The sequence below is a fragment of the Strix uralensis genome, chromosome 4, assembly GCF_047716275.1.
Source record: "Strix uralensis isolate ZFMK-TIS-50842 chromosome 4, bStrUra1, whole genome shotgun sequence".
Lineage (NCBI taxonomy): Eukaryota > Metazoa > Chordata > Aves > Strigiformes > Strigidae > Strix > Strix uralensis.
Window position 1 is genome coordinate 77,608,094 of NC_133975.1, and position 144,179 is coordinate 77,752,272.

Here is a 144,179-nt window from a genome sequence, read left to right on the forward strand (position 1 = left end):
TTTGCAAAAATCAAAAAGCATAATGCAACAGGCAACAATAATAGTCGATGTTTTTATAAACCAATGGTTTTTTTGGTGGTGTGGTATTATTTTTGAGGAAAACGCTTGGCTTTTTGCCACGGCAGCATGGTTAATAAATCTAGTCTCTCTCAAGAGCTCTACAAGTCCAAGTCTTCCTTGCCTTGCTCAGTGCAGAATAACCTATACCTCTGCCAAACGCTGCCACAGGGATGTAACAGAGAAATCACAGGCTTGGTGACCACTTACAGTGTCCCAGGGCACAGCAAGACATGAGGCAGGAGGAATTCAGCCCCTGGATCTCTGGTTAAGCCCCAAAAGAGGCACTTCTAACTACTGCAACTTTTAAAATGAAGCTATCCCACCCTCTGGCCTTAAGAACTAACCCTACAGTTTTCCCTTCTCTGCAGTCAGAGCACCCTCCTTCTTATCCCCTTAATGCCTTAAATGCTCCCCCAGCAAACAGCATATACCAAAAGATCCTTAATTTCCATGCCTGTACTACCAGTAATACCAGAACCAAGGATAATAGCATATGTACTTTGCTTCTGAGTCACACGCTGTTTCTTTCTCTGAGTTTTGACCTTCAAGCTCCCCATTAAAACTGTTGCTTTTGGCAGAAGCACAAGCTCTTGACCACAAAATAAGGAGGAGGGAAAGGAGGGAGCAGTGATGAAATGGAAAAAATCAGGCATCTGGCCAGAATTTAGACTGTTGGAAGAATAACATTTCCAAGTTATTTTTCCCACCAGAAATATGGGAGAGAAAGGCCATGATAGTTTTTGAAACTGTGAGCTGCAGGAATGGGGAGATTTATGTAAAAAAACCCAAACAAAACAGCGGTACTCATATTTCGTCCAACACTCTCTAAACTCTGTATAGAATGAAGTGTTATCATTCCCTCAGGGATACTGAGGGGACAAAGTGACATCATGAAACAAGTCTGCCAGTCCACTTTTCTTTATGCCTTCCCCTCCCCCTCCTTGTCGTGCCACCCAGCTCCAGCTCTTGTGGCAGCCAGGTGAGCCCTGCCAAACAGCACAGAGCCAGCCCAGGTCCCTTGCCCCTGCAAGGGCCCTCTTCTGCTCACCAAGGTTTCCCTCAGCAGGAGGGCTTTTGTCTGCAAGTAAAATACATAGCTGTAGGTAATGCTTTGTTTCAGCCTTGTCATTTCCTGACTGCGTCTGAGTCAATGACAAGAGTCTCAAGGATGATCTTGTAAAGATCGTGCTTTACCTACCAGGGCCCAAATCCAAAGGGGGACACCAGTTGTTATGGTCAGATGGGTTTGTATCTCTCAAAAGAGAAAGTCGGGAACGAGGAAGGGAGGGAGGGAGTAAAAGCATGATTTTAAAAGAGCGCTGGTTTACCGCAGCAGTCATTAGCCTGTTTAGCTAACCTCCTTCGACTGCTGCTGCCGTCTTCCAGCCAGTTCTCTGCTCGTGCCCTGCAGCGCACACCCACTGCTTGGGATGAGGTGTGTGCTGAGTGTGTGGTGCATACAACTTCGCCTTCTGCACCATCAGGGCAAGGCACCATGGCAGAAATCTGTTCTCTCATTTTCAAGTGGTGTGGGGCTGGTATACTTTGCAAAAAAATGAAAAAATAAAAAAATGCTACCAGCTAAGGAGGAGCATCAGAAAGAACAGCTTTGGAAAGGAACAGGCCACGCACTTCTTTGAGTCTGAAACTGCCTGAAGTTAACAGCTCACATAAGAAGAATAAACTGGCGGTGCTGTAATTGAATTTTTATGGAAATAAACAGGTGGCAGATTTACTATGGCTGCGGGGATAGCAGGGGGTGAAATGCTGCAGCCACATTAACCTGTTTAATTTAATAGCCTCTCTACTCCAAGAGAAAAAAAAAAAAAAAGATACTGTGCAGTTAGTTCAGTCAGCTGGATGCCAAATGTAAATAACTACAATTACCCTACTATGCCCATGTGCTGGATGGGAAAGGGGCTTTGTGCCAACTCTCACTTAGTTGTCATGTTTATTAATTAAGCTCCAGGAAATTTAAAAAACCCAAAAGTTTTCATGAAAAATCAAGACACGCAGGAGGAGCATGCATATGGCAGCAAGCACAGGGTTTACCTGGGTCCTCTCTGCAGTGTCTGCTACTTCAATCCAGCACCGCAGCCTTGCTGTCAGAGAGATGCGGCCGAGTTGGTAGCTTTGTGCCAGGCCATCGCCTACTGGGCTATTGAAAACTGGTGGGCATTTAATAGCAACCTTTAATGCTCACAGGGAACCTGCATCAAATTAGCACAGGGAATCCAAAACCATTATGTATTTATAATCAAAGTAATTGTATGGGGAGGGCTGGAAATATTAGATTTAGCTTCTTTCCCCTTAGCTGCTGATGCGAAACAAAAATAGGCTGAGGCATTAGTAGCGCTATATTTGCATCCTGGCCATGTTAGAGGTATATGAAGGAAATGCTGCAATAATATTCAAAGAGGGCTCCAGGGCAGCCCCATAAAATTACACATTAAGGGAATGGGCAAGCTGCACAGTCAGGCAGCCGCCAGCCAAAAATGGGTTCCAGGGCTCTGCCCCTTGTGCATACAGATGATGATACAGTCTATAAGTATATGATGAGTCTTTAATGGTGAAATATAATAACAACACACTTCCTGGTGCATTGCTCTCAGTAAGTTTGTGTAACCCCCCTACACCTGTGAGTAAGTAGCCATTAAAATATTTTATACATAGTAATTCTTTTAATTCTAGCAATGAATGTACTTCTTCAGAAAATTGCTCTGTTCAAGAAAGGGAATCACATTCTCTGTTAGTGTATACTGGCATTGGCTTTAATAAAGCTACAGCAATTTATATGCATTGAAGATCTGGTCCAAGTGATCATGTAATTAAAGACTGCAATGGAATTGCATCTCATTAGTATGGCTGAGATAAAGCTTTAATTTTGTCACTACCTGCCTTCTGAGCAAAATATCTGGGTTTTTAACGTACTGTCACTGTTAGTCTTTATGTAATTTCCTAGCTATCTTACGAAGAGTGTGACTGAAAACAAGAAGATCCCATAATCTGAAACAGTTCAGCAAGACATGACTGGAAAAATGCACATTGACCCATGCCTCATTCACTATGCTCTGGGCAATATACAGACTGCACACACAAGAATCCTTCCTCATTCCTCACTAATCTTCAGTAAATTATTGCCTTTTCTCCTTTATTCATAGACAAAAAAACCCTGCCTTTCCCTCTGAACATTTAACAGTTGCTGCTCAATTTACCAGACATCTTCAAAACCCTTCTCATCGCACTATTTTGCTATACCTGCCACTCAAAATGACTAAAAAGGTCGGGAGGACAGCAAAAATGGAAAGGAATTTTTAAAGAAAAATGTCTTTCAAAACACAACTGGTAATATTTAGCTTGGGAAACTTAAGTCCATTTTTCTATTATTCTAGGTATTCTCTAAATCCCAAGAAGAAAGGCAGGAGCTTGTACTTCTGGCTCCATTTTAAAACTGTATTTTCTGAAAGAATACTGCTTTTGAGTAGTTATGGTGATAAAAGTATAAAACAAATGCAGAACAAGCTCTAGGTTTTCTGTCCCCAATGATGCATCTAAGCCAACAGTAAATTTAAACACCAGTAAGGATTGCATGTTGCAAACTGTAACTGCTAAAATAGAGCTTCTCAGACATTGTTAATGACCTTCCTCTTAGCTGTGATCTGTCTTAAATATTGCAATACACAATTAGGGTATGTAAAAGATAAGGAATCTGTAAGCTGAGAGTAAAAAAATCTGTTGCAGAGATCATTCTTCTCTCCTTTATTTGTCTCAGCAGGCTTCAGCCTGATCTGCAGGGAGTCACCGTGGGGGCACCCCTAGTCCTGAGGGTCGGTTCACCCCCTAAAAACTGCTGGGCCCACCCTTCGTGGCGACAGCCCTCCCCAGAGCAGCACGAAGCACGGCAGAACAGACCGTCCCCTTCCACCAAAAGGCAAATCGCGACGGCAGCGACATTTTGAAGGCACACCCAGGAATGCCCACGGGAGCGCGACTTCGCAGCCGGGGTGCTGCTACCACCTAGTGGGTATTGAGGGGAGAACGGAACCACGCAGGGAGGAAAAAGCAGCTCCGGTGAGTCCTGCGGAGCAGCAAAGCATCGCAACTCTCTCACGAGCCCGCGATTTGACTGAAAGCACAGTAAAAAGGGAGAAAAAACGGGCTCCAGATTAGCAGTCGCCTGGTGTTTGCTCCTTCTCCGGGAGGTGCCCAGCCCAGCAGTAAGACTTGCTGGAAAATGTTTTCTCTGAGCAAAAAAGCAAGTCAGGCCTCTTTAAAAGCAGTCGGGATGCTGTCATCCACTGATGGCAAAGGATGAGCCATGCTCTGTGGTTTTTGGACTATCAGAAACAGCCGCAAGTCTGCAAACTGAAAACTCAGTATTTCTTAGTATTGAAGCTCCCACGAAAATTCTGGAACGTTACTGCTACAATTGCAAATGAAAACAATATAAACTCACTTTATTGGCATCGTCTGATTTTTTTTTTTTTTTTAATATAAATAAATAAAAGGAGTGTTTCTCTTTTTTTTTTCTCCTGAAGTTCTGTTAAACTTCAGGAGGGTTGCTGTTCTGCAAGAAATATCTTCAGGCTCCCTGGTCCCCCACAGCACTAGGATTTAGCACACAGGGAGGAGACATTTTAATGGGAAAAATATGCAAAATATTGCACTGGTGGGGACCTTCTTCCCTGGAAACCTGTGTCTAAACTGGCCACTACAAGCCATAAATGCAGGAAAATTATGTTGCTCCTCACAGTGGTATAGGATAATGAAAGTGTTGGAACTAGAAAAATGTGATACAGGTATATAAGTGTCTTGGGAGTCCGAAGATATCATAAACCACTCACACTTTTCTCTTTTTACTATCAGAACCCCATAATGCCTACACAGTGTTTTATCACCAGTTTTTCCTCTGTTGGTTCTTTATACATAATAGATACAAATAACTCTTATAGGCAGTGCTTTAGTATTCAGTTATGTAGTACTGGTAACCTACATACTCCAATTTTATTTCTTCTTCAGGGGAACCGTTTTTTTAATCCAGGTTACTCTTTGGCACACATGCATGAGAAGTTAATATTCCTTTGCACGAACAAAAAAATTTAAGTAAACCAAATAGCTACTAAAATAAATTTGGAAGGATTTCCCCCTGACAAGATGATAAATATTCCAAGGAACCCAATTCTACATATGTACAGGAATTTTACAGCTGTTCTGGTATGCATTCAACAATGTAAGTGTAAAAACCACTGCAAAAACAAAGGCCAAAGAATTTTTTGTGTACCTCTGCTTATCAAATTCCCCAAATCTTTTTGCACCTTTTGTGCTGTTGTCTCATCTTTTTTCTGGCTGTTTTTTTTTTGTTGTTGTTTCTGTATTTGGTTATTGTCACTCAAGCATCTCATGCTTATTTCCCAGAGCAGTATTTTCAGTCCAGAATAATGTATGCAACATATTTAGATCTTCTGGTACTGATTCTTGCTTGGGGGGGGTGGGGGTGGGTATTACTTCCACAGTGGCTTCTTTACAGCATTATACTTCAAAACATGCCACAATCTCACTTTTAGAATTATGTCATCTTGTTTACATTTTTATGGGTGCATGAGCTCCATAGAATATTCTTCATTCTTCTATTGCAGGAGTGCTAAAAATCCGGTGGTTTTGGTTTCAGAGTTTTGGTTTGGTTTCACAGAGTTTTATGTAAAATATTCCTTTAACTCTAATCTGAATTAGTGTGCTATCCTTGAACTTTACTGTTCCCAAGCACATAAGGGATCTGACCCTAGTGAAATTCTATCTGAACTTGAGTTTAATCTGAATTCACATCACCTCTATCCAAAGTATTTTTATTTTTTTTTTGCAGATATAGTAGTCCAAATTTTAAACCGAGTGAAACTCAACTCACATCCAAACTAACACCAATGCAGTCATCTGAAATGTTTGGGATGCTTTTATAATGGTGAAACAAGCACAACTTCACTTATACCTCTAAGCACTTGAATAGCAGGCCAGAGTAAGTCCCATGGCTTTGAAACTTATTTCACAGTCCAAGTCTGAACCATCACAACTGAAGCCCCACTGCAATTTACATGTTTCCATTTGTTTCCAAATATATGACATTGCTTTTCTATTAAACCAACCCAGGTGTATGAATACGGACATGTTAACTCTAAGGGCCCAGAATCCCTGCTTATGAAAATCAGTTGTCATCAGTGGAATTGATTGATTTACACCATTTAACCATCTGGCCCTCTGGCATTTTCTATTAAATACAGCTAGAATAACAGCCGAGTAGCTAAACATAAACTAACAGACAGTGAACGTATGCAAAACAGTTGTACATTTTGTAATTGGAGAGTAAGAAATAGATTTTCCAGATGAGACTGAGCTCTCCGTCTGGCACTGAAAGTGCCCTTCACCTGAAATTTAGATGCTGAAAATACTGAGCTGTAATCTGCCTGTTGGCAATACACAGAACTATTGCAGGCTGGACACACACAGACCCACCCAGCATCTGTGCCATGGTAAATCCCCTGGAGCATTCACCAGCAGGCATTTCCCTCACCACCTAGGGACACGCTGAATTTCTCCTGCTGAAATGGCTCCACTTGCAACAACTGATTCAATATTAAATCAGTGAGGAACCCCAGCCCTATGCTCAGGGAGTTAACATCTCTCTCATGGTAGTGGTGGAAGCCAAAATCCCCTCAAGCCCTCAGAGAGCTTGGAGTGACACTGGTGGCTTCCCCGATGTTCACTGGACTTTTCTGTTCATTTGCTTTTTTGGAGGCGGGAACCATTGACCAGCCTTCACCCATCCCTCCTAGCCAGCCTTCACAGCTGTGCACCCTGAAGATACACAGAGACCTTTCCCTCCCTCATTTCCGAGTAAGGCATCTAAACCCTTCTCTTCCTTTCTGCTAAACAGCTCCCTACTCAACATCCTGGCTTTTACAAATCATGGTCTCAGTCCTTTAAGGTATATCGACAAAGCCTGGCAGCAGTACTCAAGTCAGCATGGGGTATCAGAAAGGCCCTGGCTATGTTAGCACAGCACCCGTTGATAACCGGGCTGGGCTGTGTGTGCCCAGGAAGGCTGTTGATCTAAGACAACCATGCTTCCTCCGGTACTCCATCCAGCTACCTGAGCAATGCAAACTGCCCTGGGCCTGCAAGTTCCATATCGCAGCACTAAGCCCATTTGGGAATCTAATATTGGTTTTTCCACGGCTAGAACAGGCTTATTTGCCTGTTGACATGGCAGGAAGAAAACCGGAATTTTTGTTCTCTTTGGGGATCTGAATCCAGACCTATAAACTTTCCTTATACTGCTATCACCCCCTAAAATCCAGTCCACATGTCTGCCAAAGCTGTTTGTGTCTGCTTTAACAATCACACCAAAATAATACAGTCATTGCCCAAATGCCAGTCGCTGCCATCTTCTCAGTAGGAAAAAAAGGACCTTTGATCTGAGCTAGTTATTCATCCTGCCCCACACCTACTACTACTGTTAAAAAAACATAACACACTGGAGGGAGATTGTGCTATATTTCATGAACATTCATTGCTGGCACTAAGGGACATACCCATCTGTTATTTGCTCTCAGCTTTGCTTACTGATAAAACAGGAAAGACAGCTTGCTGATGGGCTCTTTGAAGCAAAAGGCTTCTATCTTTTTTACAATTAAAGTCTATAAATTATTTTTTCAATAGACGGTATGCAGCCTACCTCAAATCAAAATTACTTCTACTAAAATAAAATTAAGTATTCTGTACATTTTTTTGTATCACATGACTTTGAATGATGGAGCCTTACAGCAGCATGACTCTTTAACATATATTGAATTGGACTTTTTCCCAGCACAATCTGGCTTTCTGTTCTCTGGGTTTCAAACATACGTTTTAGTGTGTTTTTCAGCTATGCTCTCATAAAAAAACATGTGAGGGAGTTAGTGCGTCCTGGCTCAGGGACCTAAGAGGGAATTAGGGGCAGAGGGCGGGCAGGAGGACATAGCTGCCTGTAGGACAGATGCTATGACAGATACTGGCCTATGTCCTTTCAGGGGTTCTCTCTGTTCATTTTTATGGCCATCACAGATCCTGAGAACATTCCAGAACTGAAGACAGAGAGTCTGCTAACACACTGGGAGTGACCTTAGTCATCCAACACACCACACAAATCCCCTGCAGTGGTTACTCCATCCACCAGAACCATTGAAAGTCATCCTCTACTTTGGGCTCCCTCAAGACAGCTGGGGCACTGGGATCGAGAAGGTCCTGTCAGAGCAGGTCCATGCAGGGACTTGGGTCTTGCCATGATGAGCAGGCACTCCTATCAGTTCATTTCTAGGCATCTTGCTGACCTTTCCCATGCCAAGTTTCTGCTCAAGATCGTGTAGATCTCTACTATGCAAAGAACAAACATAAAGGCATAAAATTGATGCCAGGACCACACCTCCCAAAAAAACCCATAAAAAACACCTTTGTTTTTGTTGTGCTTCTACTCTGCATGTGCGCAGACACTTCAGTTACATCATGCTTTCTCAAAAAGGCAGTATCAGAAGATTTCAGCATCTAAACAGGAATGCTTTTCACCTCCAGGAACATGTAATCAGGGATAAAACACACCTTATGCACACAGGAATTGTGTTTTCAGAGTGAGAACCAGTCCCTCCTTTTTTGTTACTCAGAGTAGTCACCGCATTGCCAACCACCATCAATCAGCTCAGATTTAATACAAAAAAAATATTAAAAGTCCCCTAGAAAGTTTCCAGTTTTGCCAAACCCGTAACCTGGCAGCGACCCATCTAACACGTGGTACCTGTGCCACCCTTCAAGCCCCATGAGTGGACTGATCGCCAGGCACTGGGTTTCTCTTTGTTCCGCACAGGAACATTTGGCAGTAACAGTTCTGAGGAATGGGGACTTCTCAATGGAAAGAGGCACGAGCGACAAATGATATACAGTTTCTTTTGATATACAGTTCAAAGCAACATTTAAAGCTTTGTGATGGGAAGTTAATTTTCTGACATTGTAATGCCTGCTGGTATTATACAACCAGGAAGCATAGGAAGAGCGATCCCCTATGATTCACAGTCAACGAGTTCTGAGCTTTCCAGATATAGATGCACTATCTAATGAAGTGCAACAGTTAGCAGCATACCCTGTGCACTTTTCAAGATATCTGAGAACAACTCATTGTTCTGACAAGGTCGTTCCTACTGCTTGGACCAATTAAACCTCTTAAAGAGAAAAAAATAGATTGCCTGTTAGCACAGAAAATTCAGCTGTAGATTTCAAAGTGCCTGTGTATTTCAGAATAAATAACCTTATAATATTGGAACTAATTTGCTAACACAAACATCTCTGCACCACCTTATTCATTTTGCTAAATGTGATTGATATACAGAATATCTTTAATGGAGTCCTATGGGTGTGCAACCCCTACATACCCAAACAACTAGACCAGTAATCTTTCCCCATTCTTCTTCCCCACATATGTCCCCAGTGTTCACAGCAATTTGTAACATAGGAAAAATCTGTGGAGGATTGATGACTGGTGATTTGGGAGGCTGGAGGTCTGCATAAGCAGTCACCGTGCCACAGGTGTTGTCTTAAAATATCCTAGGAAAACATTCAGAGAACACCAATGCTCTCTGGCTTTATTGCTATTCTACCTTTCCTATACTGACAACCCCTCAGAGAAGGTTTATGAATACTATCTTACTAACACCAGTTTTGAGGTTCTCGGTGAAAAGTATGGCTGCAGCACAAGCCTCACAAGCAGCAAGAGGTTTGAGCCATGGAGGGCTGGCCACCAAGGCAGCTGAGCAAGCACAGCCCCCCAGCACTGCCTGGGCAGCTGGAGTCTGCTAAGGACCTTTGCTGGGCTCCATGAAGGAGCAGGCGTCACAGCTGCAGTGTGCAGGTTCACCTGGTTTACATTAAAAAGTGATTTAAGTTGGAAAGCCAATGCAGGCAAATGCCATGCCAAGTGCAGTCACCCCCATGTGTGCCTCTGACTACAGGAATTGGTTTGCCTGAAACACAACGTGTCGGTGGGTCACCAAGGCTCAGCTGGACTTTGGGGATATATCGGTGTGTACAAAGTCAGGGTAACCTCACAGTAGAAAAATCTCAACTGTGTTACTGTTTTGCCTGCAGCAATCATTGTTATCTCTTCTGTGAGTATATCTGTCATTGTTGCAGCTGTACATAATTACAATAGCAATTTGTCTACACTTTCAAAAAAAATGTGTAGTTTGAAATGGTGTGATCCTGCTGTCACGGACTGTCTTGGCTCCATTGTTCTCCTGCATACAGAATGTTTGCCACATGTTTCATATTTTTTTCCTCTCAGGTGGAATAAACAAAAAAGCACGTAACAAAACTTCCACCAGTCCCGAGGCCTTTAATCTTTACTCAGGCAAACAAGCCATTAAAGCTCAACTGATATTTGCCTCTGTTCAGAGGGAGCGGCCCCAAAAGGGCAGGTCTGGTTTCTCCCCGTAGACTTCCCCGTTCAGGCCAGGCCTGGGCACTGGCCTTCACCTGGGAGCACTGGAAGAACCGCATGGGTACACTCTCTCATTATTGAAGACTGTCACCATTGACCTGGAGGTCTCCCTTCCTGCTCCAGGCAATGGGGACCCTCCTCTGGAGATTTTTTGGGGCCATGGTACACAGTTCCTCTCCCTGGAGGGAGAAAGAGACACTTCTCTTTCACAGTCCCACAGTGTTTCTGAGGCACCAGAACAGAAAAAGGGCTTAGGTAGCATCAGGTCAAGAAACCTTGTGTCATGAGGAAAGGGCAATCTCCTATGTCCTTTCCTTGTTTAAGAAAATTAAAGAAGGGAAAGAAGAAAGATCGTGCACATGCACGATAGAAGTGAAAAAAAACTGTAGATAAAGAGTAGGCAGAAATACCTATGCTTGTGGATTATTTATGATATATTAACAAATGCTTTTCATCTCTGGCTATCTAATACATCCAATCCTTGAAATATACCTGTGTGTGCATATACATATATATATATTTCCTGGTATAATTAGTTCATTTGTTAGCCTGTTTTTATGCTGTCGAGACCCTTGTGGGAGAAATACTAGAGGTTTTTCATGGATAGTCTGAACTTTTCATTCCTTCCTTTCAAACAAGGTCTATGGATTATTTATCTGTTCCCTTCAAGTATGAACACGTTCTGTCATACATTATTACATGAACCTCCTCAGGGACTATATAATGCAATTAGATCCCCTTCTGTCACCTTCTTTCTAGGCCTGGAGATATTGTACGCTCCAAACCTCTTCTCATACATAACACATTCATTTAATTCCCCGCAGTACACTTTTTGCCCTTCTCTGCACTTCCTACAGTATTTAAGCACCATCTTCAAACTTTTGTTATGAGACTAGCCAACAAAACAGCACACAGGAATTAGTTCAATTTTTGGAGATGTTTTAGAGATGTTTTCTTTTCTTTGACTCATAACAGTGCTCTTCCTGGTCTTCTGGCAGCTCAATCCTTTGAGAAAAGGAGCCTCAAAAGCAAGCTGTTTCTAAAAGAGAGCTACAGCTTGTTGCTTTCTCTGGTGCACTTCAGTCATTTTCAGGGCTGTACTGAGTACCCTGGGTTATATGATTTCCTTTTGCTCAAGCGTGTCATCAACATCTCGATTCTGTTCTGGTAGTGTTACAGTCAGCATCCAAACAGTGCAAGCAATGAATTTCAAAATAGATATGCTGGGAGCTAAAGGGCATTTTCTTAGTTTTCAAAGTGTTGTCACAAAGTGCTAAAGCCTTGAATACCTATCAGAAAGAATGAAACATCTGCTTAGGAAAGGAAGGTTATAATTTGTAACAGCAAGAGTTTCTATTCTTAAAAAAATAAAATAAAACTGAGGGAACAAAATATCAATCCCTCATCAAGCAACCCTCTGGAGAAATCATCTATCTCCTTACAAGCAATACCACTTACGAGTGAAGCATTCTCCACTTTTCTTTCTCAAATGAATTTTGTGCTCAATAAAAGCATGAACGTGTGATTACATTATGCTTCTTACAGTTGCCAGCACCTAACTATATTTAGTCTGCTTCTAAACCTTGTCAAGTTTATATTTTCCCTGTTGTTAAATAGACTATTTTGTGCAGTTTGTTACTTCTGCACAATAATGAGCTGACTGGTTTGTGTCACTCTTGTACTGTCATTAACAGCAGACTGGAACAAGGCCATACCTTACTGGAGCAAAGCCAGGCCAGAGAATTGTCTTAATAAATGCCAAAGCTTGTCCGAGAGAAAACCCCAAACACAGACAGACAGAAAATTTCCAGCAAAGTAAATATTCATTGCAAAGCACCAGGTTCCTCAAACACAAAATACCAAATAGAAACATGCTGATTTTGGTGAGAGGGGCCCTGAGAATTATGACTGGTTTCCAGCCAGGTGGAGCAACTCTCAGGAACCCAGGGTCTGTCCTGGAAGCATCTTTGCTGTCAAGAGCCTGGCAACTATTCTGTGATTCATAGCCCAGGAGCAGATCGCACTTGCAGGCTGCCACAGGTAAGGGGCTCCATGAATTTCTCAAGGAGTTTTTTCCCCTAGTTTTTGCATTGGAAGTTTCACACACATACTTCTTTATTCCCTAAAAAAAAATAAAATCCAAAGCTCCAGGGCTTCTGAATATCTCAAGACTGTGAAAAGAAATCTCTACTTTCCATTTCCACTAGCTCTGTTCTCTAATATTGACTTCTTCAGAGAGCTCATAGTAAGTTTGAAACACAGGTCTATAGAATGCAACACTCAGGGTGAGCATAAGCTTTAAAATGTAATTGCTTTGGTTTCCCTACAGGTAGAGGAAAAACACACTAACAATGGTGCAGTGTTGCCTGCTCTTATGTGTTTCTCATTTCTTTCTCTTTTGGTGGAAAACACTATATTTCAATTTTTTCACTGGAGTCATCAGCAATATGGTATAGTGTTGTAGTCCGGGAAGTAGGCTCCTTGAAGAGTTAGCTTGGATTTAATGGTGGGTTTGATGGTCTAGCTAGTGAGTTTTTCTTAATTCTTAATATAATGTCATTACAAGTCGCCTGTGTGAAACGACATAAAGATCCAAACCAGATGAATTGGTACTACATCTGCAAAATGAGTATAACATTGAACTCTGGTCTTCTCACTAGTGTAGTGCAGCGCAACTGTAGAGATGACTTATGAAGCAATTCCTCGATATTAATTTAGATGACATGCTCTTCCCCTCAAAAATAACTTAGGCATTCTTCTGCCCATGCTGCAAGTACATTCTGCTGAGTCAGCCTTTAGCTAGCTCTTTATTTCAATGCCATAAATTTCAACAACTGGTGATAAAATACATACTTTTTCTTGCTTAGGAGTGCCAGAAGTTTAAGGTCTACATTTCTGTAACCCTGGAGTTGGGTTTGGTCCTTACAGTGATGCCTGGGGGTAAAAGTAATTAATTATTCCTGACCAATACTCTTCTGTAAAAACAATTCACCATTTGCATATATATACACATGTGTCTCTGTCAGAAAAAAGCTCTTAAACAAGCCAAAAATTCAAAAGATGTGAAAATTTGCCTTATAGTTGGGGACAGGGGTGGTGGTGCTGACAGACATATTAACAAATGAAATTATGCTCTCTTTTGGTTTTAAGATCCAAACTTGCCTTAATTATTCCATCAGCAGTAGCTCCTGCTTTTTTTCAGAAGATCACTTATACATGCCAAATCCTAAAAGTAAGATTTTATTTTATTATTACCCTGAGTCTGATAGGGGCCTGGGTTGCTATTTTTGCCATTTTAATCCTCTTATTTGCTGGCCACATTTGCCTGGCATGTGTGGTGTCATGCCACGCAGTGGGAGAGGTTTCCTTTCCCCTGGAGCACTGAAAACACTGTCTGAGGGTTCATAGACTCTTAGTGGTAATAATGTCTAATGTCCCCAGTTCCCTGTCCTACTCACACGCTCAGTATCAGCCTGTAAGCCAGATTTCATGTCTAGACAGATTTTATATCCTGTTGGCTTGGCAAGGACAAAAAGATGGGGGCTTTAGCTCTCTATTGTGTGGAGTACAAAGTGATCCCCAGGCTCAAATGTACGTTCTGTCTGGCAAAATGTTGTGCCATAGGGACATACGACACTGGTGTTTATGTACATACACATACATAGGATCTAATTTCAGTCTTTCTCTGTTTTTGTGTCTGGCCTCTCTCCAGTGCCACTTCCTGTGGTTCGTTATTATTTTTGCCTTTGATTCACTTACCACAGGTCTTATGTTGACTATCGGGTATCAGAGTGATTTGCGACCTGTGGAGGCTGGTGACAAGCGGAATAGATGTTTTATGGACCCTTCTAACCCAGACATCAATAGTACCGTTGTCTGTGATAATGATTAGATGATTCTCGCATTTTTAACATATTTGAGCAAGTGTTAAATGCATCCTTCCCCTTTCTTCCTTTTGGTTTTCTTCTCATTTGCAGAGTTAGACTTGTAAGACAGAAAAATATCTGAAAATATCTGATTTAAGGCTAAATTTACCTTTGCTCGTGGATATCTACCCTGCAGAGTAAAGGACTGTAGCACCTTGGAGGAAACACTGTAGTGCCTTGGAGGAAAGAGTGAGAATCAAAACACATATTTTGAAGAAAATACATACCCAGTTTCACATAAGATATCTGAGGGTGTGGATGGATATGTTGAATCTTACATTTAACTTCACAGGGAGAGGTTATCTTTGTTTTGTCTGCATATATAATGAAGGACTGAGCTCAAAGGCACTGATTCATCTCAAAGTTTGCAAATGCTCCTCTGTATTGTATCTCAGGCCATGCAGGTGGGATCGCTTGCTTGTTCTGAACCCCACCGCTGGAAACATCCCCTAAGTGTAGAACTCTGTAGTTAGTGTCTAAAGTTAATCTTGGTGACTATTCCAAGGTTTCAGCCTAAAGTAGAAGTTTCAAACAATTGCAGACAACTGAAATTAGGATGTTATACTGGAAAAAAATTCCTTCATTCAGCATTATATTTCTTCCTTTCTAGTAGTTCCAGTTCAATTTATCTCGAAAGTACTCACTTCTCTTCCAATGTGAGTTATCAGTATGCTCTTGTGATGAAGGCTGACCATAAACCGGGCTGTACTGGTAGGAGTTGAGGCAGCGACTCAAGGGAGTGATTATTCTTCTCTTTTTAGAACTTCCTGAGACCACATCTGGAGTAGTGTGCCGAGTTTTGGGCTCCCCAGTACCAGCAGGATATGGACATACTAGAGCAAGTCCAGCACAGGGCTATGAAGATGGCTGGGGGTCTGTGAGGAGAGGCCAAGGAAGCCACTCAATGTGGAGAAGGCAAGAAGTCCTCAGCTGTCCAGTGAGTGGTTTTACAAAAGAAAAAGCCAGATGCTTCCTGGAGGAAGAACAGTGAAAGGACAAGAGGCAAAAGACATCAGTTGAGCCAAGGAACAGAATTTCACCACAAGAGTGGTCAAATACTGGAGCAGGCTGACCAGAAAGGCTGTGCTGTCTCCATCCTTACAGGCATTCAAAACTCCACTAGGCATGGCCTTGAGCAGCCTAGTCCAGTGTAGAAGTTGCCCAGCTTAGATAAGGAAACTAGACCAAGCTGGAGGGGTCCCTTCCAACACAATTTTTTCTGTGATTCTGGTCTGCAAATCTAGAAGTCCTACAAAGAAATGGAGCAACATGCAAATCAACAGGCAGAGGTATAAAGAAGAGGACGAAACCAGCACAATTTTAATCCTGAGCTGAATTCCTCTGCCATTTGAGATAGTAAATTATTTCATAAACAAAACTAGGAAAATGTCCAGTTCCTGAGGCCCATTTATAAAATATACTGACATTGAAGGATGTCTTCCAGAACAACATCCTTCCCCCTCTCACAAAATGTGCTCGGATTTTTGATGACATTTCACAGAGGGACAGCCAGCCCTGAGAGAGCTGATTAATTCCACTCCCTATTCACCAGGGGTAGGTTAAAAGCTGGAATTCAGGCATCTAGCCTAGCAATACCAATTATAATAGTAAGATGACTAATGAGATGAGTAATGGAGGATATCATGGCTTAAAATTTCACCTTTCCCAGAGATGAAAGGTTGAGGGAGATAGTTGCATTTATACTCTAATTCCTCCCTTATAGGGACCAGATGGCTTCTAGAATTGATTCCATTGATTTTCATTTTTTTTTCTTTTTTATTTGACATTCCAGCAAGAGAGCTTGCTTTCATAGCAGCTGTGTGACTTATCTTTGCATAGTCCTACAACGGTTCTTTCTTTCCTTTCCTTTTCCTAATCTGTGATTTTTTTGATACCCAAAAAGCCAATTTTGCAAAGTTTAAATGTAGCAGCAGTGCAAGACAGAAACATTATTCTTTTCCTTGTTATTAACATGGTTTGTCACTTATGCTAAACAAAAATTCTGCCCTCAGAAAAAAAGGTTACACACGAGAGAGATAAATGGTGGCTTACTCTACAGCATGTTAAAATGTTTTGCCTTCTACTAGGCCCACACTCTGTCCAATATTGTGTGTCTAAGTCACACCTGGAAAAACACTTAAATACATACCTATTTATAGGTGACAGAATCAGTTTGCTAACTAGGAATGGCCTACTCAGCTGGGGACTGTATTTGCAAATTGCATATTTATCAGCAAATCTGAGTAAGTATTATAAGAGGAACTATCTGAATAGCATACATATGGTGCAGAAATTGCCGTACCACCAGAAAGGAAATATACAGAGTAGTAATGATAATCACTATTTTTAGTATTTTAATCAATGGAAATTATGAGTAACTGGTAATAATGTACCCCAGTGTTTTGATTTGAAGTTTTTTTTCTGAGATTAGGAGTTTCACAAAAGTTTGCACTAATGGGCAGTATTTTAAGAAGGAAGGTAGACTTAATGCCATGTTTTAAAGACCTCTGAATATCAGGATATTTCCACAGTTCAGGCTCATCCAAGCATGATTTTGCAGGGAGTCACGAGGTGGCACTGGTAGATCCCATGCCAGGAGGTGTCTTGCTCCCTATGAATCCGTGACTGGTCCTTGCAGCAGTACTGACTGCACTCAGGTCTGCTACTGAGGGTCTCTACAAGTGGAATGAGAGTGTTAGAAAAGCAAAGTGTTTCAAGCTCTGCTTCAGACTCTTTGTCTATTCACAGCTATTGAGGTAAATGAAGTTTCCAAAGAATTTAGCATCTGTGTCACTGTCAGGCTCTCCTGAAAAGAGAGGTTTCTGTATGCTGTTTTACAAGCTTTGTAGAGGAGATTGTAGCAATAAACAAGTTTGTTTCACAAGGAAACTCTGGCCTTTATATCCCCAACTTCCCTCTGATGAGAAGACAGATTGCAAGACTGTAACATCTGCTGCCTCTTAGAAATAGGATGATGATATTAGCTCAGCTGTATTGCACAGGCAGGATACTTAAATCCATGGAAATATTAAGATCTGACCATAGGGACAGCACTGGCCTCCCAAGTCACTTAGAAACTTTTGAAAGTCTTGAACATTGTGTCAGATCCACCATTCCCACCAGTCTTCTTTTGCTTCAGTGGAAATCATGACAAATGTGTTCACAGTTTTTACTTCACAAAACAAGACAGTGCCTGGAGAGTGACAGTTGTCTTTGCTAGGTCACTCAGAGTGTTCAGATGTGTGGTCAAGAGGACTATCTCTCAATTTGGAAGGGTTTTTTATGTTTTCAATGTATTACTCTGAGCTACTTTCAGTTGAATGGGAGATACTTAGTTTAATGACTTGAATTTATAGGCCTTCTGCTAATAACTTCATCTGACTATGGAGTGCGAACAACAACAGTAAAGACACAGAGTATTCTTACAGCAAAATACTTTCTGAAAAATTGAAGTTCAATTTATGCTAATATAGCTATAAATAAACGTAACTAGACTATGACATCTCTACAGAGAAAAATAACCCAGCAGGGGTACTTCTTACAGCCTTTCTCACTCCTCTTTTTGTGATTATTCAATGACTTCAACTTCATGCACTTCAGAGAAGAAATGCAATGATGTCTAGTTGCCATGGCAGTACTAAAAAACTTTTTCAAATTCACCATGAGTGTAGTCCTTTGACTGTACAATTATTTTTATCCTGGTATTGGCATCTCTGAGAGGCACGGTCCCGATTCATGCATTGCTGATGGGAAGTGCGGAGTATTTACCCCATATGAGTGCAAGACATGAACTCTCATGTGGGCCAAGATCTTATCTCTACTCCACACTGTCAGGAGCCATTTCTGTTTTCACTGGTATAAGGCAAACCAAAAACCACTGGCAGATACTTTGGAGAAAGGGGCTTTTCTCACAGCCCTTTCCTCCCTGTTCCCCTCCACTTTTGGGCATTGCCTAACATACCTCATAAAAATCATAGAATAGTTTGGGTTGGAAGGGACCTTTAGAGGTCACCTAGTCCAGCCCCGCTGTAATGAGCAGGGACATCTTCCATTAGATCAGGTTGCTCAGAGCCCTGTCCAACCTGGCTTTGAATGTTTCCATGAATGGGGCGCCTACCACCTCTCTGGGCAACCTGTTACGGTGTTTCACCACCCTCATCATAGAAAATTTCTACCTTATATCTAGTTTGAATCTACCGCCTTTTAGTTTAAAACCATTGCCCCTTTTCCTGTCACAACAGGCCCTACTAAAAAGTTTGTCCCCATCTTTCTTATAGGCCCCCTTTAAGTACTGGAAGGCCGCTATAAGGTCTCCCTGGAGCCTTCTCTTCTCCAGGCTGAACAACCCCAACTGTCTCAGCCTGTCCTCATAGGAGAGGTGCTCCATCCCTCTGATCATTTTTATATAGAAAAGAAGAAAGCATCCTCTTTCCTGACAGCAGTGACTTTATTCACAGTTGACATTTATCCAGGGTTTAGACATCACACCCATCTGTCGCCTTCTGCAGCCACCCTTCGCTTTCTATTGGAAACATGAAACCTTTCACTTGTACTGCCCTTTCTGACTTGCACATGGAGGCTTTGACTGCAGCTGAACTTAGAAAAGTCTCTGTTACCCATTAACTTATTCTTTCCATAGCTATATTGCAGTTCAGCCACCAAAGTCTGATCCAACTACAGTATCAGAAACTGAAGAACCAAGAGGGCAAATTGAAAACACCATACAGGCAGCTCTGCTACATAAATATGTATGTGTGTGTCTGTGTGCGCACGTGAGAGACTGCACGCATGCATGCACACACACTTCAATTGCTACATTATACTTTTTTCATAACTTCAGTCTGAGACAAATGAAATTGCCCCCCAAAAAATAATGAAAACCAAATTGATCTCCTAAGTGGATCAATAGAAGCTTAACCGAAATAGATAGGGGACTTTATCAGACCTGATGTAGTAAAACACTAATAAGATCACTTCCAATTCACACATATAGGACTAAATCTTCAGCACAAATTGATCTCATTGCCAAGGATGAATGGGAACCTTTAGTAATGGATTAGGGCTGTAAAGCATTCTTTTTCTATACAAACGGTAGATTTTCCTCGTAGCCTTACTGATTGTGTGTTTTTAATGCTGACTTTCTTCTGCACAAAACAGTAGATTTCTCTCTGAAGTGCTTATTTGTTTCAGAAAACAAACTATCGTTTCATCATCTGCACCATTTTGCCCTGAATGGTACTTGAGAGAAAGAATATGGGAGTAAAAACTACTTATGGCCATGAATGCAGAAGCATTCCTCTCAGAGCCCTTGTTGCTACCACTTCCTGCAGTGACCACGTGATGGGTTTGGATGAAGTGGAGCAGCCTCAGGAGAAGGGACGGAGAGAGTCCCCAGCAGCGCTGCAGAAGAGGGAAGATCTGAACTGAAGGCTTCCTTTGCTGGTGCTGACCACTGGATATTTGTCACCTTCTCCTTCGAATTTTTGGCTTTGAGTTTGCCTGCAAGAAAGAAAAAACCTACTTTTTCCCTAACTCCTTGACTATGAAATCTGCAAAAGGCAGGTCACTGCTTGTGCCCCAGTGAAAGGCACCAATACACCTTTTGGAGAGGGGCTGAAGCACCCCCTTCTCTCCATTCTCCCCAGCTAGCAAGATGCTTTCCTCCCTCATCACATAATCCTGGCTGCTTACCCAGGCATATGTACTGCTAGTTGGATGGATAATCTCGTTGGGTTTATCACTGCTACTTCAAAGAGCAGGATTTACCTCATCTATCTTCAGCTGCCCTGAAGTCCGATGTGTAGGTTATGTTTGTCTGTAGCCTAAGGCTATTCTCTGTGGTCAATGGGGAAAAGCAGACTCCTCCAGAGGGAGCAATGAGAAAACCCATCGTACTCAAATGGCTGTGAGCTGAGATGTGTCAAAGGATATCGGTATGAAAGGCAGCAAAGTCCAACAGTACTGGAGAGAAAGAAAGTACAGCTCCACTAAAAGAGGAAGGCAGGCAGATAGAAATTCATCCCGCATACACCAGAATAGCTCACATCACCTCCTGGAAAGACCAGTTTCTCTCCAGTGACTACAGAGACCTTCAACGTTTGCACTGACTAAATGCTTAGTTTTCCGATGGTTACAGGCAAGTGAAACAAATACAGCTTTGAAGATCCAGCATCCACAGCTGCAAAGTCAGCTCTTAATCTGATCCTATTTTTTTCTGGAAGGCTGTTCATGCATCTGGAATGTAACTTGTTTGCTGCAGGTTGATCCATTTAAAGGAGAAAAAATCGAGGTGGAAGAATAAGCACTCCCCTTCCCATTTTTAGTTATATACATGTAAATAAATGTATTCAAAAAGGAGATAACCTTTTTGCAGCTTTACCTTTCTCTGACTCCTAAAATATAAAGAGAGAAAATAAAAGGAATTGCCAAGAGAAATCTTCTTGTGCTATAGGACATGAAAAAAAAAGACACAATAAAGTATGTATATGAAAAAACAAACCTGAGTTTTAACTATGTAAAGTTTTGGTAATGTTAAGAGGTACTCTCTGTACCTGCCATTTCTGACCCATTGCGCATAGGATACAGAGCTTTGTTGTAACCCAGTCTGAAGCTAGCGTACTCTCTGTGAAGTGATACCAGTCATTTTGATACAGAGACATTCAGTAAGGAGTTTGGTATGCTCTGGGATCAGAGGATCCAGAAGACTTTCAGCACTGCAGAGGGAAGATGACTGAATATTTATATCCTGAGGTATCACATTTAGAACAACTTACAGGAAACATAGGGATGAAATTATAACACAGCATAACAGGCCTTTCCTAATGTTTTTTTTATAAAGCGATATTTAATAGGCTCATTTATATTTTTTTATTGCAGAACCAGCTATACATCATTAAGGAAATGGAATTCATAGATAAATACATTTATAAAAGTATTCTACCAAGGTGATAATCTCTTTGTAAGGAAACCCTGAAGCAGAGTACAAGAATGAACACTGTCTACCAAGGAAGGCAGAATGATACTGAAGATTTCTGACAGTAAGACAACTGGAAACTAAATGCAGGACTCTCAGCGTTACCAATTACTACAAATAAACTTAATGAAAACCAGACAGAACTGAAGAAAGATAGTATTTCCTGACCAGAACTTCTGAACATGAATTGTTGTCTGAAAGAAACATGTCGAATATGGCATATTATAATAGATGGGAAAAGCAACTGAAGTGGAGTTACAATCAATTTTTGAAATAACAGAAACATAAATAAAAGAGCAGCAGTGTCATGATACCCACCAGACCTGTATTTTGTTAATGAGGAGTAAAGGATTTCTGCAAAATAGGCTGTTAATGTAAAATCCATAACTGTGCCTAGACTTCAGATAGCTGTCTCTGGAATGATAGCTCCTGGTCTGCTCCTAGCATTGCCAAGAATACAAGAATATAAACTGTATCCAGGCCACAGACAATAAAAACAAAGCTTTTTTTTTTTTTAATGAACAAAATCTTTTAGTAATCGACTTGAATTGCAGGCTTTGCAGGCAAAAATTTGGAAGCACTTTTGGAAGCCAATGAGCAATACATGCACTGTTCAGAGGGAAAAAAAATGAATTTACTGCTCCAAATAGAGCCTACAACTTTTAAATTAAGGCTCTGGAAATTCCTCTTAAGTCTGAAAATCAAGCTCAAAATATATCAGATTAGGTGCTCCAAAAAACAGACAACCAAAACCTGTTGCTGTAAAAGACAGCAACAATATATTTTTTTATTACTTCAAAGGCATAATTGCAACTGAAGCACTTTGTGCATGCCCTTTCCATTATCATTTGAACTGAAATGTTTGGAATAGGTACCCTAGCAGAACAGGAACAATATTATGTGCCTGTCTTAACCAATCACAATTGTTTTATGGATATAATTCCTTGATTGTAGACTAAAGAATTCAAAACAGTATTTCCCAAATACACTTGAATATCAGATGACTCTCAGGGACCCACAATTTGTTAATTGATACAATATTAGCAGAAAAAGGAGATGCAACTGTAAAAACAATCATTAAAAAATTCATTCTCCATGTATTAGTAACAAACCACATCAATAAATTAATTTGTATTAGAAGCATGTGTACTGAGGGCAGGATGGGGAGCCACAAATGTTACCAGACTAAATTTCATGGTGGAGAAAGGCAGGACAGAAGCATCTTCAAAAAAGCAGTGCTTCAGGGAGTTTTCCCCTGCCAGGGAAGGCAGTGCACTTGTAAAAGTGGAGAGAGGTGATTTGTGTGCCTCTTCAGAAGCACCTGCAGAGGAATAGGGTGGGTGCGTGACTGGGAACAACCTATCTTGGGCCGTGTGTCACCTTTGTCATCTGAACTCAGCGGGATTTGCGTGAGTACCTGCTGAAGGCTCACATCCACCCGGTCCACCTGTGAGGGCGTTGTTTCTTTCTTCACCTCTTGCCTGAACATTTTATAAGATGAAGCGACCAACTCTGGTCACAGCTGTGGGCAGATGGACCTGCTGCAGATGGGCATTTTGTGAGATTTGGCTCAGCCATTTCAGAGTCTGAAGAGGAACATTTGGGTGGGAATGTTTCAGTGGAAACTCATTAATACTCGGTTATTTCTTTAAAGCACTTTGCATATGGCACAGCTATCTGTTAGGTGTCTCTCCCTTAACAAGGGCCAAAATAGCATCTGTTACTCAACTCGTTAAAAAGCATTGCTGCCTCTCATAAAACTTGGAAATATGTGGTTTGTCCTAAAGATTAGTTCTGACCTGGAAGAAAATTAAAGTAAAAGAAACCAGAATGGGAAAAAAAAAAAATCCACAACCCAAACCCCCAAACTACCCTTCTTTAAACTACACAGTAACAGTACAAACAAGAATGGCTAACTTTCTTCCTAGATAGGTTCAAAAAGGAGAGAACGCACATTTTTCGGGTCCGTCCACGTTCCCAACAGCTATTAAACGTTCTAGTCCAGATGCAGTCACTGGCTCAGGGACTCCTTTCCCCCCACCCCAGTCGCTGGGAAGCAAGTCAGGGAAGGTTTGTCTGTCCATCTTTCTAATACTTTTTTGTTCTCAGAAGAAAAGCCAATAGCAGGGACAAGACACTGCATGGACCTTTGCTCTTAGCCAATTCGGCAACTTTTATATTCATAGACCTGTATCAACCTTTTACATTATTAATAAGAAAAAATAAAATAATAAAAAAAAAGGTTAGATTGCAGAGAATACAAAGAAACTCCTGGGTCTCGATTTCCTGCTTGTTTTGGTCCCATCTGGTGGCTGGTGGCTCTTGGGACACACACATAGAGCCAGACCAGGCCTCATAGTGGAATTCACCTGAACTCAGACAAATTTGTTGCCTGAACATAAATAGGGGGAAAATACAGAAGGCAAACCAGAGAACTTGAAAGGCTTATATGAATGTTCATTCTGTATTTGTACAAAAAAATACCACAAGAACTTTGACCTCTTTTCAGCTCAGTCCTAGTCAATATAACTTGTCCCAGCCATTTCTTACCTGCCCTCAGGTTTCATCCATCAGCCATCAGTTTTCTCTGGCAAGGGGAGATAGGTCTGTCTCTCTGGCATCCTCCTTTAGGAGGACTTTAAGCCTGTAGTTGTCTCTTCAAGTCACCATGATTTGAAATTCACGTGGACAAAACTCTGCCCATTCTTTCTTACAGGCAATGACTCTGTCAGTGTATTGCCCTGATCCTCAATTTAGTCTGTCTCCCTACTGTTAACTTTCTTCTTTTCTCCAGCCTCCTAAAATAAGACAGCTTTTGCAACTGCCCTGAGGAAATGACGCTTTTTTTTTTTTTTTTTTGAGATGTGCTTGCCTCTCCAGGGAGTTGAATTAATTATCCCCCACAGAGACAGGAGCACAGAAATACACACAACACTGGCAGTACTGATATGTTCAGTTTTGGGGCCTATTTCTTCTATAGAGCCTATTGTAGCTCAGTATAACAGACTTTATGGTTTGCAAGCTTCCAGTAGCTTACATTTGTCACAGACACTGGTTTCTGGGTGGGCTCTCAAAAGCCACCTGTTTTTCCCCAGACTTTTCTCTCATTAAATTCAACAGTCCCCCTGGGTATGGTGAGAGCAGGAACCAAGTGTTGTAGCTCACGGGCTGCCTCTCCCCGGTGGCTGATGGCTTCTCCAGGCTCACTGCTTCTGCTCTGCAGCTCCTGCCTCCCATTTCCTCCACCCGGACAGGAAAAAAACACTCCAGCCAAATTTCTCCACGGTGTCAGCACCTGAAAGGCTGACACTGGAGGTGCTCGGAAGAAGAGACGTGAATATCTGAGTGACATCCCAAAATTGAGGCAGCATAACTCTGCCACTGCAGCACTCGTTCCTTCCCTGTGGCCGGTGGCCAACAGCTCAGCGTTACTACGCAGATCATTGCTCTTACTTGCTGCTTCCACCTGTAATGCTTTATTTCCTCTCTCTCACACACTCGTACACACACACCTATCCACTTTTATTAGAGTGAAAAGGTTTTATATAAGTCTGGAGGATTGGGTTTTATTTTTAAAATGTTTGCAGTAGTGCTTCTGAAGCATCCTTATCATCTGGCAAAAAAGGGAATTTAATGCAAAACCATATTTCAGTCGCTCTCCCACCACTGCTGCTTCCCCTACAGAAATTGTTTTATTGAATCTGATTTTTTTGAAATGAATTTGGTATTCATGAAAGAGCTCAGATTGATAGCTTGGAAAGCGATGGCCAGATTTCCGTGCAGAACCCAGGTAGCAAAACTGGTTTCAGAACTGCTGCAATGACTGCTTGAAGAAGCTCAGCTTTTAAAGGGGTTCAGCTGGGGTTTTGGTTCTAATCCACAGAGAAATATTTCACCCCTGTGCACAACGTCATGCAAGGCAGCATTCCCACTGACACCCAGACTTCTTCCCAGGCTCATTTTAAAGGCTTGTCACCTGGATTGGGCTCTTTCAGATAGCAGGCTCTGCATTCAGTGCCTTTGGAAGGCAGTGTAATGACAGACAGCAACCAATAACATGGTCAAACAGTGATTCAAACAACTGATCCAATATCAAAAAGCTGATTTATTACCTGACAGATTCAATCTTCTCTTTCATCAGTTTAGTCAGAAAGGAAGGAAATGGTTGTACTTTAAGAGCAATGTTGAAAAATACGGTACAGATGAAATACGAAATAGAAAACTTTTTCTTTCTTAGAGTATCAGAAAAGACTACCCAAAACCTTATATTAGTGGTTACATCCTCCAAAGGACTTCAAGGTTTGCAGCAGCATTTGTATCTATCCAAGAGCTATGTTCACATGACCCGATATGCACAGCCACTTTCATATGAGTAAACACAGGTGCAGATTTGCATCAATCAAAAAAAATTAATGTGTTATGTTTTTCCAATAGCTCCCTTTTATTACCTTTTCCATCTCTATCTAGCTTTGTTCCGAGTTCAAAATAACAAGCCTTCACTTCCTGCACAGTTGTTTGGCAAACCAGGGGCTGGTATGATACCTTACCAATAAGTATATTCCCATTAACTATGCATAAGGAAAAGAGGGTGCATCTTATTTTGTTTCACTTATATTGCGGAAAAACAGATTCTGAAGTACTGTAGATTTATTACAGAGAGCTGAAAAAACCTCCTAATTATTATTCACTGCTTTAGAGATCATTGTTAAAAGTGTTAATTTCAATTATCTAAATGTTTTTCTGGCTTGTATGTCATTTGCAATAAAACTACTAGGGCCAGATTTACTGGTGTACACCATTTGCTGTGTGCAATTCCAACCTCAGGTTTATGACTGCTTTGTGTTACTGGAGTGGTGCACTGAGCTTTCTAATGATTCTGGCTTATTGCCTTTTCCCCACACATTCTATATCAGTGTATTATTCCACGGTGGATGGTTATATGCTTTCTGCAATTTACTTTAGAAATAGTATTAAAAATGAAGTTGACATGCATTAAATAATACTTTATTGATTTTCTTAAACTTGCAACACAGGAATGCACCTCTGCATCACCAGCCCTAAACCATACATACATACATATATATGTATATACAGAAAACCACATGTATAATATAATAGAAAGCCAGATGAAAGCCATACAAGTTGAACATAAAAACAGCTCAAATGACATCTTGAAAAATTGTGAGAAAAAACCCCCCACATCGTACTGCACCAGTCTGTGTTTTGTATGCAGGCACATTCATAGCATGAATGAAATACAATTTCTCTGTGAGCACAGCTTCCAAATGAGCCACATTGTTGTGGCTACACAAACCGTTCACCAACAAGCCCTGGAAGGGGAGACGGCCACGTGCTGCTCCCCCTCACTCCCTCTGCCCAGAGAAGTTGTTGGGTTTCAGACTGTATTTCAAGCACAGAATTTTGGTGCAGACATCCATCGTCAAGAGCCAAACACCCACAAATCAAACCCGAATCTGTAGGACTAGATTGTTTCCAATACCTGATTAGACAGGTTTTTTCTAAAGCAGGAATAAGGGGAGTGTATGGGTGATCACCTAACCTTTTGACTAACATATAATGATTTCATTTCTAGAAGCAGCAACTCTAAGTAAGTGCAGAGATGAGGTATTTTATTACTCACATGTGTCTGCTTTAGATAAAGGCTTTACATATCCATTTTGGAAAGGATTTTGAAAATAACTTTTGTTTAAAATATGGGTAAAGGAATAAAAATGGGTCAAGGTGTATTCAATACAAGAGATAATTATTAGCATGAGCTACAGCCTGAAGCACTGTAGAATACACATGCCGCTAGATAAATATGACACTGGTGCAGCGCTGTATGCTATCTTCTAAGCTAGCGTGCTTTTCATCATCCAGATGCCTTTGTATGATCTAAAGTAGGGCTGCATGAGACTTGCAGTCAAATGCAGTCCTGTCAGAAAGGTATGATCAATCATCTCTGCCAAGCTGACAGTACAGGATCTGATTTATCCTGCCTCTGACTCATATATTTATTATAAAATCAAAGGTAGCTAGGGTTTAGCATCAGTACAAAGTGCTGGAGTTTTGTTCAATAGTGAGCTGTTGCATGTGGAACAAACATCAAATCTCCTGGCATTTAATGATTCATTTAAAATATATCTGGCACATGAATTAGCAAACAGAGCTGTGAAATACTAACAGCAGCCAAAAGTAATTTATGAATATTGAATTGCACTGTGCAGTATGTCAAGTAAAAATACATCACGAACTCCCTTAAAAGCTTCTTTGCCTGTCCCAGCTTTCTGGTAATCAGAACACCTGAGAGAGCTGCACTGAATGTAATGCTCCAAATTAAAAAAGAAAAGAAGAATAAGAGAAAGAAAGAAAAAAGAAAACAGCCCAGGAAAACTGAAATGTCCCCCTAGAAATGGATAACAGATATTTTTTAATGAAGTTGTTGCTGATTGAAAATATGCAAGTAATTAAGTATACATGGCTAATCATAACAGTCACTGCTGTGCACACAGTCTTTCAGTTTGTCCAAATCTGTCAATATCCCCACAGAGTTTTCATAACCTCTAGCAGGGTTTGTCATGTGTCCAAATTTGCTGACGCAAGTTGGCCATGTCAGGACCTCTAATGGGGTGTTGGAGTGCAAGTGCAAGGATTCTATTAAAACACTGCAGTACATCTGAGATACCCTAGAGGAGCTAAGTATTTGATGTGATAATCTTTAAGATCCTCCGGTTGCAATCTGCAAACAAAACTATATGAGCCTGTAAGGGAGGAGCTGCTTGCAAAGGCTTTAGTTTCTTATGTGACCATAACTCATGATCATGTTACTTTTAAAAAGTACTGTTACAGCCTAGAAAACTGGTTTTCTATGACATGACAGTTTTCAGATGAGGAAAAATATGAGGCTTAAAAAAATCGAAAGTGGATGGGTAAGAATAACACCCAGCTTAAAATTAAATACAGATGTCTCAAAAAGCTGGCTTGCAGAGGAGACACTGAAAGGAAATGCTTTCAGTGAAAAGTTATTTGTAACCTTCAGTTAGAGTGAATGTAGGAGAAAGCACTGGGGAAATGGTAAGACTCATCATCTGCCTAGGAGTTCATATTTATACCTCTAAGATTTTCCTCATTTTCTCCCAGAAATTTTGCCAGGTGCAGAATGCACACATATGCACTGTCTAAAACACCTCAGGCCTTGCACACACTGTGTCCTGGGCTGTGTCACAAGTCCTTTGGAAAACCCCCATCCACTTTAAGCCAGAGATCCTGCCTTGAGGCTTTTAAACAGCTTGATATGTAGGTACCATGAAAGCTCAAGTTCTCATGAAGACTTGCTCATTCATCTGTACAAGTCTGTCTTCTATGCTATGCATATTCATTGATTAGTATCCTTAGAAATCAGCTGGATGTCATAATTAAGACAAGCCAGCATTGCTAGCAGCAAATTATACATGTACTTTAGATCAAATTACGCTGTAATGACTGAGTGGCAAAGAAATATTGGCAGCTAAAACTGCATCAAATGGCTTTCTTGAGGCAGAGCCAACAGTAAGGGGTAAAATTAGAAAACTGTCCCATAACTTTTAAACTTCTCATAGCAAACGATTTTATAAAACAGAGTAAGTACAAGTGGTGATTGCAAAAGCTAGCTACTTCATAAAACCCAGGACAGAGGGGTTGAACAGAGCAAACTCTGGGCTCAGCAAGGTGCCTGTCTTCAGCTACGGTCACTTGTTTGCACCCAGAGCAATAACTCTAGGTGGTGAGGTGCACCCCAAAGGAAGGGATGGTATTTCCCTTTCAAAGGAGATCTAGCTGAATTCCTGGGAGCAGAAAAAGGCCTACAGAAAAGCTTAGCAGGGGGAAAGCTTTGTAGCTTATGTTGTGAGGACAGAATGAGCTACAGAAGCGTAAAGTGGACTGTAGCCACAGTGCTTTTATAACCATGTTGGATCATCATCAGTATGATATTTAGAAAATAACAAAGCTTTTTTTAGATCACAACACAGTACACATTCCTGTTACAGGGAGTGTAAAGAGGATCCAAACTCTCTCTTGATAAAGTCAAGCCTTTGTTGAAAAAGGTGTTTTATCTATTTGGGCCTTTGCACTTCAAGGAAAAAATTATTTCAAAAGTTCCTTTGAATAAAAAGGAAACAAGAAAGCAAATGTAAACAGAATTGGTGTGTCAATTGTACACGTGCTCCCCACCAGTTCCTTGGCAAAAAGACAATAACAGAAATCAAATTAAACGTGGACTAACATGCAAGAAAAATACATAGACTTCTGAAGGCAAGCAGGAAATTCAACATCAGTTTGCCAAGTCTCAACGAGTCACCAGTAGGTGTTTAAGGCAAGGAGACTTTCCTGAGTTACTCCAGACTCATCACCACAGAGAACTGGATAGAAGAGTGCAAGGGGGGGATGTCAAAACTGCAATCTTCTGCAGACAAAAGCTCTTATCTGGGCACAGGGATATTTCAACCCTGCCATCTCCCCCTTGGTAGCACAGCCTTCCCTGGGGACTGATCCTGCTGGGGGCGGGGGGAGGGGGGGGGGGGGGGGGCGGAGACCCAGGCTGAGAGGGAGTCCACAGCACCTTAGGTGGTCTACAAGCTGGCATGGGCACAAGCACACTTTCTTAGGATGGTTGTATTCACTACTGTTATGATGCCTGCACAAAAAACACCTTTACAGACTACATATAAAGAGTGTAAGCCATTTCAAAAGTCTGAAGGTCCAGTGATGTTCCTGAACTGACTTTTGTTACTGGCCTTGTCTGTGCCAGCAGCCATATGGACACTACAGTCGCTGCAGAAAAGACTCCAGTCTTAGGAAGCAGCCCTTCAGGGGTTATCACACATTGTCCTGCACATCCCCCTGACCACTTCTTCCCAAGTTCAAACTGCTGGACTTTGTCATTCGCATCCTTCCCAGACATAAATACATCTTTTGCACTGGATTTCAATGTCCTCCCTGGTACAGGCTCTGCTATACAAGCCATCTGTACTTTGGTGGTCATGAAATGAAATATCTACTTCCTCCTGAAGAAAGATCAACACCCATTTTTCTAAGACCTATATTGATTAAAATCTGTCTGGATATTGATATATGTCTAATGCTTGAACCAAAAATTCTGGAGGTACTGAATGTTATAGAAAGCCCTTTTCATCTCATGGCATCAACACAATTAGCTACCTATCTTGTGGATATAGGTAACTTCTATCTTTTCCTGCAAAATAATCTTTGAAAAGTATTCTTAAATTGAAGGCTGATCATCCTCTGAAAATCAAAAAGCAGGAACACACACAATCATCCAAAGACTTATATTTATATATACATAGTCAAAGGCAGATGAAAAGCAAAGCTTTTTGCTTTTAATTCAAATTGGAAAATCTGGAAAATGTAGTGTGTTCTAGTCAAAAGAAACCTCTATTGCAATTTGAATTGAAAGCACATAATTCTTACAGGGTAATTGTGGTCCTCAACATCAATCAGTTTAGAACATAAGGGCTTTTAGTAATTTTATTATACTGGCTACAGTAACTTAGTGTTTATTTCACTCCCACTCAGCTATCTAACACATTAAGCATGCCTAAACTAGTCATCCCGTCTCCTCCTTCAAGAAAAATAGAGCTATGAGCAATTCCAGAGATCAGCTCATCTCACCTACCTTAAATACCTGTCTTAGCATGGAATGCATCACATCCTGGGGCAGTTTAGTTTTCTCAGGCTTGTCCTTCTCTAAGCCAGCTTGTCATCAATCAGATGCATATTTATATCAAATCAGTTTAAATGCTTTTGCTACTGTACACTAGCATTAAAAGAAAACTTTTGAAATGCACAAGTGAGAGTAAAAATAAGCAACAGTTTCTGTATGAAGTGAAAAATGCACTAAAAATTAAAAAATATTGCATAAAAGTTAAGACCGACAGTTGCCTCATTTTGAGTAGCTTTTCCAAAAGTACTTAAAAGTTTTCTCATAAAAATATAACTTGAACACGTCTATACAAATATATACATACATACACACTGTCCTACAAGATATTAGATGTTCAACTGCTGAAGCAGCAGCTCTGAGCTACCTACCTCTCTCCACTGTGGAGAGGTCCCAGAGCCAGCTCCTAAAACACCATGATTGATGGCGCAGTATTTTAAGGCAGACCAAAATCAATGCAGGTTAACTTAAAACACCACACAGTGAACTGCTGCAGCCTGGGAGCTGATTGACAAGGTAAGGAGCTGGGGACAGGCATCGTGCTAAAGCATCTTTGCTCCTCACACACAGCCAGAGGCCACAGTGACCCTAGGAAAGTGCTGGCTGTTGGCAGCGTGTCAGCACTACTGCTTCACAAACCCCGTGCCATCGTGACAAAAAGCACCACTAAAACTTTGCAGCTGCCAGTCACATCAAAGACCTCAGTGTATTTTGTCTTGTACCAAAATTGTCCACGTACAAAGACACAAAAAGGGCACAATACCTATGAAAAGATCTATATAGGATGGATCTGGAAGTATTTCACACGACATACACAATTCAGATTTTATCAGATCACAGGAACCTCATTAAAAAAATTAGATTCTTTCTCATCTGCTTTGGTTCCTGTGTATAAAGATTATCTGGAGTAGCAGAAATGAATCATGAAAACTCCAGGTGCAGACAAGGAATGTACTGCTGATGCAATGTAGGGAAGGAAGAGAGGACCCTCTGGCTCCCATCTGATAGCCCCTCGAAAGCCACGGCAGAGCCCTGGTCTGCGAGGGACTGGCAGGGACAGACCTGCAGCACGTGGCACCAGAGAAGAGGTCAGCCATGCTGTGCCCATGCAGAGCTGGGAGCAGGCTTCAGAAATCAAAACATGCCCCGCCCCCCCCCCCCCAATAAAATTATGCCTTAGGCCACACAGCAGTACAGGCCAGGAGTTGCAAAGATAGGTCAGCATCTTTGGAGGTTTCAGGTGTTGAACTGTTTCTCTAAGAGCTAAACCTCATCAGTATTTGCTACTCACATAAAATGTTCATTTCTGTTGCCTTTGGTGACACTTCTGCCTATACCACAGAAGAGCAACAAATTCAAAGAAGAAAAACAGCAGCACCCAATTAAACAAAAACAAAGAAATGTTTTGACAGAGGTCAGTTGATAAAAAGGTGCAAAGGGTAATAAAAAAAAATAATTAAGGGTGACTAAAGTTCTCCACAGAAGTAGTCTCATTGGCCTAACCATCTCAGGCCTTAATAAGAAAAAAAATGTGTAAAGCTTATCCTTTATTCTAGAAGAATTTCCTTCATGACTCTGGAGAGAATACTTTTAAAAGTCTTTAAAAATTACTTGGTGCTTTAAAAAAGTTTTTTAACCTGTTTTTCCTCCATTTGTGAGGATATACTTCACTTCCAGGTGTAATGAAAGTCCTTAATACTGACTTTTATAACACAGTGGAAAACCAATTACAATATTTTGTATTGTGATTATACGTGTTAAAGAAACTAAACCTGAAATTAGAATCCCTGTGCGTTTTCCAAAAAATAGTTTTTTATTTTACAGGCAATTATTTTTTTCTTCCCAAAATATACAGCTTCACAATCAGTGAGTCATAGGATTGGTCTTGAGACAAATTAACCCCTTGCATGAAATAAACCTAGTAAAATGTGGTCATTGAATCAGGCTTCAGAAACGTTTCTAAACTTTAAAGTCCACGACAGGAAAATAAAGCAACATTCAGTTATATTTACAGAGCCCATTTATTTCTACAAGTTAACACTGCCTACATTTAAACTTTCAAGTAACGCGGCACAATAGGAGTGAACAATATGTGGAGTGAAACAGTTGGTGCTGAAAACCCAGCATTCACACTATCAATGTTCAGGAGGTTTTTGCTTTGGACTAGCTCTGGCAGGATCCCACGTGCTCAGCATCCATCCACGGAGGAGTGTGCTAGATGTGCCCCTGGAGGGAGTCAGGCAGTTTATTTTTATCAGAGAGAAATGCAGTTTGTGTACTCTGAAGATGTTCCACAATGACACAGGCCAAACCCTGGTGAACTGGGATGGCAGGAGGTGGCCTCAAAAGCAGAATTCTGACCCAAAGGTGAATACTAATTAAACACATGCACTGTCAACATCAAAATCTCTCTCAAAATGTTTGCCTAAAAAAGTTTCAAATAACACTTTAAGTTACTGTAAACAGAAAACATTTAAAATATTGTTTGCAAAGTGTTTTCTGTGTCTTAAATTACTGCTCTTCTCATAATCAGTTACTCCCATTTCCCTACTTCTATGAAATTCTACCATAGAAATACGAGAAAGAAAAACATGTATAAATTTAAGACATTTTACTGTACACCCTTAAAATGGTAGATATTCTGGATATATACAACACATACACAATACACAGTCTCCCTTTACTGTAGTGGTCTGGCTACTAGTTGTGCTTTTCTCCCAATTTAGGAAGTTTAATGTTGCTTAGTTCCATAAAAGTTTTCATGAAACATATGACTTCCTGATAGCAAACAGCTCAAAAAGTAGTGCATTCAATATTTAAGCATTATATTCTTAACAGAGCGATAGCAAACCTTAACCTTAAGGTTGAGTAGTCTTCAACTAACAATATAAAACTCAATTTCTAAGCATTAAAAAATTTATTTATCTACAACTATCTTGAAAAAAAGGGCAAAACTTCAGCTCATATTTGAGCCAAATCTCAGCTCAAACATCATTCTGAAAATGAATTTTGTTTGATTTTATCAGTTTTGATGGCCTTTCTCTGTTTTTGCCAAGATAAAACCCGAAAGAAGACATTAGCAGAGCACCTGTTCCTTGGTGTTTCAAATCCCAGTTAGCTGGAGTGTGCTTGAATGAAAAGCCCACAGATTAGGCACATATCCTACTCGAATCAACAAATCTGTTGTAGCTTGCCTTATACCTTATTCATAAATAGGTGTTGCATTTATTGCCATGTCTATACAGTATTCCCACCAGTGACTATTATTCATTTCTGTCCACTGACAATGATATAAAACTTTAAAATCAGGTTTGCCTGACTGGTAACTGCAGGTCCATATGCTTCCAGATAGAAAATTCAAACAGCAGCGGAGGTCACATTCAAATATTTTGACTTATTTGAAGGTGATTGCTCAGTTGCTGTATTTCCTATACATATGTACATGAAGAAACAGTGGTAAAAACAGTAATCATATCCGGACTTTAACACGTATGAAATTACTGCCTCCAGGCTAAAACCTCCCTGCCCACTGGAAGAAATATTAATTCTCAGAAGATGCTCCCATTGGTTATAGTATAACAATTCTGGAATGAAAAAACATTGTGCTTGCCACCACAAAGCTGTGGAATCTGCTGTGCTTCTGCCTTGGTGTGCTGGTGCTCCCAGCAAGCCAAAAGAAGTCAAATCAGGCTGCCAAATGGAATGATGGGAAGAACATTAGTAAGTGAATCTCAGTAGAGCTTTCTCTGGTAAGAGTTGGGCTCTTCAGGGACAGCAAGCAGGATACATTCTTCACAGTACACCTGATTATTACTTACACGTTGCTTAAACCTATTTTCAGTGACAACACAACAAAAATCCTAGTGTAATGAACCTATGGTTTGTTAAAATATGACACTGTAACAAAAGAAATAGCGAAGAGATGAGTTCCCTCATCGCACAAGTTCTTGCTTTCTGCATATAAACCAACCACAGTAAAAAAATCATAAAATCAACATCATAAAATACAGTTCTGGTAACTGACTCGCTCGGTATCCATCTCAGTTCCTCCAGTTTGCAGAACATTAGGTAGGGGGAGAAATCTCCCTCCCCTCTTCCTCAGGTTGAAATGAAACACCAAGCCAAAAGCTGTACATGAAGATCATGGTTTCTGGTCTTCCTCTGACGGGACGACTTCCAAGAGGATTTGCAACGTTACAGTTACCCTGTCTGGAAAGATAAAAAGCATACACATGGGAAGTTTTGGTTGGGATGGAGAAGGCAGAAGCAGTCAGGAGAATTATCTTAGCTGCCATACAGCCTACTTGCACATACAGTTCACAGCAGTCATATATACCAGGTGCACATATAATTTAAATGTCTGATTCAATTTTGTTTTTCTTTTTAACTATGTTTTCTCTGCCTCTGATCCAAGGCTATGATATACAATTATAATGGAAAGGTATGGAGGTATAAACTTGTTCAATAAAAGTCTGAATGCATTTAAAGGCTATCTTAAAGCATGACTGCACTGCACAACTGCTTAGTTTTAACAAAGTTGCAATGTTGAAATAAGTCTGAAAGAGTTCAAACAGCTGTGTCAAGATTTGCCTAGGCAAAAAAAGAAAACAAAAATTAAAATAAAGGAAACAAAGATTACAAAGCTTCACAGGTCTAAGAATGTCGCACATCCAAAGCAACTTCATGCTGTCTTTTTGTCACACTGGACATTGGTTTCCTTCTGGTGGTTTTGGTGGTTTTCTGTTTAAGGTACTGATTCATAAATGGCGTGGTTAATTTACACATAGAATAGTAAAAGAGCATTCTCTTACCACTCCTTTCACTTGTTACTTTTCTTTAGTAACCCATTTTAAACAAGCAGGAGTTGTTGTAAAGAGAAAGTTCTGATTTTCCTTGTCTAGCATGACATGTCTGCATTTACATGAGTGTAAAAGCAAGGAGGGTAAAACAGCACAACTCACAGAAGATATGAACTGATACTACTTTCCTGCTCTCCTAAGGCAGACTCTACCATCTTTTGCTCTTCTCTCTGGAAGTCACCAGTTCAGTGCAAAGCCAGGTTGCCCTTAGACTGTAAACTGATGGGGTCAAAGAGGCTGAGAATCAACAGGGACTGCATTTTGCTCTCGTCTCCCTCCCCTACCCACAGCAGGGACTTCAGAGCTGGGTTGAGCATGGCCAGGGTGAAGGGCAGGAGGAAAGCCAGCAGCAGGAAGCCAGCAGGGCTTTGCCCCTGCCATCCCACTCCTTCCAGAATTGAAACTGAGCAAAGGAAGAAGAAAAACAGACTTTCTGTCAAGCTGAGCTATGGTGTAACAGCTCTTGGAAAAGGATATGGTAGCAGAGGGAAAGCCTAAGCATCTCGAGAGCTGGCTGTGATTTTAAGATCTTGTTCGACAAACCAGACAGAGCCACCTGCAGCAAGACCGTGCCCTCACTGTGGCAGGAGGCAGCTGCCACTCTTCTGTCTCCATGCAGTAGTTTTGCTCTGTGCTGGGATGAAGCCATGGAGGAGCAATCAGACAAGTTGGGGGGGCTGGGGTACTTGCTTGGTTGCAATATAGTCAGGATAAGACAGTGTAAGGAGTATTTCCCCAAAAAAATGTTCTGTCTCCAGTCAGTATCTTTATATTTTTTGCTTTGAGCAGTACCTGCAGTTACAGGATGAATTTCACATTTGTAACAAGACAACTTAACGTACCATGACAGTAAAGACGTGTCCCCCAACTTGAAACCAAACCCTAATTTTCCCTTTCAAGAGGAAAATTCACTGTAAATAGGTCCCAGGGGACAACCTTTATAAAAAAGTCAGATCGGGCATCTACATAAGCACCACATAAAGCTTGGATGAGGAAAGAAAGCAGTAATTTACTCCATATGTATGAGACTGGATATGAAACCTGCGACAGCAAAATGTGAAGATGATTTCCTGCAGATCCCAATATCACAAACTTGACAAAGAGAAGCAAACTGAGCATATAACACTATGCCCTGAGTGAGGAAGTGTCATCCTCTGCTGTTTGTAAATAACCCTGAAAAAGACATTTTGTTATATATGCAGATCTCTTTTCCAGTATGGGCTCAGGCTATGAAGAAAGCAGGATTCAACTTTTAAGCTCCGTGTAATTCAATCCACTGTAAAGACATAGATGTTTTAAATAAGAGTCTAAGGTTGGGTTTTCAACTGAGGAAGTCCAAACAGAAGCGTTCTCATGCTGGTGCCACATCCTTTTACACACCGATCTGCTTTGTAGGATTTGCTAGGCTTGACTTTTTTCATTTTCACATTAGTTCTACAAACAGCCAGAAAGCTGAGGTCAAATGAAGCCTGTACTAGCTGAAAATGATTTGTCCCAGCACATCTGGTGTTACAGCAAAATTTCTTTGGAAGAGGAGAGAACAAAATGTTATTCTCACTGCAAAATACCACCCAGACTCTATTAACCCCACAAAGTGTGAAGTTACGTTTTGTTCAATACGGTAATTTGGTAAGGAGAATGGGCAATATAAATGCCATTAAGGACAGTTCAGACATACAGAACAAAGACGTTCTGCCTTGGAAAGGATTTCTTGGGTAACCCATTCTAGGACTTTGCTACTGTAACCAGCCTGAAACCCCTTTCGTAAATGTACTCATCTTTAGGCTGGATCTTTTATCCCACTACTCATCCTGATTGTTCAACATCCTTCTCTGATCCTTACCTATTCTGAATATCCAGTCTAACCTTATGTGGGTCTGGTCTGTACCCATGTGTTTTCGCATCAGTGCTGTCCTTTACTTCAATAGCACGTGTTCCATGTAGGGTTTATGAGCAGCAGTCATCTCTCATCTCCAAAGCATGTCTGGGTAGCTAAACAAGTCAAGTTCCCCAACAAGATGACTTTGGAAATGGGTCAAGAGAGCCCCACACCACCCTGGTCATGCGCTGAGCTGCACAGATGAAGCAGCCTGGGACTAATCTTGTTAGCACAATGTTCAGACTAACAGGCTTTAACTTCCCATGTGGTACTACATGAGATGTTATGTTGAAGTCTAAGTAGATTGGATCTATCATAACCTCTTTTGTCTAGAAAAATCAGTTTTCTTTTCAAAGGAAGTTACTCAGTTAATCTGGCAAAAATTCACCTCTTAAATGACAATCCCATTTTTTCATGCTGTCCTTTACCTCATCTGGAATTACTTTTTCATGCCTATGTACACCTAATGCATATTGTTTCAGGGTTAGAATATCAAGCTTGCAGCTGCCCAGTGACTTTTCTTTTGTATATCTCACAGAGGTACTTTAAGTGAATTTATCCTCATTCAATGCCTTTGAAAAATGCTCTCAGGCTATACAGCGGAACTCCCTTAACACTCACAAAATAATGCCAGTTTAAAGACTCCACACAGAAGGTTTATTGCTTCTTCTGAGGGAAAAACGTAATCTTTCTATTTAACAAGTAAATCTCTACTCTGCTCCACCCCAAAACTGTCAGCATCAGTTTTCTGTCATTACTGTTGTTATTTTGGGAATAATAATTGCAAAGAAAACAAGCTGTTTCATCCACTGACTGGCAACTGCTGCTTTCCCCTCTGAGACAGTACACTGCGTCCATCCGTAGGTATTACTCAGGCACCAGGCCTTCTTTCTAGGAGGAAAATTTTGTGTTATCTGAAAAGCTAAAAGATTCACCTTCATTGTCACAGCTGGCAGGAAAAGCTTCACATCTACCCAGTCTACCTTAAAGAGAATATTTTTTTCTCTCACCCAAGTAATGTAGTTCAACACTGGCATCCTGTGGCCAGAGTGTCAAGTAACTGTATTCCAAAACCTCTGAGACTTCACAGAAAATGCCAAAAATCTCCTGGGTTTGATAAGGGAAAATTTCCTAGCTCCTAAATGTCAAGGCTGAGAAATTATAAACAGACACAAAAACCAACTATTTAATAGAATGTCCTTTTGCATACAACTGTTTTCATTTGTACTGGAGCTTTCTACCCATTCCCAGGACATTGCAAGTAATTTATAACTTTATGGATATAAAATTAAGGTGACCAGAGTGTACTGGCCTTAAATGAACACCTTTTTCTGACTTTCTACCTTATTGTCTATGGACTTTCCAGCATGAATTGAGAGGGAAATTCATAGATCCTACAACATATAGGATATACCTATATAACCTATATTTATAGAGGCAAAATACATATAAAATGTTATAGTATAACAACATACATATAAAAAGCCCATTCTTTTATTGTGAGCAGCTCATTTTAAATCATCCCTTAAGACCGAAGCACAGAAGCCGGTATGTATCTGTGATTCAGCACCTATACAAATAAACTATTTATGGGTTGAGTTTTTCTTTTGCAGCAGAAGAGATTTTCTTTCAGTTTTTTTTAATAAATTATCTGTCATTCCTCAAATATTTTGCCTATTTTCTTGGTTCATGTTTTGAAAATTACCTCCATTTTGGAAACCTATCATGATGAGTAACAAAAAAAAGAATGGGTAGCTGTAATAAATGATACTGACTTCCTTCTGATTGAAATGCTCCAAATAACCCTTCTCCAACACATCAGAACTTCCACAAATGATATAAAAAACTTTCAGAAATGGTATAAAAATGATTCTCAGTGTATTTCAGGTGTGAAATACTACAGCTGAGTCACACAGAAGTCGTTTTTCATGAAGCACAGGAACAATTTCCACAGAGGTGTGTCAGGAACAGTATATTTTGCTATAATTTTGTCGGGAGCCACCGCTAAGGACAATATTCCCATACCAAGCCTGCCTGAGCCTGTCCCATTCCAAATACTCCTCAGTGGTCCACAGACACATGGTCTCAGCAGGGAGCACTAAGCCCACCCTGCCATCACAACTGTGATGTTTATCTTTTCAAACTGATTCTCCTAGGAGTGTAATTGTTAGTGGCCTCTATTAGTGTAGGCCAACGGCCAGGAGAGGGAGGTGGGTGATTTAAAAGGAATCAGATATCTGTAGGGGAGGGAGGGAGGGAAGGAGGGGAGAAGGGGACAGGAGGAGAAGCATCCACTCATTTGAAGTCAATCATTAGCTGAAGAGCAGGCTTGATGTAAACGTATCTCATTAGTTAGCAGACATTGATTGTAACCGGCAGAACAATGCTATAGCATGCACCGAAAAGGAACTTGCATTGTCATCCCCAGCTCAGAGCGGCTGAGAGGATCGATTGGAAGGATTTCACAACTGGGGAGCCCTGAGAAATTCCCAGAGTCAGCACAAAGGAGAGGAGTCCCACTGGGACTTACCTAGGAGCTTTCTGAACCACTTTGGCTTCTTGTCCCATACAATAAAGAGGTAGTAGGCAGGAACTCCAGTCAGGGTTATTGCAAATCCAATCCCTGTATTCACTGGATCAGAGTAAAGTGACAGTGCAACCATGAAGAGGCAGGTGAAGGAAAACAATGCTGGAATAAAGAGAGGCACCTGAAACATAACCACACAAAACCCCATTACTTTACATTGAGCTTGTTATTGAATGACTATGGCATTTAATGTTCCATGAAGCATAAATTGGATAAAACCCAGCAGTACGGTGTAGTTCTGGAGAAATATGGTTATCTAGAACCTGCACACAAAATGTCAGTGACTGTAGAAGCCAGGCTATGCAGAGTGCTATGCAGTGAGTACCACAGAATTCTTTTAATTACACACTAAAACAGTACAGTGTTTTACGTCTCTTAAAACGTAAGGGCTGTAAATAAGTTACACTACCTTTCTCTAATCCCCCAGTAGATAAGTAAGCAGCACTAACAGTAAAGATTTCCTCTTTGATAATTACCTATTAGGAAACATTTTAAAACACAACCAGGAGCTCAAGTCACCTTTTAAAACTATTAAGAACATATTGATTTTCTTCCTAAGGTAAAAATCAAAATCTAGCAGGAAGAGAGCAAATTAAACACCAATTTGACTAGTGATAAAGATATTTGAAAGCATTATGCAACTGATAGCTATGGAAAAAGCACTTTCTGACTGTATGACTGATAACGTTATCAGTGGCACTGTTGAAAGTACAAAAAATAACAATTTCAAATTAATTCTCTCAATTTTAAAGAACACCACTACAATCCCTATGTTAGCACCTCTCTGAAGGAAACGCCTACAGGCACGGCTTGCAAGATGTTTGGTGTAACGGAGAATTGAAGAATTCCTTGGAGATTATTCTCTTCCTTTCATGCCTTGAAGCATTACTGTTCCTCTTTTGTGCACTGTCAAAGCATTTTTTTTAAATCAAAGCAAAATAGGTTGTGCTGTTGACCTTCTTATTTACAGATATACCTACAAGAATGCAACAACACACATTCTTAGTTCTTCACAGAATAGGCTTCTTGGAAATATATAAATAGGGATAGATTCCTCCATTTTTTTCATGATGGACGTTATCTTTCCAGATACACAATGGAACAACTTACTTTGTAAGATGTTACTTAAAATAAGCAAGAAGAATGGCAAAACCAAGGCCAAAACAGCTACTGTTCAATGGGCCAGACTATTAGCATTTTCTTTCTGGGTTCAAAATAACTGTGTCTGCAAATCCATTGCAAGCCCCAAATATCATAATAATAGCACGAACAACTTATCTGCACATCAAATTAGCATATTTGATATTGGATAGGCAATGAAATAAATGTTTAATATTAATGCTTACGCTTGACATGAATTCTGGTGGCAAAATTATTCAGACCTTTATCAAAGGGGACATTAAATAGAGGACTGGCTGAAAAGCAGGTTGGCACATGTAACCCCAATATTTGCAGTCTGAACCCTCTGTGACTACACAGGACTAGAGGTATTTTCACACAGCTTGCATCACAGTGCCTCAACGCGACAGACAGGCAAAACTGAGCAAACACCTTCACTTTGGCACAGAACCTTCAGTCACTGTCCCCCAAGCACCAGAGAAGAGGCAAGAATTATCTTTCAGAAGGGAACACAGCTGGCATAGCTCTGGGGAGCTTGCAGAAAAACACTTGGACACCCTTCAGTGCAAAAGACTGTTTTCTATTAACTCTGTTTTTCTTGAAAAAGAGGTTAGCTTTCTACATCAGAAAATATTTCTTTACTGTCTGACTACACGATAGATAGGAGGGAGAAGGATTCATGTAAAACAGTAGAGAGCGGAGGTTACCTTGAAAGGACGAGGCATATCAGGACGTTTATATCTGAGATAAATCAACCCAGCAACTACTAGTCCAATAAAAAGCCACCTGGCAAAACTGAGGAAATTCAGGAGGCTGTAGAGATCCCCGTTGAATAACATTATCATTGTGAGAGGATGCTGCAAAAGAAATTCGGAGCATAAGAGGGATTTAGTGGATTGATCTCTATTATTGTACAGCAGTGATGTCAAATTTTTCCACAGGGACAAGCAGCAGAGCCTTTTGCAGAGACACCTGAGGGCCACAGACTTTGGGCCTGCCTTTGTCATGCAATCAGGTGTGTGATCAATACCTATCTGTCCCCTGAGATCATGTTTGATCAATATATATCTGTCCCAGGTGGCCACACGTGATCAATACATATCTGTCCTCTATGACCCAGACAAATACACAGGCACCACCAAAATGCTTGAGCATCCTGGGCACCGTTCTCTCAGGACCTGACAAATATACTAGCCCACTGCAGTTTTACTTGCTCATCACTGATGCAAATGATAAATCAAAATAAATTTTGGTCACATCTGATCATATGAAAATGGAGGTTTCTAGGTGTCTTGTGGAAGGATAAAGTCTTATACTCCCCCAGGCTGGAACAGGGGAGCTCAGCAGAGAGGGCATGGTAGGGGGTAGTTACACAGCATGGGATGCCACCTGGGCACACCCGGTTGCCACCAGCTTGTGTTTGCAGTATGCCTTTCAGGCTTGCAGGGTGTAGATTTATTGCACTTCAGAAATGCAAACGTTTCTAAGCAGAGAGAAGCATTGAGCTGTCACTCAGGTGGCTACTGAACAGCAAGGAGGAGAGGGGACACTAGAATAAATACATTTCCTCATTAAAAAGCTGTTTTGAGATACAACACTTCTGCGAGGCAGGCAAAAGCTTATGTACAAACTAGAGTGTTCCGCCTTGGGTTAGATGATTAGTGTAGGCTACAGGGATCTATTTCAGGATAATCTCTGGACAAAAGGAGAGTATTTGTAGCTTGGATCAACTCTGCAGGCAAGTCCACACTTCCCACATGAGACACCTTATGCCAGCAATGACACAGTCCTTGCATTTGGGGATGAAGGAACGAGTCAACTTCACTGTAACCCTTATTGTTCAGCAAGGGTGAAGACCCTGGCAGCGACAGCCTCTCTAGGTTTATAACAAGGCAACAGGTGAAGTCAACTGCAGATGCAGTAAAATGCTGGCCTATATTTTTATGTAAGGAAAACTAATTTGTATTAGTTATCTAAACTCACAGCCTCTCTCTCTTTTCTTTTTTTTTTTTTTTTTTTTAAACAGTGAAGACAGAATGGATTTGAACCAGAAGGATCGATATTTCAAATATGGGTCTCTGGCTTCCAACCTCTAATGCCTTACAAAGTGCTTGGTTCTCTACACACAGATATTAAGCAAACTCCTTCTCTGTAAAGGTCAAAGGAAATTTTACCACTGAATTATATTGGGCAAGATTTCTTCTATATAGACTCAGTCCCTAAACATTTAAAATCTCAGATACAACCATGGCAATGCCAACCATCCTTCCCCATGAACAGAGAAGGAAAGCTATCAAGAAAAAAAAAAGAAATATGGTTACAATCACATTGCATGATTTCTTGGAGCTGCTACACACACATCTATCAAATACCAAGACATATGTACATAAACAGATTTCTTAATTCCCAAAAATGCATTTTAATTTAACAAGCCTCAAACACTGAACACGGTCATATTCTCAGTTTCTCCTCAAGAGCTCTTTCCTTTCTTACAGTGTGTAGACCTTGGCAGAAGAAATAAAATACAAAAATGCTAAAATGCAGACTATTGATGCAGAATATATCCTGCAACTAATGTAGTTGCAGTAAGGGTGAAAAAAAAAAAAAACAAAACAGTCTCTGAAAGAAAGCCATCATCATATGAGAATCTGACTTTTTCAAAGGAAATCAATGCACTTGTGTAACAGGACCAGATGCAATAGCAGAAAATGTCTTTCAGGAAAAAAAAAAAAAAAACAAACCAACAAAAAACCACATTTTGTGCATTTCATTCCACAGAAAACAGTCAATGCAGTTTACCTGAAAGGTATGACTATTTTAGCCCGAAGAAGTAAAATGCAAAGGAAATGCTTATGTAAAAGGAATTCCATTAAAACTTTTCACCATAATCGCGTTGCCTAATTTTCAAAAGTTGAAAGCCTACAGTTGTATGTGCATATATAAAATTCAACACTTCAGCTGGCACTTCAGAAGTGAGCTTATAGGCATCTATAGCAAAAACTGATTTAAATTCCAGTACAAGCATCTGATCTTACTAGCATAGACTCATAGATGTACATGCATCTCCTGCTGTGGCCAGCACTCCCCACAGATGCAGAGGCCTGTCCAGATGCATTACAGTCATTGGTCCCAAAAGAGGGGCTGAACACCCACGGTTATGAAGACTACAAGTGGAAATCATCTTGGCACTATGCAACTGAGGTTTGAGGTCAGTATTTTGACATTTTGTCCTAACATTTTACCATACAAATTAGTCCAGAATGCAAACACATGGCCAACATTTAGTTCTGCTGCTATTTTAGAAGTCAGTAATAGGATTTCCACTATAATACTGGTGTTTTTCCTTAGACAATTCACAGACTATTGCCCAGGCACACGTTCTCTCATTTTTTAATCACTGCTACACTGCACTGCTGAGGGTTCCCCTTCCATTATCTTAGTACATAATTGTTTGCATTTTTCACTATAAGGTGGTATAATGAGCCTTTAGGGTGCTCCCAGATGCTGGTGTTTAGCTACACTTTCAGTTAAATGAATCCCTTTTTTGTTTGTTTGTTTAACTGGATTTTGTTTCTCTGAAAGGGAACTAGCTCATCACTAGCAGGTCCTTAGAAATAAAGGGCAATAAGACATGAATTAGGTTGCAGCAGTAGGCAGTCAAGTGCTACCGACAGGATAGCAAGGAGGAGATGATAGAATAAGAACAACTCCCAAATCTCATTCCTATCTTTACTGTCCTCTGCCCTGCCCAAAGTCCACATACACATTAATAAATGAGACTCAAGCAGTGCCCAAATTCTGTTTGAATCCTCCAGAGCAAGCCTGTAATATGAATTCTTCTGCAGGAACATTTGTTTGTATGATTTACCAAAACAATGACAGCTGGCAGAGGAGTGTGCTTGCGGACATGAATCATGGAGAGAATTTCCGGAAGGTGACCCTCGCGGGATGCAACGAAGAACATCCTGGTGGGAAATAAATGTGGACAGACTTTAAATGTGCTCATTACTGTGACTAGGCAAAGCGGCTCATGAAAGTCACAGAGCACAGCAGCACTTCTTAGGCTTGTTTGAGGTATTCTGAATGAAAAGACTAGCAGGAGAAGCCCATACACAGAAATCAAAGTAATCTCTGAAGGTGTTCTCTCCTCACCTTACACTATGATTGGTGTTTGGAATTAATTAATATTTTCCCTCCTATTTCCCTCCTTCACATGAAACAAAACAGCCATTAATTAAGTGCTATGCTCAGAGGGATCCATTTCCAAACCATTCAAAGGGTTTTAACAATAAGATGCTAAACTCAACAGGAACAAAGTGAGAAAAAGCCCCACACCTGGTAAACATTATAGTCATTTTTCATTTCCTGCTAAAGGAATGAATCCTACTCTCCCTTCCCCTTGCTTCCTTACTTTCAGCGTATACCCCACGTGCTTCACCCCGTATAATATTAGCAGTGCTCACCTGGAGACCGCAAAAATGCCACCATTCATAGATCCAAAGCAGGAGAGAGCAACAAATACTGGTACAGCTAAAGAGAAGTCTCCCATTAGTCGTTCAGCAAAGGTCTGTTAGAGGAGAGAGAAACATACAATGATTTTTCATAAAACTTTAAAGTAATTTTACACTATTAACAAATAACTAATAAGTATGGTAAGTTTTATTTATACCCCTTTTCTGCATCTCACTGAAAGTTGTGCTGTGCATTTGTTACCTCTTACTTCATAACACCAAGGCTACTGCGGGTGATGTCTCTCACCCTTACTCCTGACTACATGTGGAAGATTGCCTGTTGAGGCAATGCTATGAAGGTGGAATCAGGCCCTGATTTATGTCAGTTTAGACCAGTATGACTCCAAAAAAGAAGACCCATTCTGAGTGGATCAAGGTCTGATCTGCTTACCTAAACCTTTTTTTCTGCAGCCTTCATTTTACTTAGCTAACGCTACCCAGTGGTATAGTCCATCCATTCACACTTTATTGTTCTAGGTTACCAGAAGAGCCTTAATTTGGAGTTTGGGGCACCACAGGAGACTTGCACAGTTTTCTTCAGATTTGCAAAATGTTTTGTTTCTAAATCTCCCATGAGCTACAGAATTTGATCATTTTTTAAATGCCACGTCAATTGAAATAGCCACAGGCACTGTCACTACTGGAAAGTAAATGGAAATTTTTATTTCCTCATTTTGAGTCAGATACCATAAATATAAAAATCAGTGTCATCACCACAATTCAGCAAGAACAATCAAAGCACTATTTCCAAGCCAGGTTAACTCCTTCTCAAATGAACTCCAGTATTCACAGCAACCCCCTTCCTAAGTACTCTGGACGCACCTCGTGCAGACACAGTGTTACTGCTTCTTGCTACAAAAAATAGTTCAGAGCTCCTGCTTCCACAAATATCTGTGTTTCCTGCTTCCCAGGAGTCTGGCCTACAATTTAACACAATTTTTCAAGCATGTACTTGGCTATGAAATTTAAGTCCTATTGACTTTGTTATATCAGGTAAATAAATACAGTCTAACATTACATTACAAATGCCATTGATGGCCTTAAGTGCAATCCCACTCATCAGTCAAAAATGAGACTAATTTCACAGGGATGCTAGTATGTGGGGTAAAAGAGGAGCCATAGAAAAGCCTGACTGGACATGTCCCCTGATTTTTTTCCCCTGGAAATAAGAATATATCAACAAACACAACTGCAGCAGGGACATAGCTTTGTATTTTTCTTCTGTAACTTACCACTGCTACAGCTTTTGAAAGCAGCAATTCCCCAGCACTGATTGTAGTGAAATAAGCCACGTTTGTTAACACATAGCCAACTGTGACGATAATCATTGAAATGCATATTGCGAGGGGTATGTTTCTGAAATACACAAGGTAGCTCATTATTTTGCAATCTGGTTGCTATTCCCTGAACATGAAACAAATAACATGAGAAGAAGCCACTAATGATGGCGAATGCACATTTGGTGATCCCGCAATATCATAATTAGAAACTACCAGTAAAAAATAACACATCTAAACAAAGCCATCTACACAAAGCAAATAGGTTTATAATGAGGAGGTGAGAAACCATTAGAGAGAGGAGTCCTCTGGGGACACCACGAGGTTGTGGTCCCCATGCTTCCCATACAAGAAATATGGCCCATTTGAGCTGCCTACCCGTATCGACTTTCAAGATGAGCCCAATAGGAAGGCAGCAGGTATCAGTGCTTCAACCAGCAATAAGACAGATGACAGATGCAGGTGATCCAGCTCTGTCTAGCAGGAAAGCAATCACAGTGGCATCTCCAACATACCTACTGGCACTCAATGACTGCCGACCTGGAGGTGGTGTGACATCTTCCCCTGGATGCCAAAACGTCTAGCATATGAAATTCTGCCTTTTCTTTCTCTGTGCAATTATTCCCTTGCACACCTTAACATATCGCAATTATCTCTCTCACTATTCAGTGACACATGAGGGCAGATAATGACACAGAAATAGGAACAGCACAGATTTGTACTGTTAGCACAGCACAGATACCACTGAACAGTACAAAATCCCTGACATCTTCGCTAAAAGACAGAACAATAACACACCAATAAATAACACTGAACTTCTATAACATGTCCTCCCAGTCAGCAAAACAGAAAAGCAGAATTATTTCTATTTTAAAGAAGAGACACAGTGAATTTGCCTGAAGCCATGCTGCAGGCAAATGTTCAAGTTAGGAATGAAACCCAGATGCTTCAAGCATTACTCTAGTCTCTTTCCACTTGATATCATTGCTTGATATCATTGATATCTGCACCACACCAAGAGGAGGCTCAGATCTGAAACCAGTGTTTGGTCCTTTAATTCCAAGGCCAAGAGTTGCAGTTGGAAACATGCAGTACGTGCTCTCCCTCTGAGAGGTGAGAGCTCCTGCTTCATGGCCAGTTCCCTCCAGCTATCTATATTAAGATCACTTTTGAAGAGATGGAGAGGTTGCCATATTTAGAGAACTTCATTGTGAAGGTCACTCCCTCAGGTGGGAGAAAGGAGAGACGGAACGAGGAATTCTGGTGTCCCAGAAGAAACCACAAGCAGAGTCCTAAAGGACTATTGCAATTACCTCAAAGGAAAAGGTGCTTTGAAAACCAGCACAAAGATCCATTATTTTCTGATATTTTTCTCTAAAGAAACACAGTTGGTTTAGGATGTAAGAATCCTTTTCACTACCAGTCCTTATTTCTCAAAGATGTCCTTGACATCAGTATGCCTGTACAGAGCTGAAAAGAACCTCTACACTGAGACTAAATAAATAAATAAAGTGGGACAGTATCGCTGTTGCACATCTTGCCCACCTTAGAAACCACGGTGTCAAATACTGTCATTAACCCACACACAGGTAGGTAAGAGGATCGTGCCATATTGCAGCACCAGAGCTGGGTAGACATGATGATGCTGCCTTAATCCACTGCTACCTCACACACAAGGCCACAGGTGAAGAAGCTGGAAGGAGGGCAGTCAGTTTGTAGGATGTGCTTGTTGATGGAGAAGGCAATAGCAAGGACCAGAGCAAACAGCCCAGAATACAAGTGTTGTATTGCTGGGAAAAACATAAAGTTACTGATTTAAGTACTGCAGAACTGCGTGTTGATAATATATCTCTGCAAAACATGTTTTTGTAGCTCAGTTGCCTGATATTTTGCAACCAGCGTAGTTAAGCTTCTTACCTGACCTGTGTGTAAATTGAATTCAATCCACTTAGCATCTCATTCAAGGTAGGGATACATGGTTTCAAAGCATCTCAGAGCAGAGATTTTAATTATATCTTCTGCATCACAGATGAATGCTTCAACCATCAAACTATTGGATAAATCAACATTTACTCCAACCTTAAAAAAATGTTTCCAGCCAAAAATAGCAAATTTGAACTATTTTTACAAATACCATTTGAATGACCGAAACCACATTGTTAAACTTAACAAACTATCTTTGTCCGTTCTAACATCTGCTTGCTGTATTCTCTTCTAATTTAAATCCCAGTCTAATCTCCTCTAAAACAAAATGGCAGTTCAAAACCGAGGGGAAAAATAAATCATGCTTCCAAACATGACCATTTTCTTAACACTCCGGGTCCTGCTTTATTATGCTGAAGAGCATTAACCCCCTTGGATAGCAATACCAACAAAAACAAAACCAAAACCAAAAACTCAGGAGAAGAATAAAACCCAAAAAACAAGCCAGATCTAGTCAGCAAGCAGTATTCATTAAAAAGTCTGCAGATCATAACTCACGCCTGGAGCAGCACAAAGGGATGCCGTGACTTCTAAGCTCCTGAGTCCTCATCTTCTGAGCGAAGCAAGCACTCAGGTCGCATTTCCTTTTGTCTCCCGACAGGAGCAGGCCTTCAGAGGGCTGCCGTATGCTCACACACAGCCCCTCCGAGTGCTGCTTATTAGCCACTGCGTTCGGTGACAGATTTAGACAAAAATGAAAGGCCAGTTTCAAGATTTCAGGGATGAGTAATACGGTACAGTTCATTTCTCACTGACACCTCAGTTCGGATTTACACTTGGTCCTCGAATCATCTGAAAGCACAGACAGACAGGTACGAACCGTATGTAAAACCTCTAAGCGAGAGTTTTAATCATGTCTTTTCTATCCATCCAATTTAAGAGGCAGTTCCCAATTTGCAACAGGATCCCATTATCAAACTCTCTGCTATGAACTACAGTCACTGCACTGGCATAAAAACTGTAATGCCATTACTAATAAAGATTACCTCCTTTCCTTGGAGGATCACTGTACCAATTTTCTTGTATTTTAGGTATTCTCCTAGACTTCTAAATCTTCTCTCCAAATCAGGAAAAATCATACCTCAGTTCTGTTTTCTATTAAATTGCCTCTATCGATGCAGATTTCACCTTTTCATTTCTGTATACTATGAATCAAACACAACACAGGGTATTAGCACATCAATAATCCATGTTTCTGATATAATACAAATTCACCACTGTCACACACCTAGCTGCAAGTTTTCAAGTAGAGGGAGTCAGAAAATTCAAGAAAAAAATATTTTTCACTTTAAGATTTTGATTCATTGAAGCTAAAACTTCTGATGGGAAAACTGACCACGGGTATGATATTTCTTAGAAGAAAAAAATCTTAGAATCAGTGTTGTCCAAGAGGTAAAGACCTCAGAATGGCCAATGGCTTAAAAACCATAGCACTGTGTGTGTTGATACGGGAGGCTGCAATATTTCATTTACTTAAAGCAGGCCCAGGACTTGAACTTGCACTGAAGTGGCTACTGGTTACTGTAGGGCAGTGCTTTCCTTTGGCATTTCACCTCAGAGTGAAATCTCAACAGATTTCAAAATCAGGAAAAATTCTTTTCAAATCAGCTGTTTTCCTGAGTAGACCTTGAAGTGCTGACGTTAGCCTCAAGCCTATACAATGATTTGGAAGTGTCTCATGCATTACTGCCAAGACAATATTCAAGCAGGCTGCTCCTCAGGTAGAAGGGAAAGCTGCTGCTAGGAAAGTTCTTTGCAATATTCATCTCTTCTCCCAGAACTCTGAAGAAAATAAGTATCAAAAGGAAAAAAAAAAAAAAAACAAAAACCCACCTCTGAGGAAACCTGAATCAGGAAAATATTGGCAATATAATTAAAAAGTCTTTATAAAATCAGATGAAAGACAGTTAGGGTACCTTCTAAACATCTGAATGTTGATTAAAATTGAATTGAATCTCCACACATTTTAAGATTTACCCATCCCTAGCTACTATTCAAAGTCAAATCTTCCCATTCTGCCCTATATTCAAAGCAATTATAATGAAAAATCACAACAGCTTAAAAAAAGAGCACATCTACCTTGTGCTTCCCAGAAGAAGACTGAGGAGTCTGCCATCAGAGAAATTCAGCATTAAGAATACAGCTATAGCCCATCCTGTGGCTATACAGGACTGAAATGCGTTGCCAAGCTATACTACATATGGCTTGGAAGCAAATTTCCTCCTTCTAGAGCCTGTTAAGGAGCCTGGAGCTAGGGCACAGGGTTCAGTTAATCAGGATATCCACTGGGTTTTGGATTTGACCTTCAGTGCTGCAGAATCATAGATCTTCTGATAATCTGCTCTGGTACCTCCTACAAATATTTTTGAGGAGAAAAAAACCACAGAGCACACCAGGGGGGTAGAAAAAAGGGAAAGAAAGCCAGAGTGAGAACCTGGGGATAAGGACAACAATGTCAATAAATCAGCCAAGGAACATTCCCAGAAGTCTACAGCTCATATCCCAGCTTAATGACAACTTTTATAACAGCAAACTTTACGCGCTAAGAGCTGTGACCACTGCGGGCTGTTCTTTCTATGAAACAACAAGCACACAGTCAAATAGGCCCCACCAAGTCAGCTGAGTTCACAAGTATGAAACATTGTCACCACATCCTTTGTTGTTTAGAGGCCGTGCCAAAATCGTTTCCTTGTGTCCATTTCAAAGCCAGGTTTTACAAATGCTCAGTCTGAGTCAACTGTCCTGGAAAAAGCTGCACCAGTGGAACCCAGCCAGGAAACGTAAATAAGGTGGTCTATACAAATACATTAATTACTGGTAAAGTTAGGTGAGATAAGCCACATCTTTACTGTGCTATGGAAATTATGAAAGATACAATCTGTTACATTTAAATTAAAAAAAAAAAAAAAAAAAGAAAATTAAAAAAAAAAAAAAGGGAAAAAAGTAAAAAGGGGGGGAAGAGTCCTAAACATGGTTTCCAGGCAAGGATTTATTTGGTTTTCGTGAGCACGAGCCTGTATATGCTATATTTCTTGAGCTGAAAATTTACCACCATGGGAGTTTCAAGATCCTTTCAAAAGTTCCCTTGTGCAATAATTTATTCACCATTTGCAATCTGTTAAGCAATTTTCCAAATGAACTGTTTCTGGATTTTGGCACTGTTAAAAAAATCTAATCATTCATTGCACTGTCCATAGGGCCAAAGCTTGGCAGAAGAAGTCACAAGTGCAAATTTATCCAAATAACCTGACACTTGAACAAATAACCAAATACAATACAGAAAGAAACAAGAGAGCCCTGGTAATTTAATATTCTCAGGACTTCAGTGCAAGACCAGCAGATGTATAGGCTTGGCTTAGTAAGTGCTGTGTTCCAGAGCCTGATCTATATCTTTTGCCATTCCTGGTTGGTCATTCTGTGAGCTGAAGCAGTCCCGAACCCTGAACAGGAAAGCAGTATGTTTGAATAGAAAGCATGTTTTTTCATGTGAAAAGCAGCCTAAAGGCAGCCTGTTACACTGAAGGGATCAAATGGTTCTCACCATGTCAACGTGTGATACAATTACAATCTCACCCATCTGTTAGGAGAAAAGAAGGATGCAAAACTTAAAAGAAGGCCACCTCCCAGGACAGAATCAAAGCAAGGAATACAGAGGCAAGAGGGACGGGAATCATCACAGCACCCCTCGAATCCTCGGATTTGTAAATGCTAATATAGGTCTCGGCAATGACTAACTTTAGCAACAAGCTATTATTATTTTGTTTACTGTAGCAAAGGTGGTCCTCAGCAGATCACTGCTTCTCCCCCTTCACTGCCTCCCAATATGTTCCAGCCTTATGTTCCAGACTGGAGCTGCTGTTTGTAGGCTTGCAGCTCAGACGCTATTAAATTATGTGACTTCTCTTCATCTTCTTTTGATTGTGATTTTCCAGGGGAGAAATGAAAAAAAGGAAAGACTAGCTATTAATCTACACTCTCATTTATGCCACCACACACACCACGGATGTTGCTGCTGGAGCAAGCATTAAAGGGCTCCCTTCTCCATTTCGAAGCATTGGTTCTGTACCCCTGACATCTGCAGAGACACAGCAGCACAGCACTGGGATAATAGAGTACAGAATCAGGCTGCAGTCTAGATTTAAAATCCGACTATCACCTAGCAAGAGAAGAAAAAGGCTTCTGCTTCACCTAATTACTGGGTTTCTTCCCAGTGTTCAACTTCACTGGTTTGGATTATAATTGGTTACAGTTCATAAAAGGGGTCTTCTATGACCAACTGACTTTAAAGGGTCAAACTGTGTTACAAGTGTGAGGGGAAGTGCAGTTGATTTGATTAACTTCTCAAATGTTTTCAATATCCTTTCTAGTAGGCCTTCCTAAAAAGCAAATCATCATAAATACTCTCTTGGCTAAAACTTAAGACCTAGAAAGTTATCAATTGTACAGGGTAACACTGTTGTCCATGACATCTCCTTCTAGACAAACCCTCCCAGCTGAAGGCCCAAGCAGAAGCAGATCTGTCAACAACTCTTGACAGACTGAGGATAATTGTTACGCTCACAAGGTGTTTTGCTTCATTTTAATAGAAATTTCAACCTGGCTGTGGTCACATCATGTACCAACTCAGGCTGGCAAGCCAGATCTCACCAGAGCACCGTATTCATTTATGTTATGGCCTAATTTGTCAAGCTAATGCCTTTTATGAAACACCATTCTTTGAAGAGCAGAATGGATTCCTCTGAAACTTGGACTACCAGCTAGAGAGGGCTCTCACGTTCAAGCAGGATCCTGAATCTTTTTGCATGGAGAGGTTAACATTCCTGTCATTCACAAAGAAAACTAAGCCAACACAGCAGATATTAAAGATGACAGCTAAATCCACAAAGGACTTTTGAGGTTACAACGCTAAATATTAGTCACGTCTCTGCTTAACCATGCATCTTTCTTACATAGCAAGTGTGTGAGCACTGTTAGGAAGAGGAAAGTGAACACAAGAAGCAGTACACAGAGCTCCTGAAACAACATGAAAGGCAAGTAAAATGGAGGTTTAATCTTTAAAAAAATCTCTTAAAAAAATAAATGTAACACAGACTTGAAACATAAGATATAAATCATCCCCTGTGACTTCTCAGTCACTTCTTTAGTAAACCTTTTTCATATGTCCATCAAGTACCAGGATTCAACATCTTCACATTACCTTATTTGCAAATTTATTGTACGAAGCTTATGACTGTTTCCAAGAGACACAGGAATAATCAGACCTAGCTTTTATTTTGCACTGCAACTTGACCCCAAGTCACACCCCTCCAAGGACCTAAACTGGCTTTTCTTTTCCATTGTAATAGTCAGGCCTAGCCACCCCTGCACAGAGCTGGGCTTGCCCTGGGAACTCAGGCGTGCTTATTATCAGAGAGTCTGGGAGGCTTAACTGGAGACCAGTCAGGTGCCTGGAAATGTGGGCAGAAGCTGAGCAGATTCTCTAGCAAAGGATCTGCATTTGGCATTTCAGAACCTGAAATGTCAATGAAGATGCTTGGATGAAGATGCTCATTCATCTAAGGTATTGCAATAAGGGTGTGGTTTAGGTTGGACATGTAATTAAAACAGTGTCTGCCACGCTCTTTCACAAAAGCTTGCCTTTTAAGAAGCAGCATAGTCTAAATTCAGAGGATTCAAATACAAATATATTGTCACTCCTGGGTTTGATGAATGACTTCCATGCTTCTACCTAACATCAGTGTTTTGACATCCTCCCTTTATTTCATTTGTGGGAAATTTTCATGTACTCTAGGAAGTTTGTGACCTTTTTCACCAGAGACACAAAACTTCAGATTTGACTTTTATTGCCTAGCTCCCGTTCAACTAGGAGATGAAGGGAGCACCTCTGCTCTTTCACAAGCTCCAGCATTTTATTTTCTTCCGAAGCCTATTTGCTGGAAGTGCTTACAGCACTTCCAGGAGCTTAGATTATGGTGAGAAGCAATAGTAAATCATGGTGCTTGCTTGGAGGCAAGGAAGCCGTAACCACAAACCTGACATGAGGTTGTAAAAACAAAACCCCTGCCTGTACCTAGCTCCTGTATGGAAATGAAGGGGAGTGGGGCAGAGGCACAATTGAAAGCAGTTTCTCCAAGTTGCCTTATCTAGCACAGGATCACCAGTCTGACTTCCTGTCGTAACTGCTTCATACAGACACATACCTCACTGCCAGATTTAAATGTAAAAAGAAGGGTGTGATGTAATTGCATATGAAAAGTAGTTTTATATATTACAGGACACTCTCCTGGGAATCTGAAATTAGTAATTCCTTGAGCACCTGATTTATGCACACCATCTAATTTCCCTGAGCAGAACCACTTTTCATCGGAAAGACGAAGTCTCCTGAAGTTCCTTGCAGACTCACAAGCAGGCAAAGCTGCCATCCTGCACAGCCACTTTCCCGTGAAGCACAAAGACAGCAGTCCGCAGAGTGCAGGCAGTGGTTGGGTGGGAATATTTAGCAGTATAAACAAGGGAACCTGAGGTGGGAAATGAGTGGATCAGGCCTCATAGCTGGGAAACCTAAGCCAGCAGGCAGCAGCTACCACATAACAATAATGTCATGGCCAGGGAAAGAGATTACGATGTTTGTAAAAGGAATCCCACTAAAACCCATGCTGGCTGTCACAGCACCCTTCCCATGCTGCTGCAGGTACCTGAGCATTTGCAGGCAGCAGGGTTGGGGTAGAAGCAGAGCCCTGTCTTGATCTGTATGTATTTCTATTGTCTATAGTGAGGACATATGTTTCTGATTTATGGCACGGCAAATGGCAAAACGACACTTTGAGTAATGCAAGGGAGCAGGCTGGCGAGGCTGCTATCATTCCCAAAATGAGCCGCTCAGGTTCACAACCTGGGAACAAACAGTCTGAATACAAACCACCTCACTCAGCTCTGGCGGAGGGTACAGGAGGGAACGCCGCCCCCTCGGCCCTGCAGCTGAACTTTTTAGGAAGCATCAGTGGTAGCATATTAATGACTCCTTATGGTAACGGGGGAAGACAAATGCTTAGGTGCATAGAGGGATGGAGGGAGGAGTGTGTGTGTGTGCGTGTGTGTGTGTGTGTGCGCATAAAAGGAGTCAGATTTTTCATACTTGTTAAATTCCTTGACATTTAATTTTGATCAGGAGAGTTTCCACAGTGTCAAGGATCATAAAGGAACGATTTGCTGCTGTATGTTACCATTGATATTTCGGCATGAATGAAAATTATACCATTCGGTGATGAAAAGAGCAGCCACTTGTAATAAGGAGCACCATGGAAACGGAAATATCATTTACCAAGAAAGGCTTTTCTTCTGAAGGAATTAAAAATGAGAAAAATGGTAACTGCGGGTGCCTTGAAGCATTAGCATTTTAAAAGATATAAAAGGGTTTAAAATTAAATTAAAAGGAGATGTCTTAACAATACTGCACTGCCATGAAGGGGGTTGTCCAGCAGATAAAGTTTTCTCTGCAGAAAGCAAGGAAATGAGGCTCTTGCTAAGGACAGCCTAACAGACTGGCTACAGATGTGGGACAGCCCATATAGCACACAAACCATTCTGTAAGAAATTACTAAGTTCTGACACAGAAGAGAAATCCAAAAAACTCCAAGTGTGAGCTGAAATATGCCTTTGTAGCGTGCAGTAACTGGAGGCGCTTGAATGGTGTTCAAATGGGAATATCAACTTTTTCTATTTTATTACCTTCAGTGCTTTGAGAAAAGAAATATCAGCAAGCTGAAATCCTCTCTCGCTAAAACTTCATAATACTTGAACTACAATCACATGCATAGGAGAAGAGCATACCCTTTTTTTATTTTTTAAGGAGTGATGAAGTGATGTCATGAAGAGAAATACAAAAAAACCTTCAAAATCACCAGTAAGGCTAGATTTTTGTTTTTCTGTGTCCAAGACGAGAAATCTTAAACATAACCCTTAGAAATTTAGCACTGAAATCATTCTGCAAATGAAGTTCCTTCCAGTTTGGATAGTGACATGAAATAGCCAGAATTATTAATCTTTTTCCATAATCTTAGACAGTATGGTCAATGAGACGTAGGATTTTAAGGCTGACTCATCTTTGCAATCGTACACTGTTTGTTCAGTGTACCCTCTGTCAATGATGCGCTTACCCTTCTGTGCAAAAATCTTAAAATGAAAGTGATAATGATGGTTTATACAGAACTTACTGTACTGTCTCTTGTTCTGACTCAAAATAAAGCTATTAAAAACCATGTACTGGTGCCATCCAAAAGCTCTACATCCTGGCACTCCATAGCACCCTGTCCCATACCAGCCTCCCTGACATCTGCACCTGAAAGTAAGCCTAGAGAAAACAATGTCTCTGTGAAACAGGACAAATTTATGTGATAGTTTAGCAAAAGTGCTTGCAAGGCTTGTTTCAGTAACCAAAATAAGCACACAGCAGATGTCAGGATTTAGGCCACTGTGGGGGAAATTATTTTCTTCGGAGCAGAGAAAATATGTAATTCATTACACTCCAGGGTAGTTCCTCTAGGACAGCATCCTGACTCTGACAATAGTCAACACCATGCCTGTGTGGCCTATACTTGGGACCTATTTGTGCCTGGGATAGCCTACAGCTAAGAAAAAGACTCTTCTCATGGCCTTCACAAGCACCAAGCAAGAATCCTAAAGTGATTCTGTTTATTTTTCACATCTATAGAAATACTTTGTCCTTAGACCCACAAGAAGATCATCTTCTAATGAAGTTTTGCCCAAGGAAAAGGAATTTCATGGTCTTCTATGCTCTTTGTGGATAAATCTTTACTTTTATCTATTTTGGCTTAGCAGCTGCTTTTTTTCTGTAAAAAACAGATATGAAAAAAATAGAAGTGCCTGTCATTCCTCCACTGTAGGATGAAACTAATTCTTCTTTTCTCTAAAATAACTCTACAGAGAAGTTAAACCTCTTGTCATACTAGAGTGCTCTTATTCTCTATCCATTCTCACGATCTGTGGAGAAGGTCTCTCCACTGCTGTTAGATCTTTTCAAATGATGATATCAAAACTACTCTTCTAAGGGACATTTCATTCTGTCGTACTCCAAAGAATTAAATACTGTTATTATGTAGTCCATTTTTTTTTGCAATAAACAAAACATAATGACAAGGTGAAGATGCAAATAACAGTACTTGCTCAACAACAAGTGTTACAAGTGAATGAGGATTGACATAATAGACCACAGCAGTGCAACTTGTAAAATGCAGATTATTCACTTCGCAGCTCCTCTGAAGCCATTATAATCTTATATAAATCCTCTTAGTTTACAGTTCATGGATATAGGCTCTACTGTAATTTAAATGATTGAAAACCCTTATGGGTTGTTAGTTAACAATATTCTTTTAAGTTAAATATCACTGTCACCATGCTTTTAAAATTCCAATATAGTCACAGCCAAATATCAAAAAGTATAAGCTACACTGTAAGTGATCCGCTTCCAGAATATCAGCACACCCGTAAGCACACCCATAAAAGAGCTACCATGTAGGGAACGGGTGTGAAGGGTAACAGAAAGCTGAGCGCTCGCTGGGTAAGAAGAGCCTGCAGCCTCCTCTGATGGAAATTCTGTGATCACACAGAAAGGGATATGCTCATCTACAGGAAAGATGCACAAAGCCAATTTGTCTTGTTTCGCTACAACTACTACATAGCTTAAATACAAGTCAGCAATTTCACTACTCATTAAAGCTGAACAATCAAATAAGACAACCCCATTGAATGTCTCATCCAAAAAGACTGTGTCAAAGTTAAATAAGTTATTTTGCTAGCTGAACCAAGTGGTATATATTCCTTTTCTTGAGTATGATAATACCATTGCTATTGATATTTTGACCATGTTGTTCTAAAGGATAAGTACTCCTGATGATATTGCATGTGTTAATAACTGTTTGTGCAGTTATAAAACTCCAGTCTGATGCACATGAGTGCAATAAAGAACATACTATCCTTGCAATTTTATTAGCCCATCCCTTTATTTGTGTTTTATTCTCCCATTTTGTATTTTATACCAGTTAAAAATGCTATCTCACTTTCTCTGTCAGTTAGTTGCCGGCATCAGCCTAGAGTTTTAGATGATGCTCTAAGAAAAGGTCACTGTTAATGGCATGTAGGGTGCTGCTACTGCTTCTGGTATAACACCATGCTCATCTAACACTGGTTTAGCACTCTGCACTTTGTCATTTTTGAGGCTCAGCATTAAAGGGAACAAAAGGGGCACAAAGAAGCTCATCCTCTTCTGCAGCCAGAAAAGGATGCACCACTGTACAGAACAGAACATCACACTGGGAATTAAACAAGCAATCTCTGCCATGTATAACTACCTGTAGGTAGTGGGTGTTGGCTTGCTTTTAAAATAACAGGAAAAATGACTGTGAGACTCCCCTTTTTTCTATATGCAGGATGTAACTGACAGTACCCATGAGCAAAGACCGCTCTACATCTGTGCAATTTCATAAGGAATTTCTTGGCTTCTGCTGGGTTTTACAGTGAGATTTCAGTGCTCTTCGAAACCCAGATTTAAATCTTAGCTCAGAATCACCTCCCCTGTGGTTAATGCCATTGGTAAATAAGGAAATAAAAGCACCAGCGTCAGAGGAAACCAGGTTTCTGTTTTAAAATGAGAAGGGGAAAACCTGTGAGCGGTTTGCCCACACTGCAAAACAGCATCAACACCAAAAGTTGTACAAACCACCCGTGCTTTCTTTCACAAAGAGTACATCCCCCACAAGGGCCCAAGGTGATAAATGTGGAGGCTGTGGGGGAGCCACAGTGACTGTGCCCTGTATCAAAAGGCAGGCTCTGAACCACCTCACATGGACATGCACTTTGTCACCTTAACCAGGTGCTAGCCCAAAGCATGGTCTGATAGCGGTTATCAGGGTTTTCAGGCATTGCGTTAGCATACAAAGAGACAATACATCACAGTTAACTGAAAAAATGCTTCTCAAGTCAGTAATTTTTACATAAACAAAACGTTTGCTGATTTGGCCTAGTATGTTTGGTGTGAAGGACTCAGAGTCCTGGCTGACATTGTAAGTGCATAGATACAGCTTTATCTGAACCCTACTTGGACAATTTTTTTTTTCCCCCATCTGGTTATAACTCATCTGGTGAGTTTCCTCACTTTTCTATCTACCATTAATGCACTGCTGTCTCACCTATTTTCCAGTAAATTCAGTCAGGCCACCTGCTTACGTACCACCAAAAAAGAATGAAAATATCTAATAAGAGCCTGGGACCTTCACTGCAGCCAAGAGAAGAACTAGCTTAGCCCTGAGAGACCCATGGTCTCTCCAGTAAAATACTGTATGTTTTACAGCTCTGGACCTTTAGCAGTACATCAGTCTTGCAAGAGATTTTTATTCCTGCAATGAATATTCTGCTGAGCAGCTTGGGGTTCCCATAAAAAGATACTGTCACTCCTCTGTACAGGTACTGCTATGTCCCTCAGTGCAAGAGAAATAGATGTTAAAGTAGTCTCACATGTATTTCAGGTGGTGGAAATGAAGGAAAAGGCAAGGCAGTGGAAACTTCGAAGGTTACATTGTTTTGTTGTTACATTAGCCTGCTGGTAAAGCAGATTAAGGTTTTGCCAACCACCACGGGAGACTGTGAATAAACATTTGTTTTACTTCCTTAGCAAGGCCGATTCATAGTAACAATCATTCACATAAACAAACAGAAAAGAAGAAAAAAAAAAAAAAAGGAAAGCAAACACACCTTGCACTCAGCAGGTTATCACATCAGCAAGCGAACTGAGCCACAAGGTCTGGAAAGGAGTGACCCGCTCCGTCATGATGCGATGCTGTGCGACATAAACTAAAGAGCTACTGCAGAGGCAGCCAGGGCAGCCACCACCCAAAGCTGAAGCCAGCATGCTGGCTTATCACATCCTTACGCCTCAAAGCCACCAAAGCTCTGTGAAACTCTGAGCCAGAGGTGCTGCAAGACTCTCCGCAACAGCCAGCCAGCTCCCACAAACCTGCGGGGTGCTTGGCAGCCTGGGGAGACACCTCCACTGCCGTGAGGAAGGAGGGAGTGCAGGAAGCTCCAGCTGAGTCCCCTGAACTTTGCTTCCTCAAAAGAGGTACCACAGGCTTAGCAGAGGATGAGAAACCTGATTGAGTGTTTGCCTCTGAAGTGTCAACTTCCATGCAGATGTTTGCTTCTTCCTTGTACACTCCAGGCAATAACTTCACCTGTACCCATTGTGACACCTTACATCATCAGTGTTAAACAGACAAAGGCAGTCACTTGTAAAAATCAAAATGTTGAAATATTTTCATCCCCTGTAGAAGAGATGGGGAGAAAGACTCCCTTTTCTCCACTACTCTTGGATCAGAAAAAATAAAGCTATGCATCACAGCAGCCCACACACCTGCTTGTCTACTCATCCTACCGGTCAGCCCACAGGAACCTCTCCCCTCCTTCAATGGGAGCCTGCCCAGATGGTGCATGTTCAGAGCTACATGTAATCTTCAAAAAGTTTCAAATGTTTCCGGAATTCTGAGAGATTTCATTCAGTCATTTTCATTTCAAGTTGGGCCTTTTATCTTAAACCACAGAGTCTACGTAAACAGAAAGAAACATATCAAAGCAATGGCTTCTGAAGTATTGCCTTAATGTGGACACTGCCTTGATGGGAAGACCATCACACAGGAAGCCTGCTCTACCAACCTGCCTTACCCTCCTCCCTCCTACCAGCATGCACAGGAACAGAACCACTACTAACCCTGCATCCTGGCATATAGCAGTGTGGCATTATGGCGTCCGCATTTGCAATTTATATTTTCCCCTCTCTTTTCCCTTCCATCCTCCAGCTATGTTTGCTGAATATCTTGATTTTTCAGGTAGCTGACTACCTTCCTGATTTCTGTACTCACATCTTTGCAATATCTTATTACATTCTTGAGACATAAAAGGAATTGGAATCAGATTCTATGTCAGACAATTTGGAGAAAAAGAACAGTGATAGCACTATTCATTTCAATGCACATACCCACAGCTAAAACTCAGGCTCAGCAATAGTGATCTGGCCCTGCATCTACAGCATTCATTTTTGTTCTTTCATTTTTCCACTCACTCACTCTTAAACATCCATGCTAGGCATAGAAGCTAACTTTGACTCTGTATGAAATAATAAATCATACTACAAAAATCAAATAGAACAGATAGAAAAAGACAACTACCTTTTTTTTTTCTTTTTAGTATGCCCTCAAAGCTTAGGTATGAATGCATTTCCTAGTCCTGAATATTTCCACAGCTATCAGCTCGACTTTTGTGTGAGTAGGAGCATTTTATACAAGGAATATAAATGATAGAACAGGCAATTCTACAAGTGACCTTGCCTTTTCTTCATTCAATAGTGAATTATTAGTCTCCTCAACTCTAATTTTATAAGACATCCTTATTGTCTTAATTAATGTTTAAGGTACATCTTTGAAACCTTTACAAATGCTATAGATTACATCAGCCTCTTTTCTAATTTACACATATTGACTGGCATATTAGTTTAAACCCTGTCACAGTAGCTCTTCACTTCAGTCAATTTCTAAACAGAATATCACATTTCTTTTTTTTTTTTTTTACATTAAAATAGAAAGATAATGAAGTGGAAGTAGGTGATAGAAAGACTGGAAGTCAGCTGAACAAATTCAAATGCTAAATTGGTGTTTAGAAAGCAGCTGCCAATGACAAAGATATTGGTGCCCAAAAACTGCACCCAAGGATCATCTCTCCCTCTCGTGGTGTGGAATTGCACCACAGGACTCAGCACTGATATGAGCACCAAAAAACATGGGGTGGGGAAAAACAAAAAGAGACTGTGCAAGAGAAAAGGAAAAAGAAATAACAACGTAAATTGAATGTGTGTCACGTACACATTCCTGAACATTACAGATTGTGATAGAACCCATTAGATCAGTCCCTAACTAAACGCCTAAGGAAAACATGCAACCTCTGGAAAGCAGTACACACACACAGCAGCCACCTCCGACTGTCTGCAGAGGTAAGGAAGAGGAATAGTGCCCAGTGAAATCTGCAGTCTTTTTGTTATCCCTGCTGCTGAAGCCTTTCCTCTCTGTGATCCCTATTCCAGATGACAGGTGAATTCATCCAGTGAGTCATCTTCCCAGACCCTCTGCTGTCTGCATATATTGCTCTGGTGAATTCAAAGCACCACTCAGACACAAAGTGCACGTGTCAAAGACAAGGCAGGGGCTTCAGATTTGCAGAGTGTCTTTCTGCATACATCTGGATCACTCCAGACTCAAACTGCATGGCACACCATGTTTTCCATCTGTGCTCTCTGTTTCCTCCCTTATGACACAGCGTTGCTGTTGAGGAGGACCCACTGCACTGGTGGGGCAAGGAACACCCAGGTGTGATAAAAAGAATTTGCGTTCAGCAGCCTAAAAGAGGGGAAAATAAGATCTAAAGGACTGAATCTCCATCCTCAGTTAATTATGAGATATTAGATATGGTAGCTAGTGTGCTAGAACTCTCAAAAATTCCAGGGTCAAAGAAAAGTCTGTGCTACAAGAGTACAGGATAATCCAGATTATCAAACCCAAAAATCCAATTCAATGTAATTGAAGTTAAAAAAAAAACCCAAAACAAAACCCAAAGACACAGCTACTTGGATTTTAATTCGGGTTACCAATTTCAACTCCGTCCTGACCTTTCCCCTGTTTTAACTCAAACTGCTAACACAGTTAGTTACAGCCCTTGAAACATTTGCATGTCTCACATGTGGCTCACTTAACTGCATCCATCCTGGGCAGAATCAACAGATTGTCAAGGTTAAGGCATTTACAGCATGTCTTGCGGGGGGTGGGATGGAGAGGGGAGAGAGAAGGAAAAGCTGGAGCTAGAAATCAGCTGGACCTGCCACAGCATCTGTTGCTCCAGCATGGACTTTTCCTTCAAGATCCTTTTACTTTAGAGCCTAAAAGTTCCACTCATTGACGTGCAGGACAGTGCAGCAGCAAAAGCAATATGTCCTGAAGGAAGTCTGGTGGCTTTTTATAAAAGCTTCTTATTCCTTATTGATTTACCACATTCCACATTAGGAATTAGGAGGCATTGCAAGAAAATCTGACTGCGGTACTGCTATGTCTAAGCTGAGATCATAGCTGGCCAAAGAGCATTTTCAATACTTCTCCCCTCTGGCTTTGTAACTGGTTTTGAATCCAAGCTGCCTCAAACTATCACCAAAAATTAGCTGAGATTAGGTGAAAAATTAAGTAATAGTTACTCCTTCCTACCAACAAGTTGTATTTATGAAGCATATCATGTCACAGCTAATGCCTACATTGCCTCCTACATAATATTTTGTCAAGCAATTCTCAGCCTGATGTTGTACCCATGGTCTTTCAAGTGACACAGTTTGGGAAGCTCCTGTGTACCAAACTATAGAACAATTAAAGTCTCCCAAGCTAGGAGTTTTAGTGAAAAAAGATTATAAATAAGAGCAAAGCAACTCATAACATTTGAATAACCCTCATAAGAGAATTTCCAGCTTGCAGCAAGAGAAGTAGCATTCTTTAATTAAAAAAAAATAACTCGTGAAGTGCAAAATATTAGTTCCTATACTGAGATTTTAGAAATCTGAAACCAACAAAAAACATGCATCCAAGGCATCTTAGTTTCAGAAATGAATTGTCAGTCATTTATAAAAAACTATAATGAATGAGTTGACAATGTGATGCATGTGCAAAGTAAGTAGTTAGCAAGGTTAGTGAGAGAAAAAGTAAAATTCATTTTATCAAGAACAGTTTCACGCTGGTGAGCCAGCTCCCCAATGAGCTAGTATTTGTCTATTTCTCCCTCTCCGAAACACACAAATACTACAGTATCACATTCTTAATTAAATGCTTTTTCATAGAATTTACAAAGAGCAAAATCCATGCTCAGATTTGTTTAAGTATATTTGATCTAGTAAATTAATTTGTTTTCTTTATTTGGCAGATTCAGCTCCCCTTTAATGGATTTTATAGTTCCGAAGACATGATTGTGAATCTATCATTTTATCCCTCATACAGAGTGCAATTAAACTGTGGAAGGTGGTGTTGGATTCACCAGTGTTTGGACACCTCATCTTCAGAGTTGCTTAGCAGATAACTGAGGGAATTTAGGTAGCCTATTATGCTGTTATATACAGTAAAATTTAGAAAGAATAAGATTTCTATTGAAGTGACACAAAGATAGCTGAGGGGAGAGTAATTAGAACATCCTCATTCTATGATGGAAAATAAGTATTCAAATGAAAAATAACCCAAGACACAAATAATATATCAAACAAAAAATGCAAATGCTCACATACAGACCTGGCTTTCCCTTTAAGGTAATCATGAATTCACATGAGAAAATGGGCTTTGCAAAATATTTGAAAGATTAGCATTTGTCTCTTGATTATCTTCAGACAAAATACCACAATGTATTCCTATAACTTCTGCACTGAATATTTGGCACTGTAGCCTGATGTGATAAAAATTAATTGAAGTCAAATGTATCTTTTATGGGTAAGTGGATAAGAAAGATTTCAAACTCCAGGTATCAAAGCTATTCTGCTTATATCTAGGCAGGATACCTGCATCCAGTGTCAGACTTAAAAGGAAGGAACTATGTTTATAACCAGATACTTTGCAAGAAAGGCTTGTCCAAAGTTTATCTAGCAATAAGACTGCATCCCTATGGGGAACACTCCCGGGTGCTAGTTACTCATGTAGGGACCTACACACACTTTCTTGTTCCACTGATGCCATATGAGACTTTACAGGACCAGGGCCTACAGAAGCCACACCCAGGGCTTAATAAATCTGCTAGAGCCTTCAGTTCAAGGAGTAGCAGTGTAGATACTTAAATCCACATAAACTTTTTTTGGTTCCCCATAGCCCATGGTTTACCCCCGACCTTGAAAGGACGTAAATACTCCAAAAATGAAGCCAGGAGGTGATACCTCCCGTTCCATGAAGTGGATAGACAAAAGGTGGGGAGAAGAGAAAAGGAGAGAAACAGAAGAAGAAAAGATGAAGTAACCCACCCTCCATTTTCACAGCAAGTTTGTGCCTGAGTCAGTTCTCTTGAGTCTCAGTTCAGTGCTTCAACTACATCATCTGTCCTTCCTGAATAAAGAGCAGTGATGAGGTGTGTTTGAAATTCTAGACAGCATAGCTGCAAGGAGATAAACTTCTGACTTTATTCCTTTTCTGGTGCCTAAGATAATCAATATTAATATTAATATTCCTCTTCAGAGTAGAGCTTGACATTAAATTATAACATAAAATTGCACAAAGAAACAGAGGCAGAAATGGCACAGGCTTGCATGCTCTCAATTAACATTAAAAATATTTTTCCTTCTTATGATTACTAGGAATAAGTAGTCAGGATCTAGATTGGTAGTGAGTAACAGAGCAATTCAAGATTCTGACTGATTTTGGAAGGGCAGTACGCATCCTAATGTGAAGTACCAAAAATCAGATGGCTACAAACAGCTAGGGAGCTGGAAGAGTTTTAGTGTCTTACCACCATTCCCCTTCCATCCATCTGCATCTCTATAATGCTTAGACACCCTGAAAAAACCTCTGATACCACATCTCGCTCACTCAGTCCTCACAGATGCAAAGTATGACTTTAAACTTTAATTAATACGAATGGGTGGTACACATTAGATTAATTAGACATGACACTCACATTATTTAAACCCAATATAAAACCCGATTATATCAAACATTTTGATATCCTGGTTTTACAAAATGTCTGATGCCATCAAGCCTTGGTGACTTGCTATACATCTATTGCTTCTTGGTTTCTTAGAAAAGAAGGAATAAATGAAGTGAGAAGAGCACTGGAAAAATCTAATAGACAAACTGACTAATCTCAGACCCCAAGGTCATAGCAAAGCAATTCATTTCTTGGCTTTTCAACAGCACAAGACATGATTTATCAATCTGAGACCAGGCTTATAAACACTATACATCTCAATAATATGTTCTTTGCACTGTGTAACTTTTTAAACAATGATAGATTGCCTGGGCTGGATCAAAGTTATTTTACAAACAGAAACAGAATATTTGCAAATGAAATGGCCAAATGGGGGTGGGGCGGGGGGGGGGGGGAAGAAGCAAGGGTTATGTCAAATAGCAGCCATACTTAACTGCAACTGCAAAGGAATCTAACTTTTGCTGTAAAATATTTTCAGAATTCACATCCTTTAAAAATCTCCTATTTATCATTTTATACAACTGAAATTGAAGACCTCTAAAGGAAAAATATTTTTTAAATTCAACAACACTAACAAAAATTTACACTGCCAAATAAATAATATGATTTTGAATTAAAGGAGGACTGTGAATCAATGCCTCTAGTTGCTCACTTGATCACAGACTTCCTCGAAGTCATTAAGGAATTCAAGTCTTAGCTTCCCTTCCCTTAAAACGAAATAGTAATTTCTTTCTCTTCCAACAAGAGCCTAATCTTTATAACCTGCAGCCTTTGGGTTCATCATCTGCTCATACTGAACATGCAGAACATAATTTTTAAAAGCAGGATTCTTTTTGGCCAGCATCTGACACTATCTGGCCCGACTTTGACGAGGCTCTGAAGACATTACTGCAATGTAAAAACACTCCTATGTTACTTTCTCATCTGGAGTCCGTCAAAATTCCTGACAAACTAGAGTGCTGATCTTGGACTCTGCTCTGCCTGGGAAGGGAGGAGGGAAGCACTGTTTGGGCATGAGTTGCTTTTAGGGTCTTGATTCAAAAAACTTGGTCTGTTTCTTGAGAGTACAGAGTGGATGTTCAAGAATACAGATGAGCTCAAAGACTATGTATAAGAAATGAGTTTGAAAGTTCAACATGCTTGATTTCCAGTCCTCTAAATTTACTGCTCCAGGCAACACGGCTCCTGTCAATTTTCAGGTGACAAATTCTCTCTCAGAGACCCGGCTGTTCCTCCATTCACTTATTATTTAGACAATACAATACGACCTCAGTTTGAGTAGGGCTGATCCTTATAATGTAAGAAAATAAAAAAGATCAAAGCTGCATGTGACGTGGCCGCATGAGGTTATTTTGGTGAAGCTCTGCTTCAAGGATTATTCAGATATTTCATTTCAAAGAGCAATCACTATTGACGCAGCACACACATGCAAAGCATAATTTTCAAAAGTAAAAGAAATTTGTTATTATACTTCAATGTTGTTCCACATATTCTCGATAATAAAACTATTTCAGGCTCTTTAAAAAAATTGTACATTAAAGCAACTGAACACTGCAACTAGAGCTTCTTGTAAAACAAACATCAACTTCATGTTGCTTCAGGTCCTACTAATGCTGCATGAGGGAAACACTTCAACAAAGAGGAATAAAGAAATGAGTCCAGGCTTACAAATGAGACATCAAAAGGGGGTTTAGCAGGAGACAGAAACAGCTACTTTTACATCTTATGGTAATTGGGGTTATAATAATGCCCTTTTTCTTATACAAAAGAAGAGACTGGAACATTTCCAAAGTAAGAATTCAGCACTACTTCCAAAAATCTGTTCAAAAAGTAATGGCATTCACTTTCAGATTTTTTTTTCCTTTTTCTGTTCTCCCTTCTATAATTTAAAGGGTGCTTCCCTCTCCACTTGGCTCATTTCGACTGCCTCTGTGTCAGCTCTCTCTATCTAGTATTTCAATATCACCTAGGTATCTCAGTGCCTCAGGCCCATAGTATTTATCCTATTTATAGACCTAAATCTGCAATTTATTGTGCCTGAGCAGACTGCTGCACCTACACAGACTCCCACAGCCTTCAGGAGCCCTTTCTGCTGGTACAAACAGCCACTCCACTGGAGCACAAAGGCAGCTTTCAGCTGGGCAAGGTCACGAGCATCCCCCCTTCCCCTGCCTCTCCTACATTTCCCATGGCACTTGCTGTACTCCGGCAAGCTTTCCTGGTGCCGCACACACCACAGCAAACAAAGCAATCCCTATCTGGAAAACTTTAATGTCTAAAAATAGATGTTTCCAGCTTCCTGTGCATTTCAGGATATATTCTAGGGCCCTGACCCATCTGTCTCTCTCACCCTCCACAATACCACAAGAGGAGAGAGGAAGTCGGGACTCACCACATAAAAAGGGGCTTAAAGGCAGGTCTCCACAAACTTGGGCCCTTGGCAGCTCCACTGCACCTCCTCTCTCTGCTAGAGCATTTCTGCATTCCCTTTGCTGTAACTGTCCTGTGCTCCCCACAAGTCTTTTGGCACACTTCACTGCGGGCTTGAGGCAGGCTGGTTAATGTGGGGACGGTGCTGATCATTCATCTCAGCACCAGCTGTCAGTTACTTCAAAAACTGCTGCACACCTGGAAATACGCAACTGTGACGGCTTCTCAGGCAAACATTTACCTTGGCACACACAGTGCAGAAGGCATCACTGTGCCCACCTCTGTCACTGTAAGTAATTTGCATCCCTAACCATTGACAAAAATTACAAATTGCACACCCGGAGCTCTTACAGACTCTAGGTGGTTCAAGCCTATACTTCCCTCTTCCCCTTTAAAAATAGCTACAGAATACCTCCACACCTTTAACATAAGGCATACAACAAGAATGAAAGACAGCATTTTAGTTAAAAATAAAAAAGCAGTTGAGTTCTAATGAATGCCTACAACAGCAACACGATTAGTGGCTCACCTAATGCCTGCACTGAGTTTGGTGGGAGCCGAGACGGTTGCCCCTGGGATTAGTCCACACTATTCCCTTGCCCTGTATCTTTGGGAACGGTGGCGGAGCAGGCCCCTGTTCAGCAGGACATCTTTCCAACAGAGCCATTCACAGGCGGCAACTGGATAAAAAAAATATATTCCAACTGTTTCGTTTATTTGCTTGTTTCAGGTTAACAGAGTCCAGAATCCCCGTTTTACAGTTGGTACAGAGGTCTCCATCAGCACAGCCAGTAACAATCCACTTGCCCTGCCATCACCTGCCACTTATTTAGCAATGTTTAAAATCCCAGTCTCTTCTACTGTATATTTGTACCTTTGCATGGAGAATGATCCCAGGCACCCTGCTGTAAACACTGGGGATCTTCCCTTCTTGTCCTCTCAAAGCGCAACCCCAAGAAGAGTGATGAAGAAAAGCTTTAACAGCTTTGCGACAACATTGCACATGTAACTTTGAGCTGCTTTTTCAAGAGCCATCCTGGAAAACACCGAACCAGCCAGACTATGTAGCTTGTCCCCTGGTCCTGCATCCCCACTAGCAGCACAATTAACTTCAGCAGCTCTTCAAGGGTAACCTGGAGAACAAAGAAGCTCTCCCAAGATTGAGGCAGAAAAGATAATGTCTCCCTCCCTCACATCACAGCTGCAATAAAGGAAATCCCAAAATCTAACCCACAGCACTTTTCTTAGTTGTGATACAACATGCTTCAATGGGTGCTTAGTTAAAAAAAGAAAAATAAAAAAGGAACTATGCCTTTCTGTCCCACGCAGCAGAGGGCAACATGTTTAAAAATATATGCTCATCTGACTCAAACCACAAGGAAAAAAAGTCAACATAAATCAAAAAAGCTGTAATGAAAATTATCAATAATTCCAGTTAATCACCATACAGTTAAGAGGACTGCAGAGACAGATAAGGATATGGAAAGTCTCAAAGGGTAGTAGCCATGTCCATGTTTAAAAACATCACACAGTATTGATGGTAACCACAAGATAATTTACAAATTGTACTGCTTCTAGCAAATGCTTTTGATCGCATCACCAAGACTCCAGCTCCTAACCCGTCTCCTCAGAATTTCCTGAAACAGTAGAAGTCTTGAAGCAGAATAACTTCACTCCTTTATTTAGTTTCACATTTCTTTTCAAGTCAGTCTGCCATACAACGATTTTTCAAAAGTAAAAATAAAAAAAAAGTGTTGTTTTTTTTTTTTTAAATGTCTACCTCCCCTGACTTTATAAAGCACACAGATCCTTGGTAGTTAAACCCAGATTTTCTACTAGATCATCTAGTCTGAGTTCCTGTGTGTCTGTCCCAGGCCTGGGAAGCATTAGCCAGCTGCTCTCCACTGAGCCAAAAGACTTGTATTTTACTAAAGAACAGCTTCTAAAAAGGTGTTCTGTCTGAACTTAAGGCTACCAGTGAAAAACCTGATTGTACACAGATATCTGTGCTAATGATTAATCAACCACCTTGCTAAATATCAATGCTGTATTTTCTACGTGCATTTGTCTGGTTTCATCTTGCAGTCTTACATTCCTTGGTATACATATCCTGATCACATTAAAGAGCCCATTAACACCCAAGATCTCTCAAAGACACTGAAACAATGGAAATCTGCCAGTCTTTCTGCCATCCTTATATTTCATCATCAATTTCTTTATAATTATTTTCAGGTCTCTGGAAAAAATACTGAACAGCACCAGACTTGGTCCAGACTTTGAAGAAACCAAATAAAAACCTTCTGTATGCTCTCCATTGATGGCTGTTTGGGGTATTTTGTTTCTTGACGTGTCTCAGATATGTAGCTTCATAATCTCCGAGTGTACAGTGTTGGGAGTCTTTTCAAACAGTAAGTTATTTAGTACCCATCCAGGTATGATATTTTAAAAACCTTAGGAAATTATATCTATCCATTAATTTTTAGTCAACTAAATTGTTAATTTCCTCAAAGAACACAATTTGACTTGACAAGGCATATTTTCTTTAATTTTTAGAAAAGGTTAATATTATTACTAGCCACATATACCAAAACATATCTACCAAAATAGACCTGCCAAATCAAACTCTCCCTAACGGCCATCTTTTCTTTCCATATTTTACAGACAGGCACTGCGAGAGTTATTCATCTCTAGTTTGAAACAGACTCCCACCAATATCCTCTGTTCGGCTTAATTGGATCGGATGCTGTGCTATGTGTATTCAAGATCCTGCAACTCTGAGACACCTAAAACAAGTAGAACTAAGTATTTGATTAATATTTAAACATAGCAAAACTGCCAAATATTGCAGCAGATAAGTTTCTTGGGCAAGATTTCCCTGACAGGATACCAGTAACTTCCACTAAAAGAAGCCACTGGTAGTTACTTGTTATCCTGAGGGGGAGAATCAGAGCCCTGGAGATCTACTTAGTTTTTTGCTTTCTGTGCACATAAAAGCAGAATACATAACAAGGTCATGACAGGCCAAAAATACCAAATCTTCAAGCAGTTGCAATTCAAATTGATACCAGATCTGCTGGAAAGCAAGAAACTTGACCAGCATGCAGAATTTCTGAAGATCACTACTTTTATAGCATTTTAAATTTTGCAACCATTTTTCAAAAGTCAAGAAAAACATTGGGTACGTACTTTTCAGGGTTTTCCACTTCTTCAGTAACAAAATTGAGGTAAAACCTAGAAAAGAGTTATAAAAATGTATTATAAGGCCTTGCTAGATTTTGATTGTGTATTTCTTTCCCAAAGAATCAAGAACATGCTTTTAGTTAAGCTCTGCTGTTAATTATAGTAGACTTTGCACACTGATGTTTGGATTAAGGAGAGTGTGAGATTTAACCTTCCCTCATCTCCACACTCAGGAAGGGAACTCTCAAGAAAAGACAGCAAAGCAGAGAAAAGACAAAAACTATGTGATGTCGGTGTGGAATTAAATTAAATCTTTTTCCCCAGCATGCCAGGCAAATTATGGTTTACCCTAATCCTATACACAAATGCACACACACACTCAAGTTCCATATTCCATTTGTGGCTGTAGCCTTTTAAAATTTCAGGTTATATTGGCAAAAATTCTCATCAGGGTACTCGGCAAGGACTTCTTAACAATAAAAATAAATGAAGCCTCAGAAAACCCTCCTAAACCCAGGATTTTGACACTAGTGTGTCATATAGAATCACAAACCCAGAGTGCTTATCCTGTGTGCTCTTACACAACCTCCAGCACAGGTTGCACTCTGGTTGTATTCCAGCGGCTTGCAAGAGACAGCTACATGTGGGAATTCATAGGAACTACTCACCAGGCACAGCACTGCATACAAAGCAACTGTAAGCCTCAAGGTCATTGAACCCTCTGTTCTGCATTTATTAGCACTAGGTCTGTGCATTGCTGCATAGCACAGATGCACCTGGCTCAGACACGGGCACAAAGTCACATCCTGGTTAATTAAACAGCAGTCAATACAGTGCTTATGCTGACTTTCTACTTTTATACAGGAAAACAAATTATATCTGACCCAACAGTGCTACAGTGAATAAAAAACTGGTACCTGATCTGGCAGAAAGTCTGGGAACTTTTCTCCATCACAAGGCTTGGACCAAATCTGGGTTAGCAGAACAAGCTAGCGCTGGCTCACGGTTTTAAAAAATGTGATTTTGTGACTGAGCATGAAATTATGTAAAAATAGATTTGCCAATTTGTCATCTTATACAACAACCTCAGTACTTGTTTCTAAACTTGGTAGTGCACAGAGCACAACAGAAGAGGTTGGGAGAGTTCAAAGGAGAGATGGCTTCTGACAAGATGTTCAGCTACCTCTTTCTGGTCTTAGTCCTGCTTCTAGACAAAAATAATTTGACAACCTTGCATCAGTCCTTTTACTGCTTCCTTGCATTCCTTTCTCTACTTGTCCCTTTTCACCCAGTTTGTTATATACCAAATAGTCTACATGTGCTCTTTGCAGGATGAACCCACACATATAAGAGATACTACTTTTGTTTTGTTCTTTAAAGCTGTATTGTTAAAACTTAATAGTCTCATAGGCTATGCATAAAATTCTGCCTGCATCCTGGGACACAACACCAACACTTCCAACACTCCTTCACATTCAGCTTATTGGGTTGATTTAGCCCCATGAAACTGATAGTGCGAGGGTATTGACACTCCACTTAATGGTCAGCTCTTCTGTGCTCTGAGGCAATCAATGTGAGCTGGTGACAAAGACAAATAGGCAGCTGGGAAGAACCACTAGCCAAATTAGGTCTTTTCCTACTAATTTCTTTTATCAGTGCCAAATAAGAACCTTGGAATAAAAGTCAGAAGGTGTAAAGGAAAAAACAGAGAAGATTGTTATTGTAGGGGTTTGGAATGTTAGGTGGAAAATGGAGAGAAATGGCAAAGAAGCAACAAAAAACCCGTATTTTTGATGTAGAATTATACAAGCTCTGCCTCAGTGATGAATAATATTAAAAGAGCTTTTAAAATTGCCTTTATACAAAAACATACAGTTAGGTTAATACTTTAAAAGGGAGAAACCATCACATGTATGGATATGAGAGACAGAGGTGGTTATATGAGAGGGAGAGGGAAGAAGGTAGAGACTATCCGCATAATGAGTTCAATTTCTTTGAGGCTTCAGAATGCCAGGCTCTTTTCTTATATATCTATCACAGATAAAGGCTTTGGACTCTCTTGGGTTTCCCCCCCCACCATTTAATATAAAAGTTCTTCAGTACTTCAGTGTGCATGTTTATAATGCTTCTGCAGCTGGGGAGTTACAGACAGGCAGAGAACTCAAATGCTCTGCCCATTGTCCCTCCAAATTAAATAAATAAAGCCCTTATCTCTCAGCCCTTGCCTTTTGTGCGAGGCAAAGAACTTGGCTGCCTATGAGGCTATGGAAAGGAAAGACCTGCAGACAAAGTTATCTTAAAATAAGCCCACTCTGTGCACTGTAGTCTTTTTTTTTTTTCCACCCACACTGCTGCTGCAAAAGCACATTGGCACGGTGCGATGTGAAGCCCTCACTAAGCATGAATAAATTGTAAGGCAGATTCGAAGACTGGCGGCACCTTTCAAACTGGCTGCTGCATACTTTGGTGGGGGAGAGGAGAAGAACTTGAAAGAAAGTTCTGAGCAGGGTACTTGAAGGCAGATTCTCATACCTTTGCTCCCAGTCAATAGCACTTGACTTCTATGGAAGCCAGTTGCACTTCTTGTTAAGTGAGGTCAGTCCTCCCAGAGCAAGAGGCATAAGAATCTAGGTTTTTACCTAGTTTTGCCATCTATACTCGTATTATCATGGTTCACTTCTCATTCTTCAAATACTGCTTTTACAAAGCAAAGGCGGAGGTCCACACAACTTTGTAACAGTTCATAGATTTGTTTTCCATGTAATTACTGACTCGTTCAACAAAAATTAAAAGTTTCGTTATGACTTTAATTCTTTTATCAAAATCCCTGATGAAAATTTAAGAACATTCCTTTCTTTTGCCTTTATTTCTAGTCTTAAGAACAGAAATAAGAGTCTGATTCTTGAGTGTTCAGTGCATGATTACCTATTGTACACTGGAGAAGAAAAATCTTTCCTTTGTAGAGCTGCTTGCAGAATACTGAGCATACGGAACAGTGGTGAGATCTACTCTTACTACATGATGTAGTTTGGCAAAAGATGTAGAACATGCTACTCATTTCTTCATATAAATAAAGGTCTTTGTTAGAGCATATTACTGTTTGGTTGTAGAACAAATACTTACAGGTTTCAACAACTTACCAGCCTGAATAGGCATACATTCCTGAATAGAAAGCAAGTGGTAATCCCATAACACTGGCATCATTCCCCGCAAAGGCATTTTTAAAGTGCTGTGTTTCTCCTGCAACATCAACAAAAACAATATTGAAAAATATGCTCTTTGGTCACCTACTACTTTAAAACAAATAAATATATCACACCATGGAACATTTAATCACCCAACAGTTCACTGACCTCAAGTTCTGCCCTTGACCTTAATTTCTGACCCCACCCTTGCAGCTGTAATCTGCCAGCAACTGTAAAAGGTTTTGTGGTGTCCCTAGTCATGCAATAGCAGAAGTTGACCTATTCGTTTTTTTCAAAGCATTCTGAGCTTGATGACACTCACTGCACTGTCATCTCCAGCAGTGATTTACATCAGTATGAAAGAGCAGAATGAGCTCCATATTTTTTGCTGTGGAAAATTTCACTTGTTTAACATTTTAATCAGAAGGAACATTACTAGCGTTTCACTCACAAGCAACAATTTTAAGGTAAACAAACCCAATGTTTTAAACATTTCTACCACGGAAAAAATTAGTAACTCCCTACCACGTTAGGGAACTACATACTTATAAGTTATCTAAGTAAGAATTACATATCTATAAATGTAAACATGTAAGAGTTGTATTACACTCTTATCCATTTACAAGGTTTTCTATGTTTTGCAAGACGTCCCTACAATATCTCAGATTTCCCAAGAAGCAACAATCCCTCCACAGAAAAGGAGCAGGAAGAAGGAGAATTCATTCAGACTTAGAATTAGCAATGAGTCAAATCCTCTACCATTTACTCGTTTTTTACAGAGCCCTCAAACAATATTCCCACTGAAGTAGAGGCTTTTTTGGGTAAGAGTAGAGCTGTGGATAAAGGAAGGTCCCAGTGGGGCATCAGGGACACTATCTAAGCTACTTAGGGGCACCAAACCCCACCAAAACCTGGGTCTGATCTGCTCCAAAGGTCTAAGAAAAATGGGGCAGATGGGAACAGAGAGAAATTTTGCACAAGAAAGGAGGTGAGGGAAGAGGCATTACAACTTCCAGAAAGGAAGTGAAAAACATGAAAACAGAAAGAGTGAATCAGCAGAGCACTACACAGGAAAACTTTTATTTCAGAGTTTATTGCTAACCACAGAGAGTTGCCTGTCGCTGAGAAATTGAGCTCACTGCAGAGCCTAGCTGTGCTGTTGACTCAGATGGGAGGCTTTGTGAAACATCATAAAAGAGCATCCCCAGGGACAGAACCAACAACTGTGATAATTTTTGTTAGATAAAAATCTGCCACTGATTCATTAAAACGTGCTCCCCATTCTGACCCTCTGTGCTGAATGGCTCCTTGTGCTTTGCGTAGTTATTGTCTAGCGTTATTGTAACGAGAGTGAGCTGGGGCTTGTCACCATCTAATACCCGCTGCTGATAGGGTTGTAATGGAAAAGCCTCCTCAGGTAGCTGAGCATATGTCAGTGAAAAGAGCTTCTCTGCCAGCATGGCTTTACCCAAATGACTTCCAGAGAGCCAAGGAAAGGCCTGATCAGTTGTGTCCATGCTGGGTGCTGCCGGGGGGAGCAAAGGTGTGTTTTCACACTCCTTGCTTATGCAGCAACATTGATAGAGTCTGTAGAGTAATTCTGGCCCTTCAAACACTTCTGCTTTCCTTTCCTATGCTTGGGTTAGCCCCAGACTATTACCTTTAGCTGTATGCTTTAGTTTTTCACTTGGAAGAAGTAAAGCACGCATGCAGCATGAGCATCCAGTACTTGCAGGCAGGAAGCACATGAAAGCTACAGTTTCTCTTGCCAGTACAGCACCTTTAACTTCACAATTCACATCATCAAAGTGGTAGAACAGCATCCATGATACTGTTTCTTTCATATATTCTCCAATTCTGAGCCCCCTCCACCGCCACATACCCAGTACTGAGCAGGCCTAGGCACTAGCCCAGTTAAAGGGGACATATTCTGCTCAGACTAGGCACATGCTTTCGGTGGGGGGGTGTTCCCATCTGTCATTAAAACCCATCCTTCCCCTTTCACAAAGTTCATGCCAAAGGCAAATTACAGAGAAGAGCAATCCTGTCGCTCATTTGAAAAAACGAGTCTGATACGAATAGACTCATTGACATGCTGAAGAAAATACCAGTTCATCCCAGTGTAGTTCCACTTCTAATCAATTACATGACAGTACAGAGGTTCAGTTAAACAAGCACAGACTAATTAAGAGATTTTGCTGCTATAAGCATTATTCGGTGGAGGCAGGTGGGGAAAGACTGGGGAGGGTAAAGATAAAAGCACTTTAAAAGCATTTACTTTTCATTTCATACCTTTAATTAGCTGGATAACTCCAGGGACTATAATTATCAGAATTGCTACAAGCTTGCAAAAGGTAAGGAAAATCTGAATGCGGGCACTCCAGCTGACACTTGTGCTATTCAGGACCATCACTAGTGCTGCAAGGAGAAAAAGAGAAGTCAGAAAGAAACACTCGTGCCACTGAACTCGCCACAAACACAATAGATCCTGACACATTAAAGGAAATACACTCCAATAACCTTCTCCATCTGCTGCCCTCCCACATCTCGCACTCCCCTTCCAGACGCTGCACGAAACGCTTGAGCTGAGCCCCTCTATCTGACCCACTGTGTGGCCCATCCATCTCTCCGTTCTCTGCCTGGCTCCCTCCGCACCACATTACAGCTTCGTGTACCCATAGTCATTAGCTGTTGGTAGACGATGGGCTGGCAGGACCCTGCCTTGGATGAAAGATATTGATTGCCCAACCCTTGTCACTCCAGATTTCTGTATCAGTGCCTGTTCAGGTAGAGATTTGCATTTTCAGAAAATAATAACAATTAATAATAATATTAAACTTTCTCACCTCCGTTTAGGCCTCACATAAATTTGTCACTCACTACCTTATTTACCCATGCTCCTCTTTTCCCCTCTTTCTCCTCCCTTATTGCCATACCACCAGAGAGGCAGGAGGGCCAGAATGCAAAGTAACATGCCCATCCTTGTTGGGAATTGGTGAAGAAACAGAGAGCTTTTACTTCCTGAAAGCAAAGCCAAGGTCTGCGCCTCACCGACATGCAGAGAGGTAAGTGAGAAGGGCTTTTACATCCTGCCTGCTTGGCTCGCATCTCCTTCTGGGTCAGGGAGGGCATCTTTTGGCCTTTACTACAGCGCTGACTGACAGGAGCATGGTAGGTCTTATCATTTGAGTGCCAGTTATTCTAGTTTATTTAAACAATTAACCTGGCAAAACAGAATCAATAAATGAGTTTACATCTTAAAAAAATTAAATAAATACCTAAAGAATGGAAAATGGGAGTCATTTCACTAGATAAAGACTCCCTTTCCCCCTCTGCTGCAGAGAAAGGCGAACGTAGTCAAACAAGACTGCTCACTCATCTTCTCTTTTTAGCCACTGTACAGAGCTAATGAATTAGCTCCTCATCACAGTCCTCCCATACTTCAAACTCTCTCAAGAGCACCAGTTTGTCTGTATCATCAGCCATATCACACATCTTGGAACACACAAAAACACAAGTTGCAATCTCCTGCCACAGTTTGCATGAGCTGGCATTGTAAATCTGGCATGGTACAAGCTTTCTGGCAGCAAAACCCACTGATCTGTTCATCGACAAGACCAAAGGCAAATATCACAAAAAAATATTTTTATTTAAACCAAAAGTAGTCTTGGTTTAATGGAAAAAGGAGAAAATTTCAAGTAATCTGGATTCCAATGTATTTTTTAGATATTTTTAATGAAAGTTCCAGGAAAAAAAAAAAAAAGAAGTATTTTCTGGAATTTTTGTTTGGGAAAGAGAGGGCCCCACTCTCAAATGTACAATGTATCAAAGTCAACATAAACTTGCAACATCACTTAATGTGAGGTTTTCACCAGAAAAAGATCTTAAAGGTCAAAATATTTTTCCAGCTCTGTATTTCACCATATTTCAGAACTGAGGCATTCTTTTCTAAGTCACAAAGAAATCACTTGGACTTCTGCAAAGAATCACTTAAGATCCAAATACTTATTTTTTGCTTTATTACTTCCATGTATATGCATACTTGGCAGGAAACAGAAAATCCCAGGGGCCTGATTTATTACTCTATTGTCCCAATACTACCCTGACATACCTTCACTCATTTAAATGTTGAAAGATCCCTTTAGGCTGCTACTGAACATTAGTGCTGATTGTGCCTCCCCTTCTTTTCCTAGGGCTTGATTACCAGGAAGGTTAACAACTGCCATTTAAGCAAAATATATTTAAAATATTTATTTGACCAACAGTGTTTAAGTTATAAAGAAACTCCAGTGCCATAAACAAACATTGGTTTATTTCAAATTTCCTAGGAAGTTCAGGATATCATACTTTTCTTTCCAAGAAGACAAAGCCCAGGCAGGGACCAGGCCACAAGAAAATGTCAAGGAAGGGTTTTATGTGTAAGAAAGTATCTGCAATTTGGCATCCAGCTTATTCAGAGTTCAAGTGACTGCAGCAATGAGTCTGTTACCTTACACAGGTCAGAAGAGCTAACATGAGCATCCTCCCTGCAGAGAGCCCTCCTCAAGGTTTTCTAATGTATCAGTTTCACCTTCCGGATACACATATGAAAATGTCACTGGATGGCAGACTAGTAAGAACATCAACTCACACAGAAACTCATAACCTTCTTTGCTGGCCAAGCACACACAAATCACAAGCACCAAATCTGTGTAAGAGCTACACTGGCTTGAAAGAAAAAAATGCAGGCTGGTATTTTCATGAAGACAGCCTGCTTGTGAGCAGGCTGTGTTAAAACCTTCTCCATCCCTAACTGTGAGTTCAAGACAGCCAAATGTTTCATCTGAGGCCTTCTAATCAAATAGCGAAAGCAAAACAAACACTGCAAGGACCTTCATGTAATCAGGAAACTGAAGGGTCACTATATGTGCACGTGCTGTTAGTTTTGGTGGTCCTCCATAAGAGTAAGTCCCTTGCAGAGTTGGATGATTGCACAAATAGAGTAGTTCAGGTTGCAGAACTGAGACTTAAGTCCTTAGAAGATTTGAGACCAATTGTGTACTTTTTTGAATTTCATTTTATTGCACTTAATAGGCTATAATAATTTACAGTTGGCTTAAAATATTTAGTCTTAGCAGTTCTATGTGCATAACAGACATACAGGGATGTGGGGCTTATACTGCTATCACTTATCAGCACCATACTGGTTGTGTTAGCAACTGGGTAGTGAAAGGCAAGGAGAAGAGGAGTCATGGAGAAAGCTGCCAAAGAGCAGGAAAGGAATGTGGCAACTGTGCCAGGTTTCAGGAAGGAAATTATATCTTGGGACTACGGTAATTATTCAACACCTCTCTTTTATGAGTAGGGCCTTATGGAGATACTTCAAGAAACTGATTGCAGATGCTTTGATACAGGATCACAGCAAAGATCAGAAGAAAGCAGCAACTCCCCAGACAAAAGGGCAGTGAAAGGAGGACTCATCTCTAGCTTTCCTAACTAAAAGTCAGACATCTAGTGTGGCTGCATCCTCAATGAAGAGAGAGTTACCTCCAGAGGATGAATAACAACACCTTTTTCAGATGCTTATCTCAGATGAGATGAGTTGCCTTCAGGAAGTGTCTCCCTCTTTCTCCACTAACTCTATGGGGAGCTCAGACAATTACCTTAAACTAAACGCCTAACTAAATGTGAGATGAATCCTAACTGAGGGGATTATGAAGGGAGAACAAAATGGTGTTCATGACCAATCAAACACAATGGTAACACCGACCATGTTGCTTTTCACAATCTCTCCTTCATACAACTATAGCTATAGATGGATAATGAAATCTAATGGGCAAAGCAGCAGTAAACATCACATCCTGGCCTACTTTTCGAAAATGTATGTACCATTGCCTCAGCGGGAAACTAAGGAATCTGTCCTCCCCTAACTTGACCTTTTAAGGTCAAAGCATTCGCACAAGCCAAAATATACCCTCAATTTCCAGATCCTAATGTGTGAATTAAAATAAAGTCACAGGAGGCACAAAAGCACCCATCGGAGTAGCTTTTGCTATCCCTACAAGCCCAGAGATGTCTTAATTTAAACTGCTTGTCTGAAAACTATCAGCAGTAGAAAGCAACATCTGTAACATCTGCCATGATAAAAAAACCCACAACTAACTATAGACTCACATACACACCAAATTTATGACAATAAAGCTTTGGGATAGAGTATTTGCCAGCAAGCACTGATAGATCTGTACAGCTGACCTTGGTTTTCAAGCATAATATTGCCTCTAACAACCATAGTTTGGGGTATTTGAGGTTTTTTGGCAGACCTCCAAAAAAGGGGGGAAATTATATATTATTGCAGTGTAAAACACCCAAAATACACACAAATGAGTAAAAAATTTAAAAACATATGCAAGTTGGTAACATGCTTTCACAGTCACACAATTTTTAATAGCTGAAACCTGTTTATCTGCTTTCTGATATGGAGGCCAAGTGAGAAGATTAGAACAGGCTCAGTTAAGATTGTGTATCTATTCAGGTTACACATTGATAGTAGAGTTCAATACCTTTGCAGAATATAACTTATCCCTTCCTGCTACCGGTATACTTAGGCTTACCATTAGGAGTAGAATTAAAAGATCCAAATAAAGCAATATATGAATATAGGTCTTTTTGCACTATCACCATGCTTTGCAATGCTGATAGGCACAGTGATAGGATGTTCTTCATTGGAAGAAACAATAAATATGGAGGATTCTACCAGCTTTCACTTAGAGAGATAAATGAATTTTTAACTCTTTCTACTAAAAAGACCGTCTTCAGCATCAGACCAAAGGCAGATGGCATCCCTTCTGCTTTGTGTCCTACTCAAGCAAAGTTGGGCATTTAGAAGGTTTCATCTCCTGTTTACATTTTCTTCAGCTTCCTTCCCTATGCTGGGGCACATCCAGCTTTTCTCTCCTCTACCTGGCCATTTATTTTCATTAAAATTGTAACAATTAGATATCTTTGCAACGTCTGCTCTTCTCTCATGTACAGTTACATTGACTGAGTTTAGAAAAAGTTTATGGCAGAATGATAGACTGAGATATGCATATCCCATATTTGCCTAGGTTTTTCTCCTCACGAAGATGTGCTTCAGAAATATCAGTTGAATTAAAGTGATTTCTAAGTTTGAAAAGAAGAGTCAGGCTTTGCTTTGGAGGGTCAGATATCTGGGATATCTCAAGAGAACCTCCACACAAGCATCCTTCTCTCTACCAAGCCACTGAAATGTTCGGACTTTTGGGTTGCTTGCTTTTATTTTAAAAGAAATAAAAATAAAATTAAAAAAAAATGAAAGCACCATATTGTGGAACAGATTTGCTTCTACAGATTGTTCAAAATTGCTCAGAATGGATGGGATTTCAAGGGGAATTTCGTGTCCAGCACGTTTTTTTCCTATAAACAATAAACCAAGAATGACGTTTTTTTAAAAAGCCACCATCTCCAGTAGTTCCATTTTAAGTCTCATCTGATCTACACCTTCTCTGCAGTTCCATCATTCCTTTTTCACTGCAGAGGCACTGTGGTGGAATGGTGGGGAGCAGAATGGGCTGTAGCCCCTCTACAAGTAGTACTCGTTTGCAGCTGGTAGAGGACCAACAGTATTTGATACCACCCATCATAATCCTGGTCACATTCATCTCAGGCAACCTTTTAATAATGGGTTTAAATTGCAGAAAAGGAGGTTTAGGTGGAAAAAAATAAATGAGAAGAGCTGTCTTGTGACAAGGATAGAAAAAAAACTGGGCTACAGCATTAGGTGAGGTTTAGAAACTCCCTCACTGGAGGTTTTAAGACTGGTTTAGACAAACATCTGCCAGAAGTTGTTTAGTTATGGTGATTGTGTTTGGGGGCAGGGGATCAACTGGAGATTTTTCAAAATCTCTTCCTGCCCTTTCTAATATGATCAGAAATGACAAGGTAAAACTACAGAATGAAGTCTCACCCAAGGATAGAGTTTAATGGTGCTTCCCACTACCTTTCCCCCCACACAATAAAGCCATATACACAGCGAGCACTCTGTCATCAGGCACAGGAGGGAGAAGGGACCAGGAGTGGCTAAGAAGACAAAAAGCATATCAGTTCACTTTCTGATTAACCTCAAATCTTCAGTGGAAGCAAACATTACCTTTGGCACCATTAAATTGGATTATAAGATCTTCAGGGCTCCACTGTGTCTGTTCGGCTCAACAGTACCTTAATCTTACCTATCACTGCCTACACGCGCAATACAAAACATTCATAACAATTACCACCACAACAGCTAATTCTTACCATGCAAGAATAACAGTCACACACTCTGGGATCCCTGAGCTTAAGTGTAGCATGTGATCAAAACCTACTACAAATGAAATTCCACTATAGAGTATACTGCAAAGAATAAAGGTAAAGCCTCAGTCTGACATGTCACTATTTTCCTCAGCACAGCCCCATTCACCATTACAGGCTTTCTACAAGAATTCCTTCTTTCAGTGAAGCGACAGCTCATCCTACCTGCGCTGTACAGGCCCGCGCTCACCATAGGAGCAGTCTGCTGTGAACTCCTCTCTCCCTTTGGGCTGTAATTATTTCAGCATAACTCCACCCCCCCTGCAATGCTACTTCTTTGTTTAATTACTCTGCAAAGCCCCAGCTTATCACACAGATTTTCAATTAAATTAAAAGCAATAAAAACCTATTTCAAATTGTTCACTTATTGTGCTTGAATCACATGCACTTAACAAAATGCTTTGATGGAGCCCTCACTTAACATTCCTTCTGTCTCAGTGACCTTGAAGTTACTGAACATCTGTTTCACCTTTATCTTGCACTGAAATATTTCAGACAGATGTAGCTATAAAAAGTCATTGACCTCAAAATTCAAGCCCTTAATTCAATTATTCCTATGAAACCTATAGTTTGTGCATAATTAAGTTAGAAAGAAATGTGGTCACATACTGATTTTTTTAACACTCCTGGCAGAAGGGGACTCTTATCAAGAGAGCTCCTACAAAAAGCCACAGTAATCTGGAGACTGGAAATTTCAATGTCAATTGAACTCCCTACCTCAAAGAAACAAAAAGTCATCTGAACCTATTATTGTGCAAAACCGAAGGGGTCTCCTGTGTGCCTTTGATCATTTTGCATGTCTTAATTCCTTTTTCCGGTCCTTTTGTTTCCGATAATGTGCTGACCAAATTGAAAGGAACAATCTGTTACTAATTACTCAGGTCTACCCTGCACTCTCCTCCCAGCACAGCTGAATGTGAATGTGTGTGCACATGTGCAAGGACAGTCATCACCAGTGACCAGAGAGAACTGGAAACAAGCCTCTAGCACTACAGGCACACGGCATCGCATCATGATTTGTGCTTTCCTCCCACACCAGCACAGGTACACTGTAAAGCTCATGGTTTTAGGGTAGCCTCCCTTCTTCCGCTGGCAATTATCAGTTCTCTGTAGCCCTAAATGGTCCCTTTTACACTAACTGCAAAGTTAGCAAGAACAGGACAAGCTGCTGGTAACAGACGTATATTTTCATAAGCTGTACACCCTGCTTCCAGTCATCAGCTGAGTTCCTGCTTCCTGAACCACAAGTGCCTCAAAGTTTTATTGCTGTGAAGGACAGAGTGGAACTATGGAAGATGATCTCATGTTGCCTGTGCTCCACTCAAGAGAACTACATTTCTTCATGGCATCATACTTGGCACTCAATTGCCTCCTAAAACAGAGGCAGAGCAAAGCACTTAAAATCAGGTAATCATTCTTCCATATCTCTGGCACTGGCTCACCGTCTCTAAGGGACTGAAATTGCTTTCACAAAAGTAATGAGAGTTCTGCCATTAATTCAAGTGGCAACAGAATCAGCCTTGGCAATAGATTCTCCCTGCCATTAATAAAGTCTGCTATTCTTTTTACTACTGTGTATGTTCACAAACACACATACCCAGGCAAAAAGTCACGCTGATGCCCTTGGCATTGGATGCACAGTCATTTTGTAATGATTCACATCAAATGACTACCTGTTCAGTGTGCAACTGCTTATTTTTTTTCCAATTTACATCATCTTTACCCTTCCCTGAATCCTAAAATTGGATACTTACTGATGCCAACAGCTGTAATAAGTTTAATTGCAAGTTCTGGGATTTCACACTGCATAAAGAAAGGTTCCAAAATGTAACGTCCAAATGCCAACGATATCACTGCTGTGGCAGCAGGGCTGGAGTAAAAACAACAACAACAACAAAAAAAAAAAATCACAAAATTAATCTGCAATAGTACATAGATAATATTCTTATGGGATCATGCTGTAACTTTACTATCACAAAACTGTGAACCATACTTAATTTTGGTGACTGCTTGTAACTATGCTCCCATGTGCCATGATTTCTGGATGTAGCAGGAAACCAGGAGCACTTTCGCTTTGCTCAGCAGTTCTGATTTTAACAGCAACACTTCTTACCAGGATCACTCTTCCAACTTCCATGTTGTGAAGCAGCCAGAAACAGAAAAGTATCAACTGAAATCTTCATTCACTCACTTGAAGTGAACATGGCCAGAATTAGATTACATGGGCAAAACCCTGAGTAAAAGTCATTGAGGACTGAATTTTAGTGACCAGGTATATCTCACCCCTCAGACACACAAGCAAATTAACTTCAATCAAGCTGAGAATTCTGCTTTACTGAAATAAGCATCCAAAACCTACCCAAGTCTGTTATTAAAATCTGAGAAAATGCAAAAAATGAATTAAAATGGGATTTCCTACAATGCAAACAGAATTTACGCCTTTTATTGACTAACAGCTTCCTAGCACTGCAAGTGAGAGCAAAAATTGTCAAAGTACAGAAAGCACCTACCATGAAACAGAAACGTGAAGGCATGCAGTTGTTGCATTTACAAATTTGAAATACTCATAATATTCATACAGCCTTTCTCTTTGAAACAAGCTAAATGTTTGCCAGAAGCCTCAGCACTGACACATATTAACAGCAAATTACCCTGTGCCTCAGATGAGACACAGTCTGCATAATACAGTTCCAGTGGTCTGTTCACGTTTGGTTTGGGAGGTCACTTTCATCCTTCTTAGGACAGCTGGTGGTATCTGTGCTTCATCACCCACTCACACACAATAAGGACAAAAGGTCATATGATTCTGCCTCAAAGGATTTTTGAGTTAAACAAGAGTCCATGCAAATTTCTTGTGAAATCGAGAGCATTTAAAAAATAATGCCTCACCTTACAGAATTTTAATAAAAATATAGTTGCTAAAAATTCAATGGAAGAGTGTAAAAATTCTGCAGATATGTTATTATTCTCCATCGAATGATAAAGGAATTTTCCACAAGAGAGTTTTGCCCTTGAAACAAAACCCACTTTCTTCGCATTATGACTCAACCAAAATGTCATACATTGCGTTGGACCAAACTGCAGGGCAGCAAAGAACAGAAGTATCTTCCTCGAAAAGTTTGTGAGTGGACAAGTGAGGGCTGCTCTTTGTGCGTCCCCCACGCATGAGCACTGTTACTCTCACTGGCCAACAATTCGCTTTGCAACTTTTGCCTTCACTCAGGACCAAATGGCCTCTGCGCTGGATTTACACAGACATTTACTGACTTTACCTCGGTGCAATAATTCTAGTTTACATAAGATCACCAGGCTTCTGGCTTTTAAATACTGCAGCCTGCCAAAAGTAGTTTGAAGTGTCCTAGATCAGATGAAAGATCAGATCTTTGGAGCTTTCCCAGACTTTTTTCCTCAGTCCCAGCTCCTCTTTCCAGAACTTGGATTTTTCCCTCTCATTTTAAGAAAGGCCTTATTAAAGAGGTAGTCACTGCTATCCACACCACTATGTTTTTAAAACAAAGCTCCTAAACTGTAGCTCTAATAAATAGCTGTGTCTCCCATATTCCCATGGTTGGGGGGAGATGTTGCTGGCAGTGTAGTCGACCAGCAGAGGTGGAAGTTGAAGGAATGGGGGATTATCCTTTTGACTGCAAACCTGAAGACAGGCCGGCAGCCTCCTTACAGCTGCGTGTTCAGGAGCAGATGGAAAGTACATTAGCAGTTTTCACTGAGGGGTGAGGAGCACAAAAAGTCACCAGGAAGGAGCAGGTCTAGTGCCCCAGCTCGTACCACAGGTGAGTGAGCCACTTGGCAGCGCACTCTCACACAGCCTGTGTTTAGCAACCACCATAGTTAAGAACTGCAGACAATGCATTCACACAGTCACCTCCACTTGTTTGAAAATTAGCTTTTAAAAAAAAAAAAAAGTATGTAATATGCCCGCAACCTGACTTTTGGGGAGAAAAAGGTTCCTACTTGTACTGAATGAGAAGTGCAACATAAGGCACATCTACGCAGCAGGTGATGTTGGCACAGTTTAATCAGCATGTGGGCAGAGTTTAAGTGTGTCCTAGACCGTAAAATAGTGACTGAAAAGATATAAAGAGCAGGAAATGTTTATTTTGGTTGTGGCTGCTCCACCAGCCTGTGGGTGTGATAATCCTGCAATCTTTCAGAGGAAAAAAAGGCTTAACTGAGAAGTGTGTCTGCAACTTCATCTACTGAAAAAAAAAAAAAAAAAACTAGCTATGTATTAGGTCTCAACTTCTTTGATAGCTGCAGCCAATTAGTTTACCGATGCAGGAATCAGATATAAAACTCTACACAGAGTTTCAGCAGCGCTGCTCTGATCATTGCAAGTTATAACAAGCACACCTCCCTTGCTGCCTCTCAGATTTGATGATTAAAGAATCCATTGATGTTCCTTCCCATGCAAGATGATTATTTTCTGGGTGTGGGGCAGATCACGATGACTAAGACTGTTTTCATGACACTCCTGGGACACTGTCATACATAAAAAAAAGTAATTCTGCAAGGAGAGGAATTTATAAAGCCTGGTTTCTTGTGGGTATTTGTGCCTAGGTTAATAAGATTCCCCTGTCCAGTAAGGTACAGGTTAAAAGGGGGTTTTTCTAACACTACTCTCTTTTGTTGATTCTGTGATGTGCAATGTTATAGCTATGTTCACAGCACTGTGCTTCTCACGGTGAAAACATGGGTCTGTTTCTTCTGTCTGGTTTTCCTTTTTGGCATAAAGTAAATATGGTTAAGACATCTGCTCTTTCATCACATTTGATGGAAATTATGCAGTTAATTCAAAGGTTACATATGGGTGGGGAGGATGTAAGGGACCATCTGACATACACAATGATTTCCTCCGGAAACAAGATAAAGCTTCATGGATTCATAATGACTCAGCACTGTCAGTGCTTTTAAACTCAACAGTCTATGCTAGAACTTGTCAATATTATGTAAACATGGTTGTGATTTGAAATGAGGCTTGTGTTTTTGTGACTAATTGCTGCTTGCAGAAGAGAGGGAAAAGGCGTGCTAACTAGCCTGAGGCAGGAATGGAGCATTCCCAAAGTCATTGTGTTTAAGTGAGTTGTCCTGTTCTACATGTAACAAGCTCTCCAGTCTCAGCAATACTGTAAAAAAAAAAAAAAAAAAAAAAATTCCAAGGGACATATTTGAGTTTGATGCAATGATTCATTTACATTATGAAAATTTATTTGATAGGACTCGACGATCCAGCATCTTCATACTCTAATTGACCTATACAATGTCAAGGGCTGCATGAGTCACAGGCTTACACACCAAAACAGTACTTTGGACATTTTAGATATGTAAGGACTTAATGTTGCTTTATTTGGCCAGTTAGTGTTTTTCATAGTAATCAAGAGTTAAGTTCTCCAACACTGCAAAAAAACAAAAATTGGGGACGTGAATTGACACATAAAGAATACATGGTGCCCCCAAATCTGAGAACTACTGGGCAATAGCTTCACCAGGAGTTATTCCTGTATCCACACACAACAGCAACCACTCCAAAAGCTAGTTGCAAGACTGAGAAAATGTAAAGGTGACTTCCCTCTTCCAATATACTGCATATAGGTATGGGTATTAGCATTATAAATGACATTAATGAATACAGTAAGCTTGGCAAAATTAAAGTAAGTAGTTGAACTGGTGTGGCAGGCAGTTTTCTTAAAATTGAGTTTTCACCCTCCCATGCATGTACATATGTCTTCTTGAATGTTTCAATGCTGATGAGCAAAATAGCATTGTGAAATTCACTGAAGCAATCATACTAAAGGAACACAGCTCATTGATCAAGATATATTTGATTTGTTTTGCCCATCATATATTGGGGATTTTTCGCTATGACTGAAAAGTGTGTTGCTATCAGAAAAGAAACACAGAAAAGCCACAATACACTTACCGAATGATGAGTAATTCAACCCAGACTCTCACAAAAGCAGGTAATGGGCCAAAGGCCTCCAGGATATAGGTGTAGTGACCACCAGATTTCTTAATGCATGTTCCTAGTTCAGCATAGCAGAGGGCACCTGTGAGAATTAAACTGTGGCATCACGAGAGATATCCAGAAATAGCTTTCAAAATATTTATAAGCTAAACAATGGAGCTGTCATGGTGTTACAACTATTTCTGATATATTTTAATCTTTTTTTCCAAACATTTTTATAAGTTTTAATTCATCCAGCTAGACTTGCAGTTAACCAAACTGTACATATATCCAGTTACATTTACATGCAAAGCCACTGAACAAACTATTTGCTATCAACACATTTCATTACTCATCTGTATCTCGTGAAGAGGGACAACAAAACACCGTGTCACACCAGCTACCCCAGCTCCCCAGCCAGCCTGACTGCACTGCTAAGTGAAAGCTTTCTGACACATTTGCTTGTTACCAAATGATGATCAGCTCCTTTCAGCCTTAGAGATGCCTGGCTCAGCCTCTGAAGAAAAGCCTGAAAACTGTATCAACTCTCCTCAGTCACAGGCAAAGCAATCGACTGGCCAAAATTTGGAAGCAGGAATTGCAGATTAAGAATTTTCCTCAATAGTACTCCCAACATTTTATATACAAAATTCGGGAGATGGCTTAGCCCTGGCTTTTCAACGCTGGTGCAGTGCTGTTGTGTACTGCTAACACAATGAAAGCTCAGTTCATTTCTGCATTGCCTTAAATACAGACCATGTTTTCATAGCAGGAGGCTCATTTCATCCTTTGGTGCTCTTACACTGACTAAAATAAAACGCAAATCATCATCACATTGCTGCAGTAGTTCATGCAGAAGTGGTTCAGACCCCTTTGGAGCAAGTGCTAGCAGTATTCCCAGCAAGAAGCAGCTCCCAGAGAGCTCCCTCAGGCTGCTGCCAGCACAACGCATGGTCTCTGCCATTACAGAGGAGGCAACAGCATGCTGCAACTACGAGGACCTGCACGAAGCCTTCTTCACCCATCAGCTATCTGCTACTGTTGCTTAATAATCACCCAGTCACAAAGCCAGTGGATTTTCAGGCCACGGGTGTACCGCATCAACAGAGAACTGCACCACGTATGATGAATGTAGACAGCCCTTTTAGAAGAGTCTGAGAAGCCAGATGAAAACAGTAATAAACTTTGTAAACACTGCATCACAGAGTTAAGATCAGAAACATATCTGAACTGATTTCAGCTCTGTTCCCTGCATGCTTTTATGCTGCAGCACTTAAGATGAAAACTACAGTTGTCAAAACCACATAACATGTACAAGCCCATTAAAGCTGTACCGCGTTATGACAAATTCCGTCCTTGTTCATTTGCTTTGTTTGGGGCTTTGCAAAAATGTGGCAGTTTTTATCTGCTATTCTTCAGCTTACCTGAAAATGTAAAGGAATTCTTACAGCCACATTAAAAAAAAAGCTATTGATGGGTTTTCTCTTGCCAGACTCTTCCACTAAGGTTCATGATGAAATGCAATTGTGTTTCGATACACACAGCTTCAGCAAGACCTCAAGTGATCTTTACATGTGATTTTACTATAATTAAGTCATGCAGGGAATTAAAAACACCCATGGCATAGAAGATATGAAAAAATAACTGTAACAGGTCCATTCAGAGAAAGAGATAGTATCTTTTGCTGGGCCAAATTACACAGTTCTTCGTATCTTGAGATCTGGAAAATGACCTAGAAAATCCATCTATAAAAGAGCTCTTTTTTTTTGTACACACTTTACTTCACAGCCAGAAAATTACTACTATTAAAGCCAAAAAAGCAATGCTTAGGAAAATTCTGGTTTGACTCAATCTAAAGACCAAGGTCTTCTGACAGGGTTACAAATTGTATCCGAGGTCTGTCTTTATAGGGGAATTTTGGATACAGGCAGGATTTCCACATTTGTACAACAGATTACGCTGTACATTGTACCAATACATTTAACATTTGACCAAAACAGGTCCTAACTTGCTTGCACTGTCCGTTTGGCTTGGGTGGGCTTAGCCTGTAAACAGTCCATGTTTCTTCTAAGCTCTGAGCCAATTTACACAGGGTGTCATTTGCATGTTCCACCTATTAAGCAGACACGTGTTAGTCCGTGTTTGTTCTCTTTACCTCCTGCCAGAAAACAAGTCGTTTCTGTTTTAAATAAAGCCAATATTCATGTTAGTTCTTCAGCTTCTTTGAGATTAACTCATTAAGTAGGTCAATGGACCCCTCTGTCCCACAGAGGCCAGGGTGGGGTTTTCCACTCTGAATGGGGGCTTTGTGTACAGAACAAATAAACTGGCATTCCTCAGAATTTAACACTCTTCAAAAATACACAAAATTAGTAAAAACTGTCATGATAGGCAGGCCACCAATAAAATTCACATTACAAATTTGTTCCCATCATACTGTTTTTTGCAGTTCAATCTTTCAAAGCAACATCATGAGTGAGGAACAGAGAGCAGTAACACAAGACTGGGGAGAGAGGTTATTAGTGTTATTATTTTGCTCCCTTTCATGCCAATACAGCTTATGTCCAGTGGGAATTACTCCTCTTGGACCTTGCTCTAGCCTCCAGGGAACTAAGTCGAGCTGTCTAAACATTTCGCCAGTGTTCGAGCGGCGTGACCCGCATCCCCAGCTGCCGGGGGCCTTACAAGCAAACCGTAAACTACCTTTTACAGCCAGAAGAAAAACATTATACGTACAGCACATTGTATGGCATAAAATAGACATTTACTTTTCCTGTTCCTCTAGGGACCCATAAGAAACAATAATTTATGCTTCCAATCTTTACAGATCAGGCACGGGGCGGACAGGGGTTGCATACCTCTGCGCCCTCCACGCAACCTATCAGACAGCAAAAACATTCTGTAGCCCTATTGGTCCTCAAGCTCCACACTGTGCCTTGTTATCCAATGGCAAAATCAGACAAATAATAGCAATAAATCCACCGGCCGCCCCTCTGGACCAATTAGAAACTTTTAAGGGACTTACCAAAGAGCGAGAGGATACCACACACTGTCCAGACAGTCAAGGACATGCCCACGCTGCCTGTGTTCTTCAGGATGCCTTTGGGAGAGATGAAGATGCCAGCTCCAATGATAGTGCCAATTATGATGGATATCCCCCTCAAAAGTGTCACTTTCTTCTTCAGCACAACTTTTCCCTCCTGGGCTGGCTGTCCGCTGTCCATAGAGGGCAACCTACCATTAGTTTGCCCCTGCAAGTAGTTTCCATTAGAGACCGTGGTTACAGCAGCTTTCCTAAACATGTTACAGTGCCACCAGCACACTGACGGCAAGCACAGGCAAAAAAAGTTTGCAGCAGAAACTCAAGGTTTTTTTTCCTCTCTGTGTAGCCAACTACTTAAGTCTTTTCCTCTGCCCTCTCCTATCTTTCCAGCTGATCCTACACACAGGTAGCAAGCTCCTAAAGTGTGCTTGAGCCTTTACTGCGATCTGAGCACTGCTCAGGAACACCTGCACTTTCACACTGTGAGCTGGTACTGCCCTATCATTGGAAACCAGCTCAGCTTCCGCGTGGACTTGTATTTAAGCTCTTGTCATACCAAGTTACTCCAGCTGAATGATGATGCAAATTCTCCAGGTTTGCATCAGCCATTTGAGAAACCTCTGGCATTACTCAGCATTTCTCTTTTTTTTTTTTTTCTTTTTAAACAGTAGGGGCATGTTGCACAACCGACCTGAGAGTGGTGGGAAGAACAAAGCACTCACAAGTAAACCGAGCCAATCAAGCTAAGCACATCACCCGAGACACCCCGAGACACACTCCCAAATTTTTTCAAAGCGACTCAGAGCCAGAAACAAAAGCCTGCCTAACACAAAGCTCGTCAGAGCGCAAGGGGAAAAGAAATCATACAGGATACGTCATCTCTGGGTCTAATCCAATTTCTTTCTTGAAAAACTCCGCTTAACGAAAGTTAAGTTTGCAGGGCTTAACTTCTTGTGTCACAGTTGATCAGCCTCTCTGACATCTATGTTACTTACCTGGAAATCTCTACAGGGACCTGTTCCTACCTAAATAATACATACAACCCCCTTGTTACCCCTAGTTGCCTAGCAACACACCCAAATCAACCTAATGAAAACCCAGGGTTATTTCCACAGTACAGTAATTTTCATACATGCAGTGTGTTTCTGGGATGTCAGCAACCAACACCGCAACAGCACTTCCCCTTAAGAAATACTGTTAACGTTTACAGTCACCTCGCATGTGTGATCTGACAGGAGGACGACAACAGCCCAGAGCACGGGATCTCCAGCAGCTCAGGAATCAGAAAGGGGGTTTTGTGCTGTAGAGCTTCCCTGACCACATAAACAAGTAATCAGATGCATAAATACTTTTGTTTCATGACCTGATCATTCAAATTCAAACCTGAGAAATTAAACTGTTAAAAAGAGAAGCATTCTCATAAAACAGAGCAAAAATCAATAGCCTTCAAGCACTTGTAATCTAATTGAGGGACAGCCTGTACAATATATGCCAAAGGGGAAAAATCCTTCATAGCATAACTATTGCAGCTGCTCGTGGCTTCAGATTAGATCAGTGCATAGAGAAATGATTCCTTCAGTTACTGCTCTTACAGTTACTGCTTAATTAGGACCTAGGATTGAGGGGGGGGGAAAGATAGCAGTTAAAACACTTTATCATTTGAAAAACAGGCACTGAGCTCAGAGCACTACTGTGCTTTCAAATTTATGTGAGAAAGAGGAGATCCTGGAGTATCAACACATTGCAGCTGTAAAACTTCAGTATTTTTAAAGCCTCATATTTTCAGTTATAACTCATCTATAATAATTTGTACTGAGATAAAAGAAGGCATTAAAAAAGCTTATCTGGTTTAAATGCACACAGGTAAAAACCAAAGGGATTGTAGCTTTTGACTACATACTGGTAGTGCTTGCCTATTTTCTGGACACATCCTACTTCTCTCTCCATCTGCTGCTGTGTGCAGCAGCTGATCCCTCACTTCTCTGTACAGCTCACACTCCCATTGTCACTGCACCATGTGCCCAACCTGTGGGGGAAGCGATTGCCCCTCCAAGCACGTGCCATGGGCGACTGGACGGCCCAGCTGTGGGCAGGACCTCCTCTGGTCACCGCACAGTCCAAAGCAAGCCGATTTTCACAGCACCAGTTACATGCAGAGCCACAAGTAGGTGGTGTGCTCTGTAGAATTATTTTCCCCAGATGTACATTTTTTAGGCTGTCCCCCAATAAGATTATAAATGCCTGAAGTAACTAATTAGATCAAATCAAACCAGGAAAAAGCATTAACCACAGAACTGGGTTGGGCTGATGACCTTTATTTTAATTTTCAAAGGCTGTTTAATGAAGAAACACATGACATCTTAAAACATCTAATACTTTAAGATAATCATTCTTAACTAATACTTACCCTTTATTTACACATGAAGATGGCTCCAAGATCAAACCAAAAGCTCAGTAACCTCCCAGACGATCCCGAGGCAGCTCCCAACAATCCTTGTCTGCATCAGCTATTCAGTAAAACACTGGACAGTATAAAGGCTTTCAAATTTCATTTGACCACTAGCCAGCCTGTTTGCCCGTTGGACATAGCTATTAATGCTCCCCCACGCAGGCAAAAGGGTGCTTGCTTCTTCTGCGGTATAGAGATAACACACATGCAAAGCTTAGGACCATATGAAATTCCCAGAGAAATTTCTAAGGTGGGAACTGAGGAAGACTGGATGCAGAAAACTCTTTTTCCTAACTACTGGCAGCTTGCTAGTGATCACGCTTTTTGGAGCCTTCCCAGTGAGCACTGTTATGTACACTGCTTCTCAATGCTATCCACTGAAAATAAACAAAAAAATAGGAGCACTTTTTCTCCTTTAAGTTCAAGCCTTACTTCCAATTATCAGTTCCACCCAGGATAGGGGATACTTATTTGATGCTGGGGGATTATTTGTTATATTCTGGAAATTTCATGAGAATTTTTCATCACCCAAGCCCAGCTCCAAGGAGGGCATGAAACTGGAAAGGGCCCATTACTCTCTGGGACCCCCCATTATACAGTATACTCACAAAATCTGTGCTGATTATTTGCAGCCCACCAGCTACTTTCATTTGAACTATTCATCTCAGAGCAAGAACCATGGTCTCACTATGCAACCACAACACACAATACTCAATGTCTTTTCCGAGAGCTCTTCTGAAAGCGCAGGGCTTAACCTGTCCAACACTCAGAACAGCCCTGTTCTTCCATAAAAATCCACTCTGAAAACAGAACAAAAAGGTATAAGGTGCAATTTTCCATAGACCGATGAAATTATTTGAAGCAATGTTTCTAAAACGGATGGTCTGAAAATAAACCTTCAACCTCTAATGGCAGCTGGCATTGTGCACAGCCTTTTATTGTTCCTCTCTGGTGGTTTTTTTTTTTTTCCCAATTTATAGACATTTCCTCCTAAACAAACATTTTAAAGCATAACCAAGATCATCACTGTGAAATGTTTTCCTTTTGAATCTCACCGTCAGCCCTGAACTACCTATCCACTGTCTGTTTCTGCCCGTGAGTCCTCCTACGCCTACACCCTGCAAAGAGGTAAACCACTGGCCGAAGGAGTCACCTCCCTATGCCAGTCACCTCCTGTAATCAGTGGGCTCTGGTGACCAGGACCGGCTGTGCTGCTGGGATCTTGCACGGTGTGTGTAACACAACCTTTCTGTCAGCTGCACCACACCGCTCCAGCAAATGAAATACCTGAGCATCACAAGGAATAATGTTACTACAGTGTTCCACAGGCTGAACATGCCCAATAGGGGGGGCACCCCCATTTTTCACGCTAGTAGAGCTTGTGCCAAATACCTGGACACAACTGTATCTCTGATTCCAAAGAAGCTATAATTTTGATATTCCCATGGAGAATGCTATGAAACGCACACAAAAAGCATTGCCCTTATGGGAACACTACAACACACACAGAACAAAGTGAAGGACCTAAATTTCAAGCCTGGACTTGAGTTTCCACTTCTCAAGCCCACAAAACCTCCTTAGTTTTTAGGTGTAGCAAGCATACCTTGACAATCCTTCCGGGCATTTGTATATCAGATTATTGCATCGAGCAAATCCAAAGAGTCACAAGCCAAGCCTCCAGGCCACACATTGCCACACTGACTGGAGCCATGGGAATAAAAAAGGAAATGTGTCAAGACTGAAGAGGCGAGGAAAGCCCCAAACTCTTTTATGTGGGTGGCATGGCATGAAAAAGTTGTTTAGAAAAACTGAGCTTGGTCCTGTCTGTATAATGCCAAGCTGTTTGTGAGCCTCAGAAAGTGGCCCTGTAGGAAGGCAGTAGTCTGGTTTCAAATGTCAAAGGAGGGCAAAATACCTAAAAGTATTTGTTTCATGTAGATAATCTAGCATTGAAAAGTTTTGACTGGGGATTTTCTACTCATTTTCTAGTGTTGAAAAATACTTTAACTAGCATTAGGGGAAAAAAAAAATCTGTAAGAAATTTAAGAACTAAGGTGTCTTTGGGAATTAAGTGAGAATAGTATCATGAAGTATACAAAAATCTCAGTAGACTGGGACAGGTTTTTAAGTTATAATGCAAACCTAGAACTGTGAGAGGACTAAACCAATCTGTTATTGTCTCTACTACAGGTCAAAGCTTTAGTTAAAAGCAAAATTACTGAGAATGCGGGGGGGGGAGTGTATTTTGTAGTCAGACACTCACAGATTACTTGCTTAATTATTTTGCATTCCACTTTGTGCCGAATACAAAGAAGATATTTAGAAGAAAAACAAAAAGTGAGAAGGAATGGAATACACATCCAGCCCAGAGGCTTTAAAAATAAGACAAAATCCTATAAGAAATCCAAAAGCGATTCAAATGTTATTTCTTGTATTTTCAGTAAAAAGCTTCCAACAAAATGTCTATGCAGTCAGCAAATAGAAATCTGGTTCCAAGAAGACTGCAGACAATGACAGCAGTTTAGAAGACAAATACTTCTGAAAGTTTCCCTGTCTCCAATTTGCTGATTGCTGACAGTCAATTTTCAGTCAGAAAAGAAAAAAAAAAAAAAAAAAAAAAGGTATTTCAGAAATCCCTCCTATTTTTCTCACTATTAAAGGTTTTTCTCAAAAGGCATGGTGATTTTGGCTGAACGGTTTGACATTAATGATTTTTAGTTTTTTTTAAGCGGACAAGAATCATTAGTGCCCAGTACCAAGCAAGAAATCTCCATATGAGAGAAAGCCAGTTCTTACTGAAGTCCTGTATATGTGAAAGCATGATTGTGCATTATACCATCTAATTTTTCATAATCAGGATATATTCAATTGTAACCTAAGCAATGCTGTACATAAATATTATTCTTGAGTTTTCTGTTTGCACTTCTCATCAGCAGAATGAGACAACAATTTTCAGAGTCACTATGTTACTGTTCCTCAGCTTTTGGATGCAAACATTGAGATACCCCACAGCTTTCAAGAAATCAAGACCTCAGGGTAAATTTCAGTGAAAACTGCATGTGCCAGATACCTGGCACAATGGCAAGATTGCTGTTGGCTTCAGAGAGTCAGGATTTTACTTGAGTTGTCTCAGGCTAGGCTGAGCATGTGAACAGAATTAATCAGCACTTCTGAAAAAAAAAAATTAGAATTTCTTAAAAAAATTCAAGATAGATAGAATTAACACCAAGAATGTTTTCTTTCCTAGTTCATTTCTCCATTTTCCTGATGAGAATTCTTCACATAAATCATATAACAGCTGCCTAGATTATAAAATTTAGGCTTGGCTATTTAATTACTCTCTATTCCCTTTTACTGTATTTTTCATACAATTTATACAGTATCATGTATACAAGAAAGAGGATCCTGGGCATTTGCCTTACTCCTCCATTTGGCCAGGTGCTGCACTTTATGTGAATCATGTTTTTCCACTGTGAATCAAATTTTTGTTTTTTTAAAAAGGTTAATGATACTTATCCCAATTCACAGACATGACAGATTCAGCCATATATGAATTATAGATGAATTCTATTACCAAAATAATCTATCCAGAATCTTGGAAAGGGAATTTCAAGAACTTAAGCAAAGTTTTAATTTACTGACCACTCTATGGGGAAATCTTTCAGATCACTTGTCTTAACCTGAGCTCCAGTTCCTTATTCTCACCCTTAACAGAAGGTCACCCTTCTTTCCTGTTAGGTTTAGCAAGCTCATTCCCGTCCTGTTGCATACAACTTCGACTAAATGGAGCATACATTCAAAGTTATTTGATTTTTCTGAAACAGAAAACTACCCTCTTGCCCAAGAATAATTGCAATGGGATTTTTAGTTCCCTTCTCATTCCTCTCTCAATTGCCAGATGCAGCAATAGCTGCATCTATGGATTTCTCTTTCGGTTCATTTAATGTAGCTTTTTGTCTGGAGACCAAACAAGTCTTGGCTGTGGCCTCTTGCAGGTCATGAACGCAATAAGGTCAGGCTCCAGTCAATAAACTGCCAGGTAGTTAGGGCTGCTTTAGAGTCAGCAGCAATGGCACAACATGTGCATTGAGACAGACGGACAGAAGCATCTCAATTAAGGGTTGGAGCAGTGACAGAGTTTACCACAAGAAGGGATTAAACTGCAGAAAGCAAAAGCACGTCTGTGCAGAAATGCTTCACTGGTGATTGGTGGTCCATCATTCACACTGTCATCATAATTTAGCATTGAAATGCAGCCTATGGATCCTACTGGGAATCATTTTATTGGCATCTAAATGCACATACTATGTCTTCTTGAAGTATTAAAAACTCCATCAGAAAGGGCACTCGTTTGGAGCACCGCCAAGGCGCTTCAGCAGTTTGTACTAGTGCGGCTCCATATATTATTCCCACATTTCAATAGAGAGGAGCATCTTAGTGCTGAGGTCAGCCTCTGTTTCTTCTTTGAAAGCGAAGTTCCTCTTTTCCACATTCACAATATATTCTTCAGAGACACTGTCTATTCAATTGTAGTAATTTTCTCATGCTTTGTGACATTTAGTAAGGACATTATGAAGCCAACGTACAGCAGACACGTGCAGTGCGTGGGCATGATGAGGGCATCTCTGTCTTGTCTACTATAGATTTTAAAATTTTGTGCAAAACAGCTACCATGTCAGAAATCTGCCCTCTTCCCCCTCACCGCATTTGAGGAGGTACAGGTTATCCAGAGCCTCAGGAGTCAAGTCTCCAGGACAACAAAAAGTAGCGACATGGATTTCCAAGTACATTTCAAATTCATGCTTCACATATAAGCTTACAAACAACCAACAGCTCAACCCCCTCTGTGTATAATGCACCAATGCTAGCCTTTTTCCATCCCTCCTACATTCAATCTAGTCCAAAGATTAAGAAAGAAAGCTCTTCTACCAAATGCCTCCACTTTTATCATAGGCTCTTTTACAACAAAACTGACACTAACTACAGTGTTTTATTCTTCTTTGTTAGTATCTTGCCTGCACTTCAAGGAAGAGAGTTGAGAGGCCTCTAAGAGCACACTTTGAGGACTCCTGCCTTAAAATAAACTGATATAAACAGTATTCCTCACACTTTTCCAGGGGGTCCAGGCCCCTCACTGTAAGGAGGGAGGCAGAGAGGGACTGAATGGGATGAAAGATTCCCACTGCGCTCTCTCACACACGCTGCTGAAATTTGGAGCCATTACATGGATTAGAAAACATCTGTAGTCAGCCACCTCTATAGCAAAAGCAAATCCCGCCCACTGCGTAACCTGTCACACACAGAAGGGACCTTCCCCTTAAGTATACAGTCCTGAGTATATCGATATCTCTATTATCTCATCAGCTTTATGAGTCAAAGTACAAATTGTACTTGAATAAAACCAGTACATGAAGCTAACTATGGTCATTTTCAAGTAGCACAATACCTCCCTGTAAAAGGTACTCCTCCTGCATACAGAAGGCTTGAAGAGGGAGTACAGAAAGATGCTGCACTGTAAATCATGTGAACACTTAGCGGAGAATAGGTCAAAGTACCCCAGAAATTTAAATCAGGGGAAACTACCTGCTCCTGTATCAATTTCTATTCAGGTTACATAATGCAGGCTTTTATTTATTCTTAATTTAAACAAAAAATTTGAATAAATTTTTTTTGGACAGGAGTATATTCTAAGCAGAGTGATAATGCTAATCATCTGAGTATATTTTTTTATTAATAATTAATCAACTTCAATTTATTAAACCTTTTCAGAAAAACTAGGGAAAATATCCCAGTTCAATTTTCTGAAAACAACATAGATTTAGAGGCACCTCCTCAGACATGACATTAATGAGTTCGGTACCTGAGGGATATCTTGCCATTAGTTGTTTCTTTATTTTCATTTTTCATCTTTATTTCTCACCTTTTCTCCCATTTAAAAGCACACTGTCTAAATTCTGAGCTAAAGCAGGAGCTATTCAGAATTTCCTCTTTATTTTTCCATGCCCCTTTCCAGGGGGCTATGAATGCCCAAGTCTCAGTAAATCTCCATGAATAATGTAGAATCCACTTTTGATCCAGGTACCCATCATTATCCAGATGGCTCAGGTAAACCTGCACCAAGCAAAGCAGCTTAATCCAGAACTTCTTCTTGTCCTGCCTGCCCCTCGGGCTATGCCAGCCTTGCACATTGGAGGAGGACTTGACTGGCCAGCTGAGCCAGCCTGTTGTGTCCACACTAGTGTGCAACCAAGCGGAAACCTCAGTGAGGAAACAGCAGTTACCAGATTGCCTTTTGGCATTGGTGCCGTTTCTTAAGCTAGTCTGAGGGCTGCCACATCTGTTTCCCTCCAGTGCAGAGTCAACTCAACTCACAGTACAAAGGCAGAAATTTCTGTTTTTCTTTAGACAACACAGCATGAATAAGCAGTATCATTGAAATAGGAACTACTTTATTACAGGAAATTTGGAAGTAATTCCGCTGATTCTCCCCTTCCACCAGCGCTCCCCTCCCAAATGGGAAAGTCTTCATTGCTCCTTTATCATCAAGGAAGAACAGAAGAGGCACTGACTCTCAAAATACCAAAAACTGCCAGAGTAGAGAGTTTTTTGATGGGCTCTCCTCTTCATACGGATAGCCTTGCTAATCTTCACAGAGTGTAGGATATCACCATGAAGCACAGTGCAAAGGACTAAAAGGTCAAAGTAGTAAAGAATTTTACTTTTTAGAATGTATTTCGCATTATATTTCTAATATCGCTTCTCCTGACAAAAGCTATTCTGAACACGCTGGGCGACAAAATAGAAATTCAACTTCCTGACAATTACTCTGTCAGAGAACTGGAAATGAGAAACGATGCTCTGAGCCACTGCCCATCTTCCTAACTCTCCCTTCATCTCCCCATGAAGGGTACAAAGTCCAGTTTTCTCCATGGCATGCACATGCAGCCACATATTCCGGAACCTATGCACCAACACAGTGGCTCCACAGTGATAGACGAATCTCTCCAAGATTTGGGAGAGCTTTTTACATACCCTGTTTTAATTTTATCTTACGAGCTTATCCTACCCCAACCTTATCTATCCAGACATACAAAATCCACCTCTATAAGCTGCAGGATCTCCTAATAAGTTAATTCATCTTGTTCAATCTGAAAATGAAGTAAACTTCCCATTCCAAACAGTCCAATGTATCATCTGCTTAATCAGTACATTTTCTTTTGATTTAAACAAACAGCACAAACTCAATTTTCAATCACTTAGGCTAAAGACTGAAGCTAAAACTCTATCTCACATACACCTGGGGCAGAACTTCTTCCATCACCTCTTACACTACACTGAGCATAATAAGCTCAAATGACATGAAATCACAGTATGTCTCATCAGAAAGCAAGCTGTAACTCCTTGGGGTAAAAGGCCCGTACATTTTTATTTCCCCTCACATGGCCTTACATTTACTACTTCTTCTCCACTTCTGTTAATTACAGACTTGGGAGGGCAGAGAGCAGAAAGAAAGGTGGGGAGAAAAGGCAGGAATTATGCCAACCTCTGGTTTGAAAAAGTTGTTTTCTTCTCTACTTTGGCAGTAAAATTTTGCATTAGTCGTCTTTCATTCCATAACTGCAGCTATCACTGACTCAGATTATAAGGGGAAATTGTCAGAGTATGCAAAAATAATTCCAAAGCTAAAAAGCAGGAATGCTTCAGCCTCCATACTCTGGATTTTCATATGTCTGCTGGCAGTTTCTGTAATTGAAGAAGCAGATTCAAAACTCAGCACCACAAAATATAAAATGACGTGTAACAGTACAAAAGTTTACTGGGTTAAAAGGAAACCCGCAACTATTTTTTCAGCAAATAAAGGCTGAAAGTAAAAAAAAAAAAAATCTGGGAACAACACCAAATATGCATTGGTTTGTTTTTTCTTGAAAATAAATGTCCAGGTGCTTTGCTATCACCCAGAGAGTGAACATTTCGGCACACCAGGGAGTACACAAGTGTGAATGAAGGGACTTTTGGCTCCTTTCTCTGCAACCAGTTGACAGGCTTCTCAGTGTGTATTTTAACAGAGCCTAGGGATTATATGCCCTTGTCCCTGTTCAGATATGAAAAGAGACAGCCATACTTGAGGCACTGCTATAAGGACTGCAAGACAGAAACAGCAGGCAAAATGGCAGGCAGGCAGTCACCAGCACCACTCCAGCATGATCAGTGCAGAAGTAAAAAAAATCCCTGTAATTCAGTGATCACCTCATGGCATAGCCTATCAACCTCAGGTTCAGAATCTCCCCCTGCATAAACATTGACATATTAGCAATATCTATCACATTGAAAAAGGGACGTTTCTTTCCTCCAGACAAGATAGAGGTGCAGTTTAAAGCTCTCTGTTACCAAATTCTCCTTCCTACCTAACTGCCAGCTAAACTAGTCAGCTTTGCACAATCACCTGATAACATGAAGTACATACAGTACATCTCTGGTATTTAAAATTAAGATGCTGCTTACAGTTATTCACAATACTTAACTTTATCTGCATGGCTTTTCTGCTTCCATACTCCTAATTTGAAATTATGTAAATTCATGTGCATTCAGGGCTCTTCAATATATTCTTTTTGGTTCTTTTTCTGTTCATCAGAAGGATATTTTCATCTTCTAAAGTCTGACACCGTCCTGAAGAGCAAAACATTATAAACAGATTACAAGCAGTGTGCATTCAAATAAATTACATGTTTAAATGTGTCAGTTAAATTATAATGCTCAATTAGACACCTAATTATGTTGAAAATGCAGTTGTGTGCATAAAGCGATGGCCACTCCCCCAGCCTGCCTGGCTGCTTCCATTCATATATTGTTCCCTTTATAAGTTTTATCTTTCAAATATCACCTGGTGGAAGGTTTATCTAAGTACAGTCATACACTGCTTTACCATTACTTTATTTAAAAAAAATAATTTGAAATACAATTCAACATTCACGCTGAGTTTTACAACCTGCCATCAGAATTTTAGTGGCAGAAGGATTTGTGGACCAGGTTCCCAGACTTCTCGGGGTCACATTCCTAAAGGGCTTTCCCTCTGTTTATAATGTCTCACTCCAGGACACTTTTTAATCACTCTCACTGCATCATTTTACAAGGAAAAAATATATTTCTTTTAAATTTACATGCACATGTAAATTTTACAGATGATCTTTTGAGTTAACAAAGAAACTGTGCATGAAACCATGATTGACACACATATTTATAAAACACAGTATTAAAATTGCCGTTGCACTCATTAATACTAGCTAGGATCTGGAAATCAAGTAGGAAGAGTCTGTCAGCATCAATTAATCAAAATCTGATTTAAGGATAATACCTTGGTATGACAAAATACATCCTCATATGTATTAATGAATTTCATCCTACAATCATCATGCAAAATAGATCTTCTCAGATATATTCTCCATGTTTCACCCTTCATTCAGTTTCTATAGGTTTACAGTGTTTATTGGTAACCTGTCTAACTGAAGCATTTATACACAGCAAAATCCAGGCTCTCATAATCAGTGAGATCTATGAGGAGCTAAAGGACTTGTTTGGTGTTTCCAGACAGTTACGTATCACATTTCTTACAATATGAAAGGACTCATCAGTAAAGTTCATCAGTATCACTGCGTTAAAAATTTAGGCAAAATAAAGACAGTATGATACCACCAAAGAGATACAAACAAACTCGAGCTCAGCATACAGTAGCATTTCAGGCAGTCAGCTGTTCTTTTCAGTTCTTAAGCTCAGATAATACAGAATAATTAATGGTGGGGAAAAAACCCCAAGCCTGATCATTTTCTTTCTTTTCTAGCTTTTTGGTATTTCTTCTGAATTGTCAAAGGTATAAGCTTTATTTTAAGGTCTAAAACCATTGTCATACAATTTTCTCCACACTGTCAGGCCATAAGAACCATAATTATTTGTGAAAGTGTTCTCAGTCAGCCCATATTTCCTGATAATCCATTTAAGATACCTCCCAGGAAAGAAAAAACAACAGAAATAACCCCGTATCTGTAGCTCTGGACATATATGGTAGTATAATCCAGCTCCTCAAGACATCTAAAATTAATCTGGATAAGTACTGCAAATGACAATGTATAAACCTACTCCAACTTTGACAATGCAAGAGACAAAATGATCTATTGTACTACATCTTTTTTTAAAAACTTTTATTACCTCTGTAATTCAAGAGGGAAAGCCTTCATAATTATGCTCTGCTTTGTCTTTTCAGGACTTGTAATTACTCTGAAATATCTCAACAACTGAAATCAGGGAATTCCAAGGTATGTTTTGTATGGCACATGCTACAAATGATTAAACTCCACTTTGAAACTAAAGATTCTGTTTAAGTCTCTTTTCAAAAACAGCATTAAAATCCACACATCAATTTCTGACATGTCATTTTGAACCACTAATTGTGGTACAACAGACTATTTGAAATATATAGAAACAGGGTTAGCATTTATCATTTGGTCCTAGGTCTCTGAGCAGTGCCAGTCTGCCAGCCTACAGAGTCAGAGAGTGACACTGAGAGGGGCTAGAAACTGCTTAGAGATTTTTAAAGGTTCTTATGACTGCCACTAAGCTCGCTTCTTCACAACAGATTGAAAAATGTGAGAGGTTTTCCAGCTGAAGTCACGTGTGTGTTAAAGAGGATTAACATGAACAGCCAACTAGTAAATGCCAGTTCTTTCCATTTTTTTAATCCTCCTTTCTTTCTGTCCTGCAATAACACCTTTTTTTTTTTTTTTTTGCCTCCTATTTTATATATTTTCCCCCTTTTGGAATAACATATAAAGGAAGCTGGAAATCATTTAACAGATGCATCTAGCACAACAAAATTCTGTGCTACAGACTGTGAGGATGCAGACCGCGTAGTAAATCTCACTCGAAGCAGAGAGTATTAAATCACAGAACCACTGGAACAACTCAGGGTCACAACTGTTCATTTACACAATTCAGTTGTTGCATGCTTATCTCTGCATTCTCTCCTGTCCCCAGTGTGTATATCAACAAAACCTGTTCAGTTAGAAAAACACCTTTGGGTTAGCATCCAAAGCCATTGCAGACAGAAATAAAATAGAAATGCCTTGGGTGAATCACATTAAAAGGCACTCTTCGGAGTGACACCTCCACCAAGGCAGAACGCAGCACCGCTGCTTTTGAACATTGTGCCACCTCATCCCATCAGCTGGCCAGCTTTCACCCTCATCTACATCTCCAAAACATTAATGACATCACAGTTTGGCCCACTTCTAGAATTACAATTCACACACAGTAGGTAGGCTGAGTATGGCAAGAAAATTGGAGAAACAAACATTGTAACTAACAGATCTCACCATTTTTCCAGGTTTGAATAGTTAAGTCAATTACTTGTACACTACTTCATGTTGAAGCCTTTCCATGATAACCTGACGTGTTCCCTTGGTGCACTCTCAAAGTTAAGGGAAAGAAAAAATACAAAGGGTTTTTTTCTAGTGGAAAAAAGTGAGGCCAGAGGTCTGTGGGTAATACTGAGCCAGTATTATCCAGCTTTCTTTTCTAGAAACATTTCTTTTCACAACAAAGAAGTCATCTCTGGTTACCTCATTAACTGCTGTATACCAGCTCAATGCCACCACCACAGCAGTTCTTCGAGGCCTGGCAAATTGGGTTCCCCAACAAAGGCCACAAAGAGTTGACTACAGCTGCAGTTTTAAGATTTCTCAACAGAAAAGTTGTATCTGAATTATCACTATTTTAATTGCCAGAACACATCTCCACCATGAATTTGCATAAGCCCTTTTCAGACATACTTCAACTCTGAAGAAAAAAAAGATATTTTATTTATTTTTGTTTGAAATTATTTCTTTTGTTTTAGACCACTCATATTAAAAAAAAAAAAAAAAAAACAAAACCAAAAACAAACCAGGCCATGCTCTTTAAATTTCTTGCTTTCAGTTTACAGGGAAGATTTCTAAGGTGTGTTTTTCAACAACTTTAGGGAAACATATAGAAAAAACCAACAAATCTTGATCTTCACTAATTTCTATCACAGGATTATTTTTTTTCCATTAACATTGTTGAATATCATTCACAAAGCAATTTGACATCTGTACGCACTTAAACTATGAACATCTCAACATTTCCCTTTTAAATTCCTCAGGAAGTAGTGGTCAGATTTAAATGCCAAAAATGAGGAAGATAAATTTCAGAATGGGACCTCCGAGAAACAGATTATAGCACATTGTAACTATTACATTAAGTTTTCTCCAGGTGGAAAAAAAGCCAAAGGTAAAAGAGACCCTTGGGTCTCTTACACTGTTCATTTAGGTCAGAAACCTTTGTAGTGTTTAAATATTTCAAACTAATTCCCCCAGAAAAACTTCAAACAAGTAGTATTTCACATTTTTAAGCAAAATTCTCTCAAAGTACAAAGTTGGCTGAGCTAATCTGAGCTGTAGATAGGAAGAAGTGGTACGTTAGTCCAGTGAGAGGCTGATCTCACTATACTTATAAACAAACAGACTAATGCTTTAGTGCAGTATCTTTCTCTCATACCCTTTTGCAAGCGCACTTGATTTAGGCCAACTCTGCTCTCACACATGGCTCCAAAAATGGGGTAATTTGGATGTCAGAATAAAATAAGCAGGATTTTTTCCACTGTAGTTATTTCATTTCTTATAATTTGTGTATTCTTCATTCAATTACCTTACACCAGAGAGTTGATCTATGTTTCAGACCTTTCATTACCCTTGAAGAGAAAACTGTTTGCTGTGTTTAAGATATTAACTATTTGAATGCTATTCAGTTCTCACAGAGATCTTAAGCTCCTGCTTATTCAGGTAAAGTTTTCTAGACATAAATCAGCCATGAACATTTTTAGTAGAGATCCAATAACAAATTTACCAAAAAAAAAAAAAAAAAAAAGAGGCATTGAGACAGATTTCATGGATCGAAGTAGGTTTGGCAGATCCTCATTTTGAAGCAAATAACATTTGTGCATGGAAATTGGTAATTCTATTGTTACTCCCGGTACGTAGGTTACACATGAAAAAGAGAGAAACGAAATTAAAAGGAAGAAAAAAATCAACTTCATGTTCTCTTGGAAGGAGACAGGGATGAAGGCCCATAAGCAACTTCTTGCATCTAGCTGTTCAAAGAAAAGTGCGTTGGCTGCACGACAACCTCTTGTCATGAACTATCAAGAAAATATTGAACTTTATAATATAAACCACCTCCACTGCAAAAGTAACTCTACCAGCTGGCAGTAGTAATCAGGAATGCAGTATATTTATTTATCATACCACACAAGCTGCATGAAAGAAAAAGGGAGACAGTTGTTACATTTACTTTCTGCACAGCAATGCAGAAAGAAAAGCATGGCCGAGTGTGTGATTTAACTACGCTTATTCCAGAATCTCGTCCAATGAAATAATCACTGACTAATCTCAGCATGTAACTGCAGAGACGCTAATGGTACTGATCATTTTATTTTTACATGGCTATCAAGCAATTTGTTTTGTTTTAAATAGAAAGCAGGCCACTCTCCTTTGTCTGTTGTGTTCAGTATACCCATTACTAATACATAATTTGCTTCTATAGCTTTTTTCATAACTTTCATCATAATCTTGTGCTTGTGGCATCACTGTTTGCTGTGCAAATCATTACAGATTAGTGAGTTACAAATGGCAAAATTGGCTCATTTCAGAGTACATGTCAGGTTTTCTAATGTAAAATTTGGGGAATTTTCTCAAAACTTCCCCCATGCGAGTAACAAATAAGAGGGAATTTTTCACTCTGTTTTTAAAATGAGGAAAACAACTGATAGCCTCTAAATAACTGTGGACCATAGGAGGATACTGGGACTTCTGTTTTCACCACTTTCTACTTCCCCTTTCTTGTATTCACAGCTAACATCACGAGTCCCACTGCCTACCCAGTGACTCCTATACCTTAATCTGCTAAGTAGTCCTGTATATTTCAGTAGGATTTAGGCTGCAAACCCTTCAAGGCAGGGATTGGGTCTTTAATTTACAAATGTAAACCAACCTACACAACAGAAATTCCTCAGACCACTCTGTACATGGGCACACGCAGGCATCTTCTCACCCTGGGTATTCATGCTGCTGTGGCTACTCCAGTGCCCCTGTCCATCCACACAGGTTCATTGATGCGGCAGGCATCTCTCCCATCTGTAGTATAAACACATCAACAATACTCGGTCAGTTCTCAAAACCCAGCTGGACCCAATGTCATGGAAAATAAAGCCACATGGTACAACATGCTTCCTTGTCCAGTTCTACCAATGGACTAGAACCAAAGACTTTATCATAACATGGGAAGCTGGGCAAGATCATCACCGCTTCACTAAAATTGTTACAATCAGCTACATAAAGATGGGTGACTACTAAAAGCCCATGCAAGCCTCTGTCTCTCCCCGCAAACATTGTTAGATGTGCAAAAGTGGATCTTTAGACTGCTGTAATTCCTATACTTTTGAGAGGAATTCCTCTTCTTTTGAGAGGACACTGTACAGCAAGGTTTGCCATTACAACTACACTCATTGGCAGGGGAGGGGAGACTAAATCACTTTGTCAAGCCAAATAAAGATAGCAAAATCCCTGGTGTAGAAAGAGATTCACTGATAGCTGAGTACTTTTGCAGGCTTAGGTTATGTCATTTGTCATTTTTTTGTACTATGCAAATACTCTGTGCCTCTGCTAGACAGCATCTCCACCTTCACCGTGTTAACATCGTGGCATATGCTAACATATGTTACCATAGCCATTCTAGTGCTGGCAAGGTCAGCATGAATGCTCAGCAACTCTTTTTTTTTTTTTTCATTTGCATCTTTTCTATGAGGAATAGAAATCCTGCCTGGAGAGGGTGGATTCATTACAATACTTCTCCTTTTCTTCCTTCAGGTATGGGTCAGAGGCAGACAGAGGTTAGACTAGGCTCATAAAAAGACACAGAACACGCAGAGCGTGCTGCAAGAACTGTCTCGTTATCACCCCTTGCCCTGTTCTAAGTTAATATGAAAACTATGCGTGATTAATTTTTTAAAAATTGGAAAAGATGATGCCTAAAGCATATCTAATCAACTTGCTGGTGAGGTACGTACAATTCTGCTGTAGTCCTGCACAGCAAATAAGCTACATAGAATTTTAATACAGCAATTACTGCCTACCACTTCAAGATAATGATTACCTACCAACCTATTTAGGACTTGTGTGTATGTGCATCAACAAGAAGGATAAATTGCAAGCTCCTTCAGAAGAGGAGGCAGCAGAATGAGGTTTTTACCAGATGAACTACCCCATAGCATTGAAGGAGGGTAAAAGGAGTCATCTAGGTGAGGTAAACTTACAGCAGAGCATATCTGGTACAAGGTCCCTTTACAAAGCTCCAGGGTCAGCATAACAAAAGCAAGAAACAGGACCACCCATCAACATAACGACACCTAGTGTTAAAGTAAAGCCAGTAGTCTGCCAAATACACTGGCATGGACATATCTTTGGCCAGGGAAAATGTTGATAACTGAGGAAACAACACTGGGAAAAGTGGAAAAGAGGGTTTGGAGGGCACACTTATTACAGGGAAAAGAGGAACTTGAAAAAATTGAATTTCCCCCTCCTGTGTTTGTCTTTGTGACCTGTTCCTGAGCTCCTCTGCTTTTCAGACACATCCATATAATCCTTCTGGGCCATAAAAGGCTCTCGCAACAAAAGGTGGTGTCGTTCCTCTGCTTATCTAGCATTACACAGCCCAGCTTTAAACCAAGTGCAGCCAGATGGAGAGTCAGAGGTCACTGGTTATTTTTAAGCTCCATCTCTCTAGGAAAAGCTTTTCCCATGGATGTTAACTATCAGTTGAAGTAATTGTGTGTACTCTACTGTATGTCAAGGCATTATTATGTTAGATCAAATCTACAACAAGCTGCTCTCTAGCTACACAAAAGTAACACTATGTATTATTATGACATAGTGATGGACAAAATTTGGCAGAAAATCTTGTTTAAGGGATAAAAATGCAAGAAGCTGCCCTTAGATGGCAAAAAAATATATCATTACCCATATAAGCATGGCTAGGCACAGTTTGCTCTTACTTGGGATCCTGCAGATCCTGAGAACATAAAAGGAATCACAGAAGAAACAACATACTGCTGCATGCTTCTGCCCCAGTCAAGCAAGAGCAGCTAGCTTTGAAAAACAGCCCAGCTTTCTAATGAGTTTCACAATAGTGCATCAATGTATTCAGAAAAACAAGAGGTGACAGTGAAAAACATTGCAACGTATCAGAAAACTGCAGGGTTTTTACCCCTGTGCATAGATGCCAAGATAATAAATTTCTTGCAGTTAGTCTCCTCTGTGTTTTGTTTATAGAGTATGAATCCAACATGTGCATAAAATTCTACCAAAACGCTCAATTCTTAGTACTTTATGTAGGATATTATACATATATATAAACATACAACTCTACACTAAAGATTAGTAGGATGACAACCATTTGCTGTAGACAGCATGAAAATGCCTACATGAGAATTTTCACTAGAAATTTCTGAGCAGGAGATTTGTCCTCCTCCTCTACACAACTGCAAGAAATTACTAAAAGAGAAACAGAAGGTGGAAGCTAGATTCAGAGTTTCAAAAATGTTTTTACAGATTTTTTACATTCAGTGCAATAAAGTTCAGTAATTAAGAAAAATAAAAGTTCTGTTATGAATTAAAAACTGAAAAATAGTGCTTTTTAAGGTAAAAGATCATCAAGTTAATACACTCAATAGAATTTTAATAACACTAATGTGCTTTGCTGTGTTTATTGGCAAAGAGAGAAATGGGGTAAAATAGACAAATTGCTGATGGCACAGAAGTAGTAAGAATTATGAGAAATAAAATTCTGAAGTCATAGTAATACTAAAGTATGGGTCTAGGCGATACTGTCTAAGCAAAGGTCATCCATGAACATAGATGTCTTACGAATTACTACAGTTGCAACATCTCAGGACAAAATGAATGAGAAAAAAATATGCACTTACTGAAGAAGACCAATAGTGGGGACTTCTACACAATGCATAAAAGTGGTCAGAGGAAGATTATTCAATGACATGCTTTAGAATATCCTTCCTGAACATCTCCAAACCCACAATTTTTATTACCATTTGCAGCTTTATGAAGACCTGGAACTCCATTTCTACTCTACATCTAATGTTTTGATCTCCTATCTGCAATCACACATGGCCCAGCTCCCAGCTTTGCAGAGTCCTTGGCTCCGTTTCTTTCAACAGTTCTGCTCCTCTGCTGAAAACTCTCTATGTGAATAAGCATGGGAGATGGACATTTCATAAGGTTGGAGCATAACACAATACATGCCTGCATTCCTCACTGTCCCAACAGCTGCCTCAAACGCAGGTGGTCTTTCTGGAAATTGCATATCACTGCATGTCATAAATGTCAGGTCAAAAAGATTTGATATGCATGAGGAAGCATTTCTACCTGTTCCAATTTTGCTGTTAGCACTTCTTTGTCCATCACACACTCAAGCATACTTAAAATCAAAATTAAGATGTTATGGAATTATTCATCATCTTTATAGGTAATTAAAGAATACTGTACATGGGTTTTTTAGTTTTACCTCCACTTCATGTTAAGATTAGTATTTTCACAGAAACTTCTTCACTAATTTATAGCATAGCAGGAGGAAATCTTAAGAACATTTAATTGTCACAGTCACAATCCCAGCTCTGAATCTTTTGGTACTTAAAATTGTCTTCCCAAACCTAGTAGTATGCTAGGAGGAAAATAATATCAGAATAGAATGCAAAGAAAAAGGATAAGCTTAGGCTGCAACTGAGGTCAAAACATTCAGCAAATCTAAAATTGTAATAACTACAGTAAGAAAAGATACGGAAAAATCCATCACGCAAACAAATCTTTAGCCACATATGAATGACCAGAGCAAAAGGCTAAGCTGCGTGGTCACCTTACAGCTATGGCAGGGGATGTCAATGCTAGGTTTTTGCTGAATAGGAAACTGCTAAAGCACAGCCTTTGTGACGAGGACATGGCAGTAAGTACTTCTAATCTTGTGTCCTGTGGATAGCTTTTGACAATGGAGTCTCTAATACGCTTGGCTGTGCACTTTTTTTTTTTCAATTATTATTATTTTTACTATGGCAGGCGGTGATTTTTTGTGTTAACAGCGATATCATGCAATACTGGCACTAGTACTTCTAGCTGTAGGACAATGGAAGACTGTAAAGCCATCTGCATTCTGCTGCAATATAATGTTGAGATTAGTGCTAGACAGTTGACACCAGCAGCAACTTCATCACAGCCAAATAATTATACAGTTAGCTTTCCTTTAAAATAAATTCCATAGATGCTATAACCAGTTAATAATGCTCTGCAACGTGTGAAGTATCTCTGAAAGTCACACACTAGCCAAAATATGCCTGGTGTCCCTTTAATCCCACTGATAAGTTTCCAGAATGATGTTATAGTTCAATTACATTATTCTTCTGGTAATATAACAGGAGATGAAGGTGGGTATTAAGTCATTACTCAAGTCTGCAGTTGCACCTCAGTTATAACATGCTTTGTCAGCACTGATGCAAGGGAAAGATGGTGTCACTTTTAAAATCCAACAAAGAAAGATGGAAAAAAATCCAATTATTCCTAAATGCACAAAAATAGAAGTGGCTGTACAGGTCTGAAGTTTTTATTAGCAGGCTTATAGTAGAAGACAAAAATTAAAAAAGCATAAAACTAAATATAGCTTTGTAAGAGTAAAAATTACTGAATAACTGTAACAATATCCCTGTGGAGAATAAGAATTTTCCTAAAACAAAAGTATCTCACTGGTCTGAATGGATGTGCTAGTCTCATACCTGCAAAAAAAGCAACCTCCATGTATATTCATTGAAGGCTTAACAGGTGAATCCCCTAGAGTTTTCATGGTGCACAGAGACAGTAATTTTGGTCCCAGCAAGACTGCTGTTCTTACTGCAAAAATGAAAGCCTGTGGAAGATGAACAAGTATGTATGCCTTCTTTCATTCCGCAAGGTCACAAAGATGCTGATTGCAGCACAGGAGCAATTTTTGAAAAAATACTGCCCGCATACCTTCAGGATGTGGTGAGCCAAGAGACAACCTTCCTGTGTTCCACCAACCTGTTGCAGAGACACCAACATCTCTTCACTATCACAAAGGCAGTTTTTTACCATGAAAATAAGAGAAAGGACAGTGTCTCAAGAGAGAACACTGAAGCTGTCTATTGTCTACACAAATGATCCAAGGTCATCATATGCTTCAGGAGCACTTCCCCATCCCAACACCAGCACCTAGGATTATTCCAAAAAGCACATCATGGGCATTACATAAAATAGATGGCTGTCCTGGTTTCAGCTGGGACAGAGTTGTCTTCCTAGTAGCTGGTACAGTGCTGTGTTTTGGATTTAATATGAGAATAATGTTGATAACACACTTATGTTTTAGTTGTTGCTAAGCAATGCCCTGCCAGTGAAAGGGCTGGAGGGGAAGAAGAAGTTGGGAGGGGACACAGCTAGGGCAGCTGACCCAAACTGGCCAAAGGGATATTCCATACCATATGATGTCATGTTCAGTATATAATCTGGGGGGAAAGCTGGCCGGGGGCCACTGCTTGGGAACTGACTGGGCATTGGTCAGCGGGTGGTGAACAACTGCATTGTGCATCACTTGTTTTGCATATTCTAATTCTTTTATCATTATTATTTTCCCTTCCTTCAACGCACTTTTTTTCCGATTCTCTCCCCCATCCCACTGAGAAGCGGCTGTGTGGTGTTTAGCTGCCTGCCAGGTTCCTTTCAAAGGAACAATAAATTCCAAGTCCAGTTAGGATCAATAAAGATTGGGTAGCGACTTTATAAAATCAGCTGTATCAGTGATAGCGCCCTAATTAAATTTCTACTCAGGTAATTGCGGTTCAATGACCAGCAGCTCCTGCGGTCACCCTGCTCCCCCTCCTTTCCTACCTCCTCCATTTCCTCCATGAAACTTGTCAATGCAGTCGTGCACTCTCTTAAGAGACTACTGCGTTTCAGGAGTGGCCACAGTTACCTTTGTATATCTCAGCCTTTCCATATGCCGTGGAGACTCAGTAAGTTAAAACGAGCACACCAGCGTGAGGTTATTCTCTCAGAAGACACCATAAAAACTTGAAGGAATGGCTTTATTATAGTTAGACTGTCCTAGGAACAACTTTTCTCTTTTTAAATTCAGAACTTCTCAATAAGAAAAGAAAAATTGAATAACTTGCATCAAATTTTACTGTATGTTTTTCTTAATATTGCCTATATTATTTTACAAATAGCCCTTCTTGGGCTCCAGGCAGAAGAGCTTGTGAGTTCCTAGCACATCCCAGTTCCAGTGGGCTTCACAGATTATTCATGTCTACACATCCCCTGCTATCTAGCAACTAAACATCACCATAGACACACTAAAGGAAGGTACATAAAGTGAAAAAGTTTAATTGTAGCACCTAAAATCCAGGCTCACTGATACTCTGTTGTTCTGCATCTGCTGTCTTTCAACTGCTGCTTTCTTTGTATTGTATTTGTTTTGGTCTACACAAGAGGCAAAAGACCTTTCTTACATCAAAGTTATTCTGATGTAAATCCACGGAAACCTGTGTGGGCACAGCACCTCCCAACCTGAAATCAGACTTAGGCTCAAAATCAGGATTTATAAACCTGGTTGTAAAATTTATGGCAGCACTTAAAAATGACACAGTTTAATTAAAATGAGAAATGCTAGGGTGGATTTTTTTTTTTTCTCCTTTTTATAGTTTCATGGCCAGACTGCTGTGGTAATTCAGGACTCATCTTCTTATGATGATCTTCATCATAATTATTTTTCTTTGTTTAATGTTCAAACAAAGTTTCGTTTCCATCTTCCATTTCATTTTACAGATTTTGATCTTACTAGCAGCCTGGAGAGCCTTGTTTAATTCTCCTACATGTTAGGACCAAAGAAGAGAACTAATTAAAAAGAAAATCTGGGAAGTACAAAGAAGGTTGGGGGCAGGGGGAGGGGAAGGAGCACAACAACAATTGCCAATAAATGCACACCAAATCAGCAAGCAGAATTATTGAGGTATTATTCCAAGTACTATTCTCTTACCCAAGTAGTCCTGCCTTTCCTTACTAGGTCTGGAAGTGATTTTCTAACTGTATTTTCCTGAGGCCCTCACACATCTAAATTTCCTGCATGATGACTTTAGGCCACATTGTGCCTTACAGGAGTGCTCACAATAAGAGCTTGTCCAAAACCAGGAATTATTTATGTCACAGATTTCCCCCTTCTTTCCCCCATTTTCACTGAAAAATTTCACCCAGCTTTACAGGCTTGCAAGTCTAAATCCTTATCATTTAAGGCACTGCTGGAAATTAAGTGATGCATTAGCAGTTCACATCTCCCATTCACTTCTATACATTCATCTTGTCCTAAGGGGGAAAATGATGTTGTATCTAAGAAAGCAATATGTTTGCTGCTTTTATTTGAATATAAAAGAATTCATTTGAAAATAGGCATAAATTTATACGTGCTTTCTCTGAAAATAAAATGGAATGGTTTGCTTTGACTACACAAAGGCATAAATGATTGTGTTGGCCATGCACTTAAAACGTACCACCCCTCTGTGGCAGACAGTGGCTCTTCACCAGTAGTTAACAACTGTATAGGTACTAAGGTAACTTATGACCTTTTTTCTGTACCACAGCTTTTACATTTTTATCAGGTGCAGCAGCTGTCATTTTATAAGGCAGAGTTGATATACCATGGAACCAGACAGACACTTATTTGAACTTCTGGAAACCTTGCTGTGATGATTTCCTATTTATTCACTTACACATATCTTGAGAAAAGCCACAGAACAATTTAAAGAGTGTATAGCTCCTCTTTGTGAGCTGAAGAACAATACAACCTGAAAATCTTCTATTTATTACAGAAATTATTAGTTAGGAGGATGAATTATGCAACGGTTAGAATGTGTCAACCCAGCTATCCTTCCCTTATAATGGTGATAGTCAAAATGTTATCCCCAAATTTGCTGACTTTTAAAACAAGTGTTAGAAGACAAAGTATTACTCTGCCAGTAAGGGAAGAGGAGAGCAGAACCTGTCATACTAAGGAGCTTAATAAAGCAGAAGCAGGGCCAGGAGGTCACTGTTAAATTCTTGCCACTTTGAGAGGAATTTACGTGCCTAGACACTGGTCTGTTGTCCATTTGTAATGCTGTCAGGTATCTTCCTGCCTCAGCTGATGTTCCAGCTGGTCATGGGTATCCCATAGATCCTGTATCACATCTGTAAGCCACACAGAGGTTATATCAGCAGGTATAGGTGTCTACTAGAGTTAAGTAACTGAATCACTTCTCTTTTATCTGTCTTTCACTGCCTGCAAACTGTAAGTTTATAAAAACATTCCTCGTAGCAGTACTACTCCTGATACTGCATCGTCCATCACAGTCCACTGGCACTGGGACACTCAATATTTTATCTTAGAAAAAAGTCAGATTTCCTCTTCTTGCACTTGTATAATACAATATACCAAAAGGCATGCAGCATTTAAACAGATGGAAGTTATACTGCCCTTGAGATAGAGTATGTTTAATTCTCAAATTTAAGTATCAAATGGACAAGACTAGGACAGATCACATTGCAAGGTGCTTCAGAACAAGGCATAATTTAAAGAATCAAATTGCAGCTTCCATGCCCATAGTCCAGCTGCATCTCAACTCCACCAAAAAGAAATCCAGGAACCTGGACTAGCCAGAACTGTGGCACTTTCCCCCAGCCATCTCGAAAGGGGATCCATGACTCCAAGGCACACTGCAGAGTTCCTCTGCAAGTTACCTAGATGCCACTGTTTATAACATTCAAATTGCATTTCCTCTCTAAAATTAACCCTGACTCCCGTGTTCAGAAGGAATAAGAAGAAAGATAGATCAGAATTTAGAAAACAAACAGAATTATTCTCCCTAACTATTGGGGTTTCAGGAGACTCTGGCAGAAATTACCAGCAAAGACACTCGCTTTGAATTACAAAGAGCAACAGGGAGACAGACTTGTTAAGCTTTCAAAATTGGTTTCATTCCATTTACAGCAAAGAAATCACACAGTGCTCAACACTTCTAATTTTCAATCACAGCTAGCCAACCTTGATCCCATGGTCTCTTATTAATTTTTCCTTCTTGCAGTCCCAAGCAGCTATATTAGTTCAGCATTTTAACGTGTTTCATCTTGTGTGATTTAGATTCCAATGACCAAACTGAGCACTTCTATTACAGGTATCACTTAAATTGGATGAAGGGCTTCAGACTGCCTCTGTTAACAGAGAACAGTTGATCGTTTACTAGTGATATGCTTTTAGCTTCTATTTGAGACACTGCTGCTGTTTTGCATCTAAGAGGCAATTCAGCATTTTTAACATTGCCCAGAGCCAAAAGGTCAACACATAAGAGCTGCATTATAATGTAAGTATCACACAGATGCAAATCTTATTCCACAGACACATCCTGAAACAGAGTACCTCTCAGTCTTTCACTTTAGGTGAAGCTATTTACGATCAACTCCATACACACACTTTCAAAGGAAGTGAAAGGAAAGAAGTACTAAATATTTTTTTAATAGAATAAGGGTACATTCAGAAATAGCTATTGCGGTAATGAATATCCTATTGTCCTATACGTATAGACAGTAACACACATGCAAATCAGGATTAATATATCAGGTTTTGTATCAAGTTATCTTTAATGGCCAGTGCAAAGAGATTAAGACTTGCCATACCTTGATGGTCTATTTCTTATATGACTGTAGGCCTGGTTTACTTTATGGAGAGCACAAAATCATCTGCAATTAAAAAGCAGTATTATTATACTTTTAAAGGTGGTAAACTGACAAAGGCCAACATTTGCAAGCAAGTCTTGATCTCAAGTAAGTGAATATTCATATTCACAGCTTTCTGGTCCTCAGGCTGCTACTACTCCTGGGTTTATGACCATTCTGAATTTCCCCAAAATGTATATTTAACTGCCAACATTTAGGTTTAGATGACTGAGCTTTGACAGGTCATGTAGCGTAGTCTACATAACATTCAGCTATAGATTATACCATAGGCTCTGTTAATAAAGAGCAGAGAGAAGGACATTTTTAGGGCCAGGGTCATCTGATCTGTTTCACATATCTACCTTCAGAATGAGATCAGACATGCCCCAGACATTCATCCTTTTTCCTAAAAGGAGTTCAACATTTTCCTCAGATGGAGACACACCACAGAGGTCTACATTTGAGCAAATTAATCCTAGCCAAAGAGGCAAAGGGCAAACTCCCACTGTCCAGTGGAGGGCTGGGTGGAGATCCCTGAGCCAGTGGTGAAAGAGCTGGTATACGGACACACCGCAGCAGAGAGTTACACAGCAAAATTAGTCTGGGACCCAGGAGCTGCAGAGTGCTGCACTCAGGACAGTAAGTTCTGCTTTCCAGACAGCTCTGCTTGCAAAGCCACCTTCACAAGGAATGCTCCTCTATATCAGGAAATACTATCTTATTCCTTTTTGTTGAATATAAACAATTCGATACTATTCGGCTTCAAGTGAGGCCCACTAATGCATAATTTGTAATGACTACTTGCCGTCAGAATGTTTTCAGTCATATATTCTAGGTTCAATTATATTTTACATCTCTAGAAAAAAGATATTTTTCATAATACTCAAAATTATGAGACAAGAAACTGTAAATAAATGCCCCTTGTACTGCAGAATTGGACTTTTTAAAAACTGGTGCAGAGCCTGTATTTCAGAATCTCTGGATAGCTAAGGGTAAACAACAGTTTCATTTTTTTAAATGCCTAATGCTTGACAGCTTATTAACTTCACAGCTATACATCATTATACCTCACTTCTAAAACAGAGGTCTACAATCCTACATATCACTTTATGAAAATACAGGTTAGCTTACAAAGACCTCAAATTTAAAGTTTTCTGGAAGTGAATAAAAAAAAATCATTACAAAACCCCACAAACTACAAAGAAATAACAGCTAAAAACTTCCCAGGAATAAAAGTCCCTGTAAACAAATACTGGAAGACAACACATCACCCTCCAAGAGTACACAATTAAATGAAGTCTGTCGAATGAAAAGATTACTTAACCTATTGAGAAAGAGACTGCTGTTATGCTTGGATGTGCTTTAAAAGGGAAACATTTTGTAATTGGTGACTTCAACAGAAAAAGTTTGCTGATCTCTCTCTGGCACTTACAAGCTTCATTTCTATCTGCTTTAGATGCTAATGGGGATAGGAACAATAGTTATTAAGAAGGACTTACTTGAGGATCTTTATTGGAGCAGCATGTGTTTTTCTTTTTTAAGATGTACTTGAGTTTTGATGTTAAAGTTATTAATAGCTGGCAAACAAAAAGTCCATTCTCTGTATTTTTTCCTCTAGTTCGACTGTGTCCATTTTCCAAGAATATGTTTTGGATGTGACATCATGTAAAATCTACATGGCATTTGCTTTAGAATGTCTCCAAACTGTAACCAATTTATTGCAAGTTAAAATCTCTTTGGAAGTTACTTCATGGCTCTAGAAGTTATGACTTTACTCAGAAAATTAACTTCAGAAACTGTTGAGCTAGAGATCCATGTCAGCAGTTTCCAGAACAAGCCTGATCACTCCACAAACAGCACTACATCTATAGCAACTGTCAGTCCTATAAATTTAGCCTTGGGCTTTAGAACTCAAACATAGAAGTCATGTATTTTATTCCCAGCAGAACACAAAAGAAAGATTGCATGTGCCTGTTGTCTCCTGAGGAAGGACGGATTCAGACTCCCATTTTATACCCTCAAGGTCTGACACCACACATTGGCATATAATGCTTCACCCTTCGGATGTCCGTTAGAATTAACTACTTGTATGTGTAAGGATTAAATTTCAAGAAGAGATGAGAAATAAGACTGAGAATAATGGGATGAAATGGAGAACAGGAAAACACATTAAACTTCCTGCCCACAGCCCACATGCTCAAGGGGTCTAAATTGACTTCTCCTTCATTTTGGTGAGTTTATTCTACTCTCACAGAGAAGCTGGGAGTGACCACAGTTACAGACTCACATGCTCTTCTGGAAGCTTGACCTTTAACATATTAAATACCATAACAAAGTGTAACATCTGCTCTGGAAAACAATCCTCACCTGGCAGGAGGAGTAACTTTACTGCTATATAGACCTCTTGCACATAAAATTACCAGAGAAGTTACCCAACACAGCAGTGCTCAACAAAACACTTTGGGCTAGGAACATTATAAACAAATAAATACATAGTCCTATAGCAGCTTTATCTCAGCTACTTTAGAATTAATCAGACATTAGTCATTGGTTTTTCTGACTACTCAGTTCTGGACCTCTCAGACAGAATCATTCAGTTTTGCCTACATTTCTATGAGCATCACAAGGAGAGGAATTGGAAGAATATCTTCTATAGAAAAATTAAGCTCATTTAAAACCTGAGATTTTATTTAGATAAGAAACATCACTGTATCGCAACTGTTTCACACTTGGAGTTTTTTCTTACATGAACATTGTACAATAGAATAGTTTCCCTAAAAATTCCCTAAAAATCAGTCAGTCTTGCCCACATTTCTATGCTATTTCTTTGAAATATGGATGATCAGCCTAGGATGTAGTTCAAAATGTGCAACATATTGACCATATTTTATAACAGGATCCATTCAAACCAAGTAAAACTTTCTTTAAAAAAGATAGCAAATATTGATCTCTCTTTGTTGCTTCTATCTTAATTTCCTGAACTCACCCTTGAAGATTTATGTATATAAAAGGTGAATAGCTAGAAAATAGAGCAAGTGACAGTTGGAATTTTTTATTATTATAATAGGAAATATACCACAGCAAGTCAAGCATAAAACACTTCCTGGATTTTCTTTTTCCCTGGGGAATGCCTTGCACTGGAGTACACGGAGGATTTTGGTTTGCTTTTATTTAAAAAGATCAATGAATTCTTCTGTTTGAATCACTGATGATATATTATCAAATTTGATGATTCTGTTATTATTTATGTCTGCTATTTGTACATCAGTATCTTCAAGAAAACAGAGTTTAAATAATTTAACATTTTATCTTAATAGAGGGGGAAAAGCGGTGGTTGCCCAGTCAGGACTACATAGGTACAAACATCTCCAGTGAAAAATTTCCAAGCTTCCAAAAAGGGTTAGCTTAGCTTGAAGGGTGATCAGAGTTTTGACATACTTCTCCTTTTACCAATCTGACCATAATAAGACACATATCAAGACTGCCACTTGAATGACACATTTTTGAGCTGGGCATGATATCTGCATGCAGAGAAAGCGCTCAGTCACTGAGTGACAGCAGCTATTGCAGTCACTCATCCTTAAAGAAAACATATTTTCTGTTAATACCTGCAAGTGCTCTGCTAACAGGAATTTCCAAAATCTGGATTATAATGGCTTCAACATGCTTTATTGATCTATTTTATTTCTTTATTGGAGTGTGGCTAGAAGCAAGATGATCTGTTTTATATGATGTCCTGACCTTCCCCTAAGCTTGGCAAAATCTCAGGCATAGCTGAAAGTATGGATGTCATGTAAAAAATAGATTTTGAAAAGGCTTTTGAAAAATCATTCTCCAGCTAAAGGTCACTGAACACTAGTTAAATTATATAAGGGGACTGGGAATTAAGATTATGCACCTTTGGCTGTTTTCCTGCTTCACAGAATGTGAGAACAATTAATAATGCAAAGATCTTACTGTATTTAATGATGCAGAGAGCTTAGCAGAAATACCCATGTTATTTCCAAGACACCACAACAAAGACAACCATCTGAAGGAGGTATGCTTTTCTGCCTGCACAGGATATCATCTCATTCCTTCACAATTTTTGAAAGATCACAACTTCTTTCCTGCAGAAGAAAAGACAAACACAATCCAGATTCATCCTGCTTAATTAACTTAGAATCATAGAATAGTTTGAGTTGGAAGGGACACTTATAAAGGTCATCTACTCCAACAGCCCCCCACCACCCCAATAAGCAGGGGCATCTTCCACTAGATCAGGTTGCTCAAAGCCCCATCCAACCTGACCTTGAATGTTTCCAAGAATGGGGCATCTACCACCTCTCTGGGCAACACATTGCAGTGTTTCACCACCCTCATCATAAAATATTTCTTCCTTATATCTAGTCTGAATCTACCCTCTTTTAATTTAAAAAATTTACTTCTTGTCTTATCACAACAGGTCCTACTAAAAAGTTTTTCCCCATCTTTCTTATAAGCCCCCTTTAAGTACTGGAAGGCTGCTATAAGGTCTCTGTGGAGCCTTCTGTTCTCCAACCCCAACTGTCTCAGCCTGTCCTCATAGGAGAGGTGCTCCATCCCTCTGATCATTTTTATATAGAAAAGAAGAAAGCATCCTCTTTCCTGACAGGTGACTTTATTTGCAGTTGACATTTATCCAGAGTTTACATCACACCCATCTGTTGCCTTCTGCAGCCACCCTCTGCTGATCATTTTTGTGGCCCCCCTCTGAACCCAGAGGTTTACAGTCCGTCCTCAATTACACAAGAACTTTCAGTTAATTTCAAAGGAAGTACCCAAGAGAGAAGGGAAGATCCCTTCCTGAATTAATAACAAGGTAAAAGATATGAAAAGAAAGGGCCAGTTTTTGCAGCAGAGGGAAGCTATCAGTGGGGTCTGTGCTACACCCCATTCTGCATCCCCAGTGTCTGTATAAATCAATAATCTGAGAAGAGAGAAGACAGCAAAGTGCCAAACTCTGTCCATGACACACAGGTCTGATTCCCCTGAATGATTAAGCTGGCTACAAAGAATGGCAAAAAAATGCATGTGAACATACTCTAACCCTCTCACTTGATAAATACTACACTGGCAAGTGCCTCATGGTACACGTGGAAACAGTAATCCTCAACACGCCTGCACAGTTGTGGCTCTAAACTAGGTAGTACCACTCAGATGCCCTGAAGTCACTGTAGAAAATGCTGGCTTACTATCATAAGATAGAGAAAAATGTTTGAAACCAGGAATTATTAGGAAGGAAATTGAGAACATGATGGAAAAGGCTGCCCAAGATCGGAGGTGAAGCAGAGGTGTGCGGGCAGCCAGCAAGGCAGACTTCAAGAGCAGGCTCTAGCAGACATGCTTAAAAGTCAAAGAGGGGAACCTAGCTTAACAACCATCCGTGCACCCTGTGTGGGTCTCAAACTCCTGTACATGCTTGTTAGAGAAAGGGTAGAGGCAGGAGCTGCAGAGGTCCATACATTATTTTAATGCTTCCCCAAGGCACTTGCTCAGAATAACAGATCTGAATGAGAAAAATGATGGAGCATAAGAAATAGCAAATCTTCAAAGGTGAAAATGAAAACATTTGGTTGACAACTTCACTTACATCCCCTCAGTAACAGTTCTTACAGTGGAAGTGGAAAAAATATAAAGCTGAACATATGAAAACAGGAGTTGGGGAAGACTGGCTAGGAAGAAACAAGACAGAAACACAGGGCACTTTGGAATATGGCACTTGCAACACCTTCCCTCTTCCCCACTGTCCTTCTGAGGCAGGCCGTAGTTGGGGATTTTAATCCCTCATTACAGTGCAATTAGACATGTTGGGATGCACTGTGTAGCAAGGGCTGCATGGAAAAGAGGTTGGGGGAGTCTGCTAGGGGTCTAGCGAAAGTCTGTCTGTGGCTGTGGTGCCTTTTCCACCCTAAACCATATGCAATCCCGTGGGAGATGCCATCTGTTCTAGTTATCTTCATACATTAATCTGAGGCAGAAGACTGACCCTGATTGGAAGGAAAGAAGGAAAGCAATGTAAAGAGTGAGAACACACCCAACACTATACCTGACTAATGCAACGCTAGCACTCACTTCAGAGAGATAGAAACAGATTAAATATCTGATGACCTTTTTTTATTTGTAAAAAAAAATCTAAAATAAAATTTGGCACAAACCCATGCCAATTCCCACATTAAATGGATACTTTCCCAAGCTATACATATTTATGTGATCAAATCTTTCTTACTCACTCTAGAAGCAGAATGATTCAATAAACTTGAGATAATGAAATAATCTAGTCAATAGTTTTAATTAACTGAAAATAAACAATCCCTCATTCATTTAAGGGGTCTGCAAAAGGAAAAAGAGAAAGTAAGCAGAGGTATATATAGAAGGGGAATGTTTTATTTCAGAGAAGTAGCAACTTCTTTTGGGGGTTCTGAACAGATTTTTTCCTAACTATCATGCAAGTGTATTTAGTGTATAACTAATCTGAATCTACTTCTGTACTTCTACAGAGCCAAGTCAATCTTGGCTCATTATCAGCAGACTAAAAATGAGTGAAGAGATGCATCTGGCCTAATATTTTCCTATTCTAAGGTATATATCTGATTTGGCATCTTAGAAGAATAGTAATCTCATAACTGTAAAATAATGGGATGTGAACTGGCTATAGGAAAAGCATGAGGATTTAGGCAGAACAAACTTTTGGAGAGTATAAAGATGTGTTTCACTGGGACTACTGATTTTTATTTTTTTTTTTTTAAGCCTGTTCTGGGCATCTGTATTTTTATTTTTCCAGTGCTCAGAAGTGAATCGGAGTTGAGAGGAGCTCCACTCCAGCTTTTACACTTTGGCAGGGGCTGAGCACCAGCAGTACTACTCCTGTGTTTCTCACTAACTAATACATATAAATAAGAGGCAATGGCTGGAAAATATTTTTTCTTTTTTAAATTATGAAGAGAACCAAGGAGAAAACTTTCAGTTTCTGATTAAACCTTTCATGACATGGCTTGTTTCACTCACCCATATATCCTCTGCTTTCTGATGTTCTCCCTCCTTATTTGTCTCTGCTGAGTAAGTACTGCCAGAACATCCCACAGTGAGGTTCATTCTTTCTGCACTGTTTCCAATGCAACTAATTTCTTCAGTATAAAAGATGAGAACAAGTGTCTTTCTTTTCTTTTGAATGGATTTCATGCCAGGAAGAAAGGCAGTACTATTTAGGAATGCTATTTTTGTCATCATAAGCAGAAACAGAAGAGGTCTGAGCTACATCTGTATTACCAGTCTTGGCATGCACTCCACTCCAAGGTAGGAGTGCATACCATCTCCCAGTTCCACATGTGTCCCAAGCCATATTTTACTCTTGAAATCTAGCTTCTATACAGAGGACACCTGGATACACCATATATGACCTTAGTATATAGTCTAGGTGTAGCTTAGGTAAAGTCCCAGAGTACGCCACCAGACCAATTTCATCAGGCAAACCAACTCCCTCCATCTTACTTGAATGTGAAAGGTTGGTCAAGAAAATACAAGCATAAATGACAACTTTCAGCAACTTCAGCTTTACTAATGAAGACTTTGGCTGTGACTGAAATTTCTCAGAGGCTGGCAAAACTTTTCACATGATCAGCATTCCTCAGCCTATGTTCTGTAAGACATCAGGAAATCATAAATGACAGTTATCATTTTTAATAAAACCACATAAAGACTCCTACAGATAAAAGCCACACACAAAAAAAAAAAAGCAGAAAAAAATTAAAATTACACCTAAATTTTTAAAGTTAACTATTTTGACCACAGCGTCCAGGACTGACCACGTATTTTTGTCTGTGATAGCTGGTCCTTAGATTGAGAACAACTGGGACACACTAAAAAAGAGTGTGCTGTTGACCAGGCTAACCCTGTGATATTTGGATAGCTAACTGCTGCCTGCAGCTGAATGAGCACTGCCTTTAAAGTCTGAACAGGGAAAAGGTTTCCTGAAACATGTTAGAAAACCATAGTGCAACGTAAGCAAAGAAAATGACCAAGCTTTGTAAAATTAAGTACAAGTATCATCAAATCCAGTAAGGTGGAGAAAATATCAGAAAAACTGAAAATGCAGGAGGAAAAGGAAGCTCTTGGAATTTCAAACTGCAGTCCTCCTTCTTCCTATGCTGAGGGCTGGAGAAAGCGTCGCACAGCTCAGGCTCATCTAGTAGGAAGAGTTCGCTTTTGCAATAGGCCTGTGGCCATATGTCGAGCAAAGCCAGAACCTTTGATCCTGTAAACCTCAATCCCATTGAGAACAACGAGCGGCAACTCTCAGCCTGGGAAGGACATTTTAATCAAGGGCAACCTGTGACCGCAGGGCTCTGATAGACATGCAGCAGCAGAGGAAAATTGTACAGCTGAAGTTGCTACCACTCCCTGCCTTCCTCCCCACCTGCCTAACAGATGTTGCTGCCCCCAAGGCATGGATGTCTGATCCACTCATGAATCAACTCCCAACTCACCCCGCTTTTCAGCCCGGCATTTTAAGGTAACCTGACATCAAAGTTGGTTTACCACCGGTGGGGTGGAGCAGACAGCTACGGGCAGGAACAGCTTTAGATGTCTGATGCTAATTCACTGCTGCATTCCTGACAAAGCCACCGGCCCTGCTGAGCAGCCAGCCATGCCGGAGGACCAGGATGGTGGTGGGTCCCTCCTGGAAGTTAGCCCCAGTGGAGAAGGGTGGTTCAGCAGTCTCTGCCCAAAGACCAACTTGTGCTTTATTAGCAAATCTACTTCAGGCTTCAAAAAGGACAGTGATTTGGGGAAGAATTCACAGGGGCAGGGAGATTTAAGCTCTACACAGATGCTCAGCCCTTGCTTTAAGCACAAACTCAACCCTAAACACGTGTCCTTTTATGCTGTAATTCAGTGTTTTGGTGGGTTTCTAAGACTAACCAGAAATAATAAATTTAACGTTTACTGATCTGTATGCACACATCCACTGAGGTCCAATAAGCATCTTCTTGAGATGCATAATTCTGTATAATATTTCTACTATAACTTTACAGGTTATTTAAATTATTATTAGGCTATTTAAAATAACTACTTCAGTGGGGGCGTTTTTTTCAATTTGCATTTATGTGTATCTACCTATGAGGTCTTCTCTAGATGTGTGAGAGCTTGAGCAAATTTTGCATGGTAATATGCCTTGGGAAAAAATGGAAACAAAAGTAAGAGAAAAACATCATACTCCTTTGCTCTGTGTATATTGACCACTATCTCCTTCACCAGCACAGACCCTTCATTCAGAGTCTTTCCTCTCTAAACCTTTCCCTTGGAGCTATGTTTCAAACTAGCTCCCTTCAGAGGCCAGCCTGGACAGTTAGATACAGGATACTGCCAAAAAAATAGTCAGTAATAAAATATAATTAAATTAATAGTCAGGGCACATTACATTTAAATCTAATTAACAAACCAAAACCACAAAGACAAAGGTTTGGGGGTGTGGATCCAACAGTGTCCATATAAATCCCAAATAGATCCCTACATCAATGTGAAAATATACCAGACAGACAATAACATATAGAATACACCTAATGAGAAGCTGTGCTTCGTCTTTGAAAAGTTATCCAGGGTGGTTTTTGCTACTTTTTCTCTGAGTCCTTTGACACTGATAGCTCTTGGGACACCACCCTGGGTTAGGCTGACCACAGCCTGGTGAAACATTTCAACACCTGAAACAGGGTTTATGTGGGAACAAATAACAACTACTTCACTCTGTCCTGCCTGAAAACTGCCCGTTAAGCAGGCAGTCTGGTACCATTTGCCCAGAATTTCTGATCCTGGGTCCGAGGAGATGGTAAGACCTATGGGCTCTTCACCACTCACTGGCCAGAAGAAAAATACTGGTCATGGTGGCTATAAAAACACTCAGGACCCATCTCTGCCTTGGTACAAATCCTGTACTGAGCTACAGAGTGTGCTGGTACACAAACATGCTTTCAAATTGTATGTGAGCAGTACAGAAGCTACAACCTACTCATTCATTTCAACAGCTGTGTGCTTAGCAGGAAAAGACCTGACTTCCATGTAACTTCACTCACAAAATAATGTCATTTACACATAAAATTAGAAAAGTTACTTTACACTTTGTTCTTCCACCAAAAAACTGAAAAATTCCAGCTTAGTAGATATCCCAGGCACTGTACCCCTGCTTAGCTCCTAAACGAATAATCTGAACCCAATGTTATGTTCTTTAGCTGTATCTGTCCGAACAAGAAGTAACCCTGGAACTGACAGCCATTCCTAAAAAAGCAGGCAAACTTTTTAATCGAAAAAAACGAACAAGTATATGGAAGTATGTGGAGTTTAGACACAGGCAGCAAAAACCTGAGCACACTGAACTCAAATTCTGCTCCTTAAAGAGTTCCTGATCTGTTTGCCTGAGGACACAATACTAAGGACAACATTATTTATAACATACAATAAAAGCACAACTTTAGGTCCTTTTAAAAAGTTAGTGATATTGATCTTAGGTTCTTTATACAAGACAGTATCCTAACTTTCCTAAACATTTACTGGATTGCAGATAAATTTATTTTTCATGTAAAATGAAAGTGTGTCTCACACAATCTACTTTTTATTTTTTTTATAATGCAATATTAAATCAGTCCAGAGACATTGACAACAGAGTGGTAAATATTTAAGATTACATCTTCTTTCCTACAACATTATTCTTTTCCTTCTCTATCAGATCTACTGTCAAATAACTCAGTTCCTCCTTTTATTCTCACTCTTCAAACACTCTCAGCATCTCACAGTAAGTTCATCAGATTTCATTGGAAAGACAAGCAGACATCGAAAGACTGAGAGAGCACTTAGGGCATGATCCAAAGTTACTGGAGTCAACAAGAAACACTGTCTTCCATTAGACTGGCTCAACATTAAGCTCCAAATATTTATTGCCACTTCTAGTGATCATATGCCAGAGCCCTCAATAATATTCATTACAATGAAGTGTTTATTGGAAAATGGCAACAGTAAATGAGTGAAAATATTTCCAGATATAAAATTTAATATTCATAACCCTTCTCCTATCTAGGGATTGCTAGAAAAGCAAAATAAGTATTTCATTCCATTTCCCATCTAGAAAAAAACTCACAAAAGACTTTAGACAAAGCTCGGGGGAAGTGTTAGGAAAGTAACATCGTCCAGCAGAGCTAGGATAATCCTGCAATTATTATTCTGATCTGGAATTCCCAGCAGGTTGACAGCTAACTTGCAAGAAACACTGATGAACATCAGGCAGTCATACACTTTCTATGGAAAAAAAGCAAACCTCAATCAAGCAGTCATGCTTAGATATGACAGCACAAGACAAATGCTAGCTGCCATCCACAAACATTTCTCCAGAGAAAGCTTTTGTGTTTGCACTTTTCTGATCACATGTTGGGTCAAGCTGTGTTAGTCAGATGGTTAGTTGGTTATGGGCTCCTGCTGCTGTTTTGTTTCTCCTAGATCATGGACTTGCCTTGTCTGAAATTCTGATGCAAACCACAGCACTAAAGCAAAGCTCAACATTTCAGGGATCTGCCTTTAGCCATAATTATAGACTCACCTTTGTGCTCTGCACTTTCAAGGGTGGCAGTTGCTATAAATTACCACAGGTAGAAAAAAACCCACAAAACAAGAGCAGCTTTCTTGAAGGGGCACCAAACAAGCTACAAGTTTGTCCACTGACATTTTCCTCCTGGATAACTCAGGCCAAGAGGTCAAAACAATGGCTGACTAACAAGACAGCATGCAGGGAAAAGGTTGCCATTAATAATGCAACAGAATAGCACTGTATGGACAAGTAATGTAGGAAAAACATACCAAGACGACCAATATAATACAGGGGTCATGCAGGAAATGACTAGACGCTAGTCAGAGAAGCAATTTTCTGAAAAGGATGCAATGCTGTTAGCTAAATGTCCTTCCACGTGTATGGTAAATTCTGTTCCCTATGGATTTCCTTCAGAGGCAGAAAATACAGATCTACTAATGTTCTTACTTTACTATTAACATGAGTCAGTGCTTTGATGAGCTTGCTAGGTGACTTTACTTAAGGACCCCTGACTTGCGCAGTCAAAACAGACGACTCAAGAAAAAGCAAAAGAGAAAAGGAAGGGGAGCACGTGAATGGTGCCGTTCAGGCAGATCTGGAGTACAGAATTCCCTGCCCATGGCAATGACAGCACAAGCAGTGGTGGGTCAGTAAGATGATGTCACCCATCCCATGCAGTCATCCCTAAATGTTTCTCCAGCCTACATGCTAATTCAATTTTTGGTCTAACAGATAGATATTGATGTTACCAAAAAGATTTATGCAAGATTTCTGAAGGAAGCTAACGTCCACTAACCAAGTCAACTTCAGAGGTAGCCGAGAAAAGACTCCCCATCCCACCATTTCCAGACCTATGAAGAACTAAGTCCTGTACAAAACACATACAATTTCACAGCAGCATTCTCATGAGCAATATTGGCACATAACAACTTTGTAACTAACTTGGATATAGCCTGCACATCTAGGTTTCCTTTCTATGAACACTGGGGTGCAAACCTTGGTAGTAGAAATCCAAAAGCTCCAAAAACAAGCAGTACAGGCTGAAAAAATACATGTACTCTTCTCCAGACATCATTGTACTTCAAATCCAATGTGACAGAGACTTGAAAGCTTACTATTTGAATGGTGTAGATTCCTGATTTTCAAAACAAATTCCATTAGCAGTGTTCTGATAAAGAAAATGCCTTCTTACAAGACACACATAATTTTGAGGTTTCAGGAATACATAATACCAGATATCAGTGACCTGCAAACCTGTTCTATTTTCCTAAAGCTAAGTATTCTCTGACTCTTCTCTTACAGTACTGTAAACTAGCAATAACTTAAGTGAATTCCTGTGAGTTACAGCAGTCTAAAGCTCATGTAAGTGGGAAGAGAATCATGCTGTCTATGCTCTATAAACTACAAGCAGGGCAAAGAGCTTACATAATGGGTTTATAAACAAAAGCCCTCCATATCTATAATCCATGACCAGAAAATTAATCTGTCCTGCATAAAAAAGGAAAGATGGCTCCCCTTACAACCCCTTGTATGAATAATAAACATGAGGTGCAAGCCAGTGATTGATATGAAGGAAGTACAAGATAAAATGTGAACATTGTTTTCCTTTCTTACAATAGCTTTGAAAGTGGTTTTGCAGTTTATTGGTATGCAGACAGTTCTTCTGGAGAAGATGGGGTGGGGGTGTGTGTGTGTATATGTAATTGCAGTGAGAAAATAGAGACAGCATGTATGTACGTCGCCTGTTTGGTAATCTTTATTGCTAGACAATCCCATCTCCTACCAACTGCAAAATGGAAAGCAGTTTCAGAGTGTCCTTGTGTCGGCTTTTGCCTGCTTAACACAATATACTTGCAAAGAGGCTTTCAATCACTGTCTTCAAGTACAACACAATCAAAATTATTTCAGAACTGCTTTTGGTGAGGTTGTTAGGAAAAGCAGCCTCAGCATCGTATCCTTCCCTTGTGAGTTCTGTACAAGCGAGGGAGATAACAGAAGTTTCAGTTTCCTAATACTCTTTCTAATTCTGATCCCAGTCTTGTGATTTCAACCGATCCTCATTGCAGGCTACTGAAATAAAGACTTAATAGGACTATGAGTGGGGCTTACTAAAAATAGCCGAGTATTACCTATTTCATCCAGAACTAGCGTATACACTGTATTAGGTCAGAAGCCTATCCTGGTTATAATTGACAACGTCTAGAAGAACAAACCAAGTTTCTTCACTGCAATGTGTCTGAGGTGTAAGCATGAAAGCTGAAGAGAGGAACTGAACACAGTTTTTTTAAAAATAAACCAATTAGAAACAACTATACTTATTTTAAGAATATTACCACTTCAAAAATTAACATGAATATGACAACATGCACAAATCAATAAATTGTGTTGCTGCTTTATCTGCAACATTCCCCGGTCGATATGAAGAACAAGCTTTCCTGCATTTTGTATTACCTCTTTCATCTCTGAGATGCCCAACATTTTCCTCAGAAGCACAAAGACTATACTACAGAGACTGACGAGAAGACAGATTTACACTCGTATCACAGCTGGTTCATTTCTAGAATGATTAAGCCACATCCTGAGACCTTTGGAACCTCTAACAGTCTATAAGCCTCATTGGTTTTATACATAGCCCTAAAACCACTGTATGTTAAGCCACAAATCAAAATTATCTGGACTAATTGTTCTCAACCAGTGACATTCCTGATGCACTCCCTCTTCTGACAGTGAACTATCTAGAGAAAAGATGGAGAAAAAGATGGTGCCAGCCAAGGAGCCTAGACAACACTACTCCACCACCCTTCAAGGAGAAGGAATAGTTTTACATAAAGCTAAGTCTCTTTCTAATCATGTGGATATCTAATCTCTACATCACAGACATACTAATGAGAACAAATAAGGGTATGAAGACAACAAGTTTTGCTAGACTTTGAGTACAAGAGCTTCAACTATATTGGGGTTAGAAATCCAAAGCAATGGGGAAGCCAAGGTGTGGGCAAATAAAAGTGGTTTTCCTGTAACTTAAAGACTCCCTGAAAAGCACACAGAGGCAGAGGCAACAGAGTGTCCAAGTCACTGCAAACATAACAATCTGATTTTGGACTGGCATGCTCTTTTCATACTTTATTCAATGACCCAGTGAATTCAAGCTAGTGTTAAAGCACAGTATTCATGTCTTGAGTGCTCTGTTACACTGTCAGATTTTATTCACATCATCTGAATAATAAAACTGACAGAAATCAAAGTTTATCTTAGCATAAACATGGAAATGATATGGTGCCAATTTGTGTGGCAATTCTAACAGGGCCAGTTGTCTATTTCCTCTTCTCATACAAGCCAATACCATTAAAAAAGCAAGCAAAAGAGATGCAGAGGGGACAAACCAGTGAATGAATACTGAAGCAGCTACCTTTAAAGCACCTAACTTAAAGGGTGTGACAAGGTACAAAGGACGCCTGCACTCCTTCCTGAGCACACATCTGTGCAAGCCAGTGTGAGAAGCTGTTCTGTGCTGGGGATCAGGGAGCAGTAGGGGTAATTGGGGAAGGGTTTAGTTCACATGGCAGTAGCCTTTTGGGCTCTTTGTGAAGGAGAAGAGCAGGCCAGGAACAGCCTCAGCTGCCACCCTGATGCACATCTCTATGAGGATTAAGCCTCCATCTGGAGTAAAGTAAAATGCCACTAGCACCAGACTCTCTAAAACTTCCAGCGGTGCCAGCAGCAGCTGACAGCACCCTGACAACCTGCATCTGCCAGCCTGGTCCTCCCTCCCTGACACGAGAGCTTATTTCCTCTCCTCTGTCCACCAACAACCAAACTGAAACAAAACTCTTGTAAAACAATGGACATGATGATAAGGGGCTAACTGAAGTGACAAAGACGATGAGTTTAAAGGAAACAAATATTTATTACAGAAAGAGTTATCTCCCCTTTGTCAAAGGGGAGAAGATACTGTTTATTTTGCAAACAGTTGTCCCACTAGGGACAAACAGGCACTGAAGAAAATCTAGCTCCTGTCCCTTCCAGTCCGCTCCTCCCTGCTCACACATTCCCGCTCAAGTTTTACAAAATGGTATAAGCGATATAAGGATCAGAAGAGGCTTTGGTCATGCCCAGCACTGTTTTACACAATAGCCAACCCTGAATCAGTCAAGACTCCTGTGAACTTCACATCTCGTACTTCAGCAAGAATTTTCTTTGAAAGGGAAGTAAAGTAGCTTTGCATAAGTGACTGATCAAAGAGGCACACTGTTATTGTTCATATGACACCTTCTTTTGTTAAGGTGACCTCCAAATGAAACGTGGGCCCTCAACTGGGCGATCAGAACACCCAGCACACTGCTGAGCATCAAATTATTCAGAATCTAAATGTGTCTGTTTAATATCTGAAAGATTATCTTGCTTTATATCACATGAGCAATTAGAGGATCAGAGTAATTGTTTTGCAAGCACAGGTGCTTTTTGTTCCTGTAATCCACTAACCAGGAAGAGCATACGACCTGCACAACAAACAGAGCAGATTAAATTGTTAGTTGTCACACACAAGATAAAAGGGAGAAGTCATTTCTGTACCTCCAGTTGCACAGTTTAAATTCAGTTCTAGAACACAGTCTTGTCAGTTTCTGGCATTATAAAATTCATTAGTCAGCCCTTACCCCTCCTGAAACAATCCCCTTCCTCAAATGCCTTTGAAAAATATCTTTCTCATGATGGATCCCTTTGTCTCATGGTATCTGGACACTGAGAAGGAATTAAGCTTGTATTTTCAGGCTTTTCCTTGCAGAACAGCTGAGCCAAGAGATTTAAAACACACTCTCCTCTTGTTCTAATAAAAAATGAGAGTGTCCCCTCCAGAAAACTGCAAAAGTCTCTGATGAAATGTTGACACTCATCAACAGCTCATATACTTCTCCGACACGGTGGAGAGAAACCAGTGGTGAAGCCAATTTTGGCACAAGAGTATCATTATGAATGACATTTACAATAAGCATTAAATTAGCTTATAGTTTTGTAAAGTTTTTATATGAACCCATGATACAATTAAAATACAGGAAACTGATTTTTATGTACGACAGAGAAAAATTGGGAACAGTAGAGAATTGCATCTCTTAAAGAGTATGGCATAAGCTCATCAGAACCAGCCACAACAGATTTTTGTACCAGATCAGGTAAGTCTAATTCAAGCATAAACTACTGGGTTCACCCTAAGCTCAAAGGGTAAATCTCTCTGGCCTGAAATATCAGTTTTATAAATACAAAACATTAATCAATATTTTTGTATTTAGACTAGTTCAGGAAGTTCCAGCACTGAGAAAATATTTCAGCAGAGTTGTCTGATACATCTTTTTTTTTTAAAAAAAAAAAAAATATATAATTCTATAGCTCACAAATTAACAGGCAAGAAAGTTTTGATTATTCTTAATTGAAACTAAAAGTACAGAACATCCCTGTTCATCTCCAGTCACTAGAAGATTTCAGTCATCTGTAGCCCCAACTCAGTCCCTGTTTTGTGACTATAGTTCATATCTGTAGGGTACCCTGAACTTCAAAACTTCCCTGAACCTGTATTTTGCAGCTGAGAAAACCCAAAAGAACACAGAAAATAAAGTTGTAGAACAAACTTGTAGGATTTCATTTGGGCCTAAGCCATTTTTTACGTATTGAAGAGTTCACATGTGTGCACAGAAGCTACACTCCACTGAGAAACAGCACAGAGGTAGTTGTGTTTGAAAACTTCAATTTCAAATTAAATTCTAGGGGAAACTATTTGTTTACCTATGTATTTAGATTATCTCATTTCCTCCAAAATCAGTGTTACAAGATCCCTCCTCCTTTACTCTGCTCTCCTGTATTAGTGAAAGAAAGTAGTTCATGAAATACGCACGGACAACACCCATTAGAAATGTCAACTCCTATACAGAAATGAGTCACTCCTCTGACAAGGGGGACATACCTACATCTAGTATCCCATACCCTTCAGGACTGCCGTTAGAGTCAACAGAAAGAAACAGGCCACAGCTCAGAAGGAACTGAAAATTAGTCAGGAGAATCGTGTACTAAAAATGCACGTTCCTCTCCTTTGGTTGTACAGGATGCTTAGGGTGACTGCCTCCGATTCAGGCATCAACCCCAGAGACATCTGAGACAGGCAAGATGAATCCCAGCACAAGCGGTTTCCTGAGAGCATCTGTAGGCACTCCATAAACAGGGACTCATCTGACTGAGAGGAGGGACGGGTAAGTGTCTGAAGGAGAACCTTGCCAGAAGGTGTTGCTGAAATCCATGACTTCTCTGATACAATCACAATTGTACACATGGAGAACATAAAACAAAAGAAAATATCAGAATAACCAGAGGAGACAGTCTTGCTGAGACCTCCTAGCCTTGTCAGCTACCATTCGATGTGAAAGATCACTCCTTTTTTTTTTTTTTCCACAAATGCCATATTATATTTATAGTGTATTCAGATTTTTAAGGAACAGGCTCCATTACTAATCAAGATTGTTTCACCTGTTGTCCAGCTAAGATGTTTTTCCTCCATAAATCTGTGTTTATTAATCAACTCCATTTTTCAATGCAAAGTCAGTCCAAACATGACATTGAAATCCCATGTCATTATTTTAAATAAAGGATACGCATTCTATAGATAATTTTTTAATGAGATCTATAATAAACTGTGTCTGTAGACTAATCTCACAGAACTAAATATCCAATCAGCAATCTAGGAGATATCTTAAATGGCCTCTCTAAAAACACACTTCAAACTCAGAGGGGTATATAGTTCTTAAATTAGGAACAACTACTAAACTGTTATGCAAATGTCTTTGCAAGATGGGGACTTTAAACTATAAAGAAAGAGAGCAGTAATTCTGTTCCCCTAGGGATTAGTTCAAAAAAACCAACCAACCCACATATAATTAGATAATATTCAGGAACTGCATATTATTCTAAGCTATTCAGAATCCAGGTTTCTGAGAGAATAGAGAAAACTTCACATTGTTTTATTCACCACTACAGATTCTACTTTCTAATAATTTGCCATGAAGAAATGGAGCATAATTAAAGACAACCTTAAATAGTGGGAGAGAAGAGCAGAAAATTTAACAAATGGTAAGCATTCTGAATGAGCACTAAAAAGGGAAGAACAAACTTTTCTTCTAATTTAATTAAAAATGTTTTTTGCTTTTTCCTTAAAAAAGTGAAAAAGAAAAATACTTTGAAAAATTATTATTCTAATTATAGTTAGTTATAATTAAAAGCCATCCAAAAATCACAGTGTAATATTTAAGTAAACTGCATTTCAGGTAGTGACTGTTCAGCTGGAGATTTATCATACAGAAAATTAAACCCCCCAAAATTAAAAACAGAATGCATTTTACTGATTTGCCTAGAGTGAAAGATTAATTATTTGTTCCAGCTCAGTCTTTGCTGTGAACTCATTATAAATTCCTCAAAGAAAAACATATATCCTTTTTTTTCTGCTGAATGAGCTCTTCCCTGTCTTAGGGCATTCATCTCCTGTTGCTGCTACTGCTGTTATCCACTGGAATGGTTTTCACACAGGTGGTACGTGTATTACCACACACAGGTCTGGCAGCAGTTGACATGTAAGGTAGGTCCTTCTTCATTATGAAAGATCTATAATAAGGTTTGTTCCCATACCATGAATTATGTGATCTAGAAAGCCAAGAAGTTTGACTGTAGGTTTGGGATGACCCTAAATAACTCTTTAAAAGAAAATCTCTGTTTTAAAAGTCTACTCATGGGACTGTCCAGCTCCCTCTTTCAATCTCATGAAATTCCCATTTCACTCTCATGCTCCAGGCTGTACCCCTTCACTGCAACACATCCTCCCATTTTCTCCCTCCTGAAATGGGAGGATGTATAAATCTAATCTTAGCACATGAAACCTTCCAGCTATTTTAGTATCACCAGGACTTGACTCTATTTTCAGTCTTTCAAAACACATTCTTCCTAATGAAGACCCAGCCCTCTGGGAAATGAGGCCCAAATTTGTCCATCACAACTGTCATTTACTCCGGTACTCAGCACATACCATCACCCGAGACAGGTCCAGGTCATGAAGGAGAAGTACAGAGAGCAGCCTATGAGTGCCAATTAGTGTTCAGATTCAAGCTGACTCAGCTTCAGTGGCAACACAGAGTCCAAATTTTTTGTATACCAGCAATTTCCTGCTTTCTTGTGCCTATCCTCTAGCTATTACCATGCTTCACTATTAAGATCTTTTTAATTCCTCAACTCCAAATATAGCTACTGCTTCCTTAGGCTCCTACCTTTTCTTACTATTTGTATTACAGGCTGTCAACTAATATTAAATTATTTGCTCTCCTAATTGCCTATTTTCAAATAATAGTTTGTGGAGTAAGGTGGCTACCCTAGCATTTTCCCTGTATATTTCAGAAGAAGAAATAATTGATACATTAGAAATGAAAGGCTCAAACCCCAAGAGAACCCCAGTCCTACTTACTACTCACAAAACTATTTCATCCACAATATTAAAATATTTTACAAAATTTCTGTAGTATTTATTTTCTCATCCCCTTCCAATATCAGTTACTTCCATTCCGAAGCCTATGAGGTTTTCTCATTCTCAGATCAAACATTCAAAACATCCTGAAAATTTAATACGACCATAATGCTGTATTTTAAAACAAATAGGAATAAAATACAATTGAATCCACTGATATTTTTTCCACCTTGTAAGAATTCTTCCTGTATGCCAATAAAAAAATACCCCAACAAACTAACAAACCACACACAGCTGACCAGGTTACCAGTTTGAGATCAGTTCTGCTATATGACACAGGGGCTACACAGATAATATACTTGAGAACTCAAACTTTCAGCTGATGAGACTCTCCCTTTATAGCAGGGAAAATACAGGAAGTGGAGGTGCCAATGCGGTGCACACAGGCAGAAAACAAGGTCCCCTACCTGTCTCCTCCAAATCCCATGATTATTTTTCTTGGATGGATTTTTGCTCATATTTTCTTCAACTCTTCCTGGACTCTACCATGAATCAATTACACCAGTGGAGCACTCTGGTTACCCTGAACCTCTGAACAGACTGAAGATGGAAAGAGACATGGAAAAACACTGACTAAAGACCTGCTGGCAACTCAATAGAGACACGTTGGAGGACGCCAAATAAAGCTCCTCTCTTTCAGACCTTTCAGATTCACAAAACAAATTTGCTCCAGGACTCCACTGAGATCTTCGTCCTCATTTCATGAATGTGCTGCAAGTCTGACAAAATAGAATGTGTGGGTTTGGAGAATAGAAATATGAAACTTTGCATCGTCAGAGGGCACTTGCGGAAGCAATGAGAAAACGGTATAATGTCAGTAGCACTAAAACCATTCACAACAGTATTCCTTCCTTTTTTCTCAACCTTTATCTCTGAACTCATGTGCTTTATCAAGTAAGCTATCTCAACAGAGAAGAAAAATCAAGATTGTGTGACACTGTGTTAGTAACATCCAATATTTATGATTTCCTCAAGGAGATAATCAAACTTCGTATAAACTTTTCCCAGATTATTATTACAGAGTGATAATTCTACCAAAATTATCTTCCTGGTAAAAAATAAAATTCACTTTAAAGACTAACATGACAGATGGATTAATGCAGAACATTGCTCAGCTTTTCACCATTTGTTTTAATTTTATTATGCTCTAAAAAACTCAGTAAAGATTCAAAGGATCCTCAAAGTTCTTAGTGATGTGTAACATTAAACACAGAAAGCCTAAGAAGATTGCAGCTATGATTAATATTTATTTCTCAAGGTAGGCAGAAAAATAAAATACAAAATAACCAGCTAGTCCTTAAGCCAATTTAGGTAACAAAAAAATTTTAATGACAAAAACAAAAATCCCAAAATAACTTTCACATTAAAAAAATAGATAACTTCAAGATAACTTTAAACTTCTTTTTGAATGACATTTAACTAACAAGTATCTGCATCTGTCAACAGTAACTGAATATAACCTCAAAAACTTAATCACAAGACACTTCACCTCTAACCTAATGACATAATCAAGAGATGATGGAGAAACACTTGCATAAACCAGCCATTCTGTCCTTGAATCCATAAGTGTGACAGATGACCACCACTACAGACCACACAAGTGGCAAGAGATACTTTGACAGTACAGGTGCAATGGTATAATGAGATGTGTAACACCATGTTGTTGTTGTGACATCTAATGCCAGGTCACGATTTGTCATCTGCAAAGAAAGGCAATGCCTTTGTTGCTCTTTCATAAATGATTCATCTTCACAATTTTTCTTGTGGGTGGATTGGGGTTTTTTTTGGCTGTTTTTTTACATGCTTATAATCAAGAACATGAACATCTGACTGTAGTTGCTAACAGCACTGTCAGCCTCTTTGCATAAAGTTTGTGGGAGGGCAAGTCACAGAAATATCCATTGCTATATGCTTGCATTCCTAGTAGCATACAGCACTTTCCTAATCAAGGAAAGTGACCTATGGTCATACCTCATGACTTCAGCCTGAATCACAGACCTACGCCTCTTCCACAGTACCTACTATGAGTGAAACTGCTAGTGAAAAATAAACACATATTATTAGACAGTGCCTTGCTCACATGCTTAGACTCACATTTTTGAAGTGACTAACAATAAAACCAGATAGACCCTAACATTAAGATTTAAAACATTACCTATTAAACTGAGAAAAGCACCTCCCATTCTGCTGGAAACTCCAAATTTTCTATAGTTACAGGGAGGTTACAAAATCAGAGGTGTCAGTGAAAATAGGTTCCCTGCCCATCTCCTCCAGCTCCCTTAGTTTTGGGCTTTTTTCATAGATTTCTTCTCTCCACACATTCTAGTGTGGAGCATTCTAGTTCATATTCTACACAGTGTTGGGGGATAACCCTTTTAGAGCACGTTTCCTTTTAAGAAGGAAAGAGCTTGAAAATACCGTTCCTCAAAACAGAGGCAGGTACTGCACAAAGGCAATGGCTAAAAATTATTTTAAAAGTTAATTCTAGTCCAGCCTCAGTGAATGGAGTTAGAATTTCACTAGGAATTAATTGGCTCCAATATGAATTCAAGTTTCTGTGTTATCTGTAAAATGGGATGCCCATTCTGCTCGTGCATGTGATTTAAAAAAAAAATAAATAAATTTAGTTGTCTTTTCCTTCTCAATGTAAGAACAAGGGGATAAAACTTGTCATGCAGTTCATTATAGCTGACTGCAATTAATAGCGAAACCTTCAGGAATTTCAAACAGCTCTGAGAGGTCTGACTACTTGCATAATTCCCCGTGCCAAAGGAGACCAGCCATGCCGGGAAGCCACCAGCTGCCAGGCAGGGTGAGGATCAGGCTGAGTGGATCAGCCGCCTTCTTACTGAGAGTGCTGGGCAGAGTGTCAGGTAAATGTGAAAGGCAGTAGGCCAAACCTCTCTGCCCCTATATTTTTGCAACAGTTTTTCAAGTCACTTTATCCTTTCCTTGTGAGCCAAAGCCAGAAGTAATACTGTTTTTACTGCCATGGAGAATAATAAAAGAGATGTCATTAGTCTTTAATTTAAGGTTTACGGCACAGAAAATTTTAAAGGGAGTTAAATTAACTATTGACATTTATCACAATAATTTGTTCTGTAGCCTCTGACCTGCAAGACAATAGCAAGATAATAAAGGCTTTAGGACATGACTGAGCTGGGAGAAGTAATGGTCAGTTATCAAATACAAATAAGCAGCCTGTCAAATGTGAGACTTGGTTTTCAGACAAATAAAATCCAGTGGTGACTATTTTACCTTTGAAATACGTTCACAAACAAGCAATCACATCAACTTTCATATCCATTCATTTCACAAGTATATGCAAATTGAGGTCCTGAAAAGTCTTTTTAGAGGAAGAAAGGTAAATTGCTACTGACCATCATGACATACAAAACAGCCAGCATGACTTCCTCATGAGAAAAATGCTTAAAGACTTTAAAGATTATTTATAGATGTAAGCTTACCTTCAAAAAACTTAACATATGAAACAATTATGTTTTAAACAAATTTTAGGGACGGTAATATAAAGGAGATCTGAGACAATAAGAGACAGTATTTTTGACTTAATGGTTTATTCCAAGTATATGGTGAAAAACTGGAATATTGTGGCTTTTCTCTCAAAATCATCTTTAACGCTAGCTATTAATAACACATTGCAGGCAGGTAGGCCTATATTCATCCAATGTAATTTCACTGGATTTTGCATCATGGGTAGATAATTGTAAATGCTTTTTTTTTTTTTTTTTGTATTAATAAAAGGATAATACCACAGCATATAACAGCTAAAAGCCTCCATTCTGGAATTTTCTAATTAAAATGTTGGTATCATATCAACATGACAGAGCTTGTGCAGCCCAGGAGCAAAAAATATGATAATAAATATTCTTCTCTTACCGTACAACCCCTGTGGCTTTGCATTCCTGCAGGAAGCCTCATCTATTAGCATGACTCTACAGAGGACTTTATATCCCGATCCTCGCCCAAAACTGTTCTGTAAAAGTATGGCCCCATTGCAGCTATTAGCGTAAACTGGCTTTAACATCACAGGGCAGGATAACTGTGGTATGTCAAGCCAAGCGTTAACTAACTTTTTCACAAGAACATTTTCCCAAAGAATGGAAGCAAGAGAGACGAATTCAGTAGAATTTTGTCTAATTAAGGCCTGTGTGATTGGCTTCGTCATTCCACCCTCTCCGCATGAATTTTTGTATAATTAAATAAATACCACTCCGTGCCTCAACATAGGATTTACTGCTAAAATCTAAGAGAAGTTTTGCCTCTTTAAGAACTCAAGGCTCATATATTTCTTCCTGCACCCAGTAGTTGATCATTATTTTTCCCTTGAAGCCTGATTAATTGTTCATATCGTGTAACTATTTTCCTGGCTTGTGTAACT

The 144,179-nt window shown here is 39.9% G+C and overlaps 1 protein-coding gene across 1 annotated transcript; it reads right to left on the reverse strand.

Moving 5' to 3' along the window:
* Positions 1–33,195: 33,195 nt before the first annotated feature.
* On the reverse strand, positions 33,196–93,579 carry SLC7A11 (solute carrier family 7 member 11). The gene is made up of 12 exons (XM_074865170.1): positions 93,303–93,579; positions 90,254–90,380; positions 86,070–86,185; positions 78,262–78,387; positions 75,925–76,024; positions 72,791–72,835; positions 47,378–47,501; positions 46,098–46,201; positions 45,503–45,599; positions 42,342–42,491; positions 40,459–40,636; positions 33,196–35,399 (listed from the first exon to the last, which is right to left on the reverse strand). The coding sequence occupies exons 1-12, from the start codon at positions 93,577–93,579 to the stop codon at positions 35,332–35,334; spliced, it is 1,512 nt and encodes a 503-aa protein (XP_074721271.1). The 3' UTR covers positions 33,196–35,331.
* Between the last annotated feature and the right edge of the window lie 50,600 nt (positions 93,580–144,179).

What these genes read in the sequence shown, in the direction of transcription:
- SLC7A11 (XM_074865170.1), bottom strand. Translation starts at nt 93,579, where the DNA reads ATGTTTAGGAAAGCTGCTGTAACCACGGTCTCTAATGGAAACTACTTG. An exon ending in AGTTATCCAGCTAATTAAAG is followed by an intron (nt 76,025 to 78,261) that starts GTATGAAATGAA and finishes TTGATGTTGCAG; the next exon opens with GAGAAACACAGCACTTTAAA. An exon ending in TGCCAGCTGTCATTGTTTTG is followed by an intron (nt 42,492 to 45,502) that starts GTAAATCATACA and finishes TTTCTTTTGCAG; the next exon opens with CATCCTCTCACAATGATAAT.